This window comes from Scyliorhinus canicula, chromosome 18 (assembly GCF_902713615.1).
Source record: "Scyliorhinus canicula chromosome 18, sScyCan1.1, whole genome shotgun sequence".
In the NCBI taxonomy this organism is placed as follows: domain Eukaryota; kingdom Metazoa; phylum Chordata; class Chondrichthyes; order Carcharhiniformes; family Scyliorhinidae; genus Scyliorhinus; species Scyliorhinus canicula.
The window spans coordinates 7,145,179-7,289,357 of NC_052163.1; the positions used below are offsets into that span (position 1 = coordinate 7,145,179).

Below are 144,179 nucleotides of genomic sequence, written 5' to 3' on the forward strand. Positions count from 1 at the left end.
CATTATTGAGGTTCAGGTTGGAGAATTGTTCTTTCTACACTCTGGGTAGATACGGCCTCTGGATAATAAGCTCCCAAAAGCCACTCCACAAATGTGGGCAGGGGACAAATCGGCCGGCTCCCGTTCTGAGCCATCTGATAGAGCAGGTTTGCAATCTGACAACAAATACAACATTTTTCCATAGCGTCTGAAATAAAATATCCCAAGGTGCTTCCCCGAGTTATTCCAAAGTAGATATGGCACTGAGCGACACAGGGAGAAACAGGGCCAGATGACCAACAGTTTAATGAAAGAGGTTGGGTTTAAGCAGTGTTTTAAAGGAGGGAAACAAGGCAGAGAGGTGTAGGGAGATATTCCAGACCCCATTGACAAAGCAAATGAAGGTACTGGCCACCACAAATTAAAATTGGGAATGGTCAGGAGGCCAGAATTCAATGAGTGCCGATACCGTGGGGGAGATTACAGAGAAGGGATTACATGATGGAGGAGGGAATTCAAACAAGAATGAGAATTTTAAAAGCAAGATGTTGCTTGACCAGAGGCCATCGTGGATCAAGGAGCACCAGTTGATCATGCGGTTCCTCGTAAAATCTTGGACTTTTAAACTGATTCTATCTCTGATCAGTGCTTTTCAGATTTTACAACAGCAGAAGCAACAACTATGTCCGTGAGAAATGTTTTACAGGTGTGGGATTATGTTGTGTTTGCCGCAATGCTGGTTGTATCTACTGCAATTGGGTTCTACTTTGCTTTTAAACCTGGAAAGACAAAAGGAGGAACTACAGAAGAGTTCCTAATAGGAGACAGGTAGGTTTGAAGTTGTCTTGCATTTTAAAAGCACAAGTTGAGTCAAATCATGTAGAGGATATGAAAAAATATGGCTTTAATAACAACACTCTGGGGAATGAGAAGTAATTTATATACCAGTTGGTAAAAACAAATCCAGGGTTTTATATCAGATCTATGCTCAGTGAGGGCTGGATCACTATCGGTCAGATGTTCCAAAAATAGAAATAGATAAATATAAGCAAAATACTGTGGCTGCTGGAAATCTGAAATGAAAACAGAAAATGCTGGAAAAACTCAGCAGGTCTGGCAGCGTCTGCGCAGAATTAATGTATTGAGTCCATTGACTTCTTCAAGACTGCAGCTGAGTTTATCCAGCATTTCCTCTGTTTATATTAGAGAAAGGTGAAATTGGGTGAGGGGAGAACTGTCACTATTATTCAGTGACTTTCTGCCAAGAGTGCTTTATGTGGATGTTGGAGGAAGATATTCGTTAACATATCCTCAAATACAATCAACTGGCATTTTAATACATGTAACCCGAAGATGAGATAGTGAAGAAATGGCAACACTTGTACAGCAGGTCAAAGTAAGAGTCACCACTGTCAGGAGATGAGGTATGCGGAGCAAGGGAGTGGTTTTAGTGAGAAAATGTGACCGTATTTTCTATTGCTTCAGACAAATTTCTGCAATCCCAATTGCGCTTTCATTGGCTGCCAGTTTCTTGTCTGCAATCACCGGTAAGTCAATTTTGTTCATTTTGCAGAAATGGGAAAATAGTGAATGAAATATGTCATTTAGAATTTGACCTTTCTATGATCTCCTGGACAAGTGCTATTAAATTGGCATGAAACATTCCAAACTGAAGCTAGTTTACATATTGGACCCGTTTAATTGTGAACTGACAGCCGTACATACACACAAATTAGTTTGGCAGGGGGATGGGAACCAGAGCTATGGATCAGAGGATAGGGTAGCTGCTGAACAGGCAGAAATAGCATGCAGCGAATCTGTGAGGAAGGATAGACAGTTGATAGGGCAAAGTTACACTCAGTGGGATGGGTTAAAGTGTGTCTGTTTCAATGTAAGGAGTGTCAGCAATAAGGGAGATGAACTTAGAGCATGGATCAGTACTTGGAACTACGATGCTGTGGCCATTACGGAGACATGGATTTCACAGGGGCAGGAATGGTTGTTAGATGTTCCGGGGTTTAGATGTTTGAAGAAGAATAGGGAGGGGGAGTGGCACTGTTAATTAGAGAGTGCATCACAGCTGCAGGAGGGTTAGTCTACTGAGTCAATATGGGTGGAGGTCGCGCATGCGTGTGGGTTACCTTCTCCATGCCGGCCCCAATGAAACGTGGCGGAGACCCACAGGGGCCCGGCGTGAAGGAACATAGGCCCCCAGGCCACTGTGAAGACCCCGCCCGGAGTCAGATCCCCCCCCCTCCCCCCCCCGCAGCACGAACACCAAGGTCCCCCCCCCCCCCCCCCCCCCCCACCGGCAGCACGAACACCAAGGTCCCGCCCACCCCCCCGCAGCACGAACGCCAAGGTACCCCCCGCAGCACGAACACCAAGGTGTCCCCCCCCCCCCCCGCAGCACGAACACCAAGGTCCCGCCCCCCCCCCCCCCCCCCCCCCCGCAGCACGAATACCAAGGTCCCGCCGGAAAGGACCACACGAGAACGACGCCGGTGGGACTCGGCGGGCACTCGGCCCATCACGCGGGGAGAATCGCCGGGGGTGGGCCCTGTTGAGCGGCCCCCGGCCGGCGCCGCACCGACCGCACCGGTGCCATTGACGACGATTTTCCGGTCGCCGGAGAATCAGCAGACTGACGTCGGAGCGGCGCCTCGTGATTCGCGCCCCACCCGGGCGATTCTCCCCACCCGGCGTGGGGTCGGAGAATCCCACCCCCAGTCTTTATGGTTGGAGTTCATGTTATAAAACAGGATATTTTGAATACCCTTCCAAATTAATCTGCTGGAATAATCTGCCTCTTTACACAGTCTGTCCCTGAAAAGGCGACCTTGTCCAAATGGACATACAGAGTCGCATCAATGATTTATTTTCACAATGTACCTATCACAAAATTATCTTCATGACTTTTCTTAATTTTATGGTGTGGAGAAGAGCATCAATAGAATGACTGAGTCTGAAGACTCCGTACTCTTATTTCTCCGAGAATATCACTGAGACATGCATTTATTGGGCCATTAACACACTGTTAATAAATCAAGGAAATTTGGCATTTTTGGCATTACAGCAAAATAACATTATGGGTGCGATTTAATGGGCATGTCGCGCTTGAGCGAGAGGGGGAGGCCAACATCGGGAAATGTGACAGGCGGCAATCGGTTCACGATCTAACCGGCCCGTCCCCTTTGGTGAGATTCTAATCCCACCGCAGCGGCAAACCAATAATCATCGATTAATGCCAATCTCCATACAATTAACAGGAACAACAATTTATCTATTGGCCTCTCATAATCTAACCGCCTCCCCAGCAAGCGGTCACACAGGCGTCAATCAGGACACCTATTTAAAAACGTGAAGTTGGCAGAATGCCGGCTGTGGGGATCCGAGGAGGTGAGCAGCCATTTTCACTCACGGCAATGAGCCAAGGGGCACTGGGGTTGCTGCCCCTGCTCGGGGGAAACTGACAAGGGGGCCCACGTGAAGGTCAGCCTCAGTCTTGGGGGTGGGGGGTCCCCTAATGTCCAGCTCGTGTGCGACCATCATGCGACAATCATGCACCTGTGTGCAAGCTTCCCAGAGAGTGTGCGTCACAGTTATATCCATTTGTTATGGACCAATTTTCCTGCGGGGCACAGAGAGGGAATAGGGAGCCACAGGCTTCATTCATCGGGGGGTGAGAGGGGCCGGAATGGGAGGGCAGGCGTGGGCAGCACTGCTGGACATGGGTGGGCTGGGGCACAGGATGTTGCTAGGCGGGGCGGTGCCAAGCACATGGTCATCACTGGGGCGGCGGTGCCACGGAGCAACTGCCAACTCACAAGTGTGGCCCGGTGGAGATCACTGAAATTCTTGCAGCACTGGCTGGCAGTCCTCCTGGTTACACTGCCTGAGCTGGCGGCTGCTGCCACTGCCTCCCAGGCAGCACAGGCAGCCCTGTGGCTGACCCTCTGAAATCCTCAGGGGAACAGGAAATCCCATCTGCACTCGACTGCGTCCAACAATCTGGCCAGGTCGGCATCCCCAAATCATGGGGCTGGTTTCCTTGGTGGCGTGGATCCGTGCTGTGTAGGGGTTGCTTTGCGGGATGGGTTTGAGTGCAGCTCCTCCTTCTTAATAGGGAGCTGGCGAGTGCGGTCCTGGTCAATCAGCCGGTGGGTCCATCATTTGCGGCGTGAAGCTCGTTGGGCCTCGTTAAGTGGACAAATTGCCGTTTGATACCGGTAACGGCCTCGCTGGGTCAAGCATCGGGATGCTCACAGCAGTTCCCACTCGCTACCATACTTCAAAACCTTTCTGTTAAATCGCGCCCTATAACTTATCACATGTATCACAGGTATCAAAGTGCGGAAAGCAGCACACAACACAGCAAGATCCTGGTGATAATCCCCTAAACTTCCTTCATGAAAAAGGGGACCCCTCATACACTGTCTATATTGCAAAGAACATTCACACCATGGGCAGACTTACTGAAGCTTACAGAATGCAAAGCACATCAGGGCTGGAATCCTCCAGTCATCGGGTTTCACTGTTCCCGCTGGCAGCAAGCCACTCATTTGTGTCAAATCATTGACCTCCCACTGGTACCTCGTGTGCAACTCGCAACACCTCCTTTCTAAACCCTACCCACAATACTACTTGATGAGCTTCTGCCCATTTTTCATCCGCCTGCATATGTACAGGTCTCCATTTATTTTCTCATCAAGACATCACTTTTACGGTAATAACACTCTGGTATACTCTCAGATTCCTCTTCCATATATGCTTTCTGATATATCCGTTTTATTTCTACATCTTTCTGTTGTAACTCCGCCAATTTTCCTGAACCAAAAATATCCGCCTCATCCTCCACCTGTTCTTGTTTTTCAACCATCTGATCAAAAGTCGTTTCTGATAATTGCACTTCAACTTCATCTTCACTCTTTGGTTGCAACCTTGTTACTACACAATCCTGAAAAATCCCAGGATATTCGTCCTTCAACCCTTCAGTTGTCTGATTTTCCACTGGCTTATCAACCACAGTAGGCATCACTCCCACCTGTGATCCAGCTATATCATTATCCAAGATAAACTGTGTTCCTGGACAAGATAGTTTCTCTATTACTCCTACTACCACTTCACCACTCTTCACTGGACTTTCCAACCTTACCTTATATAATGGAACGCTACTCCTCTCACCCTGAATTCCACATATCATCACCTTTTCTGGCAACATTCTTCCCAAACTACATAATTCCTCATCTCTTACCATTAAAGATTGACTAACCCCTGTATCTCTTAAAATTGTGACTTCTTTACCTGCTCCTCCTAATACACATGAGTAAACTTTATCCACACAAGTAAATTCTTTAAAGACATCTGGCACCTTCTTAACAATGACTCCTTGAACAGGCTGTATAATCGTTTGCACCTCCTTCGCTTCCCTTGGGCTTTCCTTTACCACTCCAACAAATCCCACTGTCTTATCCTGTTTTACCACATCGACCTTCCCAGTGCTTTTCTTCAACCACCAACACTGTGACTTTACATGGCCTAGTTTATTACAGTGAAAACATTTGAAACTTTCCATCTCTTTTCACCCTCCTGGATTTCTTTTTTAATCTGAGGTACACTCTCTTTATTATCTCCCATCAGATCACCTTTACCACTTGAGTATTTCTCATGTGCCCAGTTTCTATCCCTCACCGGCTGAAACTGATGTCGGAAACCAATCTTTGATTTATGAACTAATTCATAATCATCTGCCATTTCTGCTGCTAATCTCGCAGTTTTAACCCTCTGTTCTTCCACATGAGTTCTCACTACATCAGGAATTGAATTTTTAAACTCCTCCAAAAGTATAATTTCTCTGAGAGCTTCATATGTTTGGTCTATTTTCAAAGCCCTTATCCACCTATCAAAATTACTCTGTTCGAGCCTTTCAAACTCCATGTATGTTTGACCAAATTCTTTCCTTGAATTTCTAAACCTTTGTCTGTAAGCTTCAGGCACTAGCTCATATGCACTTAAGGCGGATTTCTTCGCCTCCTCATACGTTCCAGATACCTCCTCCGGTAGTGATGCAAACACTTCACTAGCCCTACCTACCAGCTTAAAATTGTGACTTCTTTACCTGCTCCTCCTAATACACATGAGTAAACTTTACCCACACAAGTAAATTCTTTAATTTGAATCAGTAATAGCCACATGTTCTGTGGTCATTGCATTTGTTTAGCTACCTTCTCAAATGAAATGAAAAAGGCTTCTACCTCCTTTTCATCAAACATTGGCAATGCATGGACATATTTAAATAGATCCTCACCACGTCTTCGACTACGACGCTCTGTCTCATTATCCTCATCCATCTCCTCCAACTGTACGTGTCCCTTTGCGTCTGCCAATTTTAACTGATTTTCATGTTTCAGAGTCATTTTCCGAAGTTCAAACTCTCTCTCTTTTTCCCTTTCCTCTCAATTTCTTTCTTTGTTTCTTTCTTCTCTCTCCTTTTCTTTTCTCTCTCTATCTCTCTCTTTCTTTTTCTTTCATTGCATATTCAAGCCGCTTTAATTCTTTTTCATGTTCAAGTTGCTTTAATTCTTTTTCATGTTCAAATTGCTTAATCTGCAACTGGAGCTTTGCCATATCTAATGAGTCAGAATGTATCACAGGCAAACATAAATGCGCAGATACCGCGTTAAGTGCCTCATATTTTTGTATTTTGCTCGGCAGTGTTAACTGCAATGCTTTTGCCAAACCTAACAGTCTGTTTTTAGTCTCTGTCAGTAAAGTATCACGTGTTACTGTGTCCATCCCCAAAAACTTCTGAGCCTCCGAAAGAGCCATTGTTCACAACACTCTCCCCACTTAAACTAAAATACCACACCGGAAAAGCCATAATCCTTCACTGTCTTTAAGTTCACAAAAGCCAATCCAATAGATAGACTTTTATCCCCCTCGAGCCCCCAATTGTTATGGGAGAAGTGTTTTCAGAACCCCAAAATGTATCATGGAGTTCAACCAACCCCCACCTTTAATGGATTGTTGCTTTTGAAGCAAACGGCTTGTTCCCCAGGTGTAGTATTACAATTATGGACACATGGTTTTTAAAACAAAACAATGTTTATTCCATGAACTAAAATTAACCTTTTAAATAAACATTGGATCTCTTAACACCCCTTACTTCAAAGATAACCGGGAAAGTAATACAACACTACCCAATCCTGCAAACTGTTCCTTTACACATCCAAAAAAGACTTCACCTTCACAAAAACAGTAACACACCAGGCTAAAGTTAATATATATATTCTGTTATATGGCAGAGATATATCAGCTTGGTTGACTTCAGCTCGAGCACCTTGCTTTTTCTTCATGCAGCTCACAGCCAAAAAACGCAGTCACACCCAAGCTGCTGTCTCAAACTGAAACTAAAACTCAGAACTAACCTCAAAATGGCCAAACTGAGCTCAGCTCCACCCACTCTCTGACATCACTATTTTCTTAAAGGTACATTGCTTAAACATCCATTTCTTAAAGGTACTCTCACATGACACAAGCCTCACGAAGACTCATGGCATCAGGTCAAACATGGGCAGGGAAACCTCCCCTTGATTACTACTCACCTTCCTCCCCCCTCATCCCCCCTCAACCCCCACCCTCAGCTGATGAATCAACACTCCTCTATATTGAACACTATTTGGATTAATGAAATGAAATGAAAATCGCTTATTGTCACGAGTAGGCTTCAGTGAAGTTACTGTGAAAAGTCCCTAGTCTCCACATTCCGGCGCCTGTCCAGGGAGGCTAGAACGGGGTTCGAACGGTGCTGCTGGCCTGCTTGGTCTGCTTTAAAAGCCAGCGATTTAACCAAGTGAGCTAAACCAGCCCCTGGAATAAGCACTGTGGGTAGCAAGGATACAGAATGTGCTCTGGATGTAGACTTCAATTACCAAGTGTAGCTCAATCGCACCGCTACTCAATGTGTTGGATGGGTCCTGAAGGACATATCTGCAAGTCTGGGCCTGTGTCAGGTGATGAGAAAACCAACAAGAGGGAAAAAGCTACTTGACCTCGGATAGATGAACTTGTCTGATCCCTGCGGAACATCGACTGCCAACCTGAAAAAGACCCTTTATCCCCACTCTCTGCCTTCTGCCAGTCAGCCAATCCTCTATCCATGCTAGTACCGTGTCCCTAACACCATGGGCTTTTATCTTATTGAGCAGCCTCCTGTATCTTGTCAAAGGCCTTCTGGGAATCCAAATAGATCACTTCCATTTGCTCTCCTTTATCTAACTTCCTCATTATCCCCTCAAAGAATTTTAACTGATTTGTCGGGCATGACCTCCCTTGATGAAGCCGTGCTTACTCAGTTCTATTTTACCTTCTAAGTACTCCGCAATCTCATCCTTAATAACAGATTCTAAAATCTTACCAATGACCGAAATCAGGCTCACCGGCCTATAATTCCCCGTCTACTGTCTCCCTTCCTTCTAAATAGGGGTGTTACATTATCCACTTTTCAGTCCTCGGGGACTCTCCCTGACTCCTATTTCTTTGGTTCCTATTACTACTTTTCCAGCATCATTTTCCAGTGGTCCAATGTCTATTCTTGCCCTTCTCTTACCTTTTATCTATTGAAAAACTCTTGCTAGCTTCCTTTATATTACTAGCTAGCTTACACTCAGATTTCATCTTCTCCCCCCTCATTGCTTTTTTAGTTATCCTCTCCCCTTAGCATGCTTCCTCCTTCTTGGGATGAATTTCTGTTGTGCCTCCCAAAAAAAAAACCTCCTGCAATTGCTGTTCCACCCTCTTCCCTGCTAGACTCCCCTTCCAATTGTCATGGGAGTGTCTCTTAAGAAAATGTTTTTTGTCTTATCACATGGCTTCAGTGATGTCATTGAGTGGGTGGAGCTGGGCTGTGGCTCTGAGAGTTCACTTTAGTTTGGGGTTTGTTTGTGGCTCTGAGTTTTTGCTTTCGTGTTCACATTTGGCTGCTGTACTCAGAAAGAGAAGTATCTTGGCTTTTCTTTCTATCTTCAGTTTAAAAGCTGTTTCCAGACTGCCTGATAACTTGAAAATAAATAATTGATTTCTGGAAGGAATTCAAACTGCTGATTTGGAAAGGAAACAAGAGCATCCAAACCAAGTCTTGAGTGCTGTGTGCTGGGACACACCTTTGAAAAGGGGGTACTGGTTTATGGAATCTTGTTATTAAATTGGAACAGATAAGGGTTACACAGAGATTACTGTAGCTGTGTGGGGCAGCACAGTAGCATTGTGGTTAGCACAATAGCTTCACAGCTCCAAGGTCCCAGGTTCGAATCCCGGCTTGGGTCACTGTCTGTGTGGAGTCTGCACATTCTCTCCGTGTGTGCGTGAGTTTCCTCCGGGTGCTCCGGTTTCCTCCCACAGTCCAAAGATGTGCAGGTTAGGTGGATTGGCCATGATAAATTGCCCTTAGCGTCCAAAATTGCCCTTAGTGTTGGGTGGGGTTACTGGATTATGGGGATAGGGTGGAGGTGTGGACCTTGGGTAGGGTGCCCTTTCCAAGAGCTGGTGCAGACTCGATGGGCCGAATGGCCTCCTTCTGCACTGTAAATTCTATGTAAATTTATCTTTGCAGTTGATAAAAATGCTTACTGTGTGTGTTTATAAAAATGTTAACTAAATTCGTAGAATAAAGCTCGTTTTTGATTAAAAGTGCTTAAGGCCTCTGTTGAATAACAGCTGAAAGGTAGGCCCTTGCGCTGCTCGTAAACAAAATCTATAAACAGTTGTAGGTCAGATGAACTCCATGATAAACTTTGGAGTTTTCTAAACCCCGGCCCATAACACAATCAACTCTGGCCAGCTCCTCCCTCATGTCTTTGTAGTTACCTTTATTTAATTGTAATACCGTTACATCTGATTGCAGCTTCTCCCTCTCAAACTGCAGGGTAAATTCTATCATATTGTGGTCACCGCTCCTTAAGGGTTCCTTCACCTTAAGTTCCTGAATTAAGTCTGCCTCATTACACATCACCAAATCCAGAATTGCCTGTTCCCTAGTCGGCTCTGTCAAAAGCTGCTTCAAAAAACCATCTCTTGGACATTCCACAAATTCCTTTTTTTGGGATCCGTTACCACCCTGATTTTCCCAGTCCACCTGCATATCCTGAACATTGAAGTCCATGATTATCGTAACATTGGTTTTCTTATATTCCTTTTCTATCTCCTGATTTGTTTCCTGTCCCACATCCTGACTACTGCTCGGGGGCTTGTACATAACTCCCATCAGAATCTTTCCTCCTTTGCGATTCCTCAGCTCTATCAGCACAGATTTTATGCCTTCTGATCCTATATTGCTTCTTGCTATCGATTTAATTTCATTCCTTATTAACAAGACAACTCCGCCCCTTCTGCCTATCTGCCTGTCCTTTCGATAGGGCACATATCCTTGGATATTTAGCTCCTAGCCCTGATCCCCTTGCAACCACGTCTCAGTTATACCCACAATATTGTAGCCGCCAATTTCAATGTGCGCTACACGCTCATTAACCTTGTTTGGCATACTGCACTCATTTACATTCAACACCTTCAAGTCCTGCGTTGACTGCCCCCCCACCCCCCACCCTTCTCATTGTTGTCCCCTATCTGCTCTGCCTGAAGTTAGATTCCTGTCGCTTTCCATACTCTCTGCTCTATTACTTGGTCTGGAAAATTTACTAACCTCTCCTGAGCCGTCAGCCCCTATAACTCATCTCAAGTCCTCATCATTAACCTGCATTCCCACCTTCTCCTTTAACTCTGATTTTCCATTCAGGTGCACATAACATTGATGAATAACTACACAACTATGCTCCTTTTCTAATTCCCATTAGAAACTGAGCATGAGCAAATGCTTATTCTAAATTAATTGACGTTCTCCTGTATTGTTTCTTCACACAGTAACTTGTTTTCTCTCCAGCCCTTCTCTAGGTGCAGTGTGAGTATTGCAAGAAGTGACTGACCTTTTGGAGGTTGTACGTGGACAGTCACTTGTTGCATGATATTTGTTCCATGCAGCAGACATGTCATGGTGCAGGCGGCTCAGGGTCTCACCACAATGTTGCAAGCATAGTCAGTGAGTGCAACAATTCAGTAAAGAAACTCTTCACCAGAAAAGGTTTTGTTGTAACAAGATGAAGGTGTACTAATCTGTCAATAGTTGCATTTCAGAAACTTCTTGCTGGATTCTCCAAGTTTGAGGCTATATCTGGAGGAAGTGTCTAGTTCTAGGATGAAAAAATTGGCGAGGCCCCAGCACCGCCTCCGACACACAGCATTCACAAAATAAACGGCCAGAGAATTGCCGAGTCCATGGCCGTGCGTACACACGGCGGCGACCTGCAGCGGTCACGCCATACAACATAGCATCGGCCGCCCGCGGACCCGACCTGCCAGATAGTTACCCCCGGGACTCCCCCTCATCACCCCCGGGCCACCCCCCCACCAGTCTCCCCAGCCCTCAACGAAGCCCACCGGCCAGCAACACGCCTCCCCCCTCCCCCCCCCCCACCCTTGACTGTGGCGGCGCTGGACGCAGTCCGCAGCCACCACACCGGGTTCCCGAAAACTCAGAGTACACGTGTCCCACGCCGTCGGGATGTCAGCCCTTCGGGGACGGAGGTCCTTCAGGTTACGTCCTGAGGCGCTCCCAACAGCGTGTGGCGTACTCCTCGATGGTGCTGCTTCGGAGGGGGCGGAGCATCTGAAAACAGGCGCCCCCCCCCCCCCCCCCCAATTCGGTCTGAAAAAGGGATTCTCCGCCTGCTTGCCGATTCCAAAATCGCCGTCGGCAAGCAGAGAATCCTGCCCCTCATCTGCATGTCCACAGGTCCGTGAATGTGGCAGGACAGGTGGGCAAGATGGTCAAGAAAGCATAAAGAATGCCTTCCTTTATTGGATAAGGTATAGAATACGAAAGCAGGGATGTATAATGGAACTCTATAAAACACGGCTTAGACCACAGCTGGGGTTTTGTGTACAGTTCTGGTCACCACATTACAGAATGTGGCGAAGGACATAATTGCTCTGGAGAGGGAGCAGAGGAGATTCACAAGAATGTTGCCAAGGCTTTAAAGGTGTAGCTATGAGTAAAGATTACCTTGGCTGGGGTTGCTTTCCTTACAACAGAGGAGGCTGAGAGGTGACTTAATTGAAGTGTAAATGATTATGAGGGGCTCAGAGAGAGTAGACCCTGGTTTCCCCTCATGGAGGGGTCAATTACCAGAAGGCACTGATTTATGGTGATTGGCAGAAGGATTAAAGGGGATATGAGGAAAACTGTCTTCACCCAGAGGGTGGAATTTGTCTGGAATTTGCTCCCTGGTTTGTGGTGGAGGTAGGAACCCTTAACCCATTTCAAAGGTATCTAGATCTGCGTTTGAAGTACCGTAACCTGCAAGACTATGGACCAGGTGCTGGACGGTGGGATTAGAATGGGCAGCAATGTTCTTTCAGGCAGCATCAACATGATGGGTTGATTGGCCTCCTTCTGTGCTGTAACTTGTCTCTGGTTCTAACTCTTCAGCTCAACCTCAAATTCTCCTTAAATCCTATCTTCAGCTTACTGCCACTAATCTTTCCTTCTGTGTTAGCTTTTCTTCACATGTCTGATAAGTACATTTGAATGTTTTTTATGGATAAGAGATGGTAAGTAAAAGTAAGTCATTGCCTACATGTGTTTGTTTGTAGGTGTATCATCATGTTCATATTATATAGGTTTACACCAGCTCACTACAATTTTTTGGAAGTTTGGTTAAAGTATTTGTAGATGTACTCTACTGCCCAAAGGATCAGGGGCTGGATTCTCCGACCCTCCGCCGGGTCGGAGAATCACAGGGGTCGGTGTGAATCCCGCCCCCGCCGGCTGACAAATTCTCCGACGCCAGAGATCTGGCGGGGGCAGGAATCGCGCCGCGCCGGTCGGCAGCCGCTGGCAGCGGCCTCCCTGGCGATTATCCGGCGGCGATGGGCCGAGTGGCCGCCCGTTTTTTTTACCGGTCCCGCCAGCGTAAATTGGAGTAGGTCCTTACCGGCGGGACCTGGCAGCGCGGGCAGCCTCCGGGGTTCTCGGGGGGGCGCAGGCGGGTCTGTGCCGTGGGGGCACTCTATTCTTCCGCACCGGCGGCTGTAGCGGTCCGCCATGCCGGTGCGGAAATGAAGCCCTCTGTACAGGCGCGGGGATGGTGCCAGTACACGCTGGTGCTCCCGCGCATGCGCTAACTCGCGCCGGCTGGTGGAGACCCTTTGGCGCCAGTTGGCGTGGCGCAAGCCCCTTCCCCGTCAGCGGGCAGGGCGCAAACCACTCCGGGGCGGGCCTACCCCTGAAGGTGCGGAGGATTCCCGACGCCAGAGTGGTTCACGCCATTCCTCGGCGCCGGGACCCCCCGGCCCGCCGGGTAGGGGAGAATCATGCCCCAGATCACTAATTTGACATTTGTAATTGTTGTTACAGTGATTGCAGGTCCTGCAGAGGTGTATCTGTATGGGATGATGGTTCTGATATTCAATGGCTCCTGTTTAATCACCGTGGCCTTCACTTGTCTGATCTACATCCCCCTCTTCTACAGACTAAACATAATTAGCACATATGAGGTAAATGTTTTTCGGTTCCTACTCATAGTGTTGCCTTTTATTTTCCTTTATTAACAATCATTTTTCCCACCATGGAATTTGTACAACAACATTGATCTGCATTTGTTTAGATCAGTCATTTCCATCAGCATAATTCACACTGAATAAAAATATTGGATTATTTCTTACATATATATATATTTACAATTGTAAAGGTCCTTCCTGTTTACTCCTGTCTACTCCCTTATTTACCCTTTTACTTATTTATTTATTTATTTTATAATGTTTTTATTGGCATTTTCAATTTTACATAGTGAGACTTTTGTGTCCGATATTTACAATTTATACAGTTTCTTATGTACATCCATCTTTCTCGATATGTCTTCTCCCCCCTTCCCCCTTCCAAACTCTATCCCCTCGATATCCCCTTCTTCCGTCCTGGGTGTTCCCTCATGAGTTCCTCCTTCTGTGGTTTTGTTGCAGGCCTTGTGGGTTTGGGGGAGGGGGGTGCTTCCTTGATTTCTGCCCCTCTTTCCCACCCCCCCCCCCCCCAAATGCTTCACCCTGTGGTTCCCTGAGTTTCCTCCTCATTTCCTCCCCCCTTCCCCTTTTGTAGATCCTAGCATTGTGGGTTCTTGTCTGCTCATCCCCGTCTCTCCCTCTTTCCCTGGTCGCTGTTGGCTTTGAACAGGTCTTGGAACAGGTCGACAAATTGTCCCCACGCTTTGTGGAAGTCTTCTTCCGACCCCCAGATGGTGTATTTAATCTTCTCCAGGTGGAGAAATCCCGCCAGGTCTGCCAGCCAGCCAGCCAGTGGGTGATGCTGCTGAGCAGGATTCTCCAGCGTGCCATTAGGGAAGCGAGAACAAGGGTGTCAGCCCTCTTCCCCTTCTGCAGCTCTGTCTGCTCTGATACCCTGAAGACTGCCACTCTTGGGCACAGCTCCACTCTCACCCCCACAACCTTGGACATTGCCTCGAAGAAGGCTGTCCAGAACCCGACAAGTCTTGAGCAGGCCCAGAACATGTGGGCATGGTTGGCTGGTTCACATTTATCTTCCACCTCCAGGAAGAACTTCACCTCTTCAGTTCAGCTCCTGACTTCATTATAGCCATGCCCAAAACATGGATAACAGAGCTGAACACAAGAGGTTAGGTGCGAGTTACTGCCTTTGACATCAAGGCAACATTTGATCGAGTGTAGCATAAAGGAGCCCTTGCAAAACGGGAGTCAATAGGAATCAGGGGTCATACCTAGTATGGAGGAAGATAGTTGTGGTTGTTCAGTCCCCAGTCATCTCTGCTGGAGTTTTAAGGGCCATGGCATAGGCCCAAGCATCTTCAGCTGCTTCATAAGGTCAGAAGTGGGAATGTTCACTGATGATTTCACAATATTCAGCACCATACTTTGGATGCTGAAGTAGTCATGTCCAGATACAGAAAGACCTGGCCAATATCCAGGCTTGGGCTGATAGCAACAAGTAACATGTGCATCACACGAGTGCCAGGCAATGACCACCCCAGTAAGACAGAATCTAGCCATCTCCCCTTAATATTCAGTGGCATGCCCATTGCTGAATCTCCCATTATCAATATCCATGGAGTTCCAATGAGCAGAAGCTGAATGGACCAACGATATATATATATATATACTGTGGTTACAAGAACAAGTCAGAGGCTAGGAATCCTCCAGCGAGTAGCTCACCTTCTGACTTCTCAAAGCCTGTCCACCATCTACAGGCATAGGGCCTATCGGAAACCCCCATTGGAGACCCTCACCTGATACCCCCACCAGAGACTTCCCGAGACCCGATAAGAGACCGCCACAAGAGATCCCCATCAGAGACCGCCTATATTAGAGACCCCCATAACAGAGAACCCCCCATAACAGTGACGTCTTCCACCAGTCACCTCGCCTCAAAAAGAAAATGCTTTGACTATGCTTTAATTGACAACTTCCAGAGAGCCAGATGTCTGCATTGTTTAATTTCATTTCCCTTCACGCTTGAACGGGTCTCAAGTACTCTGCTGTGAAAATAAGTGCAATGTTTATAAACATTTAGCTATACTTGGCAGCTCATAACCACACCAAAAGCAGTTAGGTGCTTTCTGCTGAGAAAAAGATAAAGTGAAAGCACTTAACTCACTCTTTGAAGTGGATAGAAACCTTGCAGGTCGAAGGGGGTTTAAACCCTGGTGATGTGTTTTTTTTTGTTGCTTTCTATGAAGTTGCAGCTACAGCTTTCTCTGCCTGAGGCAGCAGGTGTAGGGGCCATGTGAGTTTTAAAGCAGTGATTTTTGTTTCACTGTTTCTGTCTGAAATGCACTTTAGCTTCCAGGCAGGGATGACTAATGTGGACAGGTCTCTGTTATGTGGGTGTTTCTGATGTCGCAGGGTCTCTCTTATAGGGGTGTTTGATATAGGGGGTCTCAGATGGGGGGGTCCCTGATGGGTTTCTCTGGTGGGTGTCTCTGGTGAGGACCTCAGGTGGGGATCTGCTGGGGGGACCTGGAGCGGGTGGGCAGGATTTGAATTGTGGGGTGGGAGGGAGGCCGTCCAGTGGACTTGGGATCACATACCCCTAACATGTAATCCCTTGGCCCACCGTGACTTCCACCACATCAGGGCCGTGCTGGGAAATACTTGTACAAATCCATGCCCACATGAATCCTGGCCGAGAGCATGGGAGAATCAGGGAAGCATGGAGAATCCAGGGCCCAGCCCATTAATAGGATGCAAATGGGTCCTTTTGATCTATATGCATCTCCTGCTGTCACGGGGTGTACACTCCGATGCCACTGCCAGCAGGGAACGGGAGCATCAGAAATAGATCAGCAGCTATCCTGTATTTTCCCCAACACTGGATTCTCTGCCATATCAGCAACTCCGCTACTGGAGGTGAGTGGAGGAGAATCCAGCCATAATTCATCATTTTAATGGAATGCTTTCCACTTACCTGGATGAGTGCATCTACAAAAATACTCAAGAAGCTCGACATCATTCAGGACAAAGAAGCCCGCTTGATTGACAGCCTATCTTCCACCTTAAACATTCACTTCTTCCACCACCAATGAACAGTGGCAGCCATGTGTAACATTTACGATGCACTGCAACAACTCACCAAGGCTCCTTTGACGGCAACTTTCAAACCCATAAGCTCTGCCATCTAGAAGGACAAGGGCAACAGATGCATGGAAACACCATCACGTGCAAGTTCCCCTTCAAACCACACACCATGCTGAATTGAAATTTGGTCTTAACCCTGTCGCTGAGTCCATAGTCTGGAACTTCCTTTCTTACTGCACTGTGCAAATAATCACACCAGATGGACTGCAGCAGTTCAAGAAGGTGTCTCACCACCAGCTTTTCAAGGGTAATTAAGGATAGGCACTAAATGTTGGACTCACCAGCAACACCTACATCCCATAAAATAATGAAAAAAACAACAGTACTGACAATTGTGTCATTTATATATAAGCACTTGTTGGGGTTAGTTGAAACCCAACCCATTGTAGGTATAAATTTCTTAGTCAGTTCTGTATAGCTTTCAAAGAATTCAATCTCAGATAACACCAAGGAAAAGAACGGAGCAAGAATTGCAATGTAGAGGAAATCTGCAATTTGAACCCAGCATCCAGAATGATCCTAAATAAACATAACAAAAATATGTTGCAAGAGAGACACCACTGGGGAAATGAATCGTTCCCACGTCTAAATATTCCCTGTGCGTTTCTGAAGATCGCTATTAAATTGCCTAAACTAAAATACTCCTGGATTTTTGAAACCTTCAGCTATTTTCTGCAATGCAACTACTATTCTGAAACATCACCTATTCCTTCTCCCAGAATGATTTCTCTCATGAGACTGAGAAACAATCAAACATCTGATTTCATTGTAATTCAGCTCTCTCCGCTGTTCCAACTTGTCTACTTTGGGGACTGCAGCTTTGAAGGGCAGGTCACACTTACTGACCTTGGCGTGTAATGTTCGATCATTTTAATTTGCAATTTGCTTCCTATCTGTAACTAATCATTCAGTAATGTGAAGCCCGTCACAAGCTGGAGGAGCAGCACCTCACCTTCCGGCTGGGCACATTGTAGCCCTCGGTTCCCAACATTGAGTTTGGCAACTATAGATTGTGACCCTCCTCCTCCATCTTAAACACCTTTTTAAAAATATCCCATACATTGATTGCCTCAAAGCAAACCCTCCACCCTTCCCCATTCCCCATCATCTCCCCCAGACCCAGGCCATCTGTCTTTTGTTCTTAAAGTTGCTACCTTTTATTGCAATCCCTTACAGCTCTAAAACAACCTTCGTCCCCTTAGTTCTGACAAAGAGGCAAAGGACTCCAAATGTTAACTGTGTTTGTTTCTCCATACAGATGCTGCCAGGCCTGTTAAGAGTTTTTCCTGTTTCAGATTCCAGCATCTGCTGTATTTTGCTTATTTCATTCAGTAATGTTCCTGACTACTTTATCATGATATTTGTTATCTGATTGTTGCAAAAGGTCTTTAATTGATAGCACAAATTAATGTGCCACAGTACTCAGACGGTAAATGTGGCTGGGAAACCGAGTACAGTTTTTCTGAAACCAAAGAGAAAATGCTGGAAAATCTCAGCAGGTCCGGCAGCATCTGTAGGGAGAGAAAAGAGCTAACGTTTCGAGTCCAATGACTCTTTGTCAAAGCTTTGTCAAAGTTTTTCTGAAATTGCTTTTGGGTTGAACGATAAACCAATGATTAAAATTAAAATGTTTCAAGTTGTTCATTTTGTTTTGACAGTATATCAGCAGAAGATTTGGCTTAGCAGTGAAGTATCTAATTGTTTTTTCCTTCTTGATATATATGGTAAGTTCTGAATAGATTTTTAAGATACTTGTGTTTCTGGCGCCAAAAATGATTCATTCATCAAAATATGCTCATTGTGTTTGTTTAGTTTGGCAGAATTACTACTAGGGAAAGTTACAGAACCGGCAGTATATCTACCACCTATTCTGTCCATTACCTAGCCTATCCCCACAGCGACTCCACCAGTACCACATCCTAACCTCAAGGCCATCACAAATCCAGTGCTGCAATCGCCACACCTTACACCCTCCAGTCTCCAGTAACGCAGTCCCAAACCTCTCAGGCCTCACAAGTAAGGCACAGGGAATATGGATGGTGTGTGCATCTTCCCGCTCATTAGATTTCCTCTTAAATACAGCCCATCTCTCCCAGTGCTTCCAAGCCTCAGATTCAGAAGTAGAAGAGCAGGAATACAGGAATCCCCTTTGTCTCCAGGCTCCCCTGCAGGTTACCCGGGTACGTTGATGTGACCCAGCTCTTCCTCTCGTCGTCCCTCCACTGTTTCTGTGTTGCTAAACTGCTGACATCCAGACTTATTGCTGCTCCATGGTTTCTGAGTCCATTCATTGTAGAAATACCATCACCAGGACTGCATTTCAGTGGTCTAATGTAGAACAAAGAACAAAGAAAATTACAGCACAGTAACAGGCCCTTCGGCCCTCCCAATGTAGCGCTGAAAAGGTGTGGATGAAGGTTTCAGTGACAGATGGGCTGAAGTAAATGTGGCGGAAAGTGAATATTATGGAGAGGCTTCAACCAGGCGACAATTAGTTCTGGTCTCCACATATGGTGACCAGGCAGAATGACCACTACGGAGATCTGAGGCCATTGGAGCACTTGGGGCAAGGACACACCCTGGCACTCCCCTTGGCACCCAGGCACCGTGGCAATTTTACCAGTCAGTGACAGTGCCCAAGTGCCATCCTGGCAGTGCCAGGGTTCCAAGCTGGCACTGCCTGGGTCAGGGCCTGAGGGGGGAGTCATGCCCATGTCAGGGTGAGTGAAGGGGGGGTATGAAGGGTGAGGTGGTGAAAAAGGGTATGGAGGGACTTCATAAAGGCTCGGGGGCGTGAATGGGGGTCCTGAAAGAAGGGCACTCAGCTACCCCATAGGGGGTGTGCTAATGTGGGTGGGGGGGAGGTAATGCCCACATCTCACTTATCAGGGCACCCTTTCAAAATGGCGTCCTGATATCTGGAGCCGACCTGGTCAATGAGTTTAGCTCCCTACTGCTGAAAACATTTCTGTGGGCTAGATGGGGGAGAAACTTCCCCGGGCACCAAAAAACGACAAAGTGTGGGTGAATCTAGGTCTGGATCTCACCCAAATAGCCACCCAGAAATACCCTGCCAAACTCGCCCAAATTGACAATTAGCAATTTTTTGGACGAACCATGCCCGGGATTTTAAAGAATGGTGTCTGTATATTTTTTTTAATTTAGAGTATCCAATTCATTTTTTCCAGTTAAGGGGAAATTTAGTGTGGCCAATTCACCTAGCCTGCACATCTTTTGGGTTGGGGGTGCGAAACCCACGAAAACACGGGGAGAAACTACACACAGACTGTGAGCCAGAGCCGGGATCGAACCTGGGACCTCGGCGCCCTGAGGCAGCCGTGCTAACCATTGCACCACTGGTATCCTTATTTTCAGACAAAATTAAAATATAAACTTTGGCACAGAGATTGAGGTCCATCTAAATACCTGGGTATCTTCTGTGCACTTGAATGGTGAAGCCTGACACACCCCAAATACTGGCTTCACTCCTCATTATAATGGGACCAACACAGTGATGTGAAGAAGTGATCGAGATCAGATCACAACTAACATGGCAGTGGCTCTCAGGCAAGTGGCCGGTTTCAAGGGCAGGTGTTGGGTTGAGGAATGAGGTCAAGTCCAGGTCAGGTCTGCGTTTCGGTCCAGAAATCAGGGCCAGATATCATGGATTCAGATATCAGGGCCAGGTATTATGGATTCAAAAATCAGGGCCCGATATCATGGATTCAGAAATCAGGGCCAGATATCGTGTATTCAGAAATTATGGGGCAAAGGGATTATGGGGCCAGCAGGTTGCTTTTTAATGTGGTATTAATAAAATCTATTTGGGATGTAACTGTGATCTAAAATAATACATGATCTGATTTGTTTGTCCAATTGCTGCAAATTGTAGTATAGGTGTAAAATTGGTACAATATTTTGAACATAAAATATTGTTGTAATGATAATCTAGCTTTGACCACACTGAGTGATAATTGTTAGCAGCAGATGTTGTGCTGTGGTGAGAATTTTGTGTATAAGGTTCATTGGAAATTTTTTTCCATTAATTTTTGTTGTGTTCTTTGGCTGTTTTTCAGTTCATTTATCTTGGCATTGCAACGTACACACCCGCTTTAGCACTCAGTGAAGGTGAGTTAAGTAATACTAGATAACATGCACACTTCTCCTATCGTGTTGTTAAAATGTGCATCTGTGATGAGAGAGTATTTTAAATGTTTTTATCTTCACAACTGTCGCCAATCATTGAACTTTTTCATGTATTACATCAGTGTTCTTTGGGCAATGTTCCAGGCATTGACATCAGTAGCAACCCCCCACTCACTCCTCCTCATCAGCTTGAAAGGCTCCTGCCCTCTCCCAGGGCAGGTTTCTCTCTATTACGGCGCCAACATCGTAATTGGCGATCAGGCGGAGAGTCGACTCTGGTGCAGAAATCGGGGCCGGTTTGACGCTGGTCAGCCATTCTCTGCCCCCTCTGAAATGGCGTCATCGTGTCACGTGCAGTTGCAACGGCGTTGGCGCATCATTGGCCGGCCCTCCTGCGATGCTCCACCCACAATGGGCCGTGTTCCCAACAGCGCGGGACATGTGTGGTCTCAGCCGTGCGGGAACCCGGTGTGGTGATTGCGGACTGTGTCCACCACCACCACACTCTGCCGGGATCCATGCTGCTGGCCGGGGAGACGTCTGCGAGGGTTGAGGGGCTGGTACGGGGTGGCCAGGGGTGACCTGTGGGATCCCGGATGACGGGTTGGGTCCGCGCACAGCCGGCGCCATGTAGTACGGCGTGACCGCTGCAGGTCGCCAGCCATGTGCATGCGTGGCCCGGGATCCAGTCATTCTCCGAGTTTCACCCGGCGCCTCACGATGACGCAGTTGGTGAGGGTTTCACAAAGGTTTTTGGTGGTAAAAGACCACACATGCTCTGCTGGTGTCAGCACTTAGCCACTGAAACGGAGAATCCAGCCCAGAATATCTCGCAGCTGCCCAATGCTTACACTAAGGCCTCTGATGGAGAATCAGAACATCTTGGTACCTGCTCTGTGGCTGCTTCAGCAATTTTCTTCACAGGTACTTTCAGTAGAGGCCAGGCCTGACAGGAAGCAGCCATGAACTTTTTCTCCTACGTTAGTTCATTTAATAAGAATGATGGTTGCATTTTATTCTGTGGATTGTGCACATGTATTTTTATCCTTATCTATTCAATTTTGTTACCACCTTAAATTAGCTTTCAGGTTAATTAACTTGCTGCTTATAAATTTAACCTATTTCAATAATTGTCCGTTTCAGTTACTGGAATCAACTTGTGGATTTCCATCATAACCACAGGGTCCGTGTGTACTCTGTATACAACACTAGTAAGAAATCTCAATGTTTAAAAAAATTATTTAATAGTTAATGTATGATATTCCGTGGATAGCGTGCATGCAGTTCATATTCAGTTATTTACATGCCACTTGTAATTCTAACCTTTTTCAATAATTGTGTTTCAGTTGCTATTTCAGACTCGAGGGGCTGAATGGCCTCCTCCAGTGCTTTGCTATTTTGCAATTCCATGTACAGAGGTGAAAGTAATTGGTTATAATTGTCAGTCCTGCTCCACCCATGTTTCCTAGACATGACTGACAGCTGTCAGATGAGGAGCAGGAATCCTGTTCCTGGCTCCGCAGCTTTGTTGCCAGCCACAGCTGGTCAGGTCCACTCCCCATCTCTGAGAGATACTTTCCAAAAAGGCTGCTGCTGGTGAAACAAAACGCTTGCCAAACTTATTGAAATAAGATAAACAGAAAATGGTGGAAATGCACAGCAGTTCAAACAGCACCTGAGAGGAGAGAAACAGACTTAACAGGGTTGATTTTTACAGAGTTGTAAGGACTCTGGGGCAAGTGCAAAATGGTGAACAGGCCCTATTTCTGCGCATCCGCATCCCTTCCAAGCATCTCCGATATTTGGCGGCTGGTAGCAAGCTCGCGCCCGGCATTCCAGACCACACCAGCTCCAAAGACTCACGTCCGTCTGGGAGAAAATATTCTCCTTATCTCTGTCTTAAATGAGCAACCCCTCATTTTAAACAGTGACCCCCTCGTTCTAGATTCTCCAGCGAGAGGAAACATCTTTTCCACATCCACTCTGTCAAGACCCCTCAGGGTCATAAAGGTTTTGATCAAGTTGCCTCTGACTCTCCTAAACTCCATTGGATACAAACCTATCCTCTCCAACATTTCCTCATAAAACAACCCACCCATTCCTGGTATTAGTCCAGTAAACCTTCTCTGAACTGCTTCTAGCATATTTGCATCTTTCCTTAAATGAGGAGACCAATTCTGTACACAGTATTCCAGATAGTCTCACCAATGGCCTGTCTAACTGAAGCATAACCTCCCTACTTTTGACATCAATTCCTCTTAGAATACACAATAGCATTCTATTAACATTGAATCGCCACGGTGCAGAAGGAGGCCATTCGGCCCATCGCGTCTGCACTGATCCTCCGAAAGAGCACTCCAACCCAGGCCCAATCCCCCACCCTATCCCTGCAACCCAACCTAGGGACAATGTGGCTCATCCAATTCACCGAACCTGCACATCTTTGGACTGTGGGAGGAAACCAGAGCACCCAGAGGAAACCCACGCAGACACATGGGAAGAATGTGCAAACTCCACACAGCCAGTCGCCCGAGGTCGGAATCGAACCTGGGACCTTGGCGCTGTGAGGCAGCAGTGCCACCATGTCACCATGTTTTCCCAATTACATACTGTACCTGTATACTAGGACACTAGTATATACACTCTGCCCCTCAGAGCAATCTTTCACCATTTGGATAAAAAGCTTCTTATTTATTCTTCCTGCCAAAATGGACAATTTCACATTTACCACATTATAATCCATTTGCCAGATTTTTGCCGACTCACTTTGCCTACCTATGCCCTTTCGTAGCCTCCGTACATCCTCTTCACAATTTATTTTCCTACCTATCTTTGTGACATTAGCAAATTTTGCAACAATACCTTCTGTCCCTTCAACCAAGTTATTTAAACAAATTGTAAAAGTTGAGCCCTCAACAGGGCCGGCTCAAGGTACCGGCAACTCGGGCAGTCGCCCGTGGCGCCATGTGCTAGGGGGCGCCATCAAGGAGTGCGTGACCGGCGTCAGAGACCCGGCGCCGCGTAAAAGACTCGGGTCCTGCGCATGCGCAGTTGGGCCGGTGCCAACCAGCGCATGCGCGGTGGCCGCCCTCCCCCAGGCCACCCCGCACAAACATGGCGGATGGATCCAGGCTCGCTGGTGGAAAAAAGGAGGCCTGCCGACAGAGAGACCGGCCCGCCGATCGGTGGGTCCCGATCATGTACCAGGTCACTCCGCCCCCCCCCCCCCCCTCAGGCCCCCTCCGCCCCCCCTCGGGCCCCCCCCTCGGGCCCCCCCCTCGGGCCCCCCCTCCCCCCCTCCACCCCCCTCTCCGCCCCTCCCAACCCCCCCCCCCCCCGCCCCCCCCCCCCCTCCCCTCTGGCCAATGTGATCATGTGATTGACTCACATAATCCTTTTATGAGAGTCTGGGTTCTCAGCCAGGCTGCGCCAGAAGTGACTGAAAGTGGGTCAGCTGCCACCTTCAGTAATTCCCAATCTTCTGCAGCACTGGGGCCAGTGACACTGCCAATCCAATTTTGTGGTTGTTTCCTATTTTCTTTTGTTTGCTTTTATCTTTCTCTCCCTCAGCCCCATATTTTACTTAATATGGGATCTAGGAGCATGGACAAATGGATACTTTTAAGTCTGATGTAATTGCTATTTTGTCTGCTAAATATCAACGATTGTGTTAGTGAAGCTTCTTCCTCCAAAAGCAGTTGGTTTTCTCAAAGTAGCATTATTCCTATAATTACCAGTTATTTCTCCATAAAATCAATCCTGTTAAAGGCACTCTGTGCTCTGTTTAATATATTATTCCTTGTTCATGGGTTTATATCAGTGTTTAATTATTATTTGTAATTTTAATAGGGTGGTATTAAAGCTGTTGTCTGGACAGATGTATTCCAAATCTGTATAATGCTGGCTGGCCTCCTTGCTTTGATGATTCAGGGCTTGATTCAAGTCGGAGGATTTGAAAAGGTTTGGAGAATTGCAGAGCGTGGCGGGCGCATCAATTTTTTTGAGTGAGTAAATTTGAAAGGTGGTTATTGTTCTACTTACAATGATTCATTTCTATTTGCCTTCTCTTTAGAGACATTTTAGAGACACCTCAGGGGCAACACAACATTAAAGTGTCTTCTAGCACCATAACAGTAAAAAAGGAGTCAGAAATGAAGCTGTAGTAGTCAAAAACCAGAATGAAGATTGTGTTGAGGAGGAAGGGAATATTGTCAAAATAGTAAAAGGTCAGTAGGGAGATGGTCCTTGAAGGGGGGGGGGGGGGGGGCGTGCTGTCTACAATGGCGTCCTCAGAGTTAAACTGAGGGTTAAGCTGAGCATCGGGGAGAACAGTCACAGCTGGGGGATGGGGGAGAGCAGCGAGATGCAGTAGGGTGGCAGGTTCCGGGTAATAGTTGGGTCACTGAAGATTTCATGACTGATGGAACCATCAATTCACCAGACACGTGTTTCCGATATGAGTCTAGGCTTTAATCGACTTACTACAGAGCCAGCCTGTTACCCGTTGATGAACTCTCAGTGAACTGCAGGCTGACTCTGGACAAGGGTATTTATACAGCAGCACTAGGGGGAGGAGTCGTGGGCGGAGCCAAGGGTGGAGCCCTGTACAAGCTCCTGAGCATTCCCAGAGCTACTCCGCCTAGTGGTCGGATAACGCTACAGCGCTTACAAAGACATAGTGTGAATTATCATGTTACATTCGCCACACTGACAAAACAGGAAGCTCAGATAATGGAAGAGTTGATGGTCAGGGTGGGCCTGGGATGGCAACAGATAGAGGCTCAGTTGGGAGAGAAGGAAGTGGAGGGTGATGATTATAGGTACAAGGGTAAAGGGGGAGGTTCAAAGGTGATGGGGAAGGAAGGGTCATATTTGTTGGGTGGTGGGTGATGGGGAAGTTAGTGTTTGACAGGAGAAGAGATGTTGTCGTGAGTCTGGAATGTGCCACGCACCATTTCGACATTCTCTGCTATTCCATGCTGTCGCTGTGAAACTGCAATCCCTCAAAGTGGGAGGAGGGTATTTCCGGGTGAGTGGAGTTCAAGGTGAACACAACTGGCTGACTGAAGGCAACCCTGATTTCCTACTGGTTCTCGCCCAGGAGGAGATGGTGTAGGTTGGCACAGGGCCAGGATAAGCAACTAATTGAGTAGCAGGAGGCAGAGGGGCCTCAAGGAGAACAGGGTGCTGGCGGCCAGGGATCAGTATGACAGCAAGCATGGGCCTGACCATGGTTATATCACAGCACAAGGCGGCCAGGGATCAGTATGACAGCAAGCATCGGCCTGACCATGGTTATATCACAACACAAGGCGGCCAGGGATCAGTATGACAGCAAGCATCGGCCTGACCATGGTTATATCACAGCACAAGGCGGCCAGGGATCAGTATGACAGCAAGCATGGGCCTGACCATGGTTATATCACAGCACAAGGCGGCCAGGGATCAGTATGACAGCAAGCATGGGCCTGACCATGGTTATATCACAGCACAAGCCGCTATCTACAGATGAGCAAATGGCACTGCTGGAGGTGCCTGAGGATCTGGTTACTCACATCTGCCAACTTCTTCATGATGGCCTGCAGTCACAAAGACTTGCAGGCAATACCACGCTGGTGGTGTTAAAGGTCAACACCACCTTAAACTTCATTGCCAGCAGCTCCTTCTAGGGCTCAACTGGGTACCTCTGTGGCATCTCCCAGTCAGTGACACACAAGTGCATCTGAAGGTGACTTTGCCCCCTTCAGGAAAGCGTACCAACTTGTCCAATGCCACCTTGATCCCAAAAGCCAGGCTGTAGATGCGTTTGGATTTGCTGGAATCACAGGTTTCCCGCAAGTGTAAGAAGTTGTTGATTGCACACATGTGGCCTTGAGATCGCCCTGGCAACAGCCAGTCACATTCAGCAGTGGGAAAGGCTTCTTCTCTTTGAATGTGCAATTAATGTGTGATCCACATGTCTACGCTCAGTTCCCAGGCAGCTCGGCTGACACGTACAGTCTGACCCACATTCTGACCCACATTCTGACCCACATTCAGTTGCCATGAGTTTTTGAAGGATTTCAGCAATTGCAGGATTGGCTGATGATGCCAATTCGCCATCCGCAGAGTGCTACTGAGGAGGGGGTAAAATACCTCCACAAGGTCCCTGATTGAGCAGATGATGGGCCTCGACAGATGAGATTCAGATGTTGAGACCACTCAGGCCGGGCTCTCCTATACTCACCAGTGTCCCAGATTATCGTTGCCCTGCACAACCTCACACAACAAAAGAGGATGTCGTGGCCAACGGAGACATAGCTGCTGAGGAGGTCTCCTCTGACAATACAGATGGTAAAGGGAATGGTGCTGACAAGGGGCAGGACCTCCCATCAGGCCGAGGTTATTGGGAGGATTGGATGCAGCAGATAGACCCAGGACACGCTGATAGTTAACAAAGGCAGAGAAAGCTGCCTCTCGAAGACATTTCCTTTGCTTTTTCATTTGCTGTGTTCTGCTAGCTGGCAGGCCCCCGATTCTTTCTGGCAACAGATGTTATACTTTGCTCCAATGTACTTTGATATATGATAGTGAATTAAATTGCACTGCGTAACGTGAGCCCTGCTGGAGGTTTAATCCTTTGTATAGTGCCAAATTGTGCAGCTGTACATGAACTCTGTTGCTAAGTGTGCACATTAGAACCTGCAAAACACTCCCTTTCCTCAGACCACCTGAAAGTAGAAATTAGATTAATCCCAGATCCTCATAAAGTCCGTGTGCATGACAACTTGGAAATAAGGCTTGGAATCTTCCCCTCCGGACTCAGAGTGCCTGGCTGCAGCAGGAAACTGGATCTTTGTCACGCCAAAAATCTTTGAGCTTACTTTGGAGTCCATTCACAGAGTGCCTGACCGCCACTATGGGTTGCTGAGTAACGACCACTCTTTACCCTTTGATTACAGAGACTCTGATAAGTCTCAGCCCGCGGTGGCTTCAGTATTAGAGCAAGACTGTGAACTCTATTTATACAAAGCGAACATTGGTAAAGGTCCCCCGCCCCCTTATCGAGGGAGCTGGGGTTCCGCAAGATCCACGGGGTAATTAATCATCCCTACCCCGTAAAACATGCACGGGTTGTAACAAGGTCATTAACGATTAGATGTGCCCACCACAGCTCTCTCCAGAAATATTTTCTACCATTAAGAACACAGTGTAGAGCAGGGGTGGGCAAACTTTTCCGTGCAAGGGCCACATTCAGAAATTCACAATTTTAAAGGGCCGCATAGTATATTAAGTAAAATAATTACTTCACCCGGTTATGATTCTGGGCGCCTCATATAGAACATAGAACAGTACAGCACAGAACAGGCCCTTCGGCCCTCAACGTTGTGCCGAGCAATGATCACCCTACTCAAGTCAACGTATCCACCCTATACCAGTAAGTAACCCAACAGCCCCCCCCCCCCCCCCCTCCATTAACCTTAAAAAAAAAAATTTTTTTAATTTTTAAAAAAAAAATTTTATTTAAAAAAAAAAAAAAAATTTTAATGACTTGGTGGGCCGCATAAAGACCTTTGGCGGGCCGCATGCGGCCCGCAGGCCGTAGTTTGCCCACCCCTGGTGTAGAGCTTCACTCTCTCATTTACTGTGTTCCTCACTCCTCATATTGTAGGTTTAACTCTCTGTGAGTGTTTATGACATCTCCTCACATCTCACACCAGGGCAACAGCTGCAGCACTTGGCTCCGCACTCTGTGCAGACATCCTTTCCAGAGCTTACACATGGTCAGCTGGAAGTATTGGCTTGCATCTTGCATGCCCTGGCCACACACTCACAAATGATGGCTTAATCATAGACATGTGGGATTATTGAGTAATGACTATAATGCAAGGGAACTGAATCTATAGGAATTAAGTATCGGACTTTGATTGAGGCCCAAACTCCACACGTTTAAATATCTGTGACCATTGAAGCAGCCAGCAGCAAGATGGAACCCTGGGAACTTCCAAACTATGCATGTGAACACAAGTACATACACTGGCTGAACGCCCATGGCACCTGCCTGCCTTCAATACTTATTTATCGTTCTTTTCTTAATCAGTATGTTGAGGTGTAACCTCCACATGTGCAGCTGAGTGGGACGCACCCTGCTGGTGGTTATACTCTGTGAGGGTGATGACTTTGGCAAGCTGTTCAATGTCCTGTCTAACATCACTGTGCACCTTCACACTTACACTGCCTGATGCCATTATGATGGAGCCCCTCACCCTGGCCGAGCACAGCGGACAGTTCACCCTCTTCCTGCACTACCAGGCAGTTCTTTGGTGAGCCCCACAGGTTCTAACCACTCCCATGACCACCGCCCAGGCTACTGTGGCCAGAAGAGAGGACGTCCGGCTTCCATCCCTGAGAAACAGCACCTCCCGTCTTTCCTGGAAGGCCTGGAGGAGAATCCCTGGAAGGCTTTGATGGACCACGTTGTCTGGTCTCCGCAGAATGTGAAGTCCACAGCCTGGCCCGTGAATATCTGGCTGTTCAGCTGCCATTTAAATATTGCAGAAAGACCTCTGACAGCATGAAACAAAATGGGAGGGATGGCAGCTTACTACCTGCCCCTCAGACCACAAAAATCCACCGAGCAGTTGTGCACATAATAAGCTGACCAGCACAAGATTGCACATGTTCAGCTGTCCTGCCCTCCCGGAGAAAATCACACTGATCTTCGACTCCAGAATGAAAGATTCCGGCTTGTGTTATCATTTATAATACCGCAAAAAAATTCAATCCCCAAACTGAAAATTAGACTCCAAAAGCATCTGAATCATGAAATTAGATATTCATAACAAGTAAAGTGGTTACACACTCACAAATGATGGCAGAAGAAGTAGACGAGTTTACGGGGAGGCCGTGGCACAGTGGTATTGTCGCTGGACCAATATTCCAGGGACCCAGGATAATGATCTGGGGACCTGGGTTCGAATCCCCACCACAACAGATGGTGGAATTTAAACTCAATAAAATATCTGGAATTAAAAGTCAAATGATGACCATGAAACCATTGTCGATTGTCGTAAAAACCCATCTGGTTCACTAATGTCCTTTAGGGAAGGAAATCTGCCGTCCTTACCCGGTCTGACCTACATGTGACTCCAGACCCACAGCAATGTGGTGACTCGTAACTGCCCCCTGGAATGGCCGAGCAAGACACGTAATTGTATTCAACCAATACCAAGACACTGCAGCGGTTCAAGAAGGCAACCACCACCTTCGGAAGGGCAACTTGGGATGGTCAATAAATACTGGCCTAACCAACAACACCCACACCCTGGAAATGAATTTTAAAATAGACAACATGTAAAGCTTTTCATTTCCCACTGATGATTATCTGTTGATATTAATATCATTTTATTTTTTGATATCTATGCAAAATAGATTAAAGTTCCAGAATTTTTTTTTTCTTTCAGTTTTGATCCTGACCCCAGGAGAAAACATACATTTTGGACCACAATGATAGGAGGTACTTTTGTATGGATTGCAATATACAGTTGTAACCAAGCACAGGTACAAAGATACTTGGCTTGCAAGAACGAAAAAGAGGCAAAAAAGTAAGTGAAACTGATAATTAAAGGATAAGTTTGCGTTCAAAACCAGCAACCAACACTTAATATTCTCCATCCAAACTCATGCAACGTCTGATGCATTTTAAGAGATTTCAAAATGGTACGATAGCTAACAAATACAAACGTGTATCTACGTGGAAATGAGTTAATAAAGGGATCAAGCTGACAGCAATCCTAATCTCGTAGAAACATAGAAATTAGGATCAGGAGGAGAACATTTGGCCCTTCTAGCTTGCTCCACTGTTTGATCATGGTTAATCATTCAACTAAACAGCTTAATCCTACCTTTCCCCGTATCCTTTGATCCCCTTTGCCCAAGTGCTATATCTAACTGCCTCTTGACCTCAACTACTTCCTGTGGTAACAAATTCCACAGGCTCACCACTCTGTGGGAGACAAAAATTCTCCTCCTCTCTGTCCTAAATGGTCTACCCTGTATCCTCAGACTGTGACCCCTGGTCTAGACACCCATCTTCGCGAACATCCTTCTTACATCTACCCTGTCTAGTCCTGTTAGAGTTTCAGAATTTCTATAACATCTCCCCTCATTCTTCTGAACTCCAGCGAATACAATCCTGTCCGATTCAATCTCTCCTCATACATCAGTCCCGCCATCCCAGGTATCAGTCTGGTAAACTTCACGGCACTTCCTCTTTAGCAAGAACATCCTTCCTCAGATAGGGAGGCCAAAAATGCACACAATCCTCCAGGTGTGGCCTCACCAAGGCCCTGTATAATTACAGCAATACATCCCTGCTCTGTCCTCGAATTCTCTCGCTATGTCGGCCAGCACACAATTTTCCTTTCCGCCTGCTGTACCTGCATGCTTACCTTCAGTGACTGGTGTTCTAGGACACCTAGGCCTCATTGCACATTTGCCGCTCCTAATTTATGACCATGGTTAGCACTGCTGCTTCACAGCTCCGAGGACCTGGGTTCCATCACGGCCCCGGGTCACTGTCCGTGTGGAGTTTGAACATTCTTATCGTGTCTGCGTGGGTCTCACCCCCACAACCCAGAAAGATCTACAGATAGGTGGATTGGCCAGGCTGGTTTAAGACCTCTGGCCTGACGGAATATACCCAAGGTTACTACGGAAAGCGAGGGAGGAGATTGCTGCGCCGTTGGCGATGATCTTTGCGTCCTCACTCTCCACTGTAGTAGTACAGGATGATTAGAGAGAGGCGAATGTTGTTCCCCTATACAAGAAAGAGAATAGGGAAATCCCTGGGAATTACAGACCCATCAGTCTCATGTCTGTGGTGAGCAAAATATTGGAAAGGATTCTGAGAGATAGGATTTATGATTATTTTGAAAAACATAGTTTGATTAAAGATAGTCACATGGCTTTGTGAGGGGCAGGTCATGCCTCACAAGCCTCATTGAATTCTTTGAGGATGTGACAAGACACATTGATGAAGGTCGGGCAGTGGATGTGGTGTATATGGATTTCAGTCAGGCATTTGAAAGGTTCCCCATGGTAGGCTCATTCAGAAAGTTAGGGGCCATGGGATACAGGGAACTTTGGTTGTCTGGATATAGAATTGGCTGGCTGAAAGAAGACAGCGAGTAGTAGTGGATGGAAAGTATTCTGCCTGGAGGTCGGTGACCAGCGGTGTCCCACAAGGATCTGTTCTGGGACCTCTGCTCTTTGTGGCTTTTATAAATGACTTGGATGAGGAAGTGGAAGGGTGGGTTAGTAAGTTTGCTGATGACACAAAGGTTGGGGGAGTTGTGGATAGTGTTGAGGGTTGTTGCAGGTTACTACAGGACATTGACAGGATGCAGAGCTGGGCTGAGAAGGGGCAGATGGAGTAAAACCTGGATAAATGTGAAGTGATTCATTTTGGAAGGTTGAATTTGAATGCTGAATACAGGGTTAAAGGCAGGATTCTTGGAAGTGTGGAGGAACAGAGGGATCTTGGGGTCCACGTACATAGATCTCTCAAAGTTGCCACCCAGGTTGATAGGGTTGTTAAGATGGCATATAGTGTGTTGGCTTTCATTAACAGGGGGATTGAGCTTCAGAGCCGCGAGGTTTTGCTGCAGATTTATAAAACCCTAGTTAGACGACACTTGGAATATTGTGTCCAGTTCTGGTTGCCTCATTATAGGAAGGATGTGGATGCTTTGGAGAGGGTACAGAGGAGATTTACCAGGATGCTGCCTGGACTGGAGGGCATGTCTTATGAAGAAAGGTTGAGGGAGCTAGGGCTTTTCTCACTGGAGCGAAGAAGGAAGAGAGGTGACTTGATAGAGGTGTACAAGGTGACGAGAGGCATGGATAGAGTGGATAGCCAGAGACTTTTCCCCAGGGCAGAAATGGCTGTCACGAGGGGACATAATTTTAAGGTGATTGGAGGAAGGTAGCGGGGAGATGTGTTATGGGCCAGGGTTTAGGGAACCCCAAAGTGTATCATGGAGTTCACCTGACCCGCAACTTTTACTAGATTGTGGTATGGGGAGCACACGGCCCACTCTACAGGTGTGGTACAGCAGAAATGGAAAAGTATTTTTTAAAGCAAAACAATGTTTATTCTATGAACTCAAGTTAACCTTTTTAAAACATACAGTGAACATCTTAGCAACCATCAATTCAAATACAACCCCCAAAGAATACAACACTAAGTAATCCTTAATAACTTCCCAAATAACATCCAGACGACAAAAGAAACACCTTTTAACAGAAGCAAATTAGGTTAACATTCACTACTGAGAATATTTATAATTCTGAATTCACCAAATGATCAAGAGATAGTATTTTCATGGCAGAGAGAACAGCAGTACACCTGCTTTGTCTGGCTTCAGCTCCAACACGGAAAATGAAACTAAAACACACCCAGCAGCAAACAGCCTAAAACAAAAGTAAAAAGCTGACAGATAGCCCAGTTCCACCCACTCTCTAACATCACTGCAGTAATAAACACCTATTTCTTAAAGGTACTCTCACGTGACAGATGTCAGGAGTAGGTTCTTTACACAGAGAACGGTGGGTGTGTGGAATGCACTGCCAGCGGAGTTGGTGGAGTCAAAGTCATTAGGGACTTTTAAGCGGCTCTTGGGCAGGCACGTGGTCAGCAGTAAATTCAAGGGGTGTAGGTTAGGTTGATCTTAGATAAGGATAAATGGTCGGCACAACACCCTGGACCGAAGGGCCTCTTCTGTGCTGATATGTTCTATGTTTCTATGTTCTATGTTCTATGTTCTATTTAACAGGGCAATATTCCTGAACTGGGTTTGTATGCTTGGACTGACTGCCACGGCTTGCCTGTGTGGCTTGGTCATGTATGCTATTTATGAAACCTGCGATCCAGTTGAAGCAAAAAGAATTAACAATTCTAACCAGGCAAGTAAAGGCTTGTTTTTAGAGCACAATTTGGAGGAGCTTGATAGCATCGTAGAGAGAGGAATTTCCCAACGGTCAATGGAAATAATCCCAAGACTAGATTTCACGTTTTAAATCAGCATGGTATGGGCAGTACATTAGCACAGTGGTTAGCACTGTTGCTTCACAGTGCCAGGGACCCGAGTTTGATTCCCAACTTGGGTCACTGTCTGTGTGGAGTCTGCATGTTCTCCCCATGTCTGTGTAGGTTTCTTCCGGGTGCTCCGGTTTCCTCCCACAATCCAAAGATGTGCAGGTGGATTGGGCCATGCTAAATTGCGCCGTAGTGTCCAAAGGATTACTGAGTTACGCGGATAGGGTGGAGGTGTGGGCTTAAGTACTCTTTCAAGGGCACCAAATAGCTTCCTTCTCCACTGTTGGTTCTATTACTGCAACAAACAAACTTAGCAGAGAACAAAAACAAAGATGGTCTGAGATGAGTTTGACGGCTGAGTGCATGTCCAATACAATAATGTGATAAGTGTTGAACATATTGCTTCTCACTGCAGAGTCTGCCTGAACTCTTTGATTTCATTCTTAAATGATTTTACATAAAAACCAACATTCTGTTTGTTAGGGATAATAGGTGGGATTGCAGAATGCGATTCTTCCAAAATACCCATAAATTCCCATGAAATCAAAACTAAAATTTGATTTACCCAACGTAGTAGGGTGGTAGTCCTGCAGATTTCTAGATTAGGTGAAAGATGGTCTGAGATGAATTTGACAGCTAGGGTGTCCTTCGGTATCAATGTATTAGCCACACCATATGAGGTTTTTAGCCAAACATCTCATCCTTAAGCATTGGCAGGTGGATGTGAATGGCTATGTCAAAGCAAACTAGAATTCAAGCCCTGACCAAAGTGTATTAGGTCCCACAACGCCCACCAGTAAAGACAGCCATGCTCAATAAGCACCTTCACATTATTTACAGATTTCCTGGAAAGTCTCCTTGAATCCCCCAGGGTTTCGTGAACTCCTCTTTGAGAACCACTACAGTCAAATGGAGTTTTATTTTGTTCTTCTGTCTTGCATTAAATGAGTTTGTCCAGTCTCAACCCAATTTCTAGTGTGCATGGATCAATAGTTCCCAACCGTAATGATTTAATACTCATTCGAAGTATAATGTCAAAAAGTTACAGGAATGGCTTGTGTAAGAAATGTAAAATGTCACGTTTATGCACTAAAGGGGAGGTGGTGGTGCAGCAGTATTGTCTCTGGATTAGTGATCCAGAGAGCCAGGGTATTGCTCTGGGGACCCAGGTTCGAATCCAGAGAGCCAGGGTATTGCTCTGGGAACCTAGGTTCAAATCCAGAGAGCCAGGGTATTGCTCTGGGGACCCAGGTTCGAATCCAGAGAGCCAGGGTATTGCTCTGGGGACCCAGGTTCGAATCCAGAGAGCCGGGGTATTGCTCTGGGAACCCAGGTTCAAATCCAGAGAGCCAGGGTATTGCTCTAGGAACCCAGGATTAGTAATCCAGAGAGCCAGGGTATTGGTCTGGGGGCCCACGTTCGAATCCAGAGAGCCAGGGTATTGCTCTGGGAACCAAGGTTCTAATCCAGAGAGCCAGGGTATTGCTCTGGGGACCCATGATTAGTAATCCAGAGAGCCAGGGTATTGCTCTGGGAACCCAGGTTCGAGTCCAGAGAGCCAGAGTATTGCACTGGGGACCCAGGTTCGAATCCAGAGAGCCAGAGTATTGCTCTGGGAACCCAGGTTCTAATCCAGAGAGCCAGGGTATTGCTCTGGGAACCCAGGTTCGAATCCAGAAAGCCAGGATATTGCTCTGGGAACCCAGGTTCGAATCCAGAAAGCCAGGGTATTGCTCTGGGAACCAAGGTTCTAATCCAGAGAGCCAGGGTATTGCTCTGGGGACCCAGGTTCGAATCCAGAGAGCCAGGGTATTGCTCTGGGGACCCATGTTCGAATCCAGAGAGCCAGAGTATTGCTCTGGGAACCCAGGTTCGAATCCAGAGAGCCAGGGTATTGCTCTGGGAACCCAGGTTCGAATCCAGAGAGCCAGGGTATTGCTCTGGGGACCCAGGATTAGTAATCCAGAGAGCCAGAGTATTGCTCTGGGAACCCAGATTCGAATCCAGAGAGCCAGGGTATTGGTCTGGGGACCCAGGTTCGAATCCAGAGAGCCAGGGTATTGGTCTGGGGACCCAGGATTAGTAATCCAGAGAGCCAGGGTATTGGTCTGGGGACCCAGGATTAGTAATCCAGAGAGCCAGGGTATTGGTCTGGGGACCCAGGATTAGTAATCCAGAGAGCCGGGGTATTGCTCTGGGATCCAAGGTTCTAATCCAGAGAGCCAGGGTATTGGTCTGGGGACCCAGGATTAGTAATCCAGAGAGCCAGGGTATTGGTCTGGGGACCCAGGATTAGTAATCCAGAGAGCCAGGGTATTGGTCTGGGGACCCAGGATTAGTAATCCAGAGAGCCAGAGTATTGCTCTGGGAACCCAGATTCGAATCCAGAGAGCCAGGGTATTGGTCGGGGAACCCAGGTTCAAATCTAGAGAGCCAGGGTATTGCTCTGGGGACCCAGGTTCGAATCCAGAGAGCCAGGGTATTGGTCTGGGGACCCAGGATTAGTAATCCAGAGAGCCAGGGTATTGGTCTGGGGACCCAGGATTAGTAATCCAGAGAGCCAGGGTATTGGTCTGGGGACCCAGGATTAGTAATCCAGAGAGCCAGGGTATTGCTCTGGGAACCCAGGTTCGAATCCAGAGAGCCAGGGTATTGCTCTGGGAACCCAGATTCGAATCCAGAGAGCCAGGGTATTGGTCTGGGAACCCAGGTTCGAATCCAGAGAGCCAGGGTATTGGTCTGGGGACCCAGGTTCGTATCCAGAGAGCCAGGGTATTGCTCTGGGAACCCAGATTCGAATCCAGAGAGCCAGGGTATTGCTCTGGGAACCCAGGTTCGAATCCCACCAGGGCAGATGGTGAAATTTGAATTCAATGGAATGAACAGTCCAATGATGATCATGAAACAATTATGGATTGTTGTAAAAGTCCATCACTAATATCCTTTAGGAAGGGAATCAGCCGTACTTACCCGGTCTATGACACAATGTGAAATAGCCTAGCAAGCCACACAATTGCAGGGCTATAAACACTGGCCAGCCAGTGATACCCACATCCAGTCAATAAAATAAAGGATGCTTGTTGTTAATGCTGGAAGTACAAGATGCCTAAGCTATGTCCAGACATCCCTCATGTTAATAAATACACGTAAAAGAAAGGATACAAATTAATTCTAGTTATATCTAAATAAGTTCCAGAATGTTTTTAATGGTTATAGATCATAGAATCCCTACAGTTCAGAAGTTAGCCCTTCAGCCCATCGAGTCTGCACCAACCTTGTAAAAGAGCTCCCCATCAAGTCCCACTCCCCGGCAACCCTCTAACCCCACAGTGGCTAGCACTGTTGCTCACAGCTCCAGGGTCCCAGCTTCGATTCCCAGCTTGGGTCACTGTCTGTGCGGAGTTTGCATGTTCTCCCCGTGTCTGAGTGGGTTTCCTCCGGGTGCTCCGGTTTCCTCCCACAAGTCCCAAAAGACATGCTGTTAGGTAATTTGGACATTCTGGATTCTCCCTCTGTGTACCCAAACAGGTGCCAAAATGTGGCGACTAGGGGATTTTCACAGTAACTTCATTGTAGTGTCAATGTAAGCCTGCTTGTGACACTAATAAAGATTATTATTATTGTTAACCTCTTGGACTCTTCTGCGTTTTCGCAGCTTTACCTGAGCACCATTTATTTGAAGTTAAGATTGCTGATTTGAAAAAGATTGATGATTCAGTCAGATCAGAAGTTTAATTGAATTAAGTATTGAAAAAATGTAAATTAGAAGATTATGTGGAAAGCTGAAGAAAGGTTAGCTTAAATATCCCTTAAAGTGATCATGTTTGGTGTGTTTATTTTTGTTGATCAAATTTATCAACACTGACAAATACTTAACCTGCAGATGTCAAGAATAATTTCCTTACCTATTCTTTTGATTTTATTATTTTTTTTGAAGATGACCCCATTACTAGTTTTGGATATCTTGGCTCACATACCTGGGGCTCCAGGACTTTTTATCGCGAGTGCATTTAGTGGCACTCTGAGGTATGTAATATGTTGCTCGAGATATTTGCATTGACAGCATGTTCGATAGAACAATATTCAATAAAAAACAATTTATTTCCTGAAGAGCTCGGGAAAATCCACATTCACTTTGCTCATTTATATTCTGTTGCACAAATTAATTGTTGAAAATGTGAAACGGACGCAATAAAATTCAACTGTTGAAATTCTTACAAATCTTGCTTGAAGCAAATCTCGCAGTGAGGAAAAGCCAGAAAGGCATATTTATTTACAAAGTAGATAAAGAAAAGGTAACTGAATTTTAAAAACTGGCCGTGTCCCCCCAACAAATCACACCAGCCAATGCTAGCATGAGTATCTACATTCTATATTCATAGTGTATCTGATGTAACAACTCGTGCTTTATTTTTCTTACCCACAGCACAATCTCTTCAGGCATCAATGCTATTGCTGCAGTGTCTGTGGAAGATATTATTAAACCAAACTGGAAATCATGGGAGCATTTCTCCGAAAGCAAGAAGACATTGTTCACAAAACTTCTAGGTAACGTCTGCAACTCAGGCAGAGTATAAAGTGCAGGAAAATTAATGATATTATTTACCATGGTATGTTTTTATCAGTAGCTTGGTTTGGTTATGCAGAATGTAACCAAGTTGGGTAGTTTAAATAAATCATGAGCGCAATTGATGGTAATTAGTTTTCCTGCTGATTTTCTTCCTCTTATATTTAGCTATGACCTTTGGAATTTGGACAATGCTTCTTGCAGGGTTAACCTCTCTCTTGGAAGAAAATGTAATGGAGGTAATCACATAATTAAGTTCAATTATGCAATGGATGTAGTTTAATTTATAAAATTATACTCAACAACAACAATATTATTCCTGTTGATGCAACACAGTTTTATTTTATCTATCTCCTCAGCTAATCCGAAGTGTTGATGGGTTATTTCTAGGACCCATACTGGGTGTATTTACTTTGGCAGCTTTATTTCCGAAGAGCAATGGCAAGGTAGGCCCTTCAATGCATTTCAGTACATCAAATTTCTGTTTGCAAATAAAATTACCTGTTTACCATTATACCCATGATCATCTAGAAATAATAATTCAAGACATAATTGATATTCACTTTGGAAAATGTAGGTCAGTTAAGGAAAGCCAGCATGGATTTGCTTAGGGAAAATCATGTTTAACTAACTTGCTGGTGACTTTTTTTAAAAGTAGTAACAGAAATGTGTTCATGAACTACCAAAAGGAATTTGATACAATGTCACACAACAGATTTGTGTTACAACTGGACTAGTAATCCAGAGACCCAGGGTAATGCTCTGAGAATCCAGTTTGACTCCCAGCATGGCAGACCTGGAATTAAAAGTTTAATCGTGACCATGAAACCATTGTTGTAAAGACCTGCCTGGTTCACTAATGTCTTTCCTTTCAGGAAGAAATCTGCCGTCTTAACCTGGCCTGGCCTATATTTGACTCCACACCCACAGCAATGTGGTTGGCTCTTAAATGGCCTGACAAGCCACTCAGTTCAAGGCCAATTAGGGGTGGGCAATAAATGCTGGCCCACCCAATGACACCCACATCCCATGAATTATTTTTTAAAACAGCCACCTGGATACAAAGTTGGATAAGTGACAAAAAAAAGAGAATAGTAATTAATGGATATTTTTCAGACAGGAGGATCAGTGTTGGGAACTGTGTTCTCCCTGATATATATTAATGATTCTTGACCATGGTGTATAGGGCACAGTTTCAACATTTTGATGATACAAAACTTGGAAACATTGTGAATTGTGAGAAGGATAGCCGACAACTTCAAAAGGACGTAGACATGATGGTGGAATGGTCAGACACAAATTAAATTCACTGCTGAGAATTGTGAAGTGATTCATTTTGGTAGGAAGAACATGGAGATCAATATAAAAAGGATAGAATTGTAAAGGGGGTGCAGGAACAGCGAGAACTGGGTGTATATATGCATAATCATTGAAGGGGCAGAACAGTTTGAGAGAGTTGTTGATAAAGTGTGCAGTATCTTAGATATTATTATTCAAAACATAAAATGCTGGAGATTTAGCAGGTCTGGCAACATCTGTGGAGCGAGAAACAGATGTTTCAAAATGTTGGGGTGGGGGGGATTTTCCACTCTTGTTAATGAGGAGTGGAAATAGCGGAGTGGGCAGAGAATAGTACGGAGTCCCAAAATGGCTTTCACACAAGCAGCCCCCGCTGCCAATGAAGTAACAGAAATCCTAGTTTTAAAAGTTGGGATCACCATTTGTATCAATTTAAATACCATTATCAGGCCTTTATGCTTGATTGGTCTCCCCCCCCCCCCCCCCCCCCTAAAATCAGTCACATCGCCGTTTCCTGAATCAGGACAGGTCTCCCACGGTATGCACCTGGCAAGCAGAACTGTCGGTGGCGCACAGATTAGCACCCCCCGAGGGAAAAGGACCATGCCTGGACCATACTGGCACTGCTTGGGCACTGCCCCCAACACAGCCCCCTGGCACTGCCCCCGGCACCGCCCCACTGGCACTACCTGAGGTTTGGTAAAGTTATTCAAAATCATGAGGGGTCTGGAGAAACTGTTCCCACTTATGAAAGGATCGAGGAGCAGCAGGCACAGATTTAAGTTAATTGGCAAGAGAAACAATCGAGCTGTGAGGAGAAACATTTCATTCAGCAATCAGGATTGTTGAGCAAGTGCTGCCCATTCCCACAACATGATTGGTGGTGGGGGTAGAGAGAGCGGAGTGAAAGTTTGTGTGAGGGGTGGGCTTGAGCCTTCAGATCTTAGGATGGGGGGAAAGGTGTCCAACAATGAAGCTGAGCACTGGGCCCCATGAATTGTAAACCCACCTCTGGGCTGCGCATGTTTCCATTGGAGTTTAGAAGACTGAGGAGTATATTGATTGAAGTATAGAAGATCGTTAATAGCTTTGACAAGGTAGGTAGGAATAGAATGTTTCCTCTTTTGGGTGAGTCCAGAACTAAGGGGCATTTTTTAAAATTAGGGGTCTCCATTATAGGACAGGCAGCACGTGGCACAGTGGTTAGCACTACTGCCTCACAGCACCAGGGACCCGGTTTCAATTCCGACCTTGGGTGACTGTCTGTGTGGAGCTTACACGTTCTCCCCGTGTCTGCGTGGGTTTCCTCCGGGTGCTCTGGTTTCCTCCCACAATCCAAAGATATGCAGGTTAGGTGGATTGGCCATGATAAATATGCGGGGTTAGCTGAATAGGGCGGGGAGTGGGTCTAGATAGAGAGCTATTTTGAAGTGTCGGATGGCCTACTTTCGTTCCTGTTTCATATGTTCATCGTGTTACCAATGGATAGCTGGAAGATTCCACATACCACACATCATCTGCTGTATATCTAAAGTTAAAATCACCATTGCGATGCCATGTCCCTTCTATTTGACAAGATTGAACTAATTCACATGGCCCTGACACACAGGCAAGTTAAAGATAGAGGTGCATTCTGCATTCAGCTGCTAAAAGTAGTCATTTTTACACCAAGTAACTTAATACAATAATATAGTAAGGGTATTAATTCTGTTGATGGCATGTGGCTCTGTAGGCAGGTAAAGAGATTGATTTGGCTGTTTTTAAATGGAGAGTTCAGAAGTTCATAAGAGGGAGGCGCAGAATTTGGCCATTTGGCCCATTGAATGTGCTCCGCCATTCTATCATGGCTGATATGTCCCTCATCTGCTACCTACAATGTTACAGGCCAAGAGCTGGATTGCGAAATCAGTCAGAGCATCTCCTCCCTAGAACACATGTCCCAGGAACGGGAGTTGGCAATTTAGCTTCCCGAGCCTAAACACTGTCAATGTGATCATGGCTGATCCCATCCTGGCCTCAACTCCACTGTCCAGCCCGTTCTCCATAACCCTTCAACCAATTACCAATTAAAAATCTGTCTAACTCCTGCTTAAATTTACTCACTGTCCCAGTATCCACCACACTCTAGGGTAGCGAATTCCACAGATTCACAACCATCTGGGAGAAGTAGTTTCTCCTCAAATCTGCTGGGATGAGCATGTTGGGGTGTGCATTGCCAGAGGTCAGTCATTTTCATGGTCATTTGGCATTTATCACTGATCATACGTTGAAAGAATAAACGGTTTGTTTGTGACAACCATTAATAAATAAGTGTGACACTGGAGCAGATCTGGCGGAAATTTGGATTGGATTGGATTGGATTGGATTTGTTTATTGTCACGTGTACTGAGGTACAGTGAAAAGTATTTTTCTGCGAGCAGCTCAACAGATCATTCAGTACATGGGAAGAAAAGGGAATCAAAGAAAATAGAACACAAGGTACACAGTGTAACTACATAAACACCAGCATCGGATGAAGCATACTGGGTGTAGTGTTAATGAGGTCAGTCCATAAAAGGGTCATTTAGGAGACTGGTAACAACGGGGAAGAAGCTGTTTTTGAGTCCGTTCGTGCGTGTTCTCAGACTTTTGTACCTCCTGCCCGATGGAAGAAGTTGGAAGAGTGAGTAAGCGGGTGGGAGGGGTCTTTGATTCTGCTGCCCGCTTTCCCCAGGCAGCGGGAGGTGTAGATGGATTTCCTTAGTTTCCTGAGGAAGTATAGGCACTGTTGTGCTTTCTTGGTGGTAGCGTCAACGTGGGTGGACCAGGACAGATTTTTGGAGATGTGCACCCCTAGGAATTTGAAACTGCTAACCATCTCCACCTCGGCCCCATTGATGCTGACAGGGGTGTGTACAGTACTTTGCTTCCTGAAGTCAATGACCAGCTCTTCAGTTTTGCTGGCATTGAGGGAGAGATTGTTGTCGCTGCACCACTCCACTAGGTTCTCTACCTCCCAATCATCCAACACAAATGTGACAATTCAAATTAATAATGTGTAGGCCCACATTCTGGCTTACAATGTGAATCACTGTACCTTTAAATAAAGGTAAAAAGGTCGAAGGATGCTAAATTTGCAATGATTTGAGGTTTAAGGGAATGAAATTATGAAGAAATGCTCTTGCAGGGAAACGTATTTTCATTGAGTAAGGAATAGCAAAGAGAAACAGGCCTTTAAAACAACAAAAGGCGAAAAAAAAGAATGTTTTGGATTTAACTCGTACCTTTCACATCCTCAGACCATTCCAAAGTCTTTGATTAGCAAATAATTACATTGAAATGCAGCCACTTGTTATGTGAGGAAATAACAGGTACGGTTGAAATTCGCAAATTATTGAACTAGGGCAACAGTACAGTTAAAAATTCACAAGCTCCAAGGAAGGTTAGCGATTGGGAAAATATTCCCACCACAGGATGGTGGTAAGTGGAATGGATTCTTATATAAAGTAGGTGGAATGTCATGGACATTCTTAGAAGAAATTGGAGCAATAGTTATTGAGGAGCAAGCATGAAACCATTAATTACACCACTTGATTTAAATAGGGAAAGGAACAAAAATTCTACCCCCACAGCTTCAATGTTCCAAATTTATATTCTTCCAGGTTTTCACAACACCTTTCGTCACGGTTACAAAGGGCCTGTGCTGCTACATTATGCAAACTTCAAGGTAGCACAGTGGCTAGCACTGTGGCTTCACAACACCAGGGTCCCAGGTTCGATTCCCTACTGGGTCACTGTCTGTGCAGAGTCTGCACGTTCTCCCCGTGTCTGCGTGGGTTTCCTCCGGATGCTCCGGTTTCCTCCCACAGTCCAAAGACATGCAGGTTAGGTGGATTGGCCATGATAAATTGCCCTTAGTGTCCAAAACAGTTAGGAGGGGTTATTGAGTTACGGGGATAGGGTGGAAGTGAGGGCTTAAGTGGGTCGGTGCAGACTTGATGGGCCAAATGGCCTTCTTCTGCACTGTATATTCTATGTTCTATGGATCTCCCAATTTTCAAACACTTTTCTACCAAGTGCTCCTTTTGCACACAACCATGAAGACTTGGTGAAGGCTCAAAGGGCCAAATAGACGCTTCCTACTTCTATTTTCGCTGTATGTTTCTATGTAACTGCAAACTGTTTGTTGAGATCAGCGATAGCTGAGCCAATGGCTTGGTGCATTCAAGGAAACTGAAGCATGAAAATGGGTTCAGGGATGTCTCCAATGGCACCACCCACAAATATAAGTTGTCTTGTCACCAGAGAGAGAGGTATTTATTGTAATAATAAAACCGGGCGCACTGCAGCCTAACCAGAAGGGACCACAACATGTTACCACCAAAAAGGTAAGTTTTAACATCACTTACTAGGATGTCGATCCAGCTGCATTTAGGACAACTCAATTTTGCACTTTAGACCTGATCAGAAATTAGAACACAAAACGCCTCATACCAGCTTCGCGAGTGGCCCCAGATGCCTTAGCCAACATGTTTGTTGCATTGTGGCGCACATCCAGCTTCCTATGACAGCACACATACTGCCTGCTGACTTAGACAGCTGTTTACTGGCTGTTGAACAGGAGGGGGGGGGTCATTGAATTTCGAGGCCATCTGGTTCAGAGAATCACAGCATCATACAAATGAGTAATACTGGATATGAATTTCAGTGCTGGTGTGATGTCAGGTATGGAGGCCGTATGTCCCAAGGACTGGCGGACGGATCATATCAAACAACATGTCCCTTTGGCTATTCACAAGAGCCAAAGCACTGACTGTACCTTACCATCCGTGCTTGTAAAGCTCAAAACACAGGGCGGAATTCTCGGTGTTGTTGTCTAAGCACACGGGTGGCCCCATTCCCACTAACTGGAATGGCAGGAACTCTGGCCAATTTTTCATGGAGCCTAATTAATTATGCATGCGCAAGTACCTCTCCAAATCATTTGGTGGGTTCAAAGGTCCCAGCATCATATTTAAACGCCAGCGCAACAAACTCATATCACTCTCTGCAGCCCACCTGTCATCAGGAGACTGCTCAAACTGACAGCCAACCAGAAGCAAAAGGTCACCTCCCTCCAGAGAAGGCAGCTCCCTGTATCAGCCACCAGGCCCTCGGTGCTTTGATCCAAAGACTCCAGGCACAGAGGCCTCTATCCCAGGGATGTCTCCAGGTAGCACCCAATCGTCACCTCTCTGCTCTGTAAGGTCATCACTCAGGAGGGCAGTGTGGCTGGAACAGCGCCCAAAGCTCAGCTGCTGTGTCAGGGTAAGTCATTCTTCAATTCCCTCCAATATGAAACTTCAATCATGTACTGAAATGGCTATTCTTGCCACGCATCTCAAACATCAATTAGAGAGGGACACCGGACCGGTCAACACCCAACCTCTCATGGAGACTTCCACATCACCACCATCCCATCTGGGCTTTCAGGGGGCAGGGAGTGGGGGTGGGGTTGGGGGGGGGGGGGGGCTCAGACATCGGGATGGGGGGGTGGGGTTGGGGGGGGCTCAGACAGGCTGAGTGAGCCCACATCGGGATGGGGGGGAGGCTCAGACAGGCTGAGTGAGCCCACATCGGGACGAGTGGGGGTGGGGTTGGGGGGGGGGGGGGCTCAGAGAGCCTGAGTGAGCCCACATCGGGACGAGTGGGGGTGGGGTTCAGGGGGGGGGGGGTGCTCAGACAGGCTGAGTGAGCCCACATCAGGACGAGGGAAGGCAGGGGGCAGGGAGTGGGGGTGGGGTTGGGGGGGGGGGGGGGCTCAGACATCGGGATGGGGGGGGGTGAGGTTGGGAGGGGGCTCAGACAGGCTGAGTGAGCCCACATCGGGACGAGTGGGGGTGGGGTTGGGGGGGGGGGCTCAGACAGGCTGAGTGAGCCCACATCGGGACGAGTGGGGGTGGGGTTGGGGGGGGGGGGGGGGGGCTCAGACAGGCTGAGTGAGCCCACATCGGGACGAGTGGGGGTGGGGTTGGGGGGGGGGCTCAGACATCGGGACGAGGGAAGGCAGAGATTATCATCCTCACTGAATTCAAGGAGGCTGCAGCTGACCTTGCTGGGGAGGTCAGGGATCACTCCTGGTGGGAAGGGAAAACCTCTCCCAACACCCTGGTATGGACCACAGCTCCATCACTTCATCAAATACTGACAATTACAGTGAGTCAGATATATTTTGATATTAGTAACAGAAAAGTCACTGTCATAATATACATCCAGGTATATGATGGAGTGCAGACAGGCAGTGATTGACACATAGGATGACCAATGAACACACAGAACACAGCAGCCAATCACCAGACAGGACACGACCGCTATAAAGCCAGAGGGCAATAGTTTTCCCGCTCTCTCGGGATGCAGCCACTGAGACAGTCAGAGCTCGTGAGCAGTAGCCAGTGCAAACACCATGTGGTAGTCAGTTAGTCTGGTCAGGTTAGCCTCAGGTCTCCAGTCAAGTCAGCACAGTGTCAACCCACAGTTAGGCATGTAATATAGTTAGATGTTAAATAAAATTGTGTTGCGTCTCATCAAGTGTTGGAAGTCTGTCTCTCTCTACACTGCATTAAACGCAGTCCATGTAGACCCAGCTTACCCAACACATCAATCACCATAGTCCCAGATGACTATAGGCTGCTTTCCCCTTTGAGGGAGAGAGCTGACTGGTGGTGATTTAACCTGAGGGTCACCACACCTCAGGCAAGGGACAAGGTTGAGAAGGCGGGGCATATAGTCAGGTATAGCTTAAGCTCATCCAATAAAATTGTACTTTCACCAACAGATTGCAGCCATCCAGGTAGCTCAGAGCACCCCGAATCTCCGAAGTGTGACCGAGGGTGAAGGGGCTCATAAAGAACAGCCACAGCACTCACTCGCACCCTCCACCAGCACAGACACACCCCTCAGTGGAACAGAGTTCGAGATTAGACTCAGAGTCACTTTCTGGAGATGACCTCACTGATCCACAGCAGACAGCGGCAGGGGCAGCTCAGGTATCCAGCACTCAGGGGGTTACTGTTCAGTGCCAGTCAGGCGAGTAGCCTCTGAAAGTGGCTGCAGCTCAATGGCGGAGATCCGGCGGCATGCACGGACTATCAGGCAGAGATTCAAGGGGCACTCAGCACACTGAGCAAACAATGGAGGAATCCATCTACATTCTGTCTGATGTTGTGGCTTTGACATGTAAGCACCATAAGGCTACCATGGGCAGATTGGTGACCATCATGTGCAACCGTCATGGAGACCTTATTCCAGCAAGGCCATTCAACCTGTTGGATACCATCAGGATCTAGACAACATGGGGCCCGAGGCTTCTTGGCTTCCCTCCCGGTGCCCCGTCTTCTGCAGGAGTCATGCCGTGACTGGCACTCACAGGGAGGATGGGTGTCAGCCAGATAGCCAGGGATTCCATTTAGAATGTGTAGCTTCTCGCAGTCCCCTCTGTCTGTGCCCGCACCCTGTATAACAGCACAGGACGCTGAGAGCACTTCTGCCCGTGAGCAGGAGATCTTTCTAAGGCCAGAGCTCTCCAGGCCTCAGACCAGCAGATGATTTTTGCCAAGGTCATCACAGGAACCAGAATGTAGCAGTTAACAGGCGACCTCCACCTCTGTTGTGGATGTCAGCGTGGTAGCGTTAAGAAAGTTCAACATTTTTACGTCACTGCTGGTTCATGGGTGCTTTATCACTGTAAATAAATTACACTTATTGAAAATCATTGGACATTTAATGAATGTTCTGGTTAAATGAATGCATTGTTCTGAAGCGGAACAAGAACTCAGAGTTGTGTGGGTCCTACAGGCCGATATCCCTATTGAATGTGGACGCCAAATTGCTGGCCAAAATTTTGTCCTCCAGGATTGAGGATTGTGTTCCGGACGTTATTGGGGAGGACCAGACGGGATTTGTTAAGGGTAGGCAGTTGGTGGTCAATGTAAGAAGGTTGTTAAATGTGATCATGATGCCCCCGGAAGGTAGGGAGGTGGAGATAGTGATCGCAATGGACGCAGAAAAGGCTTTTGATCAAGTAGAATGGGATTATCTGTGGGAGGTACTGGGACGGTTCAGAGTTGGCCGGGGCTTTATTGACTGGGTCAGGTTGCTGTATCAGGCTCCTGTGGCAAGCGTACGGATGAATAGTACAACATCGGACTATTTTAGACTGCACCGGGGGACGAGACAGGGATGCCCCTTCTCCCCACTGCTGTTCACGCTTCGCGCTAGCTATCGAGCCGTTGGCAATTGCTCTGAGAGCCTCAAGGGGCTGGAAGGGGCTGGTCCGGGGGGGGGGGTGGGGGGGGGGGGGGGGGGGGGGGTGGAGGACAGAGTCTCGCTCTTTGCAGATGACCTGCTTCTGTATGTATCAGACCCAATAGAGAGGTTGGAAGAAATCATGAGGATTCGAGGGGAATTTGGCCGGTTTTCGGGGTATAAGCTAAATATGGGGAAAAGTGAGATGTTTGCGGTCCAGGCGAGGGGACAGGAGAGGCGATTGGGTGAGCTGCCGTTTAGATTAGTAGGGGGAAGCTTTAGGTACCTCGGCATTCATGTGGCGCGGGAATGGGACCGGCTGCATAAATTACATCTGGCCTGACTAGTAGACCAAATGAAGGACGATTTTCGGAGATGGGACACGCTCCCGTTGTCACTGGCTGGGAGGGAGGGCGCAGACGGTGAAGATGACGGTCCTCCCGAGATTCCTGTTCGTGTTTCAATATCTCCCCATCTTTATTCCGCGGTCCTTTTTTAAACGGGTCAACAAAGTGATCACTGGCTTTGTTTGGGCGGGCAAGACCCTGCGGGAAAGGAAGGTAATGCTTGAGCGGAGTCGGGGAGAGGGTGGGCTGGTGCTGCCAAATTCTAGTAACTTTTACTGGGCGGCGAATATAGCCATGATCAGGAAGTGGGTGGTGGGGGAGGGGTCAGCATGGGAGCGTATGGAAGTGGCTTCATGCAAGAACACCAGTCTGGGGCATTGGTAACTGCGCCTCTGCCGTTCCCACCGGTACGGTACTCCACCTGCCCCGTGGTGGTGGCGGCCCTGAGAGTCTGGGGCCAATGGAGGAGACATGTGGGAGCATCGGTCTGGTCCCCAATCTGTAATAATCACCAGTTTGCACCGGGAAGTATGGATGGGGGGTTCCTGATATGGTGGAGAGCAGGGATTGAGAGGATGGGGGCACGCTTATAGAGGGGAGCTTTCCGAGTATGGGGGCGCTGGAGGAGAAGTTTGGGTTGGCGAGGGGAAACAAATTCAGGTATCTGCAGGTGCGGGACTTCCTACATAAACAGGTGTCAACCTTCCCGCTCCTACCGCTAAGGGGAATTCAGGACAGGATAGTTTCCAAAGGGTGGGTAGGAGAAGGGAGCGTCTCTGACATTTACAAGGAACTTATGGGGTCAGAGGAGACACAGACCGAGGAGCTGAAGCACAAGTGGGAGGAGGAGCTGGGAGGAGAGATAGAGTGTGGTCTATGGGCAGACGCGTTGAGTAGAATCAATGCATCCGCAACATGTGCCAGGCTCAGCCTGATACAATTTAAGGTCATTCACCGGCTCACATGACAGTGGCCCGGATGAGCAGATTCTTTGGGGTGGAAGACAGGTGCACAAAATGTGTGGGAGGACCAGCGAACCATGTCCACATGTTCTGGGCATGTCTGAAGCTTAGGGGATTTTGGCTGGGGTTTGCAGATGTCATGTCCACGGTGTTAAAAACAAGGGCGGCGCTGAGTCCAGAGGTGGCGATTTTCGGGGTGTCGGAAGACCCGGGAATCCAGGAGGAGAAAGAGGCAGATGTTCTGGCCTTTGCTTCCCTGGTAGCCCGGAGGCCAATACTATTAGCTTGGAGGGACTCAAAGCCCCCGAAGTCGGAGACCTGGCTATCGGACATGGCTAGCTCTCTCTGTATGGAGAAAATTAAGTTTGCCTTGAGAGGGTCAATGTTAGGGTTCACCCAGAGGTGGCAACCATTCATCGACTTCTTTGTGGAAAATTATTCGTCAGCAGAAGGGTAGCAGAAGTAGTTTAGCTTAGAGTAGAGACTTAATAAAGGTGGGACCTGTAAGATTTTTGCACTATGTTCATAGTTTCATGTACATTGTTTATTGTATTGTGTTACAATACCAAAAATACCTCAATAAAATATTTTTTTTTTTTTAAATGAAGGCATTGTGATTTTGTACTTTGGAATCCTTTTCTCTGGAAGTTTAGCTATCCTCCCATAGTGCCTCACTCGGAGGTTAACACACATCTGATATCAACCTCAATGCAACTAGTCTCCACACCCTTGTATATTGTCAGCAAAATGTGTTCAACACTTTATAAGGAGTGTATGATAGAAAAGCTTTGAACCTTTAGTCTTCAGGGGGCAGCTCATCAGCACTGATACTCCAGAAGTGCACTTCAGGATGAGATCCCTCGTCCAGTGCACACGCTTCATGGCACACTCGGTATGGTGAGCTGCCGCCATTGCCTCGGCACACTCGGTATGGTGAGCTGCCGCCATTGCCTCGGCACACTCGGTATGGTGAGCTGCCACCATTACCTCGGCACACTCGGTATGGTGAGCTGCCGCCATTGCCTCGGCACACTCGGTATGGTGAGCTGCCACCATTGCCTCGGCACACTCGGTATGGTGAGCTGCCGCCATTACCTCGGCACACTCGGTATGGTGAGCTGCCGCCATTGCCTCGGCACACTCGGTATGGTGAGCTGCCACCATTGCCTCGGCACACTCGGTATGGTGAGCTGCCGCCATTACCTCGGCACACTCGGTATGGTGAGCTGCCGCCATTGCCTCGACACACTCGGTATGGTGAGCTGCCGCCATTGCCTCAGCACACTCGGTATGGTGAGCTGCCGCCATTACCTCGGCACACTCGGTATGGTGAGCAGCCACCATTGCCTCGGCACACTCGGTATGGTGAGCTGCCGCCATTGCCTCGGCACACTCGGTATGGTGAGCTGCCGCCATTGCCTCGACACACTCGGTATGGTGAGCTGCCGCCATTACCTCGGCACACTCGGTATGGTGAGCTGCCGCCATTACCTCGGCACACTCGGTATGGTGAGCTGCCGCCATTGCCTCGGCACACTCGGTATGGTGAGCTGCCGCCATTACCTCGGCACACTCGGTATGGTGAGCTGCCGCCATTGCCTCGGCACACTCGGTATGGTGAGCTGCCGCCATTGCCTCGACACACTCGGTATGGTGAGCTGCCGCCATTACCTCGGCACACTCGGTATGGTGAGCTGCCGCCATTACCTCGGCACACTCGTTATGGTGAGCTGCCGCCATTGCCTCGGCACACTCGGTATGGTGAGCTGCCGCCATTACCTCGGCACACTCGGTATGGTGAGCTGCCACCATTGCCTCGGCACACTCGGTATGGTGAGCTGCCGCCATTGCCTCGGCACACTCGGTATGGTGAGCTGCCGCCATTGCCTCGGCACACTCGGTATGGTGAGCTGCCGCCATTACCTCGGCACACTCGGTATGGTGAGCTGCCGCCATTGCCTCGGCACACTCGGTATGGTGAGCTGCCGCCATTGCCTCGGCCTCTCCTCCTCAGCCTCCTGTTCTCAGGCTCCCCTTGACCATGCCCACCAGGTTGGTATCGTTCGATGGCTTTGAAAGCATCAAGCCTTGTCTCACATCACTGTTGTTCTTCAATTAGGCACATTAGTAAGTCACTGCTGACCAAAGATAAGACCAGATCCTAGCAAATCGTAAGGTTAGAACGTGTAAGTGTGAATGCTGGACCCATTCTCTCAGCAGTGGTTTTCCTGTTCCCTGAGATAACAGAATGGATGGAGGGCCGGGCAGCACGGTGGCACAGTGGTTAGCATTGCTGCCTACGGCGCTGAGGACCCGGGTTCGAATCCCGGCCCTGGGTCACTGTCCGTGAGGAGTTTGCACATTCTCCCCGTGTCTGCGTGGGTTTCACCCCCACAACCCAAAAGATGTGCAGGATAGGTGGATTGGCCACGCTAAATTGCCCCTTAATTGGAAAAAATAATTGGGTACTCTAAATTTATAAAAAAAAAAAGAATGGATGGAGGGCTTTGGGAGATATGTCCTGATAACCTCACTCCTCCTGAAACCTATCAGCTATGAAAGTATCACGGGCATGCCGCCCCTCCTCAATGGCATCAGCACATTCATACTGTCCCTCAGCAACCCCTGCACTTCCAGGACCTGCCGCATCTTCATCTTCCAATGAGGTCTCATTGCCTCCAATACACTCTCTGGCAAGGGCTCATCCCTTTGCATAACCAGATCGCAGAATGCACAGCCATCCTGAGACGATGCTGGAAACCCGCTTTGGTGCAGGGAGCCACCCGAGCGATCCAGGAATCTGAACCTCAGATCAAGTCCTCTGATCTACTCTAAATTGGAGAGTGTGGAGCTGTGAGCTGAGTTGTACACTTTCCTCAGCATGGATTTGAGGGTAACACACCAGAATCACCAGCTAATGTGTAAGTGGCTAGCCCTTATCCCCCAGTAATCATCCGGCAAACTTTCTGGCCCCTGGAAAATCCCCGGCTCCTGGGAGTGACTGAGGATGTAGGTGTTGTACTAACCCCCAGGGTAACAGCACACATGTGCAGGTTGTGACTTGTGATGGTCACACATGATTTATACTGTGGTGAATGTAATATATATTAGGGGCTGGTTTAGCTCACTGAGCTAAATCGTTGGCTTTTAAAGCAGACCAAGCAGGCCAGCAGCACGGTTCGATTCCCGTACCAGCCTCCCCGGACAGGCGCCGGAATGTGGCGACTAGGGGCTTTTCACAGTAACTTCATTGAAGCCTACTCGTGACAATAAGCAATTTTCATTTCATATATATGATAATTCACACTGTCTTTGTAAGCGCAGTAGCGCTATCCTACCATTAGGGGGAGTAGCTCTGGGAGTACTCAGGAACTTGTACTGGGCTCCACCCTTGGCTCCGCCCACAACTCCTCCCCCTAGTGCTGCTGTATAAATACCCATGTCCAGAGTCAGCCTGAGTTCACTGAGAGGTCATCAACGGGTAACAGGCTGGCTCTGAAGTAAGTCGATTAAAGCCTAGATTCACATCGGAAACACGTGTCTGGTGAATTGATGGTTCCATCAATTTAATCGACTTAAGAACAGCAAAGATCGATTATGGAATCGGCCCTCAAGCCTGGACACTTGGAACACGACCCGCAGGATGCAGAAGCTAAAGAAATCTTCTCCCACTGGATCAGGTACTTCAAGGCCTACCTGGCAGAAGCGAGCACAGCCGAAACTACAGAGGATCAGAAGCTAAGTCTACTGCACGCGAGGGTGAGCCACAGAATCTCTACGCAACTAAACTCGGCCGGTTCATATACTACGGCGCTAGCAGTTCTCGAAAAAATTTATGTAAGGCCTATTAATGAAGTTTACGCACGCCATGTGTTCACGACTCGCCGCCAGCAGCCTACAGAGTCACTCGCCAAATTTCTAAGGGAACTCAATAATTTGTCCAACGACTGTGATTACCAAGCGGTTACCGCGGCTGAACACAGGGAATTGGCGGTATGCGATGTTTTTGCAGCGGGCCTCAGGTCTAACTATGTGCGCCAACGACTACTGGAAAAGGGGGCCCAGGACTTAGAAACGACTGTGGAAGCTGCTAACACGATGGAGGTCTCCTTCCACAGCCTAAACTCGTTCCCCGCGGACCCTGTGACCCAATCATGGGCCCCCGACCAGCGACTCCCCCAGGCCTTTGCTACGCGGCCGCCCAGCCATCATGCAGCTCCAGCCAGCCACCATGCTACCCCAGCCAGCCACCATGCTGCTCCAGCCAGCCACTATGCTGCTCCAGCCAGCCACCATGCTGCTCCAGCCAGCCACTATGCTGCCCCAGCCAGCCACCATGCTGCCTCAGCCAGCCACCATGCTGCTCCAGCCAGCCACCATGCTGCTCCAGCCAGCCACCATGCTGCTCCAGCCAGCCACTATGTTGCTCCAGCCAGCCACCATGCTGCCCCAGCCACCATGCTGCTCCAGCCAGCCACCATGCTGCCCCAGCCAGCCACCATGCTGCCTCAGCCAGCCACTTTGCTGCCCCAGCCAGCCACCATGCTGCCCCAGCCAATATGCTGCTCCAGCCAGCCACTATGCTGCCCCAGCCAGCCACTATGTTGCTCCAGCCAGCCACCATGCTGCCCCAGCCACTATGCTGCTCCAGCCACTATGCTGCTCCAGCCACTATGCTGCTCCAGCCAGCCACTATGCTGCTCCAGCCAGCCACTATGTTGCTCCAGCCAGCCAATATGCTGCTCCAGCCTGCCATTTCTGCGGCCAGAACCAGCACCCGCAGCAGCACAGCCCGGCCCACAACGCGACCTGCAGCAGCTGCGGGGAGAACGGGCCATTACGCAAGAGTGTGCCTCGCTAAAATGGCCCCTGGCCCCAGCTTCCAACTCCCCAGCGACTCGAAGTAATCGCTCCCCTCACTCGCAGGGCCGCGGGTCCCGAAATGCTGCGGCCTATGCCCCGACTCCGCCCCCTCCAGCCACGTGCGATCCATGGGGGCCGCCATCTTGGAAAACCTCCACCACGCGGCCGGCCACGTGCGACTCATGGGGGCCGCCATCTTGGACGCCATCTTCCTCGCCGCCCGCCACATGCGATCCACGGGCCCGATTGGCATCTCCGCGCTCGGACAACTCATCGGAAGCGGAACTCAGCCATGCCTCTTCGACTCCGGGAGCACTGAGAGCTTCATACATCCAGACCTGGTAAGACGCTGTTCGCTCCCCGTTTTCCCCGTGCAGCAAACTATCTCGCTCGCTTCAGGCTCCCATTCGGTCCAGATCCAGGGGCGCACGGCCGCGACACTCACAATCCGAGGCGCTAGCTACTCGAAATTCAAACTCTACATTTTGCCCGAACTCTGCACGCCACTCTTATTAGGCCTAGACTTCCAATGTAACTTCAAGAGCCTCACCCTCAGCTTCGGAGGGCCCCTGCCCCCACTCACGATCTGCAGCCTCGCTACGCTGCGAATCCCCCCCCTCCTCTCTTCGCCAATCTCACAAAGGACTGTAAATCTGTAGCCACTCGTAGCAGGCGGTACAGCCTGCAGGATAGGGTATTTGTCAGAGCAGAGGTCCGAAGGCTACTCAGTGAGGGGGTTATAGAGGCCAGCAATAGTCCCTGGAGAGCTCAGGTGGTGGTCGTTATGACCGGGGAAAAATTCCGCATGGTTGTCGACTATAGTCAGACCATAAATAGATTTACGCTCCTCGACTCATATCCCCTCCCCAGGATTGCAGACATGGTAAACCAGATCGCCCAGTACCGGCTCTTTTCCACGGTGGATCTGAAGTCTGCATACCACCAGCTCCCAATCCGCCCGGAGGACCGCCACTACACGGCATTTGAGGCCGATGGCCGCCTTTTCAATTACCTCCGGGTCCCTTTTGGCGTCACTAATGGGGTCTCGGTGTTCCAACGAGCAATGGACCGAATGGTGGACCAGTGCGGGCTACGGGCCACGTTTCCGTACTTGGACAATGTCACCACCTGCGGCTATGACCAGCAGGACCACGACGCCAACCTCCACCGTTTCCTCCAGACGGCACAGAAACTGAATCTCACGTACAACACGGAGAAATGCGTTTTCCGCACAACCAGACCAGCCATCCTCGGCTATGTCGTGGAAAACGGATTCCTGGGCCCCGACCCGGACCGTATGCGCCCCCTCTTAGAACTCCCCCTCCCCCATTGCCCCAAGGCCCTCAAATGGTGCTTGGGCTTCTTTTCCTACTACGCCCAGTGGGTCTCTCAATATGCGGACAAAGCCCACCCACTCTTTAGGGCCACACGATTTCCCCTGTCAGCCGAGGCACGCCAGGCCTTCGACGGCATCAAGGAGGGCATCGCCAAAGCAGCCATGCGGGCGGTGGATGAATCCACTCCATTTCAGGTTGAGAGCGACGCCTCAGAGGTAGCTCTTGCAGCCACTTTAAATCAGGCAGGGAGACCAGTTGCATTTTTCTCCCGTACCCTCTCCACTTCAGAACTCCGACACTCTTCAGTCGAGAAAGAAGCACAAGCCATTGTGGAGGCTATCCGTCACTGGAGGCACTACCTCGCAGGTAGGAGGTTCACCCTCATCACCGACCAAAGATCGGTTGCCTTCATGTTCAACAACTCGCAAAGGGGCAAAATTAAAAACGACAAAATTCTGAGGTGGAGGATCGAACTTTCCACCTACAATTACGATATTAAATATCGACCCGGGAAGCTCAATGAGCCTCCGGATGCCCTATCCCGCGGGACATGCGCCAGCGGGCAGATCGACCGATTAAAAGTCATCCACAATGACCTCTGCCACCCGGGGGTCACCCGGCTCGCCCACTACATCAGGGCCCGAAACCTGCCTTTCTCCAACGAGGAGGTAAAAGCGGTCACCAGGGACTGCCCGATCTGTACGGACTGCAAACCGCACTTCTATAGACCAGACAGGGCCCACCTGGTCAAGGCTTCTAGGCCCTTTGAACGCCTCGCAGTTGATTTCAAAGGGCCACTCCCCTCAACTAACAAGAACGTTTACTTTTTAAACGTCGTAGATGAGTTCTCCCATTTCCCATTCGCTATCCCGTGCCCCGACATGACCTCCCACACAGTCATTAGGGCCCTGCATAGCATCTTCACCCTGTTTGGTTTCCCCAGCTACGTACACAGCGACCGGGGTTCGTCCTTCATGAGCGACGAGCTGCGTCAGTACCTGCTCGACAAGGGCATTGCCTCGAGCAGGACTACCAGCTACAACTCCAGGGGGAACGGGCAGATGGAGAGGGAGAACGCGACGGTCTGGAAGACCGTCCTACTGACCCTCCGGTCTAGAAAGCTCCAAGTCTCCCAGTGGCAGGAAGTCCTCCCAGACGCGCTCCACGCTATTAGGTACCTTTTGTGCACAGCGACCAATCAGACCCCTCATGAGAGGCTCTTCATTTTTTCCAGGAGCACTACCACGGGGGTCTCACTTCCGGCATGGCTGAGGACACCAGGCCCCGTACTTCTGAGGAAACACGTCAGGGCGCAGAAAACCGACCCCCTTGTTGAGAAGGTGCGCCTGCTACACTCCAACCCCCAGTACGCATTCGTCGAGTTCCCTGACGACCGTCAGGACACGGTATCCCTTTGGGATCTGGCACCCGCCGGATCCAGCGCCCCCCTACCCCCACAGAAGGACCTCTCACCCTACACCCCATGCTGCCGCCCCCTCGTGCTCCCGGGCCCACGAGCTCGCTCCACCAGTTCCGCGCCCCCACGCCGGCCAGCCCCCAGCGCCCCCAGTCCCCGGTCGAACCAGGAGAGTATGAAGCTCGGATACAACCCTCCCTGGAGTCCACCATCGTACCCCAGCACACAACACCCATCCAGCCACCGCAAGAGGCTGCAACCCCGGTGCTCCGCAGATCACAGCGGACAATTCGACCACTGGACAGACTGACTTTATAGACCACCACCCCCGCTGGACTTGATTTTTTGCAGGGGGTGAATGTGGTGAATGTAATATATATATATATGATCATTCACACTGTCTTTGTTAGCACAGTCGCGCTATCCTACCATTAGGGGGAGTAGCTCTGGGAGTACTCAAGAACTTGTACTGGGCTCCACCCTTGGCTCCTCCCACGACTCCTCCCCCTAGTGCTGCTGTATAAATACTCATGTCTAGAGTCAGCCTGAGTTCACTAAGAGTTCATCAATGGGTAACAGGCTGGCTCTGAAGTAAGTCGATTAAAGCCTAGATTCATATCGGAAACATGTGTCTGGTGAATTGATGGTTCCATCATATACATTGATGGAATGGTAGCCCTTGTGGTTGATAAATATTGGGGGCTGCTGCCAGGGAGCCTGTATAACCATGGGTGTAGCCTGTATAACCATGGGCGTAGCCTGTATAACCATGGGCGTAGCCTGTATAACCATGGGCGTAGCCTGTATAACCATGGGTGTAGCCTGTATAACCATGGGTGTAGCCTGTATAACCATGGGTGTAGCCTGTATAACCATGGGTGTAGCCTGTATAACCATGGGTGTAGCCTGTATAACCATGGGTGTAGTCTGCACTCTTGGAAAACCCAGGATCACGGCGGTGAATCTTTGAGCCTGGCTCTCCTCATCAGGAGAAAACCTAACATGAAGATGGACCTTCCTGTAAAGGGTATTGGAACCTTCTTTATGCAACAAAGTGTTGGGGGCTGAGAGATACTGCACAACTGCCCTCCAGGTCCCTGGAAAGGCCCAGAGGCAAAGAAATTGAGTGCTGCCGTCATCTTCAGGGCCTCTGGGAGGGTGAAGCGTCCAAAGCCATGTGGTGTCAGGTCTTCACGAAGAATTAGCATGTATGATGTACAAAGTCTCCGCACAGTCGCAGGCCCGGCCCTGCCTCTCACTGTAAGTAGGAGACTCTTTGACAATAAACTCTCGGTGTGGTGAGCTGCTGCCATTGCCTCAGCCTTGCCTCCTCAGCCTCCTGTTCTCAGGCTCCCCTTGGCCACGCCCACCAGGTGCTGCTTCCTGCAGGAGCTGCACACACCAATGCCTTGCCCTCCTTTGCCTCCTCCAATGAATGAGGGCTATGAGAAATGCAACATTCAGTCCTGAATCCATTAGTCCTTTTGCCTTCTCACTAAAAGTAAACATCAAAGAAAACGATGGTTAAAGGGTGCGGAAAGGGAAGCTGATTGAGAGGCCTATGGGAGATGTGAGGCTCCACAGCTTTGGGTGGCTTGAGAGCATTGTGCCTGATGTAGTCTTACCCCTGAGATTCTAGCGCGCACACAGACACACACTCACACACACACGTGCGCAACGTTCAATTCCAGTGATGTGACATCTGGAGCCCTCTGGGAGTGTGTGATGGGCCAGTGCAGACTCAATGGGCTGAATGGCCTCCTTCTGCACTGTAGGGATTCTATGATTGATGATTAAACCAAAGTAGCTCTGTGCTCCATTTTTTGAGATGGCATTCCGATTACCTTTCAGTTGTTCATGGTCAATGAGTGGAACCTGTTTGGCCAGTGACAAATGGCATTCATTAGTAACCAATGCCTGATCTCCGTTGATGGGATGGTAGAAATGATTTGGCTGTACCCCCTTCACTACAACCTTCACTCTCCAAGGCTACAGTCCTATCTTATACTCTTGTTAATTTTGAGACTTTGAGATGAGGCTATTGAGTTCTGTCTGCTTTAGAAGAGTAAGGTGTGACTTTATTGAAAGATCCTGCGGGGTATTGGGTGTGGAGAGGATGTTTCCTCGTGTAGGAGAACGTAGGGGCGCGATTTAACCGGACGTGTTTGGGCATGTTTAGCGGGATATTTGTCAGAGGCTGCAGCACCGAGCACTTTGCCGTTTGTTTTGGGCTGAGAGAGAATCTCTGCACGAGGCCACACTGAGTGGAAGGAAAGGCTCCTCGCAGTTCGGGGTGGCACTGCCAATGTGCCCAGATGGCACTGCCAGGGTGCCAGGCCAGCAGTGCCAAGATTTCTGGGTTCCAGAGAACATGCCAGGGTGTCACCCTGCCCTGTCGTGGCCACCCGGGGGTCTCTATTGGCCTGGGAAATCCCCCTCCCCACACCCCCCAGGTATCATTATGGCTGGTCCACATTTGTGGAAACCAGTAATAAACGGCGCATTGGCGAGGTCGCCTGGGCACAGCCATTAGGTCCCGTGGGACAATCCTATCAACACAGGTTTAAATGAGCCCAAGGGCGAGATCCAGATCGAAACATCTCACAAGAGTCCATTAAATCTCAAAAAGCGTTTCGAGCATCGCAAATCTCGCGAGAGGCTCATCCCAACACCAAATCATCATGCACGGCAAGGCCATTAAATTGTGCCCTGGAACTATGGGACAGTTTAAAAATAAGGGGATCACCCATTAAAATGGAAATGAGGGAAAATCATTTCACTCAGGAGGTTGTGATTCTTTGAAAGACTTTTCCTGAAAAGGTAATGGAAGCAGAGAATCTTTGAATATTTTTAAGGCAGTGGTGGATAGATTCTTGGTAAACAGGGGGTGACAGGCTGTCGGTGGGTGGGACACTGATTTGAGGTTACTATCCAATCAGCAATGATCTTATCAAATAATGAAACAAGCTTGTTTCATGCATTTATATGTAAACATATAGATCCATTAAAATTGTGACGGTTGTGTCAAAAAAATCTGACAATGTTTTATTCTCTTAATTCACCTGAACTCCACTTGTTTCCAACCAAATAAAGACGGTTCGAACTGTCCAGTCATACAGCTGGGCGGCACAAATCATCAATGTGTGTGCATGAACCTGCTGGTGTGGCATTGTAAAGTCAAAACAAGCGTTGCAAAGTCGAAACAGGCATTGCAAAGTCAAAACAGGCGTTTCAAAGTCGAAACAGGCATTGCAAAGTCAAAACAGGCGTTGCAAAGTTAAAACAGGCGTTGCAAAGTCGAAACAGGCGTTGCAAAGTCAAAACAGGCGTTGAAAGTCAAAACAGGCGTTGAAAGTCGAAACAGGCGTTGCAAAGTCGAAACAGGCGTTGCAAAGTCGAAACAGGCGTTGAAAGTCGAAACAGGCGTTGCAAAGTCGAAACAGGCTTTGAAAGTCGAAACAGGCGTTGCAAAGTCGAAACAGGCGTTGCGAAGTTGAAACAGGCGTTGCAAAGTCGAAACAGGCGTTGCGAAGTTGAAACAGGCGTTGAAAGTCGAAACAGGCGTTGCAAAGTCGAAACAGGCGTTGCAAAGTCGAAACAGGCGTTGAAAGTCGAAACAGGCGTTGCAAAGTCGAAACAGGCGTTGCGAAGTTGAAACAGGCGTTGCAAAGTCGAAACAGGGTGCCATTTAATCAAAGTTGTGATTGCCATTCACCATAATGCAAATGTTGTAAAGTCGAGGACTGCATGGAAACACTTTCACTATTTTTCCAGGGTTTCTGTCATAGTTATGGCAGCAGATTGGGAGAAACCCTGAGAGGCTTCAGTTGTTTATGTTCCAGTAAAACAATGTTCAGTGAAGCTGACCACTGAAACTGGAGAAGGCAAGGTAATGGATTTGCCCATAATTCTATACAATGTTCTGAAGAAGCCTTTTCTTTATTTTATTAATCCAGGGAGCATTTGTGGGTATGGTGATTAGCTCGATCTTCAGCGTGTTTTTTGGAGTTAGTTCTCAAATGTACCCACCTGACAATAGGTTTACAAGGAAGCTCCCGACGTCTACGTCAGGCTGTCACCTTCACAATATCACCATGACAAGCTCCACAAATGTAACATCTTTACTCACAACCATGGAACCATATCCAGCACCAGAAAAAACGTAAGTCAATTTGCTTATTAAAATCAGGTAGAAATATGTCATTAGATGATCATGATTCTGTAGTTTGCAAATTCAACGGGCGCAAACGACTGGCCGCGTCCCGCTGGAACTGGGGCACGACGCGGTTGGTAGATCCCGGGAGAGGCCCCGCCTGGGATTCCCGGTGGCCGTTACGCGTCACGAAATCCAACCCGCGATCTAGGTCCCGCCCACAATGGTGGTGCCACCTTGGCACTGGCATCCTGGCACTATCACCTGAGAATCCCGACGGTGCCACTCAGGTGCCAGCTTAGCACTGCCAGGTGCCCAAGTCCGGGATCACACCTCTTTAACCTGTGATTATCCCTCTCCCTGGATCTGTAATGATTTGATTACCTGCAAATGCTCGCATTCCAAGCATTGTCCAGCATCTCTGACTTTGTCTATATAAATGTTTCTGGATCATACCTCTCCATTCACCCGAGGAAGGAGCAGCGCTTCGAAAGCTCGTGTTTGAAACAAACCTGTTGGACTTCAACCTGGTGTTGTAAGACTTCTTACTGTGCTCACCCCAGTCCAACGCCGGCATCTCCACATCATACTTAAAAGATGGGTTTGGAGGTTGTGTCGGGCGCGGGGGGGGTGGGGGGGGGAGGGAATCAGGCTGCCATTTTAAAACATTCCCATCTCTTCCTGCATGAGGAATTCCCACCGGGAGAATGCCGTTAGATAGCAGGCTGACACGCACCGGGAATGACTCCGCTAATCCTGCCCAAAACAGACTCGATTTTTTTTTTAGTTAGACTGCGCCCAGCTAAACAGCAAAATCTATATTGTGAGTAATAAATTCCAGCATCGGGTGAGGGAACTCATTGAAAACTTACACATTTGTTGTTCCTTTGGAAGTGTGGCCAGAAAACATAACAAACTCTTCGAGGCTTTTTGACAGGTAAAAATGCTCAGAAACCGTTTCCTCGGATAAGAGAGTCTGGAACTAAGCATTATTAGATCAGAATTAGGGGTTGGTCATTTAACGGAGATAAGAGTTTGTACAAGCTTTATGAGCCCTTACCCTATAAAGTCAGAGGCTTACTTTGGGGAACCGAGAGAGACTTTTAAAATTTGTTTGTGAATCACTGGCAATGTCTGATCTGAGGGGTATCTGAGCCTTGAATAAATTCATGAAGTGAGTATGCAGAGCCTTTCGAGGTGAATAATTCCACTGATTTTCAACACCCCTGGGGAAGGCACTGTGGCTGTGCTAACACCACGTGGTCTGCAGTGGTTCAAGAAGGTCATCGGCATCATCTGCCCAAGAGCAACTACAGATGGTTAATAACCTCCTGTCTTGCCACTGTTATAGAAACAAATTTTAATAGCCTCTCTCAGTGTCCCAAAGTAAGGCCCTGACTTTAACGGAAAGGGCTTGTATGGTATGTACAAACCGCAAAACAAGTGGCAGAGCTGCGGAATCCTGTGGAGGGCTGGCTGACCTTCACAAAAGGGCCTCAATACCATGATTTTCACCAGAGTCTTAGCCAAAACTGCCAGATTGGCTCCCTCACAGTGAGTGAGATCAGGGTTAGCAACTGAAGACTGGGGACTGCAGGAATGGTCTCTGTTTTCAGCTAAGGTCAAAGGTGGCGATGTTCTCTGATGACTGAACAGTGTTCACTACCATTCCTAATTCCTTGGATAATACTCAGATGCAGCATGACAAAGCCCAAATTCCCTCCACCATCAGTATCTACAGACCAGGGTCTGGATTCTGCAAGTCTCCGCTCAGAGACGTTGGTTTTGATGCTGGGGTGGGGACATAACCCCATTTTTGGAGAATCCAACCCCAGAAACTTAAGTGGATAAATACTGCGGCTACCAGAGCAGGTTATTCAGCTGAGCAATATGGGCAGGGAAAATGAGGTCAAGTGCTGTTGGGTGGATGGGGAGAAGGGATAAGGGAGGCCCAAATCAGGCTCACTTGGGAGACCCAAAAAACTACTCCTCCGCTCATGGCACACAAAAACACCTTAAAAAAGTGAACTTCCTTAGAGCCTGTTCTGGTCCGCACTCCCTCTCCTGGCATTTCAAGCCTGAAAGGAAAATTATCAATGTTCTTTTAGTTCAGGCATTGAAGCAAAACACTTCTCTGCCTCACGACACCAGCAGTGGGATATCCAATGCGGCGGAGAACCAGACAGCCAGACGAAATGGGGATTGGTGCCGGGTGCTGGTGGGCGCCGATCCCTTTGTGATGCACCCCACTCCCACCAGCTGGGAGAAGGATCAGGGCGACTTAGCTGGGCGGGAACCAGAGCCTGCAAGCCCCCGTGGTTCTCTGCTCCTCTGGGCCGGGAATCACATGGATGAAGATCACTACTGGTATTTACCAGCATAGCCCTGATGTGGTGGGCCTTGCAGTGCACCAAGGGAGTAACTCCTGAAGGGAGTTGCCCTGAAGGTCCATCCAAGGGCAACCTTCCTCCCCACAATGCACGACACGCCCACGCCTCCCATACCAGGTGCCCCACTATTCCCCCCCACCCCCAAAATAGGAGACCCCCAAGGACCCCTCAAAGCAGGAGACCCCCTAGATAAGGAGACACCCCATAGACCCCCCAGAAAATAGACCCCCTGTCTGGAAGCTAAACAGCAGTCCAGACAGGGGCAGTGAAAAACAATCACTGTTGTAACACTCACCTGGGCAATACACCGACAGGCTCAGACAGAGGAAACACCACGTGTCCATTCCAGGAAAGAGAAAAAGAGTGGCCTGTGTTTAAATCCCTCAGCAAGCCATTCATTCATATCTCTTGGGTGGGGGAGGAACAGAAAATCCATGGATGGGGGCCTGATTCGCAATCTGGCCAGCCGCAGGACCTCGCTATTGGGCTGATACTCAAAATGGCGACCCAATAGCGGGATTCCCTTGGGAATGCCTCGCATTCCTCAACATGCAGAAATCTGGATGGCAAGGATCACCGAATTGCCTCCTGTGGGAGCACTAATCAATTCCAATTCACCTCCGGCTGGAGAACAGTGGGCAGGATTATCCGTTGCCCGATGCCAACATCGTAACAGCGATCGGGTCGAGAATCCCTTTTGACAGCAAAATCGGGGGCGGTGCCTGTTTTCAGATGCTCCGCCCCCTCCAAAACAGCGGCATCAGGCAGTACGCCGCACGGCGCTGGGACAGCCTCAGGACGTCACCTGAAGGCTCTCCCCTGATGCCCCGTCCCCACTTGGCCGAGTTCACGATGGCGCAGATCACTTGTGCTCTGAGTTTTCATCAGCGCTGCCACAGTCCGGGGGGTGGGGGGCATGCCGCTGTCTTTGGTGGCTTCAATGGGGGCTGGGGGGACTGGTGGGAGGTGGTCCACGGGGGCACTATCTGGCAGGTGGGGTCCATGCGCGGTCGGCACCATGTTGTATGGCGCGACCACAGCAGGCTGTCGCCCTGCGCATGCGCGGCCGTGGACCCAGCTATTCTCCGGTCCTATTTGGCACAGGAGCCGGGAATTTTACCCGCCGATGCTTCTAGCCCCTCACCGGTCCCGGAATCAATGAGGGTTCGACTGTATCTAAAGAGGCAACTGGCAGCTCGTGCCAGGAGTCTGCTCATATGTTAGAAGAGTTCTTAGCACTGGGACATGATGGGAAGTGAACAGATTTGGGGTGGAAGAATCACTGCACTTACCAGCCCACTCCCAAGCCTGATTTTCACAAAGCAGAGAGGAGTTGAATTCTTGTAACTTTGAATTTATGGTAATTTAATAAGCTGAATGTTCAATATAGAATGTCTATTATGAGTAAGTTTTTAAAATGTACTTTAGGATCAACATATTGGAAGAAATGGCCTCCTTGTCCTATGGATATTACACCCCAGTTGGTTGCCTGACTTCAATTATAATTGGTTTGCTAGTCAGTATGGTTACCGGTAAGTAAAGTAAAATATATCTCATTTAGAAGCTGTGTTGTCAGTCTTGATGGTTGGTGTTAGTCTCGGTCAATGCACCTAATTATTCATTTTGTTCTTCTACTTTGTATGCCACATTTACATAATCTGATGACAGGCTGCACAATTCTGAGAGTTCATTCTCTCGGAGGCAAATAAGGACAATTACTGCAGTGAGAGATTGTGAAATAGTTTATCCTCCAGTCCGATAATAAACGCAGTTCAATCTGTTATGTTGTTTTCTTTGATTTAATTGAAGGTTGGACATTGGCATTACTCTCCTCCCAGGTTATTATGGATTTTATTTTAATTATCGGATGTCTAAAAAGTTAAAACGGGTGGGATTCTACAGCCCCCCCAGCCGCGTATTTCTCAGTAACTTTGCCGGGAATCCCACCGGAGGGAGTGAGCTGCCGGCGGCACCAGTGAATCGCACCGTGCAGAAGGGACTTTAGTCGGCGGGCCAGTTGCCTTAATACTCTGTATTCATTTTAACCAGCTGCTTGACTATATTTCATGGAAATAGGCACTTGGCAAAGCATGATGGGTATTTAGCCTTATTTTTAGTCAAGTTCTGTATGAAACAGTCAGAAGGTCATACAATGTAAACAAGCGTACAGCTGCACATTGTTTTGTTGACAGCAGACAATTATTATTTTTCTTAGGCGAGGAACTCAAGGCCTGTTATTAAACTCTAACTCCAGCCAGCTCACTTTTATGTCTTTTTGCTAATCTAAATAATGCCTTTTGTCCTAGATATTGTTTACTTTATCATATAAATTGCTTGCCTTACCTTTGTAAAGCAGGGACATTTGGAATGACTGTGGTCTCTCTAATCCCCCCACGAACTTTGTGTTAAATAAAGAACCTTTGGCGAAAACCCAAAGTGCTGACTTATATTTCTTCAACACACCGTAAGCGAAAAGCCGGAGAATTCCAACCATTTTTTTGTGATATGGTTCCATAAAATATTATTCGAGCTGGTTAACATTTTGTGAATCACATTTTGTCCAAAAATTAGGAACTTCAAACTAGCCTTTCTTGTAGTTAGTTGAATGTAATACCATCATTAATAATTCCATTTCCTTAACACAGGAGGAACTAAGGATGTGGATGAATCTCTCATTGCTCCTATATATCATACCATTCACAAGTTCATCTTCAAAAAGGAGCCATCTGCACCATTGCCTGAATCAGTAAGGTGGTTCTTCCTCTTCTTAGGCAGAACCTCAGGAGATTTGATGAGTTTTGAAATAAGTCCGATAATAAGTCCAATAAACGCTCTGCGGTTTCTACAACATGAGGGGCAGGTGGTGCTTGGAGGGTTGGGTAGATTAGTTTCTGGGAGGGTTTGTGTACTCTGTGAGACCCCACGATTGGCCACATTGTACTCCTGACAAAGTCTCTCAGTGCCTTCCCAAATGAACCTTCTCCACTTTAGCTGGTCACAAGCCCAGAAATCACATGAGATGGGCAGAATACTTGACCTGTTGAAGGATGGACATCCCAAAAGCATTTGTGTTGTCCTCCAGGGAGTCTCCGGCCATCACCAACTTCCAAGTAGCGAAGTTGCTTTGGGAGTCTGGTGTCAGGCATACGAACTAGATGACCTGTTGAGCAGTTTGAAATGATTAGCCCCTCCATGCTGGGCATGTTGGCTTGGGAGAGGAGGCTGCTTTGGATGATCTTTCTTGCCACCAGGTTGGGGGAATCTTGCAAAAACACCAAAGGTGATTTTTCTCTAGCACTTTGAGCTGCCTCCAAGTCTCCGAAGCATAAGGGTTAGTAGAGACCACTGCTGTCCAATAGCCATGACCTTGAGCCTCCACCTCACTTGACAAATTGGCTTCAGTTTTCTCCCATTGCCGAGGACTCCAAATGCTTTTTTTTGCTGCCATTGGCCACAGCCTCAGTTTGCTGGCATCACTCTCAGTTTGTGAAGGTTCTGGATAGAGGTCCCACTTCTGAGACTAGGGTTTGATTTTAATCTAATCAAAAACCAATCACTTCCATACAAACAAACTTGGGCTCTTAATTCCTTATTTAGACTGACCCGTGTCTGTATTACTGTCGGTGTTCTGGACTGTTGGAGGTGCCAGCTTTCAGATAAATCATTGAACTGAGAACATGTCTGACTTTTTCAGACAGATGTAAAAGAACTTCTCTGAGAGCAGAGAGTTCTCCCTGTTTCCAGGCCAAAATTTATCCCCAAACTACACCTTAAATATGTCACCTGATCATTTATCTAATTGCTGTATGTGTGAATTTCCTTCTGTGCATATTGGCTGGCATGCCTCCCCGCATTATAATAGCAACAACACTTCAGGAGTACTTAACTGTCTCTTTGGTACATTGGCACATCCTGGGGTTGTGTGAGGGGCTACATAGCTGCAAGTTTCTTTCTTTGCTTAATGCTTTATCAAATAGTATTTCCACTTTGGAAGGTTTTTATATATCCAAACCTCTATGCCTCTGTGTTCCTTTATTCATGTTTTCAAATGTTTTTCAGCTTTTACTTACCAAAATGTATTACCTCATACATCCCAACATTAACTTTGATTTTGCATCTATCTGTCCCATCTATCAACATCCTGCTTAACTCATTGACAGTCCTCTCCAAAGTTAACCAAACTCTATTTTTATTATCGTACAAATATATATATATGAAGATGTCGCACCATACTTCACATCCCTCCAATTTCTAAAAACATTGATGAAGTTTGATTAAGGCTTTCGTTTCTTTAAATCCCGATCCGTGCTGCATTACTAATGTCATGCTCCTCCTTGTAATTAACAAACATCTTCTGCAAACATTTTATTAAACATCTTTTGAAAATCCACTGCATTTCCCCTATCAATTGACCAATATTCTCACTGTTAGTTCCAGAGTTGTTATCTTAAGTTTCACTGAATATTCTCACCCCACCTATATTTTTCTTACTTGTTTCCTCCTGAAAGCAGGAACATGTAGCTCCCAGGCCTGTCATCAGCTAAGCCCTGTCTCAGTGTTATTATTTCACATTATACCTACCTATTACACATACCTATAATTCTCCAATTTGATTTCAAATGCCTTCTGCATATTTGCTTGTTTGTTTTGCAATCTTTTTCTCTCCTTCTTCTGAATTCCTTTTATTTTCTTATCTTACCTGTTTAGACAACTTTTTGCTTTCCTTCTTTTCATTTAGTCTTTGACCTGCTTAATTTTATTTGCTAATCTAGAGGTTAGTTATTCAGCATGCCAAACTTTCTTCTGTAAATGTGGTCATTTTGTCTGATTCCCAATTGAAATTGTTGCTGCGATGGGGGAAATACTGAGTAATAGTCATTGCAATTCTTTATCCAAAGGGCATACAACTGTTAGAATCCACTCCTGAAAAAATGTTCAGTACTGGTCACTATCCGTCCAGTTGGAAGGTAAGAACACATGCTGCTTGTACTAAATACAAATCTCTAATTACAAACATACAAAATAAGACACAATTGGCCATATGGCACCTCAAGCTTCCTTGCCATTCAATAAGATCATGGTTAATCTGAGTTCCACATTCCGTACCTACCCCTGATAATCCATGATTCCGTTGCCCACAAGAATCTATCTAACTCCTCCTTCAAAATATTCAGTGACCCCGGCTTCATCGCCTCCTGAGGCAGAGTCTCAAACCCTCAGGGAAAATAATTCTCCTCATCTCTGTCCTATAAGGGCAACCCCTAATTTTAAAACCGTGCCCCCTAGTCCTGGATTCAGCCACAACAGAGGAAACATCTTTTCAAAGTCCACCTTCTCAATAGCACTCAGGATCATAGATACTTCAACCAAGTCGCCCCCTCATTCTTCTAAACTCTAGCCTTTCCAGTCTATCCTCATTAGACAACCTGCTCAATCCAGGCATCAATATAGTAAACCTCCTCTGAACCCACCCTTTAACACATTAAGGATTCCAATCCTGCACACAATATTCAAGTTGCGACTCCATGCCCCGTGTAACTGAAGCACAACATCCTGACTTTTATGCTGAATTCCTCTCATAATAAAGGCCAACATTTTAAAAATTAAGTCATGAGGTGTGGGTGTCACTGGCAAGCCCATCATTTATTGCCCATGCCTAATTGCCCTTTGAACTGAATGGCTTGCGAGGTCCATTTCAGAGGGCTGTTAAGAGTCAACCACATTTTTAAAAATTCATTCTTAGGATGTGGGATGTTCATTCCAGGTTTTTATTGAATTAAGATTGTGCAGTCTGCCGTGGTGGGACCCAAACCAGGGTCCCCAGTGAATTACCCTGGGTCTCTGGATTACACGAGCAAAGATACGACTGCATCACCACGTCCCCCGAGACTTCTTATCAATGCTTTGTGACTCATGCACAATAACTGCTAAATTCCTCCGCACCTCGGCATTCTGCAGTTGTTCTCCATTTGTAAAACTTCAAATGAAGTTACTGTGAAAAGCCCCTCGTCGCCACATTCCGGCGCCTGTTCGGGGAGGCTGCTATGGTATCACTCTGCTTTTTTATTCTTCCTGCTAAAGTGAACACCATCACACTTTCCCACATTATACTCCATCTGCCTGATTTTGTCCACACACATCCTATTGATATCCATCTGCTTGTGTCTCCTTCAGAACATACATTCCTACGTATCTCTGTGTCCTCTGCAAATTTATCTACCAATGCCTTCACTCCCCTCATCCAAGTCATTGCAATCAAAGAATAAATAGTTGTGGAAAATATTTTTATGAATGTTTACATTTAATCTATGGTATAATTGTACCTTTGAAGAATGATGGTGCATCCTGAACTACACAAAAAGATTGCAGCCCGCACCCTGGAAAACTTCAGGGAGGGGTTACTTACATTTCAGAGCAGATCTCTTGGCATTTGCCAGGGAATGGCTTGGAGGTGAACAGAGTTTGGAGGCAGAAGACCTCAGATGTCTGCCACAGTGTAGTATGGCTTTGGTGTGTGTGTGTGTGAGAGAGATGGGGGGGCGGGAGGAGTAGCACGGTGCTTGTGCGGAAGTTGGGGTGGGGGGAGGCATTTTCCCAGTGCTAGTGTAGGGGCTGGGGGTGCCTGCTGTTTGTGCGGGGGGGGGGGAGGGGGTGGGGGTATCTGCTGTTTGTGCGGGGGGGAGGGGGCTGCCTGCTGTTTGTGCGGGGGAAGGGAGGGGGTGGGGGTATCTGCTGTTTGTGCGGGGGAGGGAGGGGGTGGGGGTATCTGCTGTTTGTGCGGGGGAGGGAGGGGGTGGGGGTATCTGCTGTTTGCACAGGGGAGGGAGGGGGTGGGGGTATCTACTGTTTGTGCGTGGGGAGGGAGGGGTGGGGGTATCTGCTGTTTGTGCAGGGGAGGGAGGGAGGGGGTGGGGGTGCCTGCTGTTTGTGCAGAGGGGGAGGGGGTGGGGGTATCTGCTGTTTGTGCGGGGGGGAGGGAGAGAGGGGGTGGGGTATCTGCTGTTTGTGCGGGGGGAGGGAGGGAGGGGGTGGGGTATCTGCTGTTTGTGCGGGGGGAGGGAGGGAGGGGGTGGGGGTGCCTGCTGTATGTGCGGGGGAGGGAGGGAGGGGGTGGCGGTATCTGCTGTTTGTGCGGGGGGGAGGGAGGGAGGGGGGGGGTATCTGCTGTTTGTGCGGGAGGGAGGGAGGGGGAGGGGGTGGGGTATCTGCTGTTTGTGGCGGGGGGAGGGAGGGAGGGGGTGGGGGTGCCTGCTGTATGTGCGGGGGGAGGGAGAGGGTGTGCGGGTATATGCTGTTTGTGCGTGGGGAGGAGGGAGGGTGGGGGTGCCTGCTGTTTTGCGGGGGTAGGGAGGGAGGGGTGTGGGGTTATCTGCTGTTTGTGCAGGGGAAGGAGGAGGGGATGGGGGTATCTGCTGTTTGTGCGGGGGGAGGGGGGGTGGGGGTATCGCTGTTTGTGCGGGGGGAGGTGGGGGTGGGTGCCTGCTGTTTGCGGGGGGGAGGGTGTGGGGTGCTGCTGTTTGTGCGGGAGGAGGGGGAGGGGTGCCTGCACTGGTTGTTGCGGGGGGAGGGGGGGGGTGCCTGCTGTTTGTGCGGGGGGGGGGTGGTGGGAGGGATGGGGGTATCTGCTGTTTGTGCGGGGGGGGAGGGGGTGGGGGTGCCTGCTGTTCGTGCGGGGGGAGGGGGAGGGGGTGCGGGTGCCTGCTGTTTGTGCGGGGGGGGGGGGGTGCCTGCTGTTTGTGCGGGGGGAGGGGAGGGGTGGGGGTATCTGCTGTATGTGCGGGGGGTGGGGAGGGAGGGGGTGGGGGTGTCTGCTGTTTGTGTGGGGGGAGGGAGGGGGTGGGGGTATCTGCTGTTTGTGCAGGGGGGGAGGGAGGGGTGGGGGTGCCTGCTGTTTGTGCGGGGGGAGGGAGGGAGGGGGTGGGGGTGCCTGCTGTTTGTGCGGGGGGGAGGGAGGGAGGGGGTGGGGGTGCCTGCTGTATGTGCGGGGGGAGGGAGGGGGTGGCGGTATCTGCTGTTTGTGCGGGGGGAGGGAGGAAGGGGGTGGGGGTATCTGCTGTTTGTGCGGGGGGGAGGGGGTGGGGGTGCCTGCTGTTTGTGCGGGGAGGGAGGGGGAGGGGTGCCTGCTGTTTGTGCAGGGGAAGCGAGGGAGGGGGTGGGGGTATCTGCTGTTTGTGCGGGGGAGGGAGGGAGGGGGTGGGGGTATCTGCTGTTTGTGCGGGGGGGAGGGGGTGGGGGTGCCTGCTGTTTGTGCGGGGAGGGAGGGGGAGGGGTGCCTGCTGTTTGTGCGGGGGGAGGGGGTGGGGGTGCCTGCTGTTTGTGCGGGGGGGGGGGTGGGAGGGGTGGGGGTATCTGCTGTTTGTGCGGGGGGGGGAGGGGTGCCTGCTGTTTGTGCGGGGGGGAGGGGGTGGGGGTGCCTGCTGTTTGTGCGGGGGGAGGGGAGGGGGTGCGGGTGCCTGCTGTTTGTGCGGGGGGGGGGTGCCTGCTGTTTGTGCGGGGGGGAGGGAGGGGGTGGGGGTGTCTGCTGTTTGTGTGGGGGGAGGGAGGGGGTGGGGGTATCTGCTGTTTGTGCGGGGGGGGAGGGAGGGGTGGGGGTGCCTGCTGTTTGTGCGGGGGGGGAGGGGGTGGGGGTGCCTGCTGTTTGTGCGGGGGGGGAGGGGGTGGGGGTGCCTGCTGTTTGTGCGGGGGGGTTGGGGTGCCTGCTGTTTGTGCGGGGGGGAGGGAGGGGGTGGGGGTTTGTGCGGGGGGGAGGGAGGGGGGGGGGGTTTGTGCGGGGGGGAGGGGGTGGGGGTGCCTGCTGTTTGTGCGGGGGGGGGGGGGGGGGGGGGGGTTTGTGCGGGGGGGAGGGGGTGGGGGTGCCTGCTGTTTGTGCGGGGGGGAGGGAGGGGGTGGGGGTTTGTGCGGGGGGGGAGGGAGGGGGTGGGGGGAGGGGGTGGGGGTGCCTGCTGTTTGTGCGGGGGGGAGGGGGTGGGGGTATCTGCTGTTTGTGCGGGGGGGAGGGGGTGGGGGTGCCTGCTGTTTGTGCGGGGAGGGAGGGGGAGGGGTGCCTGCTGTTTGTGCAGGGGAAGCGAGGGAGGGGGTGGGGGTATCTGCTGTTTGTGCGGGGGAGGGAGGGAGGGGGTGGGGGTATCTGCTGTTTGTGCGGGGGGGAGGGGGTGGGGGTGCCTGCTGTTTGTGCGGGGAGGGAGGGGGAGGGGTGCCTGCTGTTTGTGCGGGGGGAGGGGGTGGGGGTGCCTGCTGTTTGTGCGGGGGGGGGAGGGAGGGGTGGGGGTGCCTGCTGTTTGTGCGGGGGGAGGGAGGGAGGGGGTGGGGGTGCCTGCTGTTTGTGCGGGGGGAGGGAGGGAGGGGGTGGGGGTGCCTGCTGTATGTGCGGGGGGAGGGAGGGGGTGGCGGTATCTGCTGTTTGTGCGGGGGGAGGGAGGGAGGGGGTGGGGGTATCTGCTGTTTGTGCGGGGGGGGGGGGGGGGGGGTGCTGCTGTTTGTACGGGGAGGGAGGGGAGGGGTGCCTGCTGTTTGTTGCAGGGGAAGCGAGGGAAGGGGTGGGGGTATCTGCTGTTTGTGCGGGGGAGGGAGGGAGGGGGTGGGGGTATCTGCTGTTTGTGCGGGGGGGAGGGGGGTGGGGGTGCCTGCTGTTTGTGCGGGGAGGGAGGGGGAGGGGGGCCTGCTGTTTGTGCGGGGGGAGGGGGTGGGGGTGCCTGCTGTTTGTGCGGGGGGGGAGGGGGTGGGGGTGCCTGCTGTTTGTGCGGGGGTTGGGGGTGCCTGCTGTTTGTGCGGGGGGGAGGGAGGGGGGGGGGGTGTGTGCGGGGGGGAGGGAGGGGGTGGGGGTTTGTGCGGGGGGAGGGGGTGGGGGTGCCTGCTGTTTGTGCGGGGGGGAGGGAGGGGGTGGGGGTTTGTGCGGGGGGGAGGGGGTGGGGGTGCCTGCTGTTTGTGCGGGGGGGGAGGGAGGGGGTGGGGGTTTGTGCGGGGGGGGGGGGGGGGGGGTGGGGGGAGGGGGTGGGGGTGCCTGCTGTTTGTGCGGGGGGGAGGGGGTGGGGGTATCTGCTGTTTGTGCGGGGGGGAGGGGGTGGGGATGCCGCTGTTTTTGCGGGGGGGAGGGGGTGGGGGTGCCTGCTGTTTGTACGGGGGAGGGAGGGGGTGGGGGTATCTGCATTTGTGCGGGGGGGGGTGGGGGTGCCTGCTGTTTGTGCGGGGGGGAGGGGGTGGGGTGCGTGCTGTTTGTGCGGGGAGGGAGGGAGGGGGTGGGGGTATCTGCTGTTTGTGCGGGGGAGGGATGGAGGGGGTGGGGGTATCTGCTGTTTGTGCGGGGGGAGGGGGTGGGGGTATCTGCTGTTTGTGCGGGGGGGAGGGGGTGGGGGTGCCGCTGTTTTTGCGGGGGAGGTAGGGGGTGGGGGTATCTGCTGTTTGTGCGGGGGGAGGGGGTTGGGGTATCTGCTGTTTGTGCGGGGGGGAGGGGGTTGGGGTATCTGCTGTTTGTGCGGGGGGGGGGGGGAGGGGTGCCTGCTGTTTGTGCGGGGGGAGGGAGGGGGTGGGGGTATCTGCTGTTTGTGCGGGGGGAGGGAGGGGGTGGGGGTATCTGCTGTTTGTGCGGGGAGAGGGAGGGAGGGAGGGGGCTGCCTCGGTCCATGTGGAGGGAGTGGTTCCCCGTATATGTGGCAGGAAAGGGGGAGTATTTATTTCCTGATGAGTTCCACACAGCTCATCAAACCCATGCACTGTCTGTTAAAGCCCAAATCCTGATGGTGTAAATATGATACTGCCTCTTGTCAGCCCAAACCTGACTATTGTCCAGGTCTGGCTGCATTTGCATGTGAACTGCTTCAGTGTCTGAGGAGTGGTGAATGGTGCTGAAGATTGTGTAATCATCAGTGAACAGCCCCATGTCATCGAATTTACAGTGCAGAAGGAGGCCATTCGGCCCATCGATTCTGCACCAACCCTAGCCAAGCCCACACCGCCATCCTATCCCAGTAACCCCACCCAACCCAAACCTTTTGGACACCAAGGGAAATTTAGTGTGACCAATCCACCTAGACTGTGGGAGGAAACCGGAGCACCCGGAGGAAACACGCAGGAAAGGGGTAGAATGTGCAAACTCCACACGGACAGTGACCCAGGGCCGGGGTTCGAACCCGGGTCCTCAGCGCCGTCGGCAGCAATGCTAACCACTGTGCCACGTACCGCCCCACCGTGCTGTCCACTTTAATATTACCTAATTAAATTGAAGGCTAAAATTTGAGTGTGCATAATCTGGCATTAGTACTAAATTTATTTTATTCACAAAGTTGATTTTGTTTTTCTGCTTGTGAAAGAAAAGAAAACCTGTGCTAAGTGATAGATATTTAATTATTCCATTTGCTCAAATTAAAAGCCTATTGATGTTTAGAGGAGCTACATTTTTAATTATGCCCATTTATCTCAATTTATACAGAATGAAAAGCTTCTTACTCCAGCCTCAGGCACCGAATAAGTATTGAAACAAAATCTTGTGCTGCTAAAGGTGGATAAAGATCGCAGTCACATAAAAAGATGTCAAATTTGCTCAGAAACACTTCTTGTCGGAATAATTCTGGTTATTCATAAATTGAATAGAAATTACTTCTTCTAACATTTGTAGAAAATGAATGGCAATTTTAGATTCACAATGATACAATATTCTGCATTTGGTCAATAACTGAAAATATTATTGCAATGTTCTGCGCAGAAGATCAAACTGTGTTCCTATAATATAACTCCTGAGCTTATTCAGCGCGTCAGATTCTCATTCCTGATTTGCAAGCAGTAATTGTACTTTTGCATGATCCGTGTTTGACATAAAAAAAAGCACAAACGTAAACTGAAACAAATGACTTTTCATATCGGAATATATCATGGAGCTACAACCCCAATAACAACAACTAATTTCAAAGTAAGTATAACAATATACTACATGACAAGTCAGGTTTTAACCTTTGTTGAACAAGCTGAGATTTTTATAGATCTGGTACAGCAAAATGCCAAGATTCATAGAATCATAAAATTTACAGTGCAGAAGGAGGCCATTTGGCCCATAGATTTTGAACCAGCCCTTAGAAAGAGCACCCTGCTTAAGCCCACACTTCCACCCTATCCCCGTAACCCCATCTAACCTTTGGATACTAATAGAATCATAGCATTTACAATAGAATCACAGAATTCATGTATTGGATATTTTTTAAATTCAGAAGTAGCAAGACTGCATTATAATAAAGGCAGAAGATTAAAGTCTTGTGAAGGGTTTACATGATTATAATCATTTTAGAAGTGCTCACAGCATCGCAGGATAAAGCTAGTGATTACACCTGCTCCTCACAAATGCACAACCAGTGTGGTGAAAAAGGGAGATGTCAACTGTTCTCACCAAATGTAATTTATACCACAACACAAGCTGTAAAAAGTTTACAACACACAGAAATAATATATGATTGGCTGCCAATTGAACCACAAATTACGGCACTTATATATTCTTAATCAGCAAATTGACTCTGATTCTGGTGTCTCTCTCTATTCCTCTAAGTAAATATACCAAGGCTCCTGCACGTCACTCTTTGTTGCTGTTTGTCCACGACACGTTGTTAAAAGTTGGAAATAGATATCTTCAAGGACTAAGAAGCAAAGAAGCATTGGATAAACATTTTAGTGTGATGCCCAGCTCTTCTATCTGTTAACTAGTATGAATATGATGAATGACAATTTTAAACTTAAAGAATGGAGAATTGAAATGTTTATCCCAATGTGATTACTTTGTTTCCAATCTGGCATCAGCTTGTGTTTTGGCTTCAACAACTGGTTAAATTTGCTGTTGAAAGACCTTGTACAAAAGTCAAAAACATAATCTTACAAATAAATAATACTGTAAGCATGAGTGTGTCTCATTACTCCCTCAGTACTGACCCTCTGACAGTGCAGCACTCCCTCAGTACTGACCCTCTGACAGTGCAGCACTCCCTCAGTACTGACCCTCTGACAGTGCGGCACTCCCTCAGTACTGACCCTCTGACAGTGCGGCACTCCCTCAGTACTGACCCTCTGACAGTGCAGCACTCCCTCAGTACTGACCCTCTGACAGTGCAGCATTCCCTCAGTACTGACTCTCTGACAGTGCGGGACTCCCTCAGTACTGACCCTCTGACAGTGCAGCACTCCCTCAGCACTGACCTTCTGACAGTGCGGCACTCCCTCAGTACTGACCCTCTGACAGTGCGGCACTCCCTCAGTACTGACCCTCTGACAGTGCAGCGCTCCCTCAGTACTGACCGTCTGACAGTGTGGCACTCCCTCAGTACTGACCCTCTGACAGTGCGACACTCCCTCAGTACTGACCGTCTGACAGTACGGCACTCCCTCAGTACTGACCCTCTGACAGTGCAGTACTCCCTCAGTACTGACCCTCTGACAGTGCAGGACTCCCTCAGTACTGTCCCTCTGACAGTGCGGCACTCCCTCAGTACTGACCCTCTGACAGTGCAGCGCTCCCTCAGTACTGCCCGTCTGACAGTGCGGCACTCCCTCAGTACTGACCCTCTGACAGTGCGACACTCCCTCAGTACTGACCGTCTGACAGTACGGCACTCCCTCAGTACTGACCCTCTGACAGTGCAGCACTCCCTCAGTACTGACCCTCTGACAGTGCAGCACTCCCTCAGTACTGACCCTCTGACAGTGCGGCACTCCCTCAGTACTGACCCTCTGACAGTTGCAGCGCTCCCTCAGTACTGACCGTCTGACAGTGTGGCACTCCCTCAGTACTGACCCTCTGACAGTGCGACACTCCCTCAGTACTGACCGTCTGACAGTACGGCACTCCCTCAGTACTGACCCTCTGACAGTGCAGCACTCCCTCAGTACTGACCCTCTGACAGTGCAGGACTCCCTCAGTACTGACCCTCTGACAGTGCGGCACTCCCTCAGTACTGACCCCTGACAGTCGGCATTCCCTCAGTACTGACCTCTGACAGTGCAGCACTCCCTCAGTACTGACCCTCTGACAGTGCGCACTCCTCAGTACTCCCTCTGACAGTGCGGCACTCCCTCAGTACTGACCCTCTGACAGTGCAGGCACTCCCTCAGTACTGACCTCTGACAGTGCAGGCTCCCTCAGTACTGACCCTCTGACAGTGCGGCACTCCCTCAGCACTGACCTCTGACAGTGCGACACTCCCTCAGTACTGACCGTCTGACAGTACGGCACTCCCTCAGTACTGACCCACTGACAGTGCAGCACTCCCTCAGTACTGACCCATGACAGTGCAGCACTCCCTCAGTACTGACCTCTGACAGTGCAGCACTCCTCAGTACGGACCTCTGAAGTGCGGAGCTCCCTCAGTATGACCCTGTGACAGTGCGGCACTCCTCAGTACTGACCCTCTGACAGTGCAGCACTCCCTCAGTACTGACCCTGACAGTGCAGGCACTCCCTCAGTACTGACCCACTGACAGTGGCAGCACTCCCTCAGTACTGACCCTCTGACAGTGCGGGCACTCCCTCAGTACTGACCCTCTGACAGTGCGGCAGCTCCCTCAGTACTGACCCCTCTGACAGTGCGGCACTCCCTCAGTACTGACCCTCCGACAGTGCGTGCACTCCCTCAGTACTGACCCTCTGACAGTGCGTGGACTCCCTCAGTACTGACCCTCTGACAGTGCGTGCCTCCCTCAGTACTGACCCTCTGACAGTGCAGCACTCCCTCAGTACTGACCCTCCTGACAGTGCGGCACTCCCTCAGTACTGGACCCTCAGACAGTGCTGGCACTCCCTCAGTACTGACCCCTCTGACAGTGCAGCACTCCCTCAGTACTGACCCTCTGACAGTGCAGGCACTCCCTCAGTACTGACCCTACTGACAGTGCGCACTCCCTCAGTACTGACCCTCTGACAGTGTAACACTCCCTCAGTACTGACCCTCTGACAGTGCGGCACTCCCTCAGTACTGACCCTCTGACAGTGCGGCACTCCCTCAGTACTGACCCTCTGACAGTGCAGGCACTCCCTCAGTACTGACCCTCTGACAGTGCGGCACTCCCTCAGTACTGACCCTCTGACAGTGCGGCATTCCCTCAGTACTGACCCTCTGACAGTGCGGCACTCCCTCAGTACTGACCCTCTGACAGTGCTGCACTCCCTCAGTACTGTCCCTCTGACAGTGCGGCACTCCCTCAGTACTGACCCTCTGACAGTGCAGCACTCCCTCAGTACTGACCCTCTGACAGTGCAGCGCTCCCTCAGTACTGCCCGTCTGACAGTGCGGCACTCCCTCAGCAACTGACCCTCTGACAGTGCGGACACTCCCTCAGTACTGACCCGTCTGACAGTACGGCACTCCCTCAGTACTGACCCTCTGACAGTGCGGCACTCCCTCAGTACTGACCCTCTGACAGTGCAGGACTCCCTCAGTACTGACCCTCTGACAGTGCTGCACTCCCTCAGTACTGTCCCTCTGACAGTGCGGCACTCCCTCAGTACTGACCCTCTGACAGTGCAGCACTCCCTCAGTACTGACCCTCTGACAGTGCAGCGCTCCCTCAGTACTGCCCGTCTGACAGTGCGGCACTCCCTCAGCACTGACCCTCTGACAGTGCGACACTCCTCAGTACTGACCGTCTGACAGTACGGCACTCCCTCAGTACTGACCCTCTGACAGTGCAGCACTCCCTCAGTACTGACCCTCTGACAGTGCAGGACTCCCTCAGTGCTGACCCTCTGACAGTGGAACACTCCCTCAGTACTGACCCTCTGACAGTGTGGCACTCCCTCAGTACTGACCCTCTGACAGTGCAGCACTCCCTCAGTACTGACCCTCTGACAGTGCGGCACTCCCTCAGTACTGAGCCTCCCACAGTGCGATGCTCCCTCAGTACTGACTCTCTGACAGTGCGGGACTCCCTCAGTACTGACCCTCTGACAGTGCGGCATCCCCTCAGTACTGACCCTCTGACAGTGCGGCACTCCCTCAGTACTGACCCTCTGACAGTGCGGCATTCCCTCAGTACTGACCCTCTGACAGTGCGGCACTCCCTCAGTACTGACCCACTGACAGTGCAGCACTCCCTCAGTACTGACCCTCTGACAGTGCGGCACTCCCTCAGTACTGACCCACTGACAGTGCAGCACTCCCTCAGTACTGACCCACTGACAGTGCAGCACTCCCTCAGTACTGACCCACTGACAGTGCAGCACTCCCTCAGTACTGACCCTCTGACAGTGCAGCACTCCCTCAGTACGGACCCTCTGACAGTGCGGCACTCCCTCAGTACTGACCCTCTGACAGTGCAGCACTCCCTCAGTACTGACCCTCTGACAGTGCAGCACTCCCTCAGTACTGACCCTCCGACAGTGCGTGACTCCCTCAGTACTGACCCTCCGACAGTGCGTGACTCCCTCAGTACTGACCCTCCGACAGTGCGTGACTCCCTCAGTACTGACCCTCTGACAGTGCGGCACTCCCTCAGTACTGACCCTCTGACAGTGCGGCACTCCCTCAGTACTGACCCTCTGACAGTGCGGCACTCCCTCAGTACTGACCCTCCGACAGTGCAGCACTCCCTCAGTACTGACCCTCCGACAGTGCGGCACTCCCTCAGTACTGACCCTCCGACAGTGCAGCACTGAAGTATGATCCAGAACCTTTGTCCTGGCAGAGGATTTAAATCCAGTCTCTTCTTACTTCCCAACATCACTGCAATATACCACTGGAAAAAAATAATTTGGGGAACAACTGTCATTCTTATAGCTTATCTTCTGTCCCCATAAGGGGATCAGCAGATGGTTTTGAGATAAAAATCAGGTTTCATTGTGGAATGGGAAATGTATTGTAATCCAAAGTCTTCATTTGGGGCTGGAAGAATCTGCACTTTCTGATCTCCCAACTCGCCAGAAGATCCACAGCAGAACTTTAGACATTAAAGCTTCAAGGGGAGAGTTGGGAGTGTGGCGTTGAGATTGAGAATTAGCCATGATCATATTGAATAACAGGGCCGGCTCGAAGGGCTGAATGGCCTGCACCTGCTCTCTATGGCTAAGATTTTCCAGCCCTTCCCGTTAGCCGGATCTTCCTGTGCTGCTGATGGTGATCCCTGCAGCCTTTTCCCTAGTGGAGGATGGTACGGGGCATCGGCAGGACCAGAAGATGTGACAACCAGCCAATGGCAATTGGCCTCTGGCACTGGAAAATCGCCGCCACGTTTCTATGTAACAAAGTAAAACAAGGAAACCGAGCAAGCAACATAAATGTAGGTCCTCCAGTTAACACGTGAAGAACTTTGATTAAATGCACATTCATTTAAACTCATATTTGCGGGAAAGATTTTTCCACAGTTGAAATTAATGATATTTTATCATCAGACTCCACTTACTATTGAATTCAAACCATAAATATAATAAAAGTAAGATCAGCTACTCAAGTGAAGGACACTGCTACAGTTAAGATTAATATGCAAAGAAATGAAAATGTAATATTCCAAACATCCAAAAGGTTTATTTGTAAAGTGTTACAAAGTGAAAACAGTTCACAAAGAACATACAATGCTGAAAGTCATCAGTACAGATTTTTAAAATAAGGCATCCACCAACATTTTCAATTTGGATTAAATCATTTTGAAATTCAAGATTCCAGAAGCATTAAAATATATAGAACCTCACAACTTTCTATCCGTTCCCACGACATTTATAAACTGCAGTGCTCAATATCTAAAGCACACTGGCATTAAGAAAGGAAAAAACCTTGATGACACATTTGTAATCGGAGCAATCTAGATAAATAATCTTTGAAAAAAATTCAAACTTCCTGAAAGCAATAAATTCCTGCACAGGGAGGAGGGAAATGTGAATGATAACGTGATGGGTTGAAGACAGCAAGTCTAAAATGTCCCCTGGCTTGAAACACCTGTTTTCAGATGTCAGTGGAGAGTTTATTCTTTTTCATAATTGACAATGGGCTGACAAAACCACATTACTCAGAGGTCAGGTGGTTAAGAAGATAAGAGACGTTTTCTCATTTTGCAGTAAGGAATTTCAGAGCCATCATTCCCAACAGATTCTCTTCACGCATGTTCCCTTTGCATTAGAGTAGAATGAACATTTATATTTACTGCAGCAATCCAACCAAAGTAGGCAGAAAATTCTTCCACAAACCCTATTATGGTTAAACCACCCCAACACCCACGTGTACTTTCCTGTCTGCACAGTTAAAAGGCTGCAGGCGAGTATCACCCATCCTTTACAGGTCAAACTGGAAAATCTGTTTTTCATTTTGCAGTTTGCTGAATAAAGTGTTGCAACAGCTTGTCTGTAGTCTCTAGCCTCAATCAGTCAAATTACATTTTCAGTTCCAACAGACACAAGCCATTCAGCTCAGTTTGTTGTTACAGTATTTACCCTTTTGAAGAAATATTTTTATTCAACATTTACATTTTAACATTTTCACACCAACAGTACCCAATGACCGCCATCGCGCCCACCCCGCCACCACCACCCCAACCCCCCCCACCCTACCACCACCTCCCACCCCCCCACCCAACCCCGCCACCACCACCACCACCCCACCCCGCCACCACTACCCCAACCCCCCCACCACCACCCCAACCCCCCCACCCCCGCCACCACCACCCCAACCCCCCCACACCCCCACCACCACCCCAACCCCCCACCACCACCCCAACCCCCCCACCCTGCCACCACCTCCCACCCCCCCCACACCCAACCCCGCCACCACCACCACCAACCCCACCCCGCCACCACCACCCCAACCCCCCCACCCCGCCACCACCCCAACCCCCCCACCCTGCCACCACCACCCCACCCCACCACCACCCCAACCCCCCCACCCCGCCACCCAACCCCCCCACCCCGCCACCCCAACCCCCCCACCCCGCCACCACCCCAATCCCCCCACCCTGCCACCACCTCCCACCCCCCCACCCCACCCCACCCACCACCACCACCACCCCAACCCCCCCCACCCCACCACCACCACCCCACCCCGCCACCACCCCAACCCCCCCCCACCCTGCCACCACCTCCCACCCCCCCCACCCCACCCCACCACCACCACCACCACCCCAACCCCCCCCACCCCCCCCACCCACCACCCCAACCCCCCCCCCCCACCCTGCCACCACTTCCCACCCCCTCACCCCACCCCACCACCACCACCACCACCACCCCAACCCCCCCACCCTGCCACCACCACCAACCACCACCACCCCACCCCCCACCATCCCCCACCACCCCACCCCCCCCACCCCACCCCGCCACCACCACCATCCCATCCCCCCCTCACACACTTCGCACCATTATCCTTCCTCCAGCCCCATCTCCAACTCTTCCACCCACTTGGCCTTAATCCCCTCCACTGACTCCTTGCCCTTTTCCAGGATCCCCCCAACTCCTCCAAACCTGCAAATGTTTCCTCAGAAACAGATCCCTCATCTCTTTTCCCTATTTCTCCTCTCATCCCTGGAACCTCGCATCCACCCTCCCCAGCTCAAACCAATAATACCGTCTTATTGGCATCACTCTGGACCCTGCCCTCAACTTGAAGTGCTATCTAAATTACCCCCAGATCTTCAGTACAACTCCCACGACCAAACTTCCGGAATACCTCCCTGGTGCGAGCAGTAGTGGTGCCATGTGCCAGCGCCCACAGCCACAACCCCTCACAGGACCCTGCCTCCATCTTCACACACACAAAGCTTCCATCTCCTCCCTCCAGCCCCGAACCTTCTCTGCATTTGCCGCCCAGTAATGGTGCAACAAGTTTGGAAGAGCCAAGCCCCCTGAAAGCCGTTCCCTTTGGTGGACCACCTTCCTCATCCTTGCCACATTCCCTGCCCATACAAATAACGAGACCAGCCTATACATCCCTTGAGAAAATGCCTTTGGCAAAAAGACAGGTGGTCACTAGAACAAAAACAGAAACCGTGGCAAAATATTAATTTTGACTGCCTGCACCCAGCCAGCCAACAACAAAGGGAGACTATCCCACCATCAAATCCTCCTTCACTTTCCCCACCAGGCCCATGAAATTTAGCTCATGGAGTCACGCTCAATCCCACACTAACTGCACCCCCAAGTACCTGAAGTAAGTTGTTGCTACCTTAAATGGCAACATTTCCATCCCGGCCCTACACTGACAGAGACACAACAAAAAAATGAAGTGAAATGAAAATGGCTTATTGTCACGAGTAGGCTTCAAATGAAGTTACTGTGAAAAGCCCCTAGTCGCCATATTCTGGTGCCTATTCGGAGAGGCTGGTACGGGAGCAGAGTTAAGCTGATTGATCCACTGACTGCACATCACCAACCTCGGGCTCATTCTGAATGTCATAGGCAACACAGCCTCGCATTGTAAATCCTAAATAAAATGAAACTCTTCTGTTCCAAGGAGGCATCAAACATTTGGGTCCACGATGGATGGAGACCTTACTTTCTCCGGCGTGCCCTCGAACATAAAGCTCATCTCCTTCAGTCCATCCCTCAAAGCGCTGCAGATTGTTTGGATTGACTTCCCATGGGTTCCCATCTCCAAGATTTGTGTTGTGGATAAATCGCTGCAAGCCATTTCCAGTTCCCAGGAAAAAATGGGGTCGCGTAGGTTTTTTAGCCTGGTCATCCTTTAGCATGGTCATGTACAGGACATTCAGGGTGTTTAATGCGTCAATTAAACACCTATTGTTTTCTTTCACTGAACCATTGTCAGATTCAGCTTCTGGCCAGTACAGCAGGACCTGTATGAAGTGTGGGATAGGGGACATTCCTAAATCGCTCATTGCACACAGGCAATCGCTATACTCACAAAGTTCCTTTTTAGAAATCATGACTTCAAAAGAGTTGTTAGGATCAATGGCCAGAGCAATCTGTGATAAAATGTAGTTTTGTAAATCATTTTCATTCAAACATCCCTTGCACAACTCTATTATTTTTATTAGATTATCGCAAGTTAACGAAAACATTTTGGTGAATCGTCCACCACCGAGGTGATACACTTTGTGACAATTTAACATCGGCATTAGAAGCTCCATGTTTTCTTGTTTCAGTGTCTCTTCCCTGGAACCACTGAAGAAACAGAAGAAATATGAGAATTGTTTTTCACATTTGCTTAAATTCTCAAAAGTTTTCTCAATGTGTCTGTCAGGCTGAAAGTAAGCCACATGCTCGTAAATTGATTCCATTGCTTTGCAAATGTTTCCGTGCAATCCCTTCAGTTCCACATGAAACTCAGCCCATGCAATGGTGATTTGTTCCGGGATCCAACCTGTTAGCAAATACTTTATCAGGTTTATGTGGCAGCCGTTGATGCTTTTAAATATGTCAAGTGAAGACATAAATTGCACAAGATAACAGGCAACCACTACTTCACCAAAATAGCCAGCGTTATTCCAGTCAGACTCTGACTTGGATGCTTCCTGGGAGCTCTGAAACGCATCAATGGCCTTCAGTGCCAGTTTTATCGCTTTGCTAAATTCCTGTGGAGGTTGTTGTCTGTCTGGCAATCTCAAATCGTACAGCCACTTCTTATATATTTGACCTTGTGTGTGCAAAATGTAAGAGTTGGACGGTTGTAACGAGTCAGCTATCTTCACCCATGTCTCAGCTTTTTCAAACTTTTTCTGAAGGTACAAGAATCGTGCAAACTGCTGAGCGACAAAGGCATCCTTATCGAAACATTTACAGGCTTTTTCCAGAACACCTTCAGCTTTATTTTCATTCTCATGTTCACATATATGTTTAATAAGAGGAGAAAACATTTTGACTCGACCTGTGTTGCCTTTTCTTTTAATGAACAGCTGCTTAACAAATTTCACTACTTGTGCAGAGGAGTAGTACTTGAAAAATTCATTTCTGTGGAGAAGATGGGTAACAGTCTGACTTTGAGGGCCTTTCATCTGTTCTAGAACTTGTTCTGCAACTTTACAATGTATCATTCTAACGCACTGGATTCCTGCTGAAGGTTCATAGTAATGAGAGAGCAGACAGCCTGATATTTCTCTCAATACGGCCACAATAGGAACGCATGTTGGGTATTCAGTTTGAATCCGTCGATTGATGAATTCTTCGCATTCAGACACAGTAATGTATGAACCTGCTACATAATGATTTAGCAGTGAGATGCATTCAATTAGATCAAGAATGCCAGATGTCTGATCAATTCTTTCCAGCAGTTCCTTCACAGCTTTCTGAAGGTAATTTAGATCAAATTCTTTCGTCATTACAACAAATGTAAGGATAGAGTTTTCTTTGTACTTACTTTTCTCTTTAAGGTCATTCAGTTTCCAATTGAACAAAGATTTTTCCCTCTTTGATAATTGATAAGTCAGATGCAAGCTGTCAGATGCACTGGCAGACATCTTTGACTCTGTAGACCTCATGCAACACAGTAAAATGAAGTTTGGCTTTGACGGGTAATCAGTGACTGCACGTGCCAGTTGGATTTTCAATTCCTCGGTGGACTCCTCATCCCAATCTTCAACCAGCAGAAGCACTGGTAAATTCTCACCATTCCCTTCATTGTTCAGTAATTTGATTGCCTTATCACAGATGGATTCTATCGGTTGTGATGTGTTGACAATTGCACATCTTAGTCTTTTCCTGAAGTCCCACAGGATGTGTCTAGCCACAGTGCTCCCCCCACTACCAGGTTGGTGACTTATTGTGACAGTGATCACCTGTTCCTTCGAACTTGCTCTTTCTACCACCTGGTTCAGACACTCATTCACAGTTTCATATGCATCTCTTTTTATAATCTCACCACAATGCCTATTTTCAGCCAGCCAGAAATTCATCCAGCTGACTTTGCCACCTCTGTAAAAATGCATTTCCTGCTCCCGGATTTCTTCCTGCCATTCCTCATCATTTGCATCATTTATACAGCTGCATTCATCCGATCTCAGCACTTCAATACAAGGCAGCAGATCTTCATAGTTTGTGCCCTCGTCTAACAACTGCCTGACACTGAGCCTTGAAGATTGTACTGTCTGAATCATGCTGTCTAAGTGGCTCAGCTTTGTTCCCACGATACTCAGATTATTAAGAGTATCTCTGTCACACATGCTCTGCAAAAGACTTGCCCAGCTATTGTAATTTTCTCGATCTTCCACGATGCATTTTATGTTATTTCTGCCATTCATTCCAGCATAGAATCCATGAAATGCCTCCGCTTGTAACTGATTTGCTGGTGACAGTAAGAGGAAAAGAACCTCAAATGTCCCAGGGGGAAGAACAGCATTGCAGATTTGTGAGACAATATTTATCAGATGCTGCCTCCTATTTTCCATCCAGGTTTTTGGATCATGAGGTTTGTAATCATCACTGTCAGTCTGTCCATTGCAAAATATCCATTTAGTTTGATGACATGAATCCTTTATCACATCAGCCAATAAACCACGTTCAGTGATGCAATCTTCTAAGAAATAAGGACTGGCGTTGGGGTAAAGACTGTACAAACCTTGCATCTTAGAATTGGGGTCAAAATCTAAAACACAGAAGAACTTCATTCCTAACAAAAAGCCCAGATTCTCTAAATCTTCCTTTCTGCAACTGTCAGTGACCAGAATATACTTCACTTCATTATTTATGTGTTTCTTTATACTGGTGAATAATTCAGATAGTTTCCTGTAAACGTCATCTTTGGAAAGTTCTTCATCGCGTTCTGCCTTTTCCCTTTCAAAATCTCTGTCACGTACAAACTCAGTCATTTCTTTGATTTGACCTTGAGGGACCTGAATTGAAGAAGCTCCCTCTCTTTTGTAGATTGAGCGTTTACCATGATTCCTTTTGGACTTGTCGAGGTCAGGAAGTTTCACTGTATAAAATGTCTTTTTCACCACTGACAACGAAGGAACGATATCAACTTCAATAACAAAACGCTGCTGCTCAACATGATCTCCAAACACTTCAACAAACCTTGGCGGGCGAATCGAATGCTCAGCGTGGGCATGGTACTTTTTCATAAAGCACTTCTTGATATAAAGGTCTCGTGCATGAACAAAAAGTCCTTTATTGCAGACAGGAACACCCACTATCTCACCATGTCTATACTCTCCACCATCTTCAACACCAAAATGAATTGTCCCATTAGTTCTACAGTTCATACATGCCGCCCCAAACTTAATAACGTCCTTTGCAAATTTCACTTCCTGCTCAAACTCATCTCTCTCGGCAGCGAAATGAAAAGATTTAAACTCATGACATGGAATAATTAAATTTTTGCTACCAGTTTCTGGTGGAAGTACATTGCCTTTTATATACTTAAACCCTGCGTCTTCTTTGTCAAAAGGATGGGGGTTACACTGAATGGAGCCTGTTAGCTTCTTCTTCAGGACAATGGAAGCGGTTTCTGCTCTGTTCAAATGAGCTGCTTGTTCCAGGTCTTTATCTAAGGAATAAAATGCTGTTGTTATAACTGCTCGACCACAGTAAGTTTGCACTGTTAGTTTAACAATTGCAAAATAAAACCATATTTACCTGGTAATCTAATACTGAAGCTGAGGTTTCAGTTTATTCAATATTTGACATATTACAAGAACACTTTAAATTATACAGCACTTTTAAAATAATAAAATATCCCAACGTTCTTCACATTAAATTAAATATAAGACTGAAACACTTAAGCTAGGATTTCCTGCAACCAATGAGTGGCAAATTTGCAAAATCTCGGAGCAGGGTGGTGCTGTGGAAATGCACTGGGCCCAAAACCCAGAGATCGATAGATCGAAGTTTGGAAAATCCCATCAGAAGCACATTTCCCAGTGGTGTAAATCCAGGATGGGACACCCCCCCCCCCCCCATATTAGCTCTGTCTGTTACTTGCTGCTTATACTGTTTGGCGCACAAGTATTCCTGTGTTGCAGCTTCACCAGGTTGACACCTCATTTTTCAGTCTGCCTGATATTGCCCCTGGCATGCTGTCCTGCACTCTTCATTGAGCCATGCTGTCCTGCCCTCTTCATTGAGCCAGGGTTGATCCCCTGGCTGGGGGGTAATGGTAGAGTGGGGGATATGCTCCTGGCATGCTGTCCTGCCCTCTTCATTGAACCAGGGTTGATCCCCTGGCTGGGGGGTAATGGTAGAGTGGGGGATATGCTCCTGGCATGCTGTCCTGCCCTCTTCATTGAGCCAGGGTTGATCCCCTGGCTGGGGGGTAATGGTAGAGTGGGGGATATGCTCCTGGCATGCTGTCCTGCCCTCTTCATTGAGCCAGGGTTGATCCCCTGGCTGGGGGGGTAATGGTAGAGTGGGGGATATGCTGGGCCATGAGGTTGCGGATTGTGGTTGAATACAATTCTGCTGCTGCTGATGGTCCATAGTGCTTCCTGGATGCCCAGTTTTGAGTTCTAGATCTGGTATACTCTGGGCACTGCCCTGGCATGCTCTGGACAATGTCCTGTGGCATGTTCTGGGCAATACCCCCTCACAAGAATTTCTGCTCCCAACGTCGCTCCCACCTGACAGAAACCGGGCGGAACTTCTCCTGAATATGGCTGAAAAAACTGAGGTAGCTCAATCAGGTCAACTCTCCTTAATGTCTACACTTCGAAAACTCAACCCTCTAACATGTCCTCAGATCAAAGACACTTTCCATGTATTGTATTCTTGCGATAAATTATCCTTCTCTTCCCCCACCCCCCTTCCAGTCTACTGGCAGAATATGTTCTGTACAAACTTCTACTGTTGTTATTTTAATGTTTCATGAATTGTTTACACATTACTGAACTGAGAACTTTAACAGTGACCTTACCCATTCTTCTTGCACCAGTAAATATGATTCAGCAATAAATCCTGGCATGAAAAATCAAACAGAAAAATATGAGTTTTGAAACTATCCATGAGCCATAATTGGCGTCTCTGTATTTACATTAATTGTATAAAAATGCATTTGCAATTCAAACCAGTGCTGATTTACATATTGTTCACAGACTGTAAGATATGAAGAATAAAAGAGCTCAAATTCACACTGCTGTATTCACAGCCTGAAGTGGCAGTGAATTCACACTGCTGTATTCACAGCCTGAAGTGGCAGTGAATTCACACTGCTGTAGTCACAGCCTGAAGTGGCAGTGAATTCACACTGCTGTATTCACAGCCTGAAGTGACAGTGAATTCACACTAAAGTGGCAGTGAATTCACACTGCTGTATTCACAGCCTGAAGTGACAGTGAATTCACACTAAAGTGGCAGTGAATTCACACTGCTGTATTCACAGCCTGAAGTGGCAGTGAATTCACACTGCTGTATTCACAGCCTGAAGTGGCAGTGAATTCACACTGCTGTATTCATAGCCTGAAGTGGCAGTGAATTCACACTGCTGTATTCACAGCCTGAAGTGACAGTGAATTCACACTGCTGTAGTCACAGCCTGAAGTGGCAGTGAATTCACACTGCTGTATTCACAGCCTGAAGTGACAGTGAATTCACACTGCTGTATTCACAGCCTGAAGTGGCAGTGAAGTACTTCGAAAGTTTGTTTTATTCTTTCATAGGATGTGAATGTTGCTGGCTGAGGTCTGCATTTATTGCCCATCCCTAATTGCCCTCGAGAAGGTGGTGGTGAGCCGCCTTCTTGAACCGCTGCAGTCCATGAGGTGTAGGTACACCCACTGTGCTGTTAGGGAGGGATCCAGCGACAGTGAAGGAACGGCGATATTGTTCCAAGTCAGAATGATGAGTGGCTGGGAGGGAATGTCCAGGTGGTGATTGTCCCATGCGTCTGCTGCCCTTACCCTTCCAGATGGCAGCAGTCGTGGGTTTGGAATGTGCTGTCTAAGGTACCTTGCTGAGTTCCTGCAGTGCATCTTGTAGATGGTACAGATGGCTGCTGCTGTGCGTGGGTGGTGGAGGGAGGGAATGTTTGTGGATGGGGTGCCAATCAAGCGGGGCTGCTTTGTCCTGGACCGTTCTGAGCTCATGTGAGTATTGTCGGAATGGCACTGAATCAGGCAAGTGGAGGGTATTCCACCACCTGACTTATGCCATGTCGATGGTGGACAGACTTTACAGAGCGATTTACAGAGAGTTACTCATTCCAAGATTCCAAGCTCCTGACCTGCTTGTGTAGCCAGGGTATTTATACAGCCATTCCAGATCAGTTTCTGGTCAAGGGTAGCCACCAAGTTCAGCAGCCTTCCCTCCATATTAAAATAAATAGTCACAGGTCAATTAGAATGGCTGCTAAGCCAGTTTACCCCAATTATACATTAAACAGTTGGCCTGGGTAGTCAGGCAAAGTGCGAAGCCCGATTTTTAGAAATAATCTTTTCAAAGGTTGGGAAGGACAGGGGGGGGGGGGGTCCATTTCAAGGGCTGCCCTTTGCGGATCGGGGCACGGCACCCTAAAATAGAAACCCCAGTTCTTCCTACCCACTCACAGCCTTAAACCCACACAACTTCACCACCCTCCTGTACCCTCTCCCCGACGTGCCCAGACCCTCCCTGCCCAAGAACCTGGGTTAACTTGTTTTGACGGAACCATGGATCCTCCTCCATCTGTGATCATGGCAGCAGACGCTAAAGCAATCTTAGTGCTTCTGGGACTGATGGAGCTCTCAGCCAACCTGATTCTCCGGCAGCCCCAGCACAGCTTCCTCTCCAGCAAGGAGCAGATGTCAGCTGAGGACCCGGGTTCGAATCCCGGCTCTGGGTCACTGTCCGTGTGGAGTTTGCACATTCTCCCCGTGTCTGCGTGGGTCTCACCCCCACAACCCAAAGATGTGCTGGTTAGCTGGATTGGCCATGCTAAATTGCCCCTTAATTGGAAAAAATGAATTGGGTACTCTAAATTTATTTTTAAAAAGGAGCAGATGTCAGAACGTTATCGCTGTAGGGTGGGAAGATGCTGGGGCTGGATCTACACTGACTTTCCTTCCACAGAAAGAATCCCATATCAGGGTCACAAAGAGCCAGTGCCAGTTTGTTGAATCAAACAGAAAGTAACTTTTATTTACAAAAGTGTTTACACAGTAGCAGTAGTTCACTACGGGTTCCCCCTCTCGGTACCTAATTGGCGGGCTCTACTTACACAGATGAAAGGTTAAGGATTGCCCACACCCTCATCGGGGGAGCTCCTAAATCCCCAAGATCCATCGGGTCAATGCTATCGGGTTGGTAGAAATTGCCCCCCCCCCCCCCCCCCCCCCCCGATTGTCTGTCGCTCTGTAAAACTGTTCCAGGAATCCTCAGAATCTTACCCGCCCATAATATACAAGCTGCTATCAATAAAAAGGATTTAGGGAGGAAAACAGGAAAACATTAAAAAAATAACAAAAACCGTGGAACAATCTTCACTTTGATAGACTGGACCCTGCCCGCCAAGGACAGGGCAAGGTTATTCCAACTTTGCAAATTAGACTTGACATTACTCACCACGCTTGTACAGTTCAATTTATGGAGTTGGACCCAGTCCCGGGCTACTCAGGCAGCGAGATCCGGAAAGGCGATAGGGAAGACCCCCGGCTGGCTCCCCTCCCTGTGGGGTCCACCAGAAAGCACACACTCTTTCCCAAATTCAGCTTGTATCCTGAAAAAGAGGCAACGTTTTCAGTAGTTCCATCATATCACCCATAGTGGACTGGTTCCATCACATCATGCAGCAAGTCATCTGCATATAGGGATACCCTATTCAAGCATATTGTTAACCGTTTCAATAATCAGAATATCCGACCCCCCCCCCGACCCCCGGTACGTCGATACAGAGGGGAGGGTACCCAGTTTCTCCAACGCAAAATTAGTGTTTGTACTGTTTGGCCTTGTACAACTGTAATGGTTACTGTAATGGTACAGTACCCGCCCACCGCCTCCAACTATCCCTTCCACTTTTCTGAAGCCTTCAAATCCATAGCCTGGATTCGACAATTATAGAGGGGGTCCTTTAAGAGAATTTGCTCAAATATACTGGAAAATAAACTAAAATGGCGGTTACCAGCATTTAAACCGAGAATGGCGGCTGCTGCCAGCTTTCAAATAAGAATAAAATGGATCTGTGGACAGTCTTTATCCAGAAGCCGCAGCAGTGACAGGGCACATGCCCTGTATGGAGGTGCTTTTGCCGCAAAATCACAGAGAAGAGCTTCTTCCTTTTTTTTAAGCTGCTGGCAAGGCAAGAGGACTATGCAGATGAGCCAGACAGACAGCCAGAATCACAAATAGGCTGTGTACCTATGGGCCAGGATCTCTCATCTGCTGCAGAGAATTGCTCAGGAGAATCCACTACAGGACTGATAAAGCCCAGTGTTACCTCTGTACAGAGCTCCAGGGCCTCTGGTGAACAGCCTACAAAGAAGGAACAACTCAGGAACAATGCAGTAGAAAGATGATTTCTTGAGGTATGGTTTTGCCAATTGTGCCAATGCAAATAAGGATGCAAACCCCATGTGTGTTGTCTGCAGGGAAGTTTTTGAAAGAGAAGTGGTGAGCAAAATATTCCTTTTTGAGGTTGAGACCCAGAGTCAGTTAGTAATGAAAAAATGAAATGAAAATCGCTTATTGTCACAAATAGGCTACAAATTAAGTTACTGTGAAAAGCCCCTAGTCACCATATTCCTGCGCCTGTTCGGGGAGGCCGGTATGGGAATTGAACCATGCTGCTGGCCTGCCTTGGTCTGATTTGAAAGCCATCTCTTTAGCCCTGTGCTAAACCAGCCCCTTAATTTACAGCTATCTCCAAATGAAAAAACTAACCTGTGACAGCACATTAAAAATACACTAAAAGTCCATGAGGCTGTCAGCAGTCTGGAGTCACATCTCCCAGGAGTATCCGGTGCTGAGTAAAACAAGCATTTTGTTGCTATTGCCCTTTACGATGACTAATATGTGCAAGGTTAGATTTTCCATTCTCAGAAAGATGAAGATGGCACAAAGGAACTGGCTGAACTCTGCATCTGATATGAACATTACCCTCTCCTCCTGTGAATCTGATTGGAGTGAGATTGTGAGGACCAAGGAAGCTCCCCTTTCTCATTAGAGGTAAGCAAATGTGGCGTGGGTCGTGAAGGCCAACCGGCTGGTGAAAGTGGATCACAGGAAAGAAGTTTGAAAAACACTGATATAGAAGGACAAGAGCAGCAGATACTTGGGAACCCCACCCCCTGGAGGTTCCTCTCCAAGTCACTCACCATCCTGACTTGGAAACATATCGCCGCTCCTTCACTGTCGCTGGGTCAAAATCCTGGAACTCCCTCCCTAACAGCACTATGGGTGTAACTACACCACATGGACTGAAACGGTTCAAGAGAGCAGCCCGTCATCACCCTGTGATGGAAACTAGGGATGGGCAACAAATGCCCACGTTCCAGAAGCGAATAAAAAAATAATTCCACGTTCACCTCTCCCCAGATTGCTAGGTCAGAAGTTCCTGTGTCCCTCAACAATTGTTTCCTTCCAGGCGACTCCCCCGTCCGATTTATTCCAGAGCCCACATCTCTTCTATTCACTTTATTTTGAACTGAATCTAAAGTTCTGCTGTTTGGTTTTAAGTACAGTTTTGTCCTGTTTTTCCACAGCAGTTGATTTTTTGCCTTCGGCTTTAGCAGAAGCATTTTTGGTGTTGTGCCAGTCAACACAAACCGGCGCTCAACATGTCAATGGCTTCTCTCAAAGCCTGTCCCCCTTGGCAATCTGAGGTCACATGATCATTTCACTGAACGCAGATGTTTGGCAGGAATTCCAGATTCGCCCTTTCTAAAATCACCTTTCATTTTGGAGTTCAAGTGACATTTGAAAATGTAATTTTTCATTTTAGATCCATGAAAGAGGCTTCCAGATTTGCCAGGAAAAGCAACAGACTTGAGTATTGGGAGTATTTAGAATTCAGCAAAGGAGGACCAAGGGATTGATTGAGAGAGGAAACTAGAGTAAGCCTGCGGGGAACGTAAAAATAGATCGGTGAAGACAGGGGTCAGAAACGGGAGAATTTATAATGGGGAACAAAGAAATGGCTGATCAACTAAATACATACTTTGGTTCTGTCTTTACAAATGGGGACACAAATAACATACCAATAATGTTGGGGAACACACATTTTAGAGAGAGGGAGGAACTGAAGCAAATTAGTATTAGTAGAGAAATGGTATTGGGAAAGTTGATGAGATTGAAGGCAGGGCCTGATTATCTACATCCCAGAGTACTTATGGAAGTGGCCCTAGAAATAGTGGACGCATTAGTGGTCATTTCCCAGGATTCCAAAGGCTCTGAACAGTTCCTAATGATTGGATGGTGGCTAATGTAACTCCACTATTTAAAAAGGGAGGTAAAGAGAAACCAGGGAATTACAGCTTGATGTTGGTTGTGGGGAAAGTTCTGGAATCCATTATCAAAGGTTTTAAGGCAGACAACTTGAAAAACAATGGTAGAATCGGACAGAGTCAGCATGGATTTATAAAAGGAAAATCATGCATGACAAATCTACTGGAATTATTTGAGGATATACCTACTGTAAGTTGATGAGGGGGCGACCATAAGACAAAGGAGCAGAATTAGGCCACTCGGCCCAGCGAGTCTGCTCCGCCATTCAATCATGGCTGATGTTTTCTCATTCCCATTCACCTGCCTTCTCCCTGTAATCCCTGATCCCCTTATTAATCAAGAACTTATCTATCTCTGTCTTAAAAACACTCAATGATTTGGCCTACACAGCCTTCTGCGGTAAAGAGTTCCACAGATTCACCACCCTCTGGCTGAAGAAATTCCTCCTCATCTCTGTTTAAAGAATCGTCCCTTTAGTCTGAGGCTGTGTCCTCTGGTTTTAGTTTTTCCTACAAGTGGAAACATCCTCTCCACGTCCACTCTATCCAGGCCTCGCTGTATCTTGAACATTTCAATAAGATCCCCTCTCATCCTTCTAAACTCCCAACGAGTACAGACCCAGAGTCCTCAACCGTTCCTCATACGACAAGTTCTTCATTCCAGGGAACATTCTTGTGAACCTCCTCTGGGCCCTTTCCAAGGCCAGCACATCCTTCCTTAGATACAGGGTCCAAAACTGCTCACAATACTTGCAGTGGAGCCAGTGGATGTAGTTGATTTGGACTTTCAGAAGGTTTCTGACAAAGTCCCACATAAGAGCATATAAAATTAAAGCCATTGGGATTGTCTGCAATTATACAGGGGCCTTGTTCAGGCTACAATTATACAGGGGCCTTGTTCAGGCTACAATTATACAGGGGCCTTGTTGAGGCTACAATTATACAGGGGCCTTTTTCAGGCTACAATTATACAGGGGCCTTGTTCAGGCTACAATTATACAGGGGCCTTGTTCAGGCTACAATTATACAGGGGCCTTGTTCAGGCTACAATTATACAGGGGCCTGTTCAGGCTACAATTATACAGGGGCCTTGTTGAGGCTACAATTATACAGGGGCCTTTTTCAGGCTACAATTATACAGGGGCCTTGTTCAGGCTACAATTATACAGGGGCCTTGTTCAGGCTACAATTATACAGGGGCCTTGTTGAGGCTACAATTATACAGAGGCCCTGTTCAGGCTACAATTATACAGGGGCCTTGTTCAGGCTACAATTATACAGAGGCCCTGTTCAGGCTACAATTATACAGGGGCCTTGTTCAGGCTACAATTATACAGGGGCCCTGTTCAGGCTACAATTATACAGGGGCCTTGTTGAGGCTACAATTATACAGGGGCCCTGTTCAGGCTACAATTATACAGGGGCCTTGTTGAGGCTACAATTATACAGGGCCTTGTTCAGGCTACAATTATACAGGGGCCTTGTTCAGGCTACAATTATACAGGGGCCTTGTTCAGGCTACAATTATACAGGGCCTTGTTGAGGCTACATCTGGAACATTGTGTGCAGTTTTGGTCTCCGTATCTGAGGACGGATGTTCTTGCTCTAGAGGGAGTACGGCGAAGATTTACCACACTGATTCCTGAGATGGTATAGCTGACATATATGGGGAGATTGTGTCAGTTAGGTTTACGTTTGAAAGAATGAGGGGAGAATTTCATAGAAACTTATAAAACGGGAGAGTATGATCGGAGAGTGCATGGGAGAGTGTGCATGGAGAGTGCATGGCAGAGTGTGCACGGGAGAGTGTGCATGGAGAGTGCATGGCAGAGTGTGCACGGGAGAGTGTGTGCGTTGAGAGTACACGGGAGAGTGCATGGGAGAGTGCATGGGAGAGTGTGCACGGAGAGTGCACGGGAGAGTGTGCACAGAGAGTGCACAGGAGAGTGGGCACAGAGAGTGCATGGGAGAGTGTGCATGGAGAGTGCATGGCAGAGTGTGCACGGGAGAGTGTGCACAGAGAGTGCATGGGAGAGTGTGCATGGAGAGTGCATGGCAGAGTGTGCACGGGAGAGTGTGTGCGTTGAGAGTACACGGGAGAGTGCATGGGAGAGTGCATGGGAGAGTGTGCACGGAGAGTGCACGGGAGAGTGTGCACAGAGAGTGCACAGGAGAGTGGGCACAGAGAGTGCACAGGAGAGTGGGCACAGAGAGTGCACAGGAGAGTGCACGGAGTGTGTGCAGGGAGAGTGTGCAGGGAGAGTGTGCACGGAGAGGGTGCACGGAGAGGGTGCACGGAGAGGGTGCATGGTGAGTGCACGGGAGAGTGCACGGGTGAGTGTGCGCGGAGAGTGCACAGGAGAGTGTGCGCAGACGGTGCATGAGAGAGTGTACGCGGAGAGTGCATGGGAGAGTGCACGGGAGAGTGTGCGTGGAGAGTACACGGGAGAGTACATGGGAGAGTGCACGGGTGAGTGTGCGCGGAGAGTGCACAGGAGAGTGTGCGCAGACGGTGCATGAGAGAGTGTGCGCGGAGAGTGCATGGGAGAGTGCACGGGAGAGTGTGCGTGGAGAGTACACGGGAGAGTACATGGGAGAGTGTGCGCTGTGAGTGCGTGTGGAGAGTACACGGGAGAGCGTGCGGACGAGTGTGCGGGAGAGTGCACGGGAGAGTATGCGGGAGAGTATGCGGGAGAGTGTGCGGGAGAGTATGCGGGAGAGTACGCGGGAGAGTGTGCGCGGAGAGTGCACGCGGAGAGTGCGCACGGAGAGTACACGGGAGAGTGTGCGGACGAGTGTGCGTGGAGAGTACACGGGAGAGTATGCGGGAGTGTGCGCGCGGAGAGTACACGGGAGAGTATGCGGGAGAGCATGCAGGAGAGTGTGCGCGGAAAGTACACGAGAGAGTATGTGGGAGAGTGTGCGCGGAGAGTGCACGGGAGAGTGCGCGCGGAGAGTACACGCGGAGAGTATGCGGGAGAGTGTGCGCGGAGAGTGCACGGGAGAGTGCGCGCGGAGAGTACACGCGGAGAGTGCACGGGAGAGTGTGCGCAGAGAGTACACGGGAGAGTGTGCGGGAGAGTATGCGGGAGAGTGTGCGCGGAGAGTATGGGGGAGAGTGTGCGCGGAGAGTACACGCGGAGAGTGCACGGGAGAGTATGCGGGAGAGTGTGCGGGAGAGTATGTGGGAGAGTGTGCGGGAGAGTGTGCGCGGAGAGTGCGCGCGGAGAGTCTGCGGGAGAGTCTGCGGGAGAGTGTGCGGGAGAGTATGCGGGAGAGTGTGCGCGGAGAGTGCGCGCGGAGAGTGCACGGGAGAGTATGCGGGAGAGTGTGCGGGAGAGTATGTGGGAGAGTGTGCGGGAGAGTGTGTGGGAGAGTGTGTGGGAGAGTGTGTGGGAGAGTATGCGGGAGAGTGTGTGGGAGAGTGTGCGGGAGAGTGTGCGGGGAGAGTGTGCGCGGAGAGTGCGCGCGGAGAGTCTGCGGGAGAGTGTGCGGGAGAGTGTGGCGGGAGAGTGTGCGGGAGAGTGTGCGGGAGAGTGTGCGGGAGAGTGTGCGCGGAGAGTGCGCGCGGAGAGTCTGCGGGAGAGTGTGCGGGAGAGTGTGCGGGAGAGTGTGCGGGAGAGTGTGCGGGAGAGTGTGCGGGAGAGTGTGCGCGGAGAGTGTGCGGGAGAGTGTGCGGGAGAGTGTGCGGGAGAGTGTGCGGGAGAGTGTGCGGGAGAGTGTGCGCGGAGAGTGCGCGCGGAGAGTCTGCGTGGAGAGTGTGCGGGAGAGTGTGTGGGAGAGTGTGTGGGAGAGTGTGCGCGGAGAGTGCGCGCGGAGAGTCTGCGGGAGAGTGTGCGGGAGAGTGTGTGGGAGAGTGTGCGCGGAGAGTATGCGGGAGAGTGCGCGGAGAGTGCGCGCGGAGAGTCTGCGGGAGAGTGTGCGGGAGAGTATGTGGGAGAGTGTGCGGGAGTGTATGCGGGAGAGTGTGCGGGAGAGTGCGCGCGGAGAGTGTGCTGGAGAGTGTGCGCGGAGAGTGTGCGCGGAGAGTATGCGGGAGAGTCTGCGGGAGAGTGCACGGGAGAGTATGCGGGAGAGTCTGCGGGAGAGTGTGCGCGGAGAGTATGCGGGAGAGTCTGCGGGAGAGTGTGCGGGAGAGTGTGCGGGAGTGTATGCGGGAGAGTATGCGGGAGAGTGTGCGCGGAGAGTATGCGGGAGAGTGTGCGCGGAGAGTGTGCGGGAGAGTATGCGGGAGAGTGTGCGCGGAGAGTGCGCGCAGAGAGTATGCGGGAGAGTGTGCGGGAGAGTGTGCGGGAGAGTATGCGGGAGAGTGTGCGCAGAGAGTATGCGGGAGAGTGTGTGGGAGAGTGTGCGGGAGAGTGTGCGGGAGAGTGTGCGGGAGAGTATGCGGGAGAGTATGCGGGAGAGTGCACGGGAGAGTGTGCGCGGAGAGTATGCGGAAGAGTGCACGGGAGAGTATGCGGGAGAGTGTGCGCGGAGAGTATGCGGGAGAGTGTGCGCGGAGAGTGCGCGCGGAGAGTATGCGGGAGAGTGTGCGCGGAGAGTATGCGGGAGAGTGTGCGCGGAGAGTACACGCGGAGAGTGCACGGGAGAGTGTGCGCGGAGAGTATGCGGGAGAGTGTGCGCGGAGAGTGGACGCGGAGAGTGTGCGCGGAGAGTATGCGGGAGAGTGTGCACGGAGAGTACACGCGGAGAGTGCACGGGAGAGTATGCGGAAGAGTATGCGGGAGAGTGTGCGCGGAGAGTGCGCGCGGAGAGTGTGCGCGGAGAGTATGCGGGAGAGTGCACGTAGAGAGTGCACGGGAGAGTGCGCACGGAGAGTACATGGGAGAGTATGCGGGAGAGTGTGCGCGGAGAGTGTGCGGGAGAGTATGCGGGAGAGTGTGCGCGGAGAGTGCGCGCAGAGAGTATGCGGGAGAGGGTGCGGGAGAGTGTGCGGGAGAGTATGCGGGAGAGTGTGCGCGGAGAGTATGCGGGAGAGTGTGGGAGTGTGCGGGAGAGTGCACGGGAGAGTGTGCGCGGAGAGTATGCGGGAGAGTGCACGGGAGAGTATGCGGGAGAGTGTGCGCGGAGAGTATGCGAGAGAGTGTGCGCGGAGAGTGCGCGCGGAGAGTATGCGGGAGAGTGTGCGCGGAGAGTATGCGGGAGAGTGTGCGCGGAGAGTACACGCGGAGAGTGCACGGGAGAGTGCACGGGAGAGTGTGCGCGGAGAGTATGCGGGAGAGTGTGCGCGGAGAGTGGACGCGGAGAGTGTGCGCGGAGAGTATGCGGGAGAGTGTGCGCGGAGAGTACACGCGGAGAGTGCACGGGAGAGTATGCGGGAGAGTATGCGGGAGAGTGTGCGCGGAGAGTGCGCGCGGAGAGTGTGAGCGGAGAGTATGCGGGAGAATGCACGTAGAGAGTGCACGGGAGAGTGCGCACGGAGAGTACATGGGAGAGTATGCGGGAGAGTGTGCGCGGAGAGTGCGCACGGAGAGTACACGGGAGAGTGTGCGTTGAGAGTGCGCGCGGAGAGTGGACGCGGAGAGTACACGGGGAGAGTGCACGGGAGAGTGCACGGGAGAGTCCACGGGAGAGTGTGCACAGAGAGTGCATGGGAGAGTATGCGGGAGAGTGTGTGCAGAGAGTACACGCGGAGAGTACATGGGAGTGTATGCGTGGAGAGTGTGTGCGGAGAGTGCACGGGAGAGTGCATGGGAGAGTGCACAGGCGTGTATGCGTGGAGAGTGTGTGCGGAGAGTACATGGGAGAGAGCACGGGAGAGTGCACGGGAGAGCATGCACAGAGAGTGCACGGGAGAGTGTGCACAGAGAGTGCACGGGAGAGTATGCGGGAGAGTGTGCGCGGAGAGTGTGCACAGAGAGTGCACGGGAGCGTCCACGGGAGAGTGTGCACAGAGAGTGCACGGGAGAGTATGCGGGAGTGTGTGCGCGGAGAGTGTGCACAGAGAGTGCACGGGAGCGTCCACGGGAGAGTGTGCACAGAGAGTGCACGGGAGAGTATGCGGGAGTGTGTGCGCGGAGAGTGTGCACAGAGAGTGCACGGGAGAGTATGCGGGAGAGTGTGCACGGAGAGTGCATGCACGCGGAGAGTACACGGGAGTGTATGCGGGAGAGTGTGTGCGGAGAGTGTGCACAGAGAGTGCATGGGAGAGTATGCGGGAGAGTGTGCGGGAGAGTGTGTGCAGAGAGTACACGCGGAGAGTACATGGGAGAGTGCGCAGGAGAGTGTGCGCGGAGAGTGTGCGGGAGAGTGTGTGCAGAGAGTACACGTGGAGAGTACATGGGAGAGTGTGCGGGAGAGTGTGTGGGAGAGTGTGCGGGAGAGTGTGTGCAGAGAGTACATGGGAGAGTGCGCAGGAGAGTGTGTGGGAGAGTACATGGGAGAGTGTGCGGGAGAGTGTGTGGGAGAGTACATGGGAGAGTGTGCGGGAGAGTGTGCGGGAGAGTGTGTGGGAGAGTACATGGGAGAGTGCGCAGGAGAGTGTGCGGGAGAGTGTGCGGGAGAGTGTGTGGGAGAGTACATGGGAGAGTGCGCAGGAGAGTGTGCGGGAGAGTGTGTGCAGAGAGTACACGCGGAGAGTACATGGGAGAGTGTGCGCGGAGAGTGCGCGGGAGAGTGCGCGGGAGAGTACATGGGAGAGTGTGCGGGAGAGTGTGCGCGGGAGAGTGTGTGCGGGAGAGTGCACAGGAGAGTCCACGGGAGAGTATGCGGGAGAGTGTGTGCGGGAGAGTGCACGGGAGAGTGCGCGGGAGAGTGTGTGCGGAGAGTGCACGGGAGAGTACACGGGAGAGTGTGCGGGAGAGTATGCGGGAGAGTGTGTGCGGAGAGTGCACGGGAGAGTACACGGGAGAGTGTGCGGGAGAGTGTGTGCAGAGAGTGCACGCGGAGAGTACATGGAGAGTGTGCGCGGAGAGTGTGCGGGAGAGTGTGCGGGAGAGTGTGTGCAGAGAGTGCACGCGGAGAGTACATGGGAGAGTGTGCGGGGAGAGTGTGCAGGAGAGTACATGGGAGAGTGTGCGCGGAGAGTGCACGCGGAGAGTACATGGGAGAGTGTGCGCGGAGAGTGTGCAGGAGAGTACATGGGAGAGTGTGCGCGGAGAGTGTGCAGGAGAGTACATGGGAGAGTGTGCGGGGAGAGTGTGTGGGAGAGTGTGTGGGAGAGTGCGCGCGGAGAGTACATGGGAGAGTGTGCGCGGAGAGTGCACGCGGAGAGTACACGCGGAGAGTACACGCGGAGAGTACATGGGAGACTGTGCGGGGAGAGTGTGTGGGAGAGTGTGTGGGAGAGTACATGGGAGAGTGCATGGGAGACTGTGCGGGGAGAGTGTGCGGGAGAGTGTGTGGGAGAGTGTGTGGGAGAGTACATGGGAGAGTGCACGGGAAAGTGCAAAGAGCGTGTGCACAGAGAGTGCATGGGTGGCGAGAGTGAGTGACAGAACTCCAACTTGGTCTATCAGAGCTGAAGAACTTGAGGCATTAAAGAAATGATAGATTTTGTCCATATTTTTCGACACACTTGTGTATTGATTATAAAAATATTGCTAAATGCATTGACCATTGTTAGAAACTGAACAATGATTCTGCCCTGCTGGGGTCATTATCCCTTTAATGGCAAATCATCATAAGTGGGTGACCAATCAGGACTCAAGAGTGGAGAATCACCCAGGGGCCATTTCAGAACTAGCTGTAGATGTGTTGTTTCTCTTGCAGATCCTTGTAGATAAATCCTTTTGTTGTTCACTAATTAAATCATTTTTATAACCACAATTAAATCAGCCGGAAGTGCATCATTACATCTGGCGACGAGGATAAATTGTCCTGACACTGCCTCTGGTCCAACACATGTGAGTATCCTGTTTTAGTTGAAGTCGGAGAAAAATAAAAAAAATATACTCACCAGAATACCTCTCTTTGGGCCAATAGACCCATTCGGACAAAATTGGTACCAGACGTTTTGTGAGAGAAAATGTATACTGAGTTAAACAGTTTGGAAGAACAAGTAATCATCCAGTCAGTTTAATTCTCGGAATGGGCAGCACCTCTCGTCCCTGTATTGATACTGGACAAGACCATCCCCATTTGCAGCGAATTATAAACTGACAGTTAATCAGGCAGCCAAACTGGATAAATATCCAATCCCGAGAATTGAAGTCCTGTTAGCCAAGCCGATAGAACGTCAATTTTTCACAATGCTGGACCTGAGTCACGTGTACCAGCAACTCGAATTTGATAACACTTCCCAGGGGTACGTCACGATAAGCACACGGCATTTTGCCGTGTCTTTGGCATGTGCAATATTCCAAAGGACAAGGAGAGTCTGCTGCAGGAGGCTGCCAGAGGTTGTAGTAAACCTTGACAATGTCCTTATAACTGGATCCACAGAGGCCGAGCATCCAGCAAACTTAGAAGAGGTGAACTATAGATTTCAGGAGGCTGGAGCTCGCCTCAAGAAACAGAAAAGCACCTTTCAAACCACTGAGGGGACCTACCTGGAGCACCGTGGAGACGCACAAGGACTACATCCCGTGGAAGACAAGATCAAGGCCTGTCCCACAAACACAACTGAACTCAAATTGTTTTTGAGGCTGGTAAGCTACCATGGACATGTTTTACCAAATTTATCGATGGTATTGGCCACTTCACATGTTCTGCTAAAGACACACCATCATTGATCTTGGAAGGTTTCCCAGGAGGAAGTTTTCAAAACCACAATTGCTGCATTCCTCAAACCTGTTAGTTCACTTCTAAAGAACTGATACTGACCTGCGATACCTCCCAGAAGGTGCTGGGGCGATGTTGTCCCATTAGATGACGACGGCTCTGAAAGGCCGATGGAGTTTGTATCAAGAACCCTCTCAAAGGCCGAAAAGGGCTACTTACAAATCGAGAAGGAGAATGATTAATAGTCTTTGGTGTCAATAAATTCCACCAGCCCTTCCATGGTCGACATTTACCATCGTATCTGACCACAAAATGCTGCTGGCCCTCTTCATAAAGGACAAGGCTATCCCACTAATCACTTCCGCCGTTAACTCTGTCCGCCTACGAATATGCTTTAATCACTGACCTGGAACACACACAGTAAATGTGGATGGCCTTAGCCATCTACCCTTGCAAAAAAGTATCACATGTCCTCCATGGCATTAAATTCTTTAGACACTTTGCCAGTCTCAGCCAAGCAAATTAATAACTGGGCCACTCGAGAGCCACTTCTGTCCAAATTGAGAGACACAATACTTATAAAGCAGCCAGTTCACAAGAAAATGAAACCATTCTTTAGCCACAAGAATGAATTGAGATGTCAGCGTGGTATCACTATGTCCCCTCTATGAGACAGAGAGCTGATCCTAAGCTACAGCACTCATTCGGGCATCTCGAAGATGAAGGTGCTGCTCGGAGTTACATGTGGTGGCCTCGTATTGATGCTGATATTGAACAGCTAGTCAAGCTCTGTCAACAGTGTCAAATGCAACAAAAGCTGCTGGCTACAGCCTCACTGACCCTTGGCAATGGCCTGGTCGGCCATGGGTATGAACCATATCGATTATGTTGGTCTATTCCTGGACCCAATGTTTTAGCTCATGATTAATGCACTCTCTAAATGGATGGATATTTTTCACCTACATCGCATGGTACCATTGAAAGATTACTCCAATGCTTTTCAACTCACGGAATACCTGATGTCATTCCACCAGACAATGGAACCACATTCACAAGTGCCGAGTTTCAAAACATCACCGCTCTCAACAAGATTAAACACATTGGAATTACACCTCACCACCCAGCATCAATCAGATTAGCCGGGAAAGTCATCCAAACTTTGAAGTGAAGCCGAAAGAAAGAGTCGGGAGGAACCTTGGAAACTGGAGTCTCCCGATTCCTCCTTGGCCTTCGTACCACTCCACATACAAACGGGAGTTTCCCCAGCAGAGTTGCTAATGAGACATCGTTCTCTTTGGCACAGGCATTCTAAACGTGCTGCAGACACACACACTGCTGCTCTGGTAGATCCTTGGGAAAGAAATCCTTTGTTATAAGAATGAAAAAGAAAACTGCTCACCATTAATCTCACAGTTCATATCAAATCCAATTGCACCTCAATCGCATCAGTTCTGTTTTGCTGACGAAACCTCTCCAAAATGAAATTTAGCAAAACTCAAACAGGCTGTGCAGCTTTGTTGGTGATTGGGCGGTGTTGCTAAATGAAACCACGGTTATTCACACAATACACCTTTACCAGCTTTGTTGGTGATTGGGCGGTGTTGCTAAATGAAACCACAGTTATTCACACAATACACCTTTCCCAGCGTTGTTGGTGATTGGGCGGTGTTGCTGAATGAAACCACAGTTATTCACACAATACACCTTTCCCAGCTTTGAGCTGCAGTTTCATAGATTATGCAATCTGATTAGCAGTTGGAGATTACCTGCAAGCAGGTAGCCCGCGTTGTGTTTGTAGCTCTTCTTAAATATTTTCTTAAATGAAAGAGAGTTTATTGCCTGTTTCATCACACATCAAAGAACTGGTGCATCCTTTTAAGATTGATAAATTTGACACAAACAATTCAGATTGACAGCCTCACTTGCAGCAGTAAAACATTCCGATTGTTGCTAATTCATAGAATCATAGAATTTCCAGGGCAGAAGGAGGCCATTCGGCCCAACGAGTCTGCACCCGGCCCTTGGAAAGAGAACCTTACTTAAGCCCGCACCTCCACCCTCTAATTCTGGGACACGCGGCCTGAAGATACTTGAATGCGGTTCCAGTGATGAGGTTAGAGAAATTGGAATTCTTATCCAGGGAACAGTGAGGATTAAGGGAAGATTAAGTAGAGGTGTTGAGAATCTTAAAGGATTTCGATCAAGTAAATAAGGGGAACCGGTTTACAGTGGCAGAAGGTTTGGTGACCAGAAGATCCAGATTTAAGGTCACTGACTAAAGAACCAGAGGCGACTTGAGGAAAGTTTACACAGCGAGTTGTGATTAACTAAATTGCACTGCCTGGAACAGATTCAATAAGGATTTGGATCTATACGGGAGGTGGAAATATATGCTGTCATTTTGGGGAAAGAGCAGAGGATGTGCGATTAATTGGATTTCATTTCATTCACTCAGAGAGATCATAAACACACAATGGGCTGAATGGCCTCTCTGTGAAAGTTTAAAAGTTTACTGAGTTAATACCTGGCTACCTTTTCACTATATTAGCACCAGGCGCATCTCAGTGATATTACTTTTGTTTCTGAATCAGAGTGTGTTGTTTTGTTTTATTTTATTTGTTGCTGGGATTTAATGTTTACGAGCAAAGTCAGTATTCGCTGTCACCCTAATTGCCCTTTGAGAAGGTGGTGGTGAGATGCTCTCTTCAACCACTGCAGTCTCTGTGATGAAGGTACACCCACTGTGCTGTTAGGAAGGGAACTCCAGGATTTTGATCCAGTGTCAGTGATGTATTTTCAATGTCAGGTTGGTGTATGACGTGAAGGGGAGCTTGCAGGTTCTCCTAGATTTTCTGCTCCTGTTCTCTGCGCTGGTAGAGGTCACAGGTTTGAGGAGCCAGGAGTTGAGTTACTTGCCACAAACAGCACAGCCTTTGACCTGCTCTATATGACATGTTTATATGATTCATCCAGTTGCATTTCCAGTCAATGGTAACCTCTGGAATTTTGATGGTAAGAAATTAGGTGCTGGGAATGCCATTTAATGTCAAGGGAGATGACAAGGGACAATTCTGTCCTGCTGGAGGTGGCTATTGTCTGGAACTTGTGTGACATGGATGTTACTGGCCACATGTCAGCCTTTCGCTCATTCTCTACAGCCTGTTAAACCTTCAGCAAGACCCAGACCAGCACCAGGCAGGCTGGGTTATTTGAAAACCTCCTCTTATAATCTGATAATTACCTCAGTGAAGTTGATAGTTGTGAGTTCTGACTGAATGCATATGCCAAAAGATCTAATCCAACTGTTGGTATTCAACACTCCACGTCCTGAGAAGATAGCCGACTACAAAGACTTCAACATCAGCAACAAGAATCATTCCTATTTTAATCCCCTATCATTTGACCCCTTTCCCTTCCTCGGTGTGAATGTGTCTTGTCTGTGTTTGGGTAGAGGGTGGGGTGGTCAAAGGAGAAAGTAATAGATTAGCAGAGTATTATTCTAATTTAATTATTGCATTTTCAACACTTCTTTTTATAAATAAACAGTTATTGTGTTTTTACTCACAAGTCTTGTGCCTGTAAGTCATTGGTTAAGTCTGGGGCCGGAGATCTCAAATTATTGGTTAATTCACTTATGCTGGATCAAGGGGGTTGGAATTAACCGCACCCTAGCCCAGGGTAGCGTAACAGCACATCCCCAATACCTACACCAGATGTGGAGGCAGCCTGCTGATCATGATCTTGGCAGGTGTCCTGTGGAGGGCTGAGACCTGGGGCCCCCAGTCTGCTTTTGCAAATCTGAAGCTTCTCTGCATCTGGGTCCGATTGAGACGTGTGACTATTTGCTGGCAGAGCGTGTGGGTGAAGGCTGTAATGTGTCTTCAATGTCAGTGTCTGTGAATTCATGGTCCATGGTGTTGCCGAGGACCTATCCTGTGGACCCCTTCTGCTGCTTCCCAGATATGCATGCAAAATAGAGGTCATTAGTGGATGGCAGGGAGCTGAGATAGGAGACATCACCCGTCTCGCAGCATGGGTGTATGATGGATTTTGCAGTGCTGGATCCTCACTTGTTTGAGCACCATTGACTTCATAGTCAGCACGGGAAAGGTCCAACCCTCATCATCCAGCTGAATAGATCCTTCCTGAAGATCAATGAAGACCTTCAGTTCTGGCAGACTGCAGACTGGTATCTCTCTCTCTCTCTCTCCTGTGAGTCAGCTTGTCCTGTATGAATGGAGAGTGTAAGCAGGACACTGCCAGCCCAGACGATAAGGATGCTGGGCATGCATGGGTGGTGAGGGGGGACATGGATGGAATGAGGACCCAATCTGCAGGGGAGATGAAGATGTTTATGGGAGAGTTAGTGATGATGTCCTTTCAGCTGGCACGGAGGGAGGTCCCTGTGGATGTGTGATGGCTCCGTCAGTGTGCGAGTGCAGAGTGATGAGAAGAGTGACTTCGAAACAGAAGTGATTGTTCATCCTCTTGTGGCACTGGGTGACTCCTCTCTTCCGAAGGGGATCAGCAGTGACCAGCACTGCCACCACCTCCCTCGCTGGATTGGTCATCTTGCCGGAATGTCTTTTTAAAAATATTTTTATTAGGGTATTTGCAGGTTTTTATAATAGTAACAATGACAGCGACATAAACCTGGTACAATAAACATTTCCACCCCCATCCCAATCTTCACACACCCCAACCATAAAACCATAAAACAACAATCCACCCCCCCCCCCCCCCCCCCCCCCACCCCCTTGACATGCTGCTTCTGCCGACATTTTAATCTTCCCGGAGAAAGTCGACGAACGGCTGCCACCTCCGGGTGAACCCTAACATTGACCCTCTTACGGCGAACTTTATCTTCTCGAGGCTGAGAAACCCAGCCATGTCACTAACCCCGGTCTCTACACTCCGGGGCTTTGAGTCCCTCCACATTAACCAGATCCATCTCAGGGCTACCAGGGAGGCAAAAGCCAAGACGTTGGCCTCTTTCGCCCCCTGAACTCCCGGCTCTTCCGACACCCCAGAGATCGCCACCTCCGGACTCGGCTCCACCTGTGTTTTGAGTACTGTGGGCATTGCCTTAGCGAAACCCTGCCAAACCCTCTGAGCTTCGGGCAAGCCCAAAGCACGTGGACATGATTTGCTGGGCTTCCCGCGCACCTCGCACACCTGTCCTCTATCCCAAAAAGCTTGCTCATCCGGGCTATCGTCATGTGTGCCTGGTGGGCTACCTGAAATTGTATCAGGCTAAGCCTGGCACATGATGAGGAGGTATTAACCCTGCTTAGGGCATCCACCCATAGACTCGCCTCTATCTCTCCTCCTAGCTCGTCCTCCCACTTGCCCTTAAGCTCCTCCGATTCCAAAAGTTCCTGGTAAATATCTGATACTTTCCCCTCTCCCACCCAGGTACTGGAAACTACTCTATCCTGTATCCCCTATGGTGGCAGCAGCGGAAAGGCCGGCACCTGTTTTCTCAGGAAGTCTCACACCTGCAAATACCTAAACCCATTCCCTGCTGGCAATTCAAATTTATCTTCCAAGGCTTTCAAGCTGGGGAAGCTCCCGTCTATAAATAGATCCCCCATCCTTCTAATTCCTGCCCTCTGCCAACTCCAGAACCCACCATCCAGCCTACCCGGTACAAACCTGTGGTTATTATAAATCGGGGTCCAAATCGATGCTCCCTCCTCTCTCTCTTATGTCTCCTCCATTGGCCCCAGATTCTCAGAGCCGCCACCACCACCGGACTTGTGGAGTATCGGGCCGGCGAGAACGGAAGAGGTGCTGTTATTAGTGCTCCCGAACTGGTGTCTTTACATGACACCGCCTCCATCCACTCCCATGCCGACCCCTCCCCCACCACCCACTTCCTAATCATGGCTATATTAGCCGCCCAGTAGTAATTGCAGAAGTTCGGGAGCACCAACCCACCCTCCCCCCGACTTCGCTCCAGCAACACTCTCTTCACTTGCGGGGTTTTACCCGCCCACACAAAGCCCAAAATAATCTTATTCACCCGCTTGAAAAAGGCCCTTGGGATGAAGATGGGAAGGCACTGAAAGACAAACATAAATCTGGGGCGGACCGTCATTTTCACAATCTGTACCCTCCTCGCCAGTGATAGCGGGAGCATGTCCCATCTCTCAAAGTCCCCTTCCATTTGTTCTACGAGCCGGGATATGTTTAACTTGTGCAATGCCTCCCATTCCCGGGCCACCTGGATTCCCAGATACTGAAAGCCCATTCCTACTATTCTAAACGGCAGCTCTCCCAGTCTCTTCTCCTACCTGGATCGCGAACATCTCGCTTTTCCTCATGTTCCATTTATACCCTGAAAAGTTACCAAATTCCCCGAGGATCCGCATAACTTCCCCATGTATCGAAAAGGGTTTCCTTTACTCCACAACAGGCTGGTATTGGGGATCACAGATAACTGTGGGTGTCTCTCTCCTGTAGGTGTTGAAACCACAACTCAGAAATGTCGCACTGGGACAGCTTCACAAGAGAGAGGGGGGCAGGTCTCACTGTTTATACCTAACCAGTGAGGCTGTCCTTATGCCTCACCAGTTACCCTGACTGCCACCTACGCCTGTGTGAGTCTCTCTGCTGTGATGGTGTCACCCGGAAGGGCCCCACTAGGGCAATTTCACAAGAGAGAGAGAGAGAGGGACCACTGTTTATTCCTGACCAGTAGCCTCTCTTGAGTGAGCGTGTTGGGAGCGCTCAGATTCCCTTTTCCGGCCCTTGACTACGGGATTATGTCCTGGCAATTATTGTGACTTGATCAGAGCGGACAGTGAAGGAAGGTGAGACCACAATAATGGTAGTTTTAAAATAATTGATTTATTCAAGAGAAATTAAATCTTCTGCAACTCAGATTAGCCCACAAACACCGATTATGAAATATTATGTGTAAAACAAGAGATTAAATGGCACATCGAAAATTCTTACAGTTCACACAGATTTACTTTAGCGTCCGCAAGCACAGATACACAGATATATTCACTCACCCACCCCAAACCTCAGCAATCTATACTAATTGGAAGTTTTCTGTGAGCTGGAGGAATATACTCACCGCTCCACAGACAGGATAGTTTTTTAAAAAACGTTGAGACAGATTTCTTTAGATCTTCTTCCAAGCCGGCTGGTCCTTGTGGCTGTTACTCCTTCAGTTCTCATGGTTCCATATCCTAAAAGTCGACTCCACCACCGGACTCCCCGTATACTTCACCGGGGCCTAACGGCAGCAGGCCAGTCACCAGGGCCCTTAAACTAGACCGTTTGCAAGACTCCTCCTTCAACTTATTCCACTCTTCCCCCCCCCCCTCCTCCACAGCCACCCCTCCCCCCCAGCCCACCTCTCCCCAAATACCTCACCTTCCCCACATTCGCAGCCCAGTAATAATACATCAGATTCAGGATCGGCAACAGCCCTTTGTGACTCTGCCTTTGCAGAATGGCCCTTTTCGCCCTCAGTACCTTCCCTGCCCTTATGATCTCCAAAATCAGTGCCTTCACTGTCTGGAAAGAGGCCTTGGGGAGAAAATATTGAGATGGTCTGAAAGACAAACAGGCACCTTGGCAACACTTTCACATTTACCACCTGCACCCACCCTGCCAACGTCGAGTGCTAAGTATCCCACCTCTTGAAATCCCCCTTAACTTCTTCCACTAAACCGGCTAGGTTCCACCTGGGCATAGTGGCCAACCCGTACGTTACCCAAATCCCCTGTACCTGAACCTTGCATGGTAGTGCCCCGAATTGACCCCGCACCGCATTCACAGGAAACACCCCACTCTTCCCTACATTCAACTTATAACCGGGGAAAGCCCCAAATCTCTCCAACAGGCCCATAATTCTGCCCATACTTTCCAGCACGTCTGACAGAAACAAGTCGCCTGCATACAGCAACAGCCAGTTCTCCCTACTCTCCCCCCCCCCCCCCCCTCGCAATCTCTGCACCACTGAGCCAACATCCGAAGGACCATCGGCAAGGATTAAGGGCACTCCTGCCTCGTTCCCCTGTGTAACGCAAAATACCCCAAACCCGTCTCATTCGTAGGCACACTAAACACCGGGGATGCAGACAATAGTCCAACTGACATCACAAACTTCAAATCAAACATTAACCTACCTAGAATGACAAATAGATACAGCTACTCGACCCAATTAAAAACCTTCTCCACATCCATGGAGACAATAACTTCAGGTGTGGAGTCATAATTACATTTAGCAGCCGCCTAATGTTACTGGGGAGATGCCTACCCTTCACAAAGCCCGTTTGATCCTCAGAGACCACCTCTGGCACACACCCCTCAAACCTACACAGCAACACCTTCACCTGTACTTTCACATCCGTGTTCAACAAATAAGTGGGCCTGTAGGACCCACACTCCAGTGGATCCTTCCCTTCTTTAGATCGATGCCAGTGATAACGTTGCTGGCAACCCACCCTTCTCCATCGCCTCACTGAACGTCCCAAACAGTGGGGGCCAGCTCTGTCGCAAACTGCTTATAAAACTCCGCCGGAAAACCTTCAGCCCCGGGGCCTTCTCTGACTGCATCCCACTGATACAATCTATCACATCCTTTAGCCCCAAAGGCTCGTCCACTGCCTGCCTCTTCTCTCCTCCAGTTCTGGGAACTCCAACCCATCCAGAAACCACCCCATATCCCCCACCTCTCCAACCGGCTCAGCTTTATACCCTGAACACCTCAGTTATCTTTTCTGGCTCCCACACCAACTCCCACTTCTCCGCCCTTATCGGCAAAATATCCCTCGACTCTGCCGACATTGCAATTGGTGGGCCCACATAAGACTCACCTTCTCCCCATACTCATACTGCACCCCCCCCCCCCCCCCCTTCGCACGTCACAGCTACCCCACCACCCTGCCCTTCGTCAACTGATCAAACTGCCCCTGCAACTACTTCCTTTCCACCAACAACTCCTTCGTGGGAGCCTCGGAGTATCTTCCACCGACCTCGACTATCTCCTCAAACAGCACCTGGTCCTCCTCCCTCCTCCTCCTACCCCTATGAGCCTTGAACAAATTAACCTCCCCTCAGACCACCGCCTTCAAAGCCTCCCAAAGCGTGGCTGCCAACGCCTCTCCATTCTGATTAAGCTCCACATAAGAAGCTCCTCAACTTTACCACAAATGGTCAGAATTTTAAGCTAGAAATTGTATAAAGTGGAGCTAAGAAACTATGCTTACGTTTAAAAGGAGAGTAAATAAATGCACGATATGTATTCCAATAAAAATGAGTCCGACAGTTCGTGCCAAAATAGGGCAAGAGACATATTTTGCATAATGGGATATTGATATTCCAGTTTAGTGTTCCACTTGGATATCATTAGCAAAAAGTCCAGCATATGTAAAGCCAAGGTAAAAGGTTACATTCTCATTGCCGTGTGGCATTGACGGGAAATGCAAAGCTACTATTCTGATCTTGTTCTTCTTCCAGTGGCCACGAACAAATATTGCTCCATTTTCTGTCCAACCTTTTACCCGCTTCAACTTTTGGGTGACCGTGGGGTTCTTCCATACATCTCCTGTAAGCCACTTCATTCTTCTTTCATTTAGGCGGCTGTTAGTTAGCTTTTCAAGCAGACTTTTATGAACAATCTTGTCAAACCCATTTCCATTTCCCAAGAAAAAATGCGTATAGATCTGTTTTTTTCTGGAAGGCAAGTTCTTCATTTTGATGTCATGCAGCCTTTTCATTGTTTCAAGTGCTGTATTTAAGATTCTATCCTTGGCTTCATTGGGTTCCTGGTCACAAGCTTCATCAGGCCAATACAACAGAGTCAGCAAAAAACAGGCACTTGAAGTGTAGTATTTATTTTTCCAAAACTGCTGACTAAGTTCCCTCAGCTTCTGATATGTTAGCAGCTTTGAAGACCTCGGTGCCACACACGCTAGCGCAATGTGACCGAGCGTGAAGTTGACAAGATCGATGTTATCTAGTTTCTCTTTCTGATGGTCTTCAGGATACAGAGAGATTATTTTCTCTAATTTGTCTGCAGTTCGATCAGTCTTTTGGTCAGACAACAGTGAAAAGATTGATGTGATGTTTCCTCCACCATATTTGTAAATTCGTAGCTGTCTCACCAGTGGGGATAAAGAACAATTGGAACTCTGTTTTAAGTTTTGCTCTTCCTGTTCTGAAAGAGTGAAATAGCGTGTAAATAATCTTGTTTTCTTCATTAGCCATTTTCTAGGATTGTGCGCAAGGTCCTCGGTATTACTGCTTTCATCTTCACCATCTTCATATTTGTTGGTTTGAAAATAGCTTGAATCGTCAGACATCCATTCAAGTGCCTCATATATTCAGTTTTGCAGGCCTTTCAATTTACCATGGAACTTTTTCCAAGGTTCTTTAACTTCTTCAGGAATATCTTTACCCAGAAGATACTCTATTAGTTTTGTGTAGCTGCCATCTTCATCTTTTTTAAAGATGTCCAGCAGTGAAAGAAGTTGTAATAGATGACATCCAACCTCTACCTCACCAACAAAACCAGCGTTATTCATAGAATCTGCCTCTGATTGTGCTGCCTTTTGAGCAGCCCGGAAACATTCAATCGCCTTTAGAGCTATTCTTATTGCTTCTGTGAGTTTGTCAGGAGGGACCTCTTCAGTTCGCAAGGCTGTTAGATCAAACAGTACATTAAGCTGTTCTTCTGTACACTTGTCCTTCTGTATCCAAAATGTAAGAATTGTGGGGTAGTTGATGTTTTGCATCTTCAGCCCACTTTATAGCGTCAGCAAAATGTTTGTCTATGTAATGCAATCGAGCCAGTTGCTGTGCAAAGTATGGATCTTTCTCAAAGCATTCATAAGCTGCTGTCAGAACTTCCACAGCTTTTTCTGGAGCTTTCTCCTCATTGCGTATATCTTCAATAAGAGGAGAAAAAATAGTATCCGTACTGTCACCCTGGCTCCTTTTGTGACGTCGAATGAACAAGTCTCTGATAAATTTAATGAACTCATCACGGGCAAACCTGTGTTTAAGAAATGCCTTTTGCTGAAGGAGGTTCATCGCAAGTTGACTCAGAGGCTGATCTGACAATTGATGCAGTATTTCCTTCGCAACAAGTGGGTGCACAATTCGGATTGACCGAATTTCAGTAGTACAGTCCCTGAAGTGTATGAACAAAAGGTGTGCCTGATCGTTCAAGGAGGTTTCAAAGCTTTGCTGACGCAAGTGATCTATTGGAATACCAAGACCCAAAAATGCTTCACAATGAGACAGTGAAATGCTTGAATTTGCCACATAACGATTCAGCAAAGCAACATACTTTATCAGTTCAGTGACCAGTTTAGGGCGATCAATGCCTTCTAGCAGATGTTTCACAAAGTCCCGAATGTACTCTTCTGGAAATTCTTCGCTCATTAGAACGAATGTCAATATAAACTCTGGCTCAAATTGTTTCTCAAGTTTTTTACGTTTGTTAGAAAACACTCTCTTTTCTTCCTTTGTTAATTTATGGGTAACAGCCACCGCTTCCAGTGGGAACTTTTTACACCGTTTTTCAGGATTATTGCATCTCCTGCAATTCAAAAGAATGAAGACTGGCCTCACAACATTGACTGTCTTACAGCCAATTGCAACTATTAATTCATGCTTAATTTCATCAAAGTAATCTTCATCGGCGTCCTCAACAAGTAGCAACACCGGTAAGCATTGATTAATGTCATTTTCTTCATATTCAAGCAGCTGGATGGCATGTTCACAGATTTTCCCAACAGCACATGATGGCTTCACAGTTGCACATCGCAGGTCCTTTCGGGAATTCCACAAAATCTGTCGTGCTAGGGTGCTTCCTCCACTGCCAGGCTGATGAAATACATGTACTGTGACAACTGACTGCTTCCCTGATGAACCCTTTAGCATCCCATCAATAATTTTAACAACTTCTTTGTAGGCATCTCGCTGTATTACCTCCTCACAAAATCCTTTCTCTGCCAGCATGAAATTCAGCCAGCTGACTTTACCACCTCGGTAAAAGTCTCTCTCAATTTTGGTTGTTTGTTCGGGATCCTGTTGGTCAAATTTAAAATCGTCACACTGATCGCAACTCACTATTTCCAGCGTGAACATTCTTTCTTCATCTGCAGTTTTGAATAAACACACACCCTTTGTTGACACTGGCAAATGCCTGGCATGGTCAGTTAATGTTGGCAGCATTATTTGGATGGTGTCATTTACGTGATTTAGTTTCATCCCAACAATGCTCATCTTGTCGATAGTTTCAATGCTGCAAGAAGGCTGTGCAAGATTGGCCCATTTCTGATAGTTGTCGCCACATTCTGCAATACAAATGATATCATTTCTACCATTCATTTCTGCGTAGAATTCATGGAATGTGTCCACTAGCGGCTGTTCTACCGGTGACAATAGGAGAAAAAGTACAACAAAGGAACCGGCTGGTAGAATTTCATTGCAGATCAAGAAGACTGTCCTCTTCAGGTGCTTTTTTTTGCTCTTCACCCAAGTACTCACATCACAGGGTCTTTCATCACCACCATAATCATTGCGCCCATTGCAGAATATCCAGCTGGTTTGATCAAATAAACACAAACGTTTCCTGAAGTCGCTCATGCTCTCTCTATCTTCACGTTTGTAATCTTGCAAGAAGTGAACATTTGCTGTGTGATGTTTTAGGTAGTGTTCAAAGAAGCCACTGGTCTTAGAATCAGGATCAAAGTCAAACACACAAAAAATATTCATGTGCATTAGGAAGTTCAATTTCTCTAAATCTTCTGGATTACATTTGTTCATGACAATTATGTACCACTGGCTGTTATCCATCAACTTCTTCCCACCAGTTAGAAGCACTGATAGTTTTCTCCCGAGATCCTCACAGATTCTCTTGCTTGGCTCGTCTGAGTTTTCTGCCGCCTCTCTTCTTGTGTCTCTCTCTTGCATACCCGAAATAAATTCATCCTGGTCTTCCTCACAAACAGGTTCCGTTTTTGCTCCACTTCGTCTGTAGATGGTTACTTTCTCACATTCAACTTTATTTTTCTTTTCACTAAAATTTGGAAGACGAACTCTATAAATTTTGTTTTTCACAACCTTTATCGATGAGTTTACATCAATCTCGATAACAAACCTTCCTTCAGTTCCATCTCTGCTGATCACTTCCACAAATATGGGGGGCCGAATGCATACTCTCGCATCCTCCCCTAATCGTGGGAAACATTTCTCTATGTAATCCAATGCATCAACATAGATGCTCCGATCTTTGACAGGTAAGCCTATTATTTCCCCATGTGTGTATCCAGAACTACTGTTGCTATCTTCAACCCCAAAATGTATTGTACCATTAGTTCGAACATTCATGCATCCAGAGGCAAATTTAATAACTTCACGGGCAAATTTTACTTGCAATCGTTGTCTGTCCAGGGTTGCAGCTCTGGCGAGAGATTTATATTCATGACAGGGGCAAATTAAATTTATAATCCCAGTTTCTGGTGGAAGAACTTGGTTTCCTACATATTTAAAGTTAATATCATCCTTGACAAATGGGCGAGGCTTGCATCGTATCTGTTGTGAATCAGTGGATCGGTCCGGTGTTTCCAATGCTGTAACATCACCCTGGCTTTTCAATTTCCTTTTGTCTGGCAGAGCCTCTGTCTGTAATGTTTGACTGGGAGCATCTTTCTGATGGTCTTGAGTTAAAGAAGCCTCTTCTCGCTCTCTTACACCACTTGTGCTGCATTGGGCCAGTTCTAAACTCGGACTACTCAATAATTCATTCCTTTTTTTCAAAATCAGTTGTATCAGACCTTGTTTTACACGCAACTCTTTAAGTTCACCTTTGTTTATCACCTGCAGCACTGCACCAGTGACTTGTTCTTCGTACAATGTTTGTATGTGTTCATCTTTGACCCGAATATATCGTAACCAGGTTCGCACATGGTTTTCATCCCAATCTTCCAAGCGTCGTTTTAATAATTCTTCTGAAAACAATTGAAACCAAAAACATTTTAAGTGAGCAAATGAAATTCACGCTTCCATTGCCCTATGTATCAAGCTGCCTGCAGTCCCCAAATGTTACAACTTGGAAAATTATAACTTTTAAATAAAGTTTAGGAATTGTTAATGGGGCCGGTTAGCTCAGTTGACTAGATGAAATGAAATGAAAATCTCTTATTGTCACGAGTAGGCTTCAATGAAGTTACTGCAAAAAGCCCCTAGTCGCCACATTCTGGGGCCTGTCCGGGGAGGCTGGTACGGGAATCGAACCGTGCTGCTGGCCTGCTTGGTCTGCTTTAAACGCCAGCGATTTAGCCTGGTGAGCTAAACCAGCGGTTAGAACATGAAGCAGAATGACGGCAACAGTAGGGGTTCAATCCCAGTAACCGTTATAATTCATGGGGAACCTCCCGCCTCACCTGGCCCCATGCTTGCGGAGTGGCGAACCTTAAGCTATGAATAGCCAAAATACCTCCCACTAATGGGGAGATACACCCATGGTCCTTTAGGGTGACTAGTACTGTACTCAGTATTCTAAATGTGGCCTCACTAGTACCTTGTAAAGTTGCAGCAACATCTCTTTACTTTTATACTCCAGCCCCCTTGAAATAAAGCCAGCATTCCATTGGCCTTCCCTTTGACCTTCTGCAGCTGTTTGCAGCTTTCTGGCTTTCATGACTCCAAGTCCCTTTTGTACTGCAGCTTTCTGCAATCTCTCTCCATTTAGATAATAATCCACCTTCTCATTCTTTATTCCAAAATTAACAATCTCACATTTCCTACATTGGATTCTATTTGCCAATTTTCTGCCCACTCACTTCACCTGTTGATATCACTCAGTGAACTATTTATATCTTCCTTACAACCTGTCTTTCTTCCCTCGCTCCTTTGGCAGGGCCACACTCCACTTTGTTCCTTCCTCCAGATCATTAATATATGTTGTGAAGAGCTGGGATCCCAGTACTGATCTCTGTGGCACTCCTCTGGTTACTGCCCTGAGAAAGACCCCTTCATCATTACTCGCTGCTTCTTATTAGATAGCCGGCCCTCGATCCATGCCAGGCTATTACCTCCAACACCAGGGGCTCCTATTCTGCTTAGTCTTTTGTGTGGCAGTTTTCCAATCCTTTGGCACAGTTCCAGAATTTAGGGAGTTTTGGAAAATGACTACTAATGCATCCACGGTGTCTGTAGCTAACTCCTTTAAGATCCAGGAGACTTAGATCATAGAATTTACAGTGCAGAAGGAGGCCATTCGGCCCATCGAGTCTGCACCGGCACCCTACCCAAGTTCAACACCTCCACCCTATCCCAATATCCCAGTAACCCCACCCAACACTAAGGGCAATTTATCATGGCCAATCCACCTAACCTGCACATCTTTGGACTGTGGGAGGAAACCGGAGCAAACCCACGCACACACGGGGAGGATGTGCAGACTCCGCAAAGACAGTGACCCAAGCCGGAATCGAACCTGGGACCCTGGAGTTATGAAGTAACAGTGCAATACAGTCACCATTAGCAGATAATTAATTCATTTTACGCAAACTAATGGGGTTAAAGACTGACAAGTCCGCATTGTGGATAGCACAATGGCTTCACAGCTCCAGGGTCCCAGGATAGATTCCCGGTTTGGGTCACTGTCTGTGTGGAGTCTGCACATTCTCCCCGTGTCTGCGTGGGTTTCCTCTGGGTGCTCCGGTTTCCTCCCACAGTCCCTAAAGACGTGCTTGTTAGGTGAATTGGACATTCTGAATTCTCCCTCTGTGTATCCGAACAGGTGCCGGAGTGTGGCGACTAGGGGAATTTCACAGTAACTTCATTGCAGTGTTAATGTAAGCCTACTTGTGACAATAATAAAGATTATTTAATTCCTCCCCTGTATTTCTTTTTACTATTTCTGGGACGCTTGTAGTATGCTCTACAGGAAAGAGCAATACAAAATATCTCTAACTCCTCTGCCATTTCTTTGTTCCCCATAATTACTTCCCCAGTTTCATTCTCTAAGGGACCAATGCTTTATTTTACTTCTCCCTTTCTTTAATGTACTTAAAAAGCTTCTCCTTGTCTGTTTTTATATTTCTCCCCATCTTGCCCTCCCTTTATTCTCCTTCTTGTTTCCTTTTTTTTTGGTTCATCTTTGCTCCATTTTGAATCTATCCCAGTCTGAGGGCCACGGAACGATCGGTCATGGCGTTCCCGTGATGGTGCTGATCATGGGAGAAGCACCCAACAGCCCTTATTGGCATTTATATTGAGAATGGCGGCCACTACTGACTTTTAAATGAGAACAAAATGGAGCTGTGTGCAGTCTTCCGACCATAAGTGGCAGCAGTGAGCAGGTCACGGGTCCTGCACATACACTTCATGATCATGTATGTACGTCCTTTTGGCAGCAAGCCACGGAAGAGAGCTTCTTCCATTTTCTAGCTGCTAGCAAGCAAGGCAAGAGGACTGTGAATATGGATCATTTTGTTACAAGGAAGAGATGGCCAGAAACACAAATATGCAGTGTAATTACTATCCAGGATCTCACCTCTGAATCTGCTGGAGAGAGCTTATCAGGAGACTCCATGGCAGGACTGAGAAATGATGGGATTAGCTCTGCACAGAGCCCCAGGCTCTCTGGTGAACAGCCTACAAAGAAACTTTTCTTGAGGTATGGTTTTGTGAATTGAGCCAATGCAAATAAGGATGCAAAGCCCATCTGTGTTATATGCAGGGAAGTACTGGCAAATTAGAGGCAAAGTCTCAGATTTTGAAAGAGAAGTGGTGGATGAAAAATTCCTTTTGAAGTTGAGACCCCAGAGCCGGTTATGAACTTACAGATATTTTACAAGTTATGTTAACATAGAACATAGAACGATACAGCACAGTACAGGCCCTTCGGCCCTCAATGTTGCACCGACATGGGAAGTCAAAAACTAAAGGCCATCTAACCTACACTATGCCATTATCATCCATATGCTTATCCAATAAACTTTTAAATGCCTTCAATGTTGGCGAGTTCACTACTGTTGCAGGTAGGGCATTCCACGGCCTCACCACTCTTTGCGTAAAAAAACCCACCTCTGACCTCTGTCCTATATCTATTACCCCTCAATTTAAGGCTATGTCCCCTCGTGCTACCCACCTCCATCTGCGGGAGAAGGCTCTCACTGTCCACCCTATCTAACCCTCTGATCATTTTGTATGCCTCTATTAAGTCACCTCTTAACCTTCTTCTCTCTAACGAAAACAACCTCAAGTCCAACAGCCTTTCCTCATAAGATTTTCCCTCCATACCTGGCAACATCCTGGTAAATCTCCTCTGCACCCGTTCCAAAGCTTCCACGTCCTTCCTATAATGAGGCGGCCAGAACTGTACGCAATACTCCAAATGCGGCCGTATCAGAGTTTTGTACAGCTGCAACATGACCTCATGGCTCCGGAACTCAATCCCTCTACCAATAAAAGCCAACACACCATAGGCCTTCTTCACAACCCTATCAACCTGGATGGCAACTTTCAGGGATCTATGTACATGGACACCGAGATCCCTCTGCTCATCCACACTACCAAGAATTTTACCATTAGCCAAATATTCCGCATTCCTGTTATTCTTTCCAAAGTGAATCACCTCACACTTCTCTACATTAAACTCCATTTGCCACCTCTCAGCCCAGCTCTGCAGCTTATCTATGTCCCTCTGTAACCTGCAACATCCTTCCACGCTGTCTACAACTTCACCGACTTTAGTGTCGTCTGCAAATTTACTCACCCAACCTTCTGTGCCCTCCTCTAGGTCATTTATAAAAATGACAAACAGCAACGGCCCCAGAACAGATCCTTGTGGTACGCCACTCGTAACTGAACTCCATTCTGAACATTTTCCATCAACCACCACCCTCTGTCTTCTTTCAACTAGCCAATTTCTGATCCACATCACTAAATCACCCTCAATCCCCAGCCTCCGTATTTTCTGCAATAGCCGACCGTGGGGAACCTTATCAAACGCTTTACTGAAATCCATATTCACCACATCAACTGCTCTACCCTCATCTACCTGTTCAGTCACCTTCTCAAAGAACTCGATAAGGTTTGTGAGGCATGACCTACCCTTCACAAAACCATGCTGACTATCCCTAATCATATTATTCCTATCTAGATGATTATAAATCGTATCTCTTATAATCCTCTCCAAGACTTTACCCACAACAGACGTGAGGCTCACCGGCCTATAGTTACCGGGGTTATCTCTACTTCCCTTCTTGAACAAAAGGACCACATTTGCTATCCTCCAGTCCCCTGGCACTATTCATGTAGCCAATGATGACATAAAAATCAAAGCCAAAGGCTCAGCAATCTCTTCCCTGGCTTCCCAGAGAATCCTAGGATAAATCCCATCAGGCCCCGGGGACTTATCTATTTTCACCTTGTCCAGAATTGCCAACACTTCTTCCCTACGCACCTCAATGCCACCTATTCTAATAGCCTGGGTCTCAGCATTCTCCTCCACAACATTATCTTTTTCCTGAGTGAATACTGATGAAAAGTATTCATTTAGTATTTCGCTTATCTCCTCAGCCTCCACACACAACTTCCCACCACTGTCCTTGACTGGCCCTACTCTTACCCTAGTCATTCTTTTATTCCTGACATACCTATAGAAAGCTTTTGGGTTTTCCTTGATCCTACCTGCCAAAGACTTCTCATGTCCCCTCCTTGCTCGTCTTAGCTCTCTCTTTAGATCCTTCCTCGCTTCCTTGTAACTATCAAGCGCCCCAACTGAAACTTCACGCCTCATCTTCACATAGGCCTCCTTCTTCCTCTTAACAAGAGATTCCACTTCTTTGGTAAACCACGGTTCCCTCGCTCTACCCCTTCCTCCCTGCCTGACTGGTACGTACTTATCAAGAACACACAATAGCTGTTCCTTGAACAAGCTCCACATATCCAGTGTGCCCAACCCTTGCAGCCTACTTCTCCAACCTACACATCCTAAGTCATGTCTAATGGCATCATAATTGCCCTTCCCCCAGCTATAACTCTTGCCCTGCGGGGTATACTTACCCCTTTCCATCACTAATGTAAAGGTCACCGAATTGTGGTCACTGTCTCCAAAGTGCTCACCTACCTCCAGATCTAACACCTGGCCTGGTTCATTACCCAAAACCAAATCCAATGTGGCCTCGCCTCTTGTTGGCCTGTCAACATATTGTGTCAGGAAACCCTCCTGCACACATTGTACAAAGAACGACCCATCTAATGTACTCGAACTATATCTTCTCCAGTCAATATTTGGAAAGTTAAAGTCTCCCATAACAACTACCCTGTTACTTTCGCTCTTTTCCAGAATCACCTTCGCCATCCTTTCCTCTACACCCCTAGAACTATTAATAGGTGGCCTATAGAAAACTCCCAACAGGGTGACCTCTCCTTTCCTGTTTCTAACCTCAGCCCATACAACCTCGGAAGAAGAGTCCCCATCTAGCATCCTTTCCGCCACCGTAATACTGTCCTTGACTAGCAGCGCCACACCTCCCCCTCTTTTGCCCCCTTCTCTGACCTTACTAAAACACCTAAACCCCGGAACCTGCAACAACCATTCCTGTCCCTGCTCTATCCATGTCTCTGAAATGGCCACAACATCGAAATCCCAGGTACCAACCCATGCTGCCAGTTCCCCTACCTTATTTTGTATACTCCTGGCATTGAAGTAGACACACTTCAAACCACCTACCTGAACACTGGCACCCTCCTGCGAAGTCAAATCTGTGCTCCTGACCTCTATACTCTCAATCTCCCGTACCCCAAAACTACAATCCAGGTTTCCCATGCCCCTGCTGAATTAGTTTAAACCCCCCCCCAAAGAGCACTAACAAATCTCCCCCCCAGGATATTGGTGCCCCTCAGGTTCAGATGTAGACCATCCTGTCTATAGAGGTCCCACCTTCCCCAGAAAGAGCCCCAGTTATCCAGAAATCTGAATCCCTCCCGCCTGCACCATCCCTGTAGCCACGTGTTTAATTGCTCTCTCTCCCTATTCCTCGTCTCACTATCACGTGGCACGGGCAACAACCCAGAGATAACAACTCTGTTTGTTCTCGCTCTGAGCTTCCATCCTAGCTCCCTAAAGACCTGCCTGACATCCTTGTCCCCTTTCCTACCTATGTCGTTAGTGCCAATGTGGACTACGACTTGGGGCTGCTCCCCCTCCCCCTTAAGGACCCGGAAAACACGACCCGAGACATCACGTACCCTTGCACCTGGGAGGCAACATACCAAACGTGAGTCTCTCTCGCTCCCACAAAATCTCCTATCTGTGCCCCTGACTATTGAGTCCCCAATTACTAATGTTCTACTCCTTTCCCCCCTTCCCTTCTGAGCAACAGGGACAGACTCCGTGCCAGAGGCCCGTACCCCATGGCTTACCCCTGGTAAGTCGTCCCCCCCACAAGTATCCAAAACGGTATACTTGTTACTCAGGGGAACGACCGCAGGGGGTCCCTGCACTGACTGCTTCTTCCCAGTCCCTCTTACAGTTACCCATCTATCTCCAGTCTTTGGTGTAACTACCTCCCTGAAGCTCCTATCTATGACCCCCTCTGCCTCCCGAATGATCCGAAGTTCATCCAGCTCAAGCTCCAGGTCCCTAACACGGTTTTTGAGGAGCTGGAGTTGGGTGCACTTCCCACAGATGAAATCAGCAGGGACACTGACGGCGTCCCTCACCTCAAACATTCTGCAGGAGGAGCATTGTACTGCCTTCCCTGACATCACCTCTAGATTTTAAAAAAAAACAAGAAAAAGAAAAAGAAAGGAAGAGCTTACCTGATATTCCCTCAAACCCTGCTCCCGCTGAAAGGTAAGCAAATTTAAATGCACTCACTCACCTTCACGACAGGCCCCTGCTCCCGCTTCCCAACGACCGTGGGTTTTTTTTTGGTTAGATGAGGAGGTAGGGTGGGAAACACTGACAAAGTGTTTTGGGTTTAACTGTCACTTGACAACAGCCCCTCCACAAACCACCTTCAAATTAGGCTGACCGCACTGCACGTATGCAAATTTCCCCCGAACAGCTGATCAGTCGCTCTGCTCTGCTGCCCTCTGCTGGATGCTCTGTTGCCCTCTGCTTGTTCTTACAAGCATTTTGTTGCTATTGCCCTTCTCGATGACCTACGTGTGCGAGGTTGGATTTTCCGTTCCCATGCAAAGGGTCAGCCAAAACTCTGCATCTGATGTACGTATTGCCCTCACCTGCCCTGAACCTGATTGGAGGGATATCATGAGGACCAAGCAGGTTCCCCTTTGGCATTAAAAGAGAAGTGAATGTGATGTGGGTCCCAAAGGTCAGCTGGCATGGGTCACGAAGGTCGGTCGGAGTGTGTCCCAAAGGTCAGCTAGTTGGCAAAAGTGGGCACTGGAGAAAAATGTTTGAAAAACACTGCACTAGCCAACTTCTTCTCAACTTTGTCCGTCCTTAGTGAACAGTACTCTGTTCTAATGCCTGTTTCCTCTGATACCTCAACCTCCAACTTCTTGCTGTTCTTTGAGTTTCCTTAACTTGTTTTCTTAACCAAAGCTCCCTGGTATGGCTTTTCTTCCAGCACCGTCATTTTGACAGACTGGACCCTGCCCGCGAGGGAGAGTGGCAATATATCACACCTCCTAAACTCCTCCTCCATCTGCTCCACCAGCTTTGTAAAGTTGAGCCTGTGCAGGGACCCCCAGCTCCTGGCTAGCTGAACCCCCAGGTACCCGAAACTCCTCTCTGCCCTTCTCAGTGAGAGCTCCCCAATCCCTCTCTCCTGGTCCCCAGGATGCACCACGAACAGCTCACTCTTCCCCATGTTGAGCTTATAGCCGGAGAAGCCCCCGAACTCCTCAAGCATCCTCATCACCTCCGGCATCCCCCCCCCACAGGATCTGCCACGTACAACAATAAATCATCCGCATATAATGACAGCCGATGCTCTCCCCCCCCCCCCCCCCCCCCCCCCCCCCCCACTCCAGTTCCTCAATTCCCTCAGCGCCATGGCCAGGGGTTCGATCGCCAGCGTGAACAGCAGGGGAGACAAGGGACACCTCTGCCACGTCTCCCGGTACAGCCGAAAATTCTCCGACCTCCTCCCATTCGTCACCACACTCGCCACCGGGGCATCATACAGCAGCCTCACCCACCTAACAAACCCCTCTCCAAACCCAAACCTTTTCAACACCTCCAATAGGTATCCCCATTCCACCCTATCAAAGGCCTTCTCCGTGTCCATCGACGCCATTATCTCCTCCCCATCCACCGCCGGCATCATTAGGACATTGAGAAGCCTCCGTACATTGACGTTTAAATGATGCAACCCACCAGATCCAGGAGATTTATCAGTCTGTAGCCTCATTAATTTCCCTCGTACTTTTTCGCCGGTGACAGGAATTGTATTTATTTCTTCCCCTTTTCCCTCTTGATTATTTAGTATTTTTGGAATGTTATTGATGTCTTCCATCATGAACACTGATGCAAAGTATTTATTTTAACTCCTTTTCCATTTCCTGGTTCCCCATTATTTCTCCAGTCTCAGTCTCTAAGGGGCCTCTGTTAACTTTGACCTCTCTCTTCCTTTTTAAATATTTAAATAAGTTCTTACTGTCTGTTTTTATATTATTTGTTAATTTACCGTTAGTTTCAGACAAGTTGACGAGGATCAAAGATGGTGGATTCTGTGCACAGACATATGAGGATCTATATGAAGGCGGCTAGGAGAGAAAGTCTGACTTGTCCTTCCCTCAAGGTATCAGCCGAATTCACCTTGCCTTACAGATACCAGAGCACAGGTTATATATCTATTTAGACAAACTTTACCCTCCCACCATCCTATCTCCTGGCCTTTTTAAGACATTCAAAAGATTTCTGCGATGACTTCATTATCCAAAGTGTTCAAGGAGTCTTTAGTGACCTGTAGGATTGCTACAAGGTCACACTTCTAGACCTCTGCTAGCCAGTGACTCCTTTGCCCTTTGGTCACCCCTCCTAATTCACAGAATACTTTCATAATGCTTAGTCTAGAAATACTAAAATATCAATTGTGCTTAAGGTTACACAAAGTGAGTTCTTAATATAAGCATGTAGCCATAATCACAAGTTATAAAGGTCATACAGAATGAATAAATGATAAGTGTTTGGCATTGGTTACATTGACATTCTACACTAGTCTTTATGTACATAGATATATATTAAGAACAAAGAACAAAACAGCACAGGAACAGGCCCTCCAAACCTGTATTGGTCATGATACCACCCTTGGCCAAAACCCTCAGCACTTCCTTGTGCCGTATCCCTCTATACCCATCCTATCCATGTATTTGTCAAGATGCCTTTTGAACGCCATTAATGTATCTGCTTCCACAACCTCCCCTGGCAACGCGTTCAGGCACTCACCACTCTGTGAAAAAACCTGCCTCGCACATCTCCTTTAAACTTTGCCCTACGGACCTTAAACCTATGCCCCCCTGGTGACTGACCCCTCCACCCTGGGAGAGAGTGCCTCCCTATCCACTCTATCCATGCCTCTCATAATCTTGTTGACCTCTATCAGGTCACCCTTCAACCTCCGTCATTCTAACGAAAACAGTCCGAGTCCATTCAGCCTCTCCACATAGCTAACAGCCTCCAGACCAGGCAACATCCTGGTAAACCTCATCTGCACCCTCCCCAAAGCCTCCACATCCTTCTGGTTGTGTAGCGACCAGAACTGGGCGCAATATTCCAAGTGTGGCCGTACGAAGGTTCTATACAGCTGCAGCATGACTTGCCAGTTTTTACACTCGTTGCCCGTCCAATGAAGGCAAGCATTCCATGTGCTTTCTTGACTACCTTGTCCACTTGTGTCACCACTTTCAAAGATCTGTGGACCTGTATGCCCGGATCTATCTGACTTTCTATATTCCTCAGAGTTTTGACATTTATTATATATTTCCCCTCTATGTTAGACCTACCAAAATGCATTACCTCACATTTGTCCAGATTAAACTCCATTTGCCATTTCTCTGCCCAAGTCTCCAACCTATCTATGTCCTGCTGTATCCTCTGACAATCCTCAACACTATCTGCCACCCCACCAACCTTGGTGTCATTCGCGAACTTACTAATCAGACCAGCTATGTTTTCCTCCAAATTCTTTACGTATACTACAAACAGCAGAGGCCTCAGCACCGATCCCTGTGGAACATCACTGTTCACAACCTTCCATTCAGAAAAACATCCTTCTACTGCTACCCTTTGCCTTCTGTGACCAAGCCAGTTCTGTATCCATCTTGTCACCTCACCTCTGATCCCGCTTGACTTCACCTTTCGTACCAGTTTTGTCAGTTAATACATAGAATTGAATAATACTCATCAGCTAAAAGCTTACATCATTGCAAAATCAGCCATGTGCTTTACAAGGTCTCCAGAGTTGGAGGTAATAAAACCCAAGTTATCCCATGACTTGATGAATTTACTCCGGTGATACTTGTTGATCCTTTGTTAGCCTGGACTCATGCCCTAAATCAACAGTTACTTCAAATAGTGTTTTGATTTTCATAAAGGTTTAATTTAGCGCGACCATTGAGATAACATGTATTCTGCAATCTCAGGCTCTGTTATTCTAAACGGAATCTGAATTATCTTCCCTGACCAACATGGCAAGTGTTGGTCCGGCAGAGGTTAATAAAGTTCCTATCCAAAAGCCATGACGAATTCCTGAGAGTAAACATAACAGATAAGGGGCCAGTCTCGGTAATGTCTGATTTGCATGTATTTGATGGGATCATCAATTCACATAAGTCGAGTTGTAGATGGAAACAGTGGTTTTAATAACCTAGAAGTGGGCCTGCCTGTGACTGCTCTGTACTGAGCGCTGGCTACCGAGTGCAGGTTTATATACCACCCCCAAGGGGGCGGAGCCACAGGCAGAGCCCACAGGGGCACCAATACAGCAACAGCACCAACAACAGTAGTGAATGAGAGAACATATATACAGTGAATTACTAGTTCACCACAGTATTGTCCAGAGTTCATCGAATTAACAATCTGTACTATTTTGGCTAACACAAAATGGAGGAACAATTCAAAATGGAGGAAACCCCAAATCCTTCAATGCTTATAGTTCATCTTCTCCCTCTTTGTTCTTGGTTATTTTTAATTGGTTTTTAAAACTTTCCCAATCGTCTAGCTTACCACCAATCTTTGCCACATTATATGCTTTTTCCTTCAGTTTAATACTAGCATTAACTTCCTTGGTTAACCATGTTTGATTTATCCTTTTCCTGGAATCCTCCTTCCTCCATGTGTGTAAACAATGGACAGGGCTGAATTCAGTAAAACGAGCGGGCTGGGGAGGGAGAATGAAGGAGCAAGGGCAGAAAATAGATGCTATGAATGGCACATTCGCAGGGCAGGGTTTAGCCAGAAGAATCTGTGCCTGAATATCCTGTTAACTGTCGGCAGAATATATTAATTAAATTAGATGCAGAAAATGAGAGAAAACAACCAAAGAGACAAACCTTACAGAAGGTTGGATAATGAATACATTCTAAGAGGGAACTTGTGAAAAACATGCATCTTGCATCTCAATGTTATTGAAGAGATAAACTCTCTCTTCCAAGGTTGATGTAATTGTGGCTCTTGATGTGGACAGAATGCCCACCCTTTAGAGAGCCCATCAATTTATTGTTCCATTGATGACAATCTATTGCTTTATAAGTGCTGAATGTGATAATGAGTGCTGAATGTGATAATGAGTGCTGAATGTGATGAGTGCTGAAGACAATCTAATTGCTGTCTGTACAAGAAATACTATAACATGCTTCAGTTGTGTTCCACTGAAAAGAATCTCCACACATTCACCGTCTTGATGTACTCTGCAAAGTTCAGATATATCGAAAAACAGACACTCAAGGTAGAAATCTGTTACTAGATTTGTTATTTGTACCTCTTGTATCTATTATAGGATTAATAAAATATTACGGTATCAATTATAAACTAGAATTAGATATTGCAACACCTACCCATTATGGTTCTGGAAATATAACATGTGTTGTGACAATCACGTGATTCTGTTCCATTTCTATAAAAAGAAACTCCACAAATTAATCAACATATTTTATGTTACAAGGAGCAGTAATGTTTCTGAGTTAAAAATAATCTTTATTATTATCACAAGTAGGCTTACATTAACACTGCAATGAAGTTACTGTGAGAATCCCCCAGTCGCCACACTCCGGCGCCTGTTCAGATACACAGAGGGAGAATTCAGAATGTCCGATTCACCTAACAGCACGTCTTTCGGGACTTGTGGGAGGAAACCGGAGCACCCGGAGGAAACCCATGCAGACACGGGGAGAACGTGCATTCTCCGCACAGTGACCCAAGCCGGGAGTCAAATCCAGGACCCTGGCGATGAGAAGCAACAGTGATGACCACTGTGTCACCATGAATTTTTAAAAAACTGCTTAAATGACCAGCTTTCCTGATGGGAGCTGGGAGTACTTTGTTATATTGATGAATAACATGCCGATACCAATACGCTGGATAGAGATCAGAGAATCCCTAGAGTTCAGGAGGGGGCATTCGGCCCATCGAGTCTGCACGACCCTCTGAAAGTGCACCTTACCTCGGCCCAAAAATATAAATTGGGAAATGTTGATGTGCACAGGGACCTGGGTGTCCTTGTACACCAGTCACTGAAAGCAAGGAGCAAACAGTTAGAAAGGTAAATGGTATGCTGGTCTTTATTGAAAAAGAGGATAAGTGCATAGGAGCAAGGGTGTCTTACTGCAGCTGTAAGGGCCTTGGGAGGCCACACCTGGAGAACTGTGTGCAGTTTTGGTCTTGTTATCTTAGAAAGGATATACTTGCCAAAGAGGAAGTGCAGCAAAGCTTCACCAGACTGAATCATAGAATCCCTACAGTGCAGGAGGCCATTTGGCCCATTGAGTCTGCACCAACCCTCCGAAAGAGTACCCTACCTAGGTCCACGTAACTTCATTGAAGCCTACTTGTGACAAAAAGAGATTATTATTATTATTATTACTACATCCCACCTTATCCCCGTAATACCACCTAGCCTTTTGGATATTATGGGCCAATTCACCCAACTTGCACATCTTTAGACTGTGGGAGGAAACAGGAGCAACCGGAGAAAATGGACACAAACATGGAGAGAACATGCAAAATTCCATACAGTCACCCAAGCTTGGAATCAAACCCTGGTCCCTGGTGCTGTGAGGTAGCAGTGCTAACCACTGTGCCACCCTGGAATGACAGGATTGTCACATGGGGATAATCATGAGGCAGTGGTATAGTGGTATTGTTACTAAACCAGTCATCCTGGGCAAAATATGGGGACCCAGGTTCAAATCCCACCACCACAGCTGGTGAAATTTGAATTCAATAAAAATTTGGAATTAAGAGTCTAGTGATGATCATGAAGTAATTTTTTACTGTTGCAAAGAACTGAGGTTTTTCATGGTAGGAAATCTGTCGTCCTTAGGTGGCCGGGCCTGCATAAGACTCGAGATCAACCACTGTGTGGCAAATTCCCTCCAAGATGAAGATTAAAGGATCAGCCATCATCTTGCTGAATGGAGCAGGGTTGAGTGGCCCATTCCAGCTCCTGTTTTATGTTTCTTTTCTCCAATTTGTCTCCAACTCTATCTCTCCCTCTCTTTCCCTCAGCTCCATCTAGCCCTCCTCACCTCCCCTTCTCCACAACTGCCCCCAAATTCCTTCATCGCTCTTCAAATCTTTGTTCGACTTTGTGCACTGCTGCCTCACAGCTCTTGTGACCCGGGTTCAATTCCAGCCTCGGGTGACTATCTGTGTGGAGTTTGCATGTCTCCCCGTGTCTGCATGGGTTTCCTCCGGATGCTCCAGTTTCCTCCCACAGTCCAAAGGTGTGCAGGTTAGGTGGATTGGCCTTGCTGAATTGCCCCTTAGTGTCCAAAAGGTTTGGTGAGGTTGCTGGGTTACCGGGGAAGGCGTGGGGCTTAAGAACATAAGAACATAAGAACTAGGAGCATGAGTAGGCCATCTGGCCCCTTGGGCCTGCTCCACCATTTAACGAGATCATGGCTGATCTTTTGTGGACTCAGCTCCACTTTCTGGCCCGAACACCATAACCCTTAATCCCTTTATTCTTCAAAAAACTATCTATCTTTACCTTTAAAACATTTAATGAAGGAGCCTCAACTGCTTCACTGGGCAAGGAATTCCATAGATTCACAACCCGTTGGGTGAAGAAGTTCCTCCTACACTCAGTCCTAAATCTACTTCCCCTTATTTTGTCCCCAAGTCCTGCTTTCACCCGCCAGTGGAAACAACCTGCCCGCATCTATCCTATCTATTCCCTTCATAATTTTATATGTTTCTATAAGATCCCCCCTCATCCTTCTAAATTCCAACGAGTACAGTCCCAGTCTACTCAACCTCTCCTCGTAATCCAACCCTTTCAGCTCTGGGATTAACCTAGTGAATCTTCTCTGCACACCCTCCAGTGCCAGTACGTCCTTTCTCAAGTAAGGAGACCAAAACTGAACACAATACTCCAGGTGTGGCCTCACTAACACCTTATTCAATTGCAGCATAACCTCCCTAGTCTTAGACTCCATCCCTCTAGCAATGAAGGACAAAATTCCATTTGCCTTCTTAATCTCCTGTTGCACCTGTAAACCAACTTTCTGTGACTCATGCACTAGCACACCCAGGTCTCTCTGCACAGCAGCATGCTTTAATATTTTATTGTTTAAATAATAATCCCGTTTGCTGTTATTCCTACCAAAATGGATAACCTCACATTTGTCAACGTTGTATTCCATCTGCCAGACCCTAGCCCATTCACTTAACCTATCCAAATCCCTCTGCAGACTTCCAGTATCCTCTGCACTTTTCGCTTTACCACTCATCTTAAGTGTCATCTGCAAATTTGGACACATTGCCCTTGGTCCCCAACCCCAAATCATCTATGTAAATTGTGAACAATTGTGGGCCCAACACGGATCCCTGAGGGACACCACTAGCTACTGATTGCCAAACAGAGAAACACCCATTAATCCCCACTCTTTGCTTTCTATTAATTAACCAATCCTCTATCCATGCTACTACTTTACCCTTAATGCCATGCATCTCTATCTTATGCAGGAGTGCTTTTTCCAGGGGCCGGTGCAGACTCAAGGGCAGAATGGCTTCCTGCTGCACTGTAGGGATTCTATGATTCTACCAAATATGCAATCTAACGAAACTCCGGTCTCCAAAAGCATCAGCTGTACTTGAGCTCAGTTCCAGCAGCCACATTTGTTAATGGCGTTTCAGTACAGAACTCAGTTCCCCCACATTTGTTAATGGCGTTTCAGTACAGAACTCAGTTCCATTTATTCAATCACCATTTTCATTCCGATTTTGGAAAGTGCGTGAGATTTTTTAATGGAATAAATTTACTGTCAATTTCCTCACACTTTGAAGTGGAAGAAATAACAGAGCCGGAGTACAAAGGGAGTGGGTCAGAGGATCCAATCAAAATCAGACCAGAGTTCAAAAATATCCGGAGACATCGTCAAACTTTCCCAAAACTTTCCACGTTGAACCAATGGTTAATACGAGTGAAGAGAAAGTTCAAATTACATTTTATTTTCGGTACCTTTAGCGACGGGAGTGAAAGGCTGCTAGTCCCTGGTGGAGTTTCCAATCAGAGAGACTTGAAACTGAAACTAATTTGAGATAAATAATAAACCTGGCAAATAATGCATTTCGCCAACAATTTCCGCTGTTTAAATAATACCATCAGATACAGGGCCGGGGGAGGAGAGAGGCTCACCCTCCCCAAGTTAGAGTAATTGGGTCACTTAAAGATTGGGAATACAGCGGACTTTAAAATGATGGACATTGGGAATGTGGGGCATTCCCCAGCTCAGGGTAACTGACACCTATTAATAAACGCAAACAATCGGCAGAATTGGAAATCGAAATGTAATTTAACCTGAATTGGGGAGAAAATCATAGAACAGTGGGATTTTGCACAAATGTCACACCCTGCCTTTGTTTAAAGTGTGCCCCACCCAGCAGCCTGCCAACACGGTTTGTAACCCTGCAAACCAGTAACAGTGAAGCAAGTCTCTCTCTGCCATGGAGTCCAGTCCATCCTCCTCTGGAACAGCAATTGTAATCTACTTCTGTCAATTGGAGGGTAACCCTCTCACACACACACACACAACAGGGTGCGGAGGGCGAGTTTGAGAACACAGCTCTTCAGTACAATGGTAAACCATTCAGATCCTCCAGCCCACGGTTTCCCCAAATTCCTCCGGCCTCACAACCCCTTTGACCTCCCAAGAGTACAGTCGGAACCACATTCTTTATCCAAGAGTTGTTTCTGCACAAAAAAAACCTAATTTATACAAGTTCTCTTATTAAAATGTTAGTCAAGTGTTACTTAATGGAAGGAGTGATGCTGCTACTTTGGTTCAATTGGTTAATGGGAGGAATGCACTGGGAAAACTGGATTCTCAGTTCGGCACACCCCACCCTCACATACTTCTCTGAGATATACCTATCTCTCTTACACCAATATCCCTCTCTCCAATATCCCTCTCTCCTTTACAAACACACCTATGCCTCGCTCTCTCTCTCTTACACATGCCAAGAAAATTGGCCAAGAAAAACAACAAAAAAGGACCCAGGGATTGATTAAGAAGGGGAACTATCCGAGATAAGCTTCCAGGTAACACAAAAACTGGCTGTAAAAGTTTCTATAGGTAAGTTAAGAGAAAAAGATTGGCAAAGACAGATGTCAGAAGCAGAGGAATTTATAATGTGGGGCAATGAAATGGCTGAGCAACTAAATACATACTTTGGTTCTGACTTCACAAATGAGGACAGAAGATACCAGAAATGTTGGGGAACAGAGGATTTAGTGAGAGGGAGGTGGTGAAGGGAAATCACTATTAGTAGACATGATGTGGAGATGCCGGTGTTGGACTGGGGTGAGCACAGTAAGAAGTCTTACAACACCAGGTTAAAGTCCAACAGGTTTGTTTTGAATCACTAGCTTTCTGAGCACAGCCAAGGAAGGAGCTGCACTCCGAAAACTAGTGATTCGAAACAAACCTATTGGACTTTAACCTGGTGTCGTAAGACTTCTTACTATTAGTAGAGAAATGTTGGGTAAATTGATGCGATTAAAAGCTGATAAATCCCCAGGGCCTGATAATCTACATCCAGAGAACTTAAGGATGTGACTCGAGAAATAGTGGATGCATTGGTGGTCAGCTTCCAGGATTCTATAGATTGGAGGGTAGCTAATGTAACTCCACTATTTAAAAAGGCAGGTAGAGAGAAAACAGGGAATTATAGACCAGTAAAATTGATGTCAGTAGTGGGGAAAATTCTAGAAACCATCAAGGGTTTTATAGGAGAGCACTTAGAAAACAAGTGGCAGGATCAGACAGTCAGAATAGATTTATGAAAGAAAAATCATGCTTGGCAAATTTACTGGAATTCTTTGAGAATATAACTTGTCGAGTTGATGAGGGGGAGCCAGTGGACGTGGTTTATTTGGATTTTCAGAAGACTTTTGACAAAGTGCCGCATAAGAGATTAGGGTATAAAGTTAAAGCGCATGGTGGTGTATTGGGATGAACCGAAAATTAGTTGACAGACAGGGAACAAAGTAGGAATTAATAGGTCTTTTTCACATTGGCAGGCAGTGACTAGTGGGGTACCGCAGGGATCAGTGCTGGGACCCCAGCTATTCACAATATTTTCTTTAATATAAATTTAGAGTACCCAATTACTTTTTTCCAATTAAGGGGCAATTTAGTGTGGCCAATCCACCTACCCTGCACATCTTTGTGTTGTGGGGGTGAGACCCACGCAGACACGGGGAGAATGTGCAAACTCCACACAGACAGTGACCTGGGGCTGGGATCGAACCCCAGTCCTCTGCACCATAGGCAGTTGTGATGCTGCTACTTTGGCACTGCTCCACAGTGCCGTCCCATGCTATTCACAATATATATTAATGATTTAGATGAGGGAACAAAATGTAATATTTCCAAATTTGCAGGTGACACCAAGTTGGATGGGAGGGCGAGTTGTGAGGAGGATGCGGAGATCCATCAGTGTGCCTTAGACAAGTTGAGTGAGTGGGCAAATGAATGGCAGGTGCAGTATAATTTGGATAAATGCATGGTTATCCACTTTGGTAACAATACTGGGAAGGCAGACCATTATCTGAATGGCCATAATTTAGGAGAGGGGAATGTGCAACAAGATCTGGTTGTCCTCATACACCAATCACAGAAGGTAAGCATGAAGGTACAGCAGTCGGTAAAGACGGCAAATGGTAGGCTGCCTTCATTTAAAAAAAATAATTTATGGGATGTGGGCGTCACTGGTTTGTTGCCCATCCCTAATTGCCATTTCAGAAGGTGGTCATGAGTTGCCTTCTTGAACTGCTGCAGTCCTTGAGGTGTAAGTATATCCACTGTGCTGTTAGGGAGGGAATTCCAGGGTGTTGCTCCAGCGGCAGTGAAGGAGCAGTGATATATTTCCAGGTCAGGGTAATGAGTGACTTGGAGAGGGACCTCCAGGTGGTGGGGTCCCAGGTATCTGCTGCTTTTGTCCTTTAAGAGCATGGGTTTGGAAGGTGTTGTCTAAGGAGCCTTCAGGAGTTACTGCAGTGCACCTTGTGGATGGTACACACGGCTGCCACTGTTCGTTGGTGGCGGAGGGCTTGAATGTTTGTGGAAAGGGGAGCAATCAAGCGGGATGCTTTGTCCTGGATGGTGTCGAGCTTCTTGAGCGTTCTTGGAGCTGCGCTCATCCAGGCAAGTGGAGAGTATTCACTCCTGACTTGTAGATGGTGGACAGGCTTTGGGTGGGAGGGGGAAGAGGGGCTCAGGAGGCTAGTTACTCGCTGTAGCATTCCTAACCTTTGACCTGCCCTGATAGGTACATTATTAATGTGGCTAGTCCAGTTCAGTTACTGATCAATGGTAGCCCAGGATGTTGATTGTGGGGGATTCAACGATGGTATTGCCATTGAATTTAAGGGGCACAAATGTAATTTGCCACTTGTCAGCCCCAAGCCTGGATATTGTCCAGGTCTTGCTGCATTTGGGCATGGACGGCTTCATTATCTGAGGAGTCGCGAAAGGTGCTGAACATTGTGCAGTTATCCACAAACATCCCCACTTCGGACCTTATGATGGAGGGACGGTCATTGATGAAGCAGCTGAAGATGGTTGGGTCTAGGGCACTACCCTGAGGAACTCCTGCAGTGATGTCCTGGAGCTGAAATGATTGACCTCCAACCACCACAATCTTTCTTTGTGCCAGGTATGAAACCAATCAGTGTGAGAGAGATTTCCCCGATTCCCATTGACTCCAGTTTTGCTCGGACTCCTTGATGCCATACTCGATCAAACGCTGCCTTGATGTCAAGGGCAGTCACTCTCACCTCACCTCTGGCATTCAGCTCTTCTGTCCATGTTTGAACTAAGGCTATAATGAGGTCAGGAGCTGAGTGACCCTGATGGAACCCAACCCGAGCGTCCGTGAGCAGGTTATTGCTGAGTAAGTACAGCTTGATAGCACTGTTGATGATTCCTTCCATAACTTTGCTGATGGACTGATAGGGCGGTAATTGGCTGGGTTGGATTTGGATACTCTGACTCGTTGTTTGAGATCTGACCCACTACGTTCATGTCATCAGCAAACTTGTAGGAGTTGGAGCCACATTTTGCCAGTCATGTGTGTATAGGAAACATAGGGCTAAGCACGCAGCCCTGCGGGACCCGGTATCGAGAACTATTGGTCTCCTTACCCGAGGAAGGATGTTCTAGCTGTAGAGGGAGTGCAGCGAAGGTTTACAAGACTGATTCCTGGGACGGCAAGAAGGACGTATGAGGAGAGATTGAGTCGGTTATGATTGTATTCGTTGGAGTTCAGAATGATGAGGAATCTCATAGAAATCTATAAAATTCAAACAGGACTGGACAGGGTAGATGCAAGATAGGTGTTCCCTCCCAATGGTGGATGTGTCCAGAACCAGAGGTCAGTCTGAGGATACAGGGTAGATCATTTAGGACAGAGATGAGGAGAAAGTTCCTGTGGAATTTGTTACCACAGGAAGCAGTTGGGGACAAAACTTTGGATGTTTTCAAAGAAGCAGTTAGATATAGCACTGAGGCCGAAGGGGATCAAAGGATATGGGGAAAAGGCAGGATTAGGCGCTTGAGTTGGATGATCAGCCATGATCATAATAAATCGCAGAGCAGGCTCAAAGGCCGAATAGCCTCCTCCCGCTCTTATTTTCTATGTTTTTAGGCGCCTCGCTTACACACGCCCACCTAGGCCTCTCTTGCACACGTACCTACGCCTCTCCCTTACACACATCGCCGAACATCTTTTACACGCACACACACACACAAAGGCAAACCCTCTCAGATGCCCATTCGCCCCGCACCCAACCCTTGTTCATTTTCTCCCTTGCCAAGCGCTCTCTCCCACCCTAGGCTCTCTTACCCCACTGGCTGCTCTCCCCATCACTCCGTTGACGCTCCCAGGCGCTCTCTCTATCACTGTCACTTTGATCTGGAAACCTGAAGACTTAGTTTCGTGCTGTTTTCAACTCGTCCAATCAGAGGCTGGATTCAGAAGCCAGCCTCTGATTAGACAAGCAGCTTTGTGTCAATTTTCAAATTTGCGACATTAGCCTGGCCTCCCACTGGGAGCATCCAGTTTGTGAAATCCTGCTCTAGCATGTTCCATCGTTCAGTTAGAACATGGCCTTACCGCAACTCCATTTACTCCTCTTTTATCCACACCCAGCATATCAATGGTCAAAGTTTCAATTGACACCCAGCTTGCACAGCCTTTTGGAGAAGGGAGTACCAGATTTCTACTATTCTTTGTTGGAGGTGTGCCCAACTCAATGGCAGCATTCAAATTTTAAGATTATGCTCTAATTATTGTAAAAACTATTAAGTCTAGGCTATTGTTTGCCTTAATAGTTGAGAAATTGGGGTGATGAAAGTGTATGGGATGTTTGTTTTTTTTTGCTGCCCCTAAGAATGTGCTTGTCCAAGGTTGGCCCAAGCATTAGTGACTGTACAAATAATTTGTGCACATATCAATTCAAATTGTAATCAGCCTTAAATATCTTTTTATTTTGTGTGATTTTAGTCTGTTTGGTTAGTATTTCTTAGCACTGGGGTGGTGAAAACATATTTCAGAGGCTCATACGTCTTACTGAGCACAAACAGTATCTTGATTAATGAATAGCTGCATAACATTAACTCAGTCCTCCACCCAATATTAGACTCAAACTCCAATCAAGCCCAGTGAAACTCCAAATGAGGAATAAGGCCATTCCAGGAATTCAACCACACCTACCCAGCTTCTACTCTCTGGCCAAAAAATAAGGTTCATTACCACTTCAATCTATTTGTAGTCTTTGCAATGGTCTTTCCTGGTAATGGCATGGTAGCACAGTGGTCAGCATTGTTGCTTCACAGCGCCACGGATCCAGGTTCGATTCCCGGCTTGGGTCACTGTCTCTGCAGTCTGCACCTTCTCCATGTGTCTGCGTGGGTTTCCTCCGGCTGCTCCGGTTTCCTCCCACGAGTCCCAAAAGACATGCTTGTTTGGTGAATTGGACATTCTGAATTCCCCCTCGGTGTACCCGAACAGGGGCTGGAGTATGGCGACTAGGGGATTTTCACAGTAACTTCATTGTACTGTTAATGTAAGCCTACATGTGACACTAATGGAGATTATACTTATTTCACAAATCCATTAATCAGAGTCTAAGTGCCACATTGAGTGCCGTAGGCAAACATGGTCCTCCAAACTTTCTGACCACATAAGCCAGCCTTTAATGTTGCCCAACTGCTGCCTTCACTCCCAGTCTGTTGCTGTTCTCCTATTTACCCTCCTGGTGGTGAATTGGCACTCAGACAGTGGCGAATCAGTAGCTTCAATAAAAAAAAGTGTTTCTCATTCGCAAGATGTGGACATCGTTGGCTCGGGCAGCATTTATTACCCTTCCCCAATTACCCTGGAGAACGTAGTGGCTGAATCATTGAAGCTTTTAAGATTCAATGTCTTTTTTAAAATTAGTATACGGGATGCGGATGTCGTTGGTTAGGCCAGCATTTATTGTCCATCCCTAGTTGCCCTTCAGAAGGTGGCAGTGCTGCCTTCTTGAACCGCTGCAGTCCTTGGGGTGTAGGTACATCCATTGTGCTGTCGGGGAGGGAGTTCCAGGATGTTGCCCCAGCGACAATGAAGGAACGGTGATAGATTTTCAAGTCAGGATTGGTGCATGGCTTGGAGGCAACTTTCAGGTGGTCATGTTCCTGTACATTTGCTGCTCTTGTCCTTCAAGGTGAAGGTCACAGGTTTGGAAGGCGCTGTTCAAGGATCTTGATGAGTTGCTGAGTGCATCGTGTCGACGGTACATACTGCTGCCGCTGTGCATCAGTGGGCTGTTTTGTCTTGGTGCATGAAGCTTCTGGATGTAGTTGGGGTTGCACTCAGCAGACATGTGCAGAGCATCCCATCACATTCCTGATTTGAACCTTGTAGATGGCAGATAGGCTTTGGGGAATCTGTTTAACAATTAGTCGTGCCTTGCAGCTTTACCAGGTTGACACCCCATTTTCACAAATACCAGGCGCTGCTCCGGGCATTCCCTCCTGCACTCTTCATTGCACTAGGGTTGACTGCCCAGCTTGACGCAAATGGCGGAGAGGGAGATATGCCAAGCCATGGGGTTAGATTGTAGTTGCTGCTGATGGCCCACAGCAACTTATAGGTGCCCAGTTTTGAGTTGGCATCACCTGGTGGGTTTGTCATTATGGTAGGCCAAGCTGTTGCTTGACTAGTCTATGTTAATAAGGAGGACTTTGCAGGTTTGTCAGAACTGGGTTTGTCATTGTCATTTCTGGTTCTGGGTCAATGCCGAGTGGCTCACCCAGTTTCATTGCTCATCAATTTATCTGTAGCTGTTTGGTACAATTCAGTGGCTAGGCAATTTCAGAGGGTATTTAAGAGTCAACCACATTGTCTGGAGTGACACGTAGGTCAGACCAGGTAAGGATTGTAGATTTCTCCCCCTTTAGTGAACCAGATGGGTTTTTACAACAACCATTGAATAGTTACCTTTACCAGACCCACTTTTAATTCCCATGGTGTGATTTGAACCTGTGCCCACACAGCATTAGCCTGGGCCTCTGGATTACTAGTCTAGTGACACTACCACTATGCTTTATATCCCCAGCCCAAATGCCGTAAGAACGTCAGTAAGCAATAGATGCCAAAACCTGCAGAGCACAAATGGACATGATATTTTTAATATTGTATTGTTTTAATCCAGAGGGCTAGCAATAAAAAAATTACATTCCCAGTATTTAAAAGCATGATTTACCATTGCAACCACCGAGACTCAAAACATGTATTGCATAAATAGCAGTCTGCAGTAAAAAGAGCAAAGTTCTTGACTAATTCTTGCACAAATCCAGAATCATTAATAATGCTTTTCATAACATATTTAAAGCCATGTTAACCTTTGCAGACTGTGTGTTTTTTCCAGAATCAAGCATGCACTTTGTCACTATAGATAGGTGATTGACTAACTCGCTATATCACCCCATCACAGCAACAGAGGCAATCTTCATAATAGTCATGGTATATTATTGGCAAACATCACAGTGCATCCAGTACAGCACAGAACAATTAGCTGGAATGATTTAACAGGCTGTTGGTATACCTTTCAGCTCTGGCAGTTAATGAACCTGTGTTTTAGGGTGTTACCTAAACCTCAGTTCTCTTGTTGCCTGTGATTTAGCTGTCTTCTGAAAAGATTTATCGCCTTGTTCCCGTCATCTGAATAAACTTTACTTCGAACAATTTCCAATTATCGTACCTGGGGGCAGGCCAAGCCTGGAATGATATTTGACTGCAGCAGTAGAGCACTCGCTGTTTCACTGTCTTCAGCTGCACATATAGCTAAACTAGACAACCTAATAAAAGCACTTTGGCTGGGAAACAGCAAAAAAGTCAAAGTTTGTCATTTGAGAGGGGGGAAAAGTTACAATATTCTCTACTGGCATTTTATGCCAGTTAGGATACATTCAAACAATGGAATTCACCACAAGGGAAATCAAGAACGTGACCCCAGGTACAGTGTGTCTGTCCAGTGCATTAGAGATCTAATGGAGAAAAGAATAGTTCAATTTCAATTAATCTTACATTTAAAAATAGACTAAACTAGACTTGCAAACAAATTGCTTTCCAAGTGGAAAATCGTGTCCTTGCGCACAGAAATGTGTCGGACAGATGCAGTGTCAACATGGGTGACCAGTGAACTACAAGCTATTTCTGGCACAGTAACAGGAGGCCAATCTTCCCCCTTAGCTGCGTTCTGCCATTCGGTTAGATCATGGCATTGGAGCTAGTACAGAGATTCACAAGAATGATCCCAGGGATAAAGAACTGTAGCTACGAGTATAGATTGGAGAGGTTTGGATTGTTTTCCTTGAAGAAAAGGCGGCTGAGAGGAGACTCGATAGAGGTATTCCAGAGATTCCCCCTCCAACCCACCCAACCCAACCCCCCCCCCCCCGAGGCTGGTTGGAATCTGGAACAAACATCCCGAGGATGATGGAGGAGGTTCAATCGAGGTATTCAAAAGGGAATCGGATTGATAGCTGAAAATAATGTGCACGGTGGGTTACGGGGATTAAGATAGGAGACTGGGACACTTTCAGAGAGTCAGTGCAGAATCGATGGCCTCCTTCCGCACTGTAAAGGTTCTGTCTTTGGTGAGCTGTCCCTCAACTCCATCTACCATATTGTTTGGTACCTTTGACTATCGACCTTAGTCTTGAAATGTTCACAGTTAAATTAGTTCATCGTGGATAAAAGACTGGAAGTGACTTGATGTTGGTGAGAGCACTGCGACTGGCCAACTTGGAATAACAAATTGAAAACAGCAGCAGTGTTTTGGGGACTTTCTGATGGGAGAAAAGTGCACTTTGAATGTTTAAAATCCCAATTCCTAATTGAGTTCATAACAAAAATCAGGAGTCACCAGCAATTCAGGTACAATGGCGTAATCACAAAATTGAACATCATATTCATGGAATTGCATCAATCATTAAACCAGCCATTAAACTGCAAATCAAATCTTAGTGCAAATGTCAAAATATAAAAAAGGAACATATATAATCGCATTTAATCACATTTCAAACATTTTTTTGTAAAAAGTGAAGACATTTACATTATTTTCACCATTCTTCCTTCACAGCTAACAAACCAACACAAACACTTATCAGAAATGTCTATTTAACTCTACCTCACAGATACAACCCCCTCAAACCAAAGATGGATACAGATGTCATAAAATCAGCTTCGTACAAACATTGAAAAGATAAAACTATCACTCACCCAATATAAAGGTTAAACCCCCCCAATAAATAAATAAGTTACTGTTTTTAATTATAAGCACATAAAAAAAAAAGATTATTTTGACAATTAAACGTTAGCTGCACTATCCGGCTAGATAATGATTTTTCCTTGCAAGTACCCAAATACTGAGCTTTTACCACTAGCACACATTTTCAATAAATAGTTTTAAATTAAAAGCAACATTTTATATCACACCAGAGCTGTAATAGGATATCCCTGTTCCCTACATGGTCTTAACTCCACTGTCAGGAAAACATTAAGCAGAGCTCAAGTACTTACCCTGTAGAGGGGACAAGACACTCACTGTGGGGGTCCTGCAATAAGGTCATTTGGTCTTAAGCCATCTTAGGTCTGAGTTAATGCATAGTGAGGGGAAAGATAAAATAGGAAAATACAAAGAAAGATGATTTCATGCCTCAGAAATTTCACTCAAGTTGGACAGGAAATAGAATGGGAGACATTCCAATGGCTCGGCATTTGCCTCGCCATTTCTAAAATATGCTAGCACAAAATAAATCTGCCATATATTGTAATAGGCACAGGACGGAAATAAAGGCAGTCAACATTCAGTACATTTTGTGCCAGCTGAACAAACATGTGGGCTGTTCAGGCCGTTTTCGGTGAAGTGTGTGTGGGTGAAATAATGGAAATTAAAGAGGTTAATCTGTAATGCATAAAACCTGGGAATGGATACTCAGTTTTTGGACTTTTTAAGAAAACATTTAAATTGCAAACACAGAACAGTGACATAAAGCTACAAATACCAGAAGTGCCCCAGTATAAAACCCTGCTCAAGCAAATCTGAAAGCACAGCTTTCAAAAAAGCTTTTTATTTTGTGTGGATCACCACTCTCTCATTGATTGTCATTCATTCTTAACCTTCCTGATTTAATTGCATTTTGTCCCATTGTTTCAGTACCCACAGACCAGGGAACATTGGGGGTCATCACACTGTACTAATAGAATTTAATATTTTGCCCTCTTGAATTGGGTGAAATGATCCACAGCTTGGATGTTGCAGCTGCTCTAATCTTTAGAATATGTCTCAAATTGTCTGGCATAATTTAGCCAACCACACCCAAAAGCCCTGTTGGACTACTCAAAGCCTAACCGGCGTCTGCGAATGAACACTTTGCTTTGTATTTCAGTGTGACAAGATGATTGCTAGCCTCATCTGAAGGTTCATTTAATTATTATCCCTGAAACATGAAATAGTGAAACATGCAATAGCACATGACAGTGCAGAGAGTCACAATTGCTTTTCTCACTTTTTTGTAAAAAAAATTAA

General features: G+C 48.1%; 4 protein-coding genes across 7 annotated transcripts in view; 1 reads left to right on the forward strand and 3 right to left on the reverse strand.

Moving 5' to 3' along the window:
* The first annotated feature begins 645 nt into the window (after positions 1-645).
* On the forward strand, positions 646-76,244 carry LOC119953425 (sodium-coupled monocarboxylate transporter 1-like). Of its 2 annotated transcripts, none has more exons than XR_005458015.1 (18): positions 646-807; positions 1,465-1,526; positions 13,445-13,584; positions 18,348-18,413; positions 20,766-20,817; positions 21,979-22,046; positions 24,685-24,839; positions 30,279-30,419; positions 33,651-33,780; positions 37,851-37,939; positions 38,340-38,461; positions 38,649-38,719; positions 38,840-38,926; positions 60,924-61,129; positions 64,939-65,042; positions 66,156-66,261; positions 68,409-68,477; positions 74,936-76,244. XR_005458015.1 is itself a non-coding variant. In XM_038777688.1 (18 exons), exons 1-18 carry the CDS (start codon positions 662-664, stop codon positions 74,972-74,974), a joined length of 1,848 nt encoding a protein of 615 aa, XP_038633616.1. In that variant the 5' UTR covers positions 646-661; the 3' UTR covers positions 74,975-76,244. The 2 variants fall into 2 exon arrangements, 1 of the variants encoding a protein (XP_038633616.1); XM_038777688.1 differs by having other exon boundaries at positions 66,156-66,256.
* A 7,501-nt stretch (positions 76,245-83,745) lies between these two features.
* LOC119953518 (sterile alpha motif domain-containing protein 9-like) lies at positions 83,746-104,970 on the reverse strand. Of its 3 annotated transcripts, XM_038777882.1 has the most exons (5): positions 104,816-104,970; positions 103,519-103,627; positions 91,877-92,030; positions 89,256-89,296; positions 83,746-87,893 (listed from the first exon to the last, which is right to left on the reverse strand). In XM_038777882.1, the coding sequence occupies exons 4-5, from the start codon at positions 89,257-89,259 to the stop codon at positions 83,788-83,790; spliced, it is 4,110 nt and encodes a 1,369-aa protein (XP_038633810.1). In that variant the 5' UTR covers positions 89,260-89,296; positions 91,877-92,030; positions 103,519-103,627; positions 104,816-104,970; the 3' UTR covers positions 83,746-83,787. The 3 variants fall into 3 exon arrangements, with proteins under 3 accessions (XP_038633810.1, XP_038633813.1, XP_038633812.1); XM_038777885.1 differs by lacking the exon at positions 103,519-103,627; XM_038777884.1 differs by lacking the exons at positions 103,519-103,627; positions 104,816-104,970 and adding an exon at positions 93,625-94,165.
* Positions 104,971-112,322: 7,352 nt separating this feature from the next.
* On the reverse strand, positions 112,323-133,157 carry LOC119953346 (sterile alpha motif domain-containing protein 9-like). Its single transcript, XM_038777533.1, is given in 4 exon segments — positions 112,323-114,105; positions 114,107-117,395; positions 129,433-129,491; positions 133,059-133,157. Coding segments are annotated over 3 exon segments (4,638 nt in total). The 5' UTR covers positions 129,437-129,491; positions 133,059-133,157; the 3' UTR covers positions 112,323-112,760.
* Positions 133,158-142,525: 9,368 nt separating this feature from the next.
* Positions 142,526-144,179, reverse strand: part of LOC119953090 (serine/threonine-protein kinase/endoribonuclease IRE1-like) — a 96,861-nt gene continuing 95,207 nt past the window's right edge. Inside the window, 1 exon segment of the mRNA XM_038776926.1 lies at positions 142,526-144,179. This exon segment is cut by the window's right edge and continues 502 nt beyond it. The gene's annotated coding sequence lies outside the window, so the exon portion shown is untranslated.

Excerpts from the sequence above, each read along its gene's own strand:
- LOC119953425 (XM_038777688.1), top strand. The coding sequence starts at position 662 with ATGTCCGTGAGAAATGTTTTACAGGTGTGGGATTATGTTGTGTTTGCC. Across the intron at positions 24,840-30,278 it reads GGGCGCATCAATTTTTTTGA|TTTTGATCCTGACCCCAGGA; the intron begins GTGAGTAAATTT and ends TTTTTCTTTCAG. Across the intron at positions 38,927-60,923 it reads TTCCGAAGAGCAATGGCAAG|GGAGCATTTGTGGGTATGGT; the intron begins GTAGGCCCTTCA and ends TTATTAATCCAG.